This window comes from Dromiciops gliroides, chromosome 3 (assembly GCF_019393635.1).
Source record: "Dromiciops gliroides isolate mDroGli1 chromosome 3, mDroGli1.pri, whole genome shotgun sequence".
NCBI lineage: Eukaryota > Metazoa > Chordata > Mammalia > Microbiotheria > Microbiotheriidae > Dromiciops > Dromiciops gliroides.
The window spans coordinates 566720380-566864558 of record NC_057863.1 but is presented as its reverse complement, the minus strand read 5'-3'; the positions used below and the strand labels follow the sequence as shown (position 1 = coordinate 566864558).

The 144179-nt window shown below is 38.3% G+C and overlaps 1 protein-coding gene across 2 annotated transcripts; it reads left to right on the top strand.

Annotated features, from left to right (window-relative positions):
• The first annotated feature begins 77330 nt into the window (after positions 1-77330).
• Positions 77331-143147, top strand: HTR2A (5-hydroxytryptamine receptor 2A). 2 transcript variants are annotated; one of them, XM_043991150.1, is made up of 4 exons: positions 77331-77723; positions 78507-78926; positions 81122-81322; positions 138611-143147. In XM_043991150.1, exons 2-4 carry the CDS (start codon positions 78515-78517, stop codon positions 139405-139407), a joined length of 1410 nt encoding a protein of 469 aa, XP_043847085.1. In that variant the 5' UTR covers positions 77331-77723; positions 78507-78514; the 3' UTR covers positions 139408-143147. The 2 variants fall into 2 exon arrangements, with proteins under 2 accessions (XP_043847085.1, XP_043847084.1); XM_043991149.1 differs by having other exon boundaries at positions 78502-78926.
• The last annotated feature ends 1032 nt before the right edge of the window (positions 143148-144179 follow it).

Genomic DNA, 144179 nt, shown 5'->3' with positions numbered 1-144179 from the left:
AAAACATCCAATTAGTAGTACCACAAGGAAGATCACACCTTCTCTTGGTTTCTTCTTTGGTTTAGTTGAATGTAGTAAGTCTTTAAATCAATTTTAAATGTTATGAATAGTCAAATAGGAGAGGAAGAAAATCAAAAATGTTCAGTTTTAAGTTTATTCTATAAGAAAGGGAGTCACTAAGAATGAGCAAAAATTAAAACAGAAAAAATATTTTATAGAATAAATAGATCTGGGTGTGGATAACACTATACTTATATCTCTTTTTTATTGTGGGACAGATTTAAAACTGAAGGGGACCTCAGTGTTCATGTAGTCAAATGAATCCCTTCTCTCTGTCCCATTAAATTCCTGCTCACACGCATCATAGATGAGGAAACTGAGGCTCAGAGAGATTAAATGATTTACCCAAGATCACAGGTTTTATACACACACATACATATATACATATGTATTTGCATACACATAGATACATACATACTTGAGAGAAAGAGAGACAGAAAGACAGAGAGTAGTTGCAAGTGTGCCTATTTCTGACTCTGGAATCTCCAGATCCCTGAGGAGACAGGGAAAGTGCTCAAATCCAAGAGAGAAAAGCCATAAGATACCTAGAAAGTAATCTGCAATAAGTTTTCTTTCCCTAGTACAGGATGTACCCAGCTTTTATTGTCCAGTTTCTAGATGGAAGACACTAATAAATGTTTATTGAATAGAATGGAATTAATTACCACACTGGACAAGTCTGAACATTGTTAGTCATCAATATGTAAGACACTTGGCATTTATATAATCCCTTTCACTAGAGGCATTACTGATCTTCATTAATTTGATAGTGAAATTTGTTTGTCCAAAGGTATTCAAGACTTTTGCTTTCTAAGGGCCCTCGGTATAAAGTGAAATGCTTTTTATGGTAACCTTCAATTTCATAAATGTTTATAATCAGAACCAAATATTATCATGTAACTCATTTCAAATGATACACACATGTTTTAGTACACTTTTAACCAGGCAATTGGTAGCTCTTGTCCATAAGGAACTCTCATTCTCTTAGCACTTCATCTATTCTTTTGCTTCCATTAGACATCATTAGAAACAATACTGGTTCTTTGGGATATTTGCTTATACTGCAAAACATCAATTTAATTAAATGACAAAAAAAAGGGATGAATTTTCTTTACTTTCAACAAAGGAATAACTTAGATCCTCAAGTGACAAAGAAATAATCTATTATTTTAATTCTTATTTTCTGATTTAATTACTTAAGACCCCATCATCATAAACTTTAAAATAGTATACTACATAAATAAGAACCAATATTGTTATCAATTAAGCTAGATCATCTCAAGATTATTTAAGGATGAAATTTAGGAGGAAGACAATAGACAAAAATGAGAAAGATCTGTCAAAACTTTTATAAAACCTATTTTATCCATCAATGACAATAAAACCACCATAATCATAGTCATTCATTCATTAAGAAAAAAAGATAGATAAAACAAAGATAGGAAGAACTAAATCAGACCAAATATACAGAGAGAAGGTCCATGTTTAAATGAAATTCTGGGGCTAGCTAGGTGGTGCAGTGGATAAAGCACTGGCCCTGGATTCAGAAAGACTTGAGTTCAAATGTGACCTCAGACACTAGACACTTACTAGCTGTGTGACCCTGGGCAAGTCACTTAACCTTCATTGCCCCACAAAAGGGAAAAAAACATAAATGAAATTCTGAGGGTGTTGAATGATCATTTCTCAAAATGTTACTTATTCCACCCAAAACCCCCACAATCAATAGGGTATCAATAACTATCCTTGGTATACGATCCCCTTGAATACTGTGATGGCTGGTGCCTAGGAGCACAGTCTTCTGACTTGATCTTGTTACAGTTCCTCTTCCATCTACAGAAGAAAGGCATTATTGAAAAGTCACCTATAAAGCAGATTTCTGTATAGCAATCTTATTTCTCACTGACTTGGAGGTGTGATCATCTGTTTTTTTCAAACCCTCAAGGAAGCAACAAACCTGCAAAATTTAGATTTTTATAGAAAAATGGAACATTTTTAACAAGAATAATACTTATAAGAAACTCAGGGTTCTTTTTTAGTTTAGTACAATAGCTTAAATGTCAAAAAGCTCTGTGACAGCTTAGCTAAACCCAATACATTTGACTAAAAGTCTCTCAGCCTTCAGCTACCATCCTTGCTAGTATCATGTGGAAGAAATTTTTTGTTTGTTTTTAGACTTGTTTCCTAGACTTCGTAGAAACTAATAGCTTTTAGAAATGAATAGGTGAAAAAAATTAAAGAAAGAAATGAATAGATGCCTAAAAAGAGAATCAACTAATGTTTTAGTACTAGCTTCAAGACTATCTGTACAATTAGAGAAGTTAAGTGATTAGCACAAGGTCACAGACAAAACTCTTTCCACCTTAATTTGTTACAGGACTACCTACCTACTTTTCCTTTTTTTTTCGGGGGGGGGGGGCAAGGCAATGAAGGTTAAGTTACTTGCCCAGGGTCACACAACTAGTAAGTGTCAAGTGTCTAAGGTCAGATTTGAGCTCAGGTCCTCCTGAATCCAGGGTCAGTGCTTTATCCACTGTGCCACCTAGCTTCCCCTTACCTACCTACTTTTGATACTAAATGGAGTGGCCATTCAAACTCTCTGAGTCACAATTTACTGGTCTGTAAAATTGAAATTAAAATAGCCATCTTACCTACCTCACTGAGCTATAGTATGACTAAATGAGAAAATGCATGTGAGATCCCTTAGAAAAATGTGAAGTGGCATGCATGCTTCTTCGCTTTGAATAGAGAGGTTACAGAAATACAGTACAGACAATGAATGAGAACACGACACCAAGAAATAAACCAGAGCAATCACAAAAATAGTAAATAAGAGCCCATTGCCTGAAACAACCTAGAAAAATGCAATGTGAGTTTTCAGGTAATATACAATTTAATGAATGAATATAGAAAATATTCTCTGAATTATGTAATACCAAATATTGATGTATCAAGTTTTGATATAAAAAGGTAAACTTTCTCTTTTTCCTTTTTCTTTTTTTTTTGGGGGGGGGGGGCAGGACAATGAAGGTTAAGTGACTTGCCCAGGGACACACAGTAAGTGTCAAGTGTCTGAGACCAGATTTGAACTCAGATCCTCCCGAATCCAGGGCCAGTGCTTTATCCACTGTGCCACCTACCTGCCTCCACAAGGTATACTTTCTATGACAATTCCTCTTTTTAAAAAATAACTAACTAGGGATATGTGGTTGGTACACTTGAATTTTTAATAGATTACAAGGAGCTGAGTTATATTTAGAATATTAGGCAAACAGCTCTCAGATTAGAGGGACATTGGTGCTAACAGATTGTGCATGGGCTCAGAACCTTGCTTGACATGGGAATCATGGACTCACAGACAATCAAAGACCATCTACTCTGACTAGCACATGGTTAAAAATGCCTTCTGTACCATCTTGGGCAAGTAACCATTCAGCCTTTGCTTGAAGACCTCCAATGTGAGGGCATCCATTACTAATCCAGGAAGACTATTCCACTCTGGATTAGTTCTGTTGGGAAGTTTTTCCTTATATTGAATCTACATCTCCTTCTCTACAACTTCCATTCATATTCTTAGTTCTTTATTGCATAATAAGGGAGATAGCAGGACTCCAAATGCTGGAATTGGAGTTAGGAAAACCTGGATTCCAATCCTGCCTTAGACACTTACTAGCTGTGTGACCATGAACAAGTAACTTCACCTCTCACCTTGGTTACTTTCTAAATAATAAGGAAGTTGGGCTCAATTACCTTTAAAATTCCACCCAGTTTTAAATCTATTATCCTATGATAGGCTTTCAAAAACTTTAAGACAAGTAGCATGTTTCTCCTAAATCTCCTCTTCTTTAAATGTAATATTCCCAGTTCCTTCCACCAGTCCTTATGTGGCATGCTCTTGAAATCTCTCCTCTTCTGGGAGATGCCTCACTATAGCATGGAGATGAGGCTGGGTTCTTGGAGACTACACCAACAAAGCACAAGCAATGAATGGTTCCATCAAGATGGAACAATATGACTCTAATAATGCTAGCTGTGTGCCTTTGCCTAGCTATGTTCAGAGAGTCTCATCACCAATGACTGACCACAAGGTGATCACTTGTTTTGACAACAGCAAATCTTGAAACCATTTACTGAAGTATGGAAGGGAGGCAATGTGTATTAGTATATGGAGTACCCACAGAGATTAAAGTATAGCCTCTTGAAGCAAAGTAATGAAGCTTTCCCAGAGAGGTCAGCTGGCAAACATAACAAAGTCCAAGATCTTTAATGTCTCCTTTGGGGTGAAATCAAGGATGCTGCCCATACTTGTGTCATGGGACCATAATAGAAGCTCAAGGATTTGAATTGGTGTTGAAGGTGACCCGTGAATTCCTCTCATCCCTCCTTGGGGTATGAGGGCAGGATTTGTTGTTAGAATTTATCTACCTATGATAATTTTATTCATTGACTACCAATTTTTTTTCCAGAATTTTGAATAAATGGTATTACCAAATGAAAGGGCCATCATTATTTTAGGCTAATGAAAATGTCAGCAGTGGCACAGTCCATACTGCACAATTCTTACACAATCATTGCCATTCTTACTTCTCAAAGGTTGCTGTTGTGCTGCCCTAATTCCTGGATACTCACACTCACACATACACACACACACACACACACACACACACACACACACACACACACACTATGACTTGGGATTTTATCAGCATCAGGAAATTCTGATGGAAAAACTTCAACAAATCTTAGAAACTGGCATCTCATTTATCGGTTTTTTTTCTTGGTTTTTTTGGTGGGGGGGGAGGCAATTGGGGTTAAGTGACTTGACCAGGGTCACACAGCTAGTAAGTGTTAAGTGTCTGAGGCCAGATTTGAACTCAGGTCCTCCTGACTCCAGGGCTGGTGCTCTATCCACCTGCACCACCTAGCTGCCCCTTTATTTATCATTTATAATCTTAGATTGTTGCCTGAGGCAAGGAAAGTTTGTCATTTACCCATTTACAATTTGTGTTTTGAGCTAATATGTGAGCTGAGGAAAAATTTGAACTCGTATCTTCCTGACTTCAGGGCCCTCTCTCCACTAGACCAGGCTCTCTCTTGTCTCTGGGTTAATTAATTATAGCAATAACAACAAGGAAAAGATATGTAGTGCTGTAGAACTTGCAAAGCACTTTATGTCTATTATTTCATTTAAGATTAATAACTCTCTGAGGAAAGTTCTACAGACATTATTCTCATCTTTTAGGTAAGGCTGAAAAAAATTTAAGTATTAATAGGCAGTATTTGAATTCAGGTCTTCCTTTCTCCCAATCCAAGTTGTGTCCTTTATCTATAGAAATTCTTCCACTGGTATTTTTGTAAATCTCATCAGTCACAATACCACCTAACATTTGTGTATTGCAATAACAGTAATAATCATATTTAAGGTTTACAAAGCACTTTATAAATATCTCATTTAACACTCACAAAAACCCTGGGAGAAAGGTGCTGTTATTATCCCCATTTTACAGATGAGGAAACTGATATCATTTAGCCCAAGCCCTCAACAAAGCCATCAGTCCTATCTACCACATCCTTGACAAGTGGCCCTGAACATATCATTTAACTTCCCTTGGCTTCAATTTCTTCCTCAATAAAATGAGGAGGTTGCACTAGGTGGTCCTAAAGGTCCTTTCTACCTCCAAATCTATGATCCTATGTACCATGATCCAGTCCCTGCTTGAAGAGAAGTACCAGGTTTAATGCTATAGAGTTTAATAGTTCTCTAATTGTTTCCTCACTCTATCTACCAATCTACACAGTGAGCACCTGGAAGGAACCAGTCATATCTTTGACTCCTGGATTTCCTGCCCCATTCCTTAGTGCAGTGTGGAACCAAGAGAGGTATTCAATATAGACCTATAGATCAGCCTGAGTTAACAGCTTGGGCCTAAGTGGGGCCGCTTGGACAGTGGTTGTGCTTTTCAATAACTGTGAATCCCCACAGTGGTCCATATAGTAGGAATAAAGAAACACATGGAGAAGGAAAAACATCAGTGGGACCCTGCACTGGAGAAAACCCTAGGAAGTTGGAATACTACAGAGGGCTGCTGAAGTGACAGTCAAGCTAACTGCATTGTCCCTTCCACTCAGGGCTGCCTGAGTGCTTATCAGCAGAAAGCAGAACAGCCACAGCTCCTGGATCTTTGGACAGCACTAGATGGTAAATTTCTGCAACTTGCAAAGAAATTACACAAGAAGAATTTGAGGGCAAGACCCAGGGAGATGGACGGGTGGCCATGGTTGGGGTAGGTGGTGGAGGGAGTTCTGAGTCATTCCCCACTGGGCATTTGTGAATTCTTCTTATTGTCCTAGTCATGGTGGTCAATGATTATATATGATTTCCCTAGAGTACCACTTTTGTCTGTTTGTTTTTACCCTGAATTTGGTCTGTGGAGCAGAGTTCTAAGCAGGATCAATAGAAGTTGTACCCATAAGAACACTCTGTGCCATTCCCTTGCCCTAGAACATTCATGCTCCATACCATTCATTTTCCATAAGGACAATACCTCTAAAACCATAAAAATCCCAACAAACAGTGGTACTCACTGAAGATCACATAACCAGGATGCCTTTTTACAGAGTACCAAGCAACTATGGAGAGAGTTCAGGACTGTAATCAAGAAGACCTGAATTCAAATCTAGCCTCAGACACTTAGTTGTGTGACTCAGGGCAACCTCGTCTGCCCCAATTCCCTTTCTTTAAAATGGGCACAATAATAGCATCTACTTCCCGGGATGGCTATAAGGATAGAAAATATTTTTAATTCTTTGCAAAAATTAGAGATATATAAAGGCTAACTATTATTAGTGTGCAATAAGATCATAGAATCACAGGATTGCAAAGCTGAGAAAGATATTAGCAATAATCTCATCCAAACTTTCATTTTACAGATGAGAAAACTTAGGTGCAGATAAGGACCTCAGTTATGTGTGTGTGTATATATACATATATATGTATATGTATATATATATATGTATACACACACACACACACACACATATATATATATATATATATATATATATATATATATATATATATATATATATATATATATATATATATATATATATATGTTTTGGCTTTGATTCTGAGCCTCCCTAACTTTCTTGAGCTGGAAGTGCAACTACTCACAGATCTGATCCCAATACTGATCATCAAGGAAATTTTAACCTCTGTTCTTACAACCTGGGATTCACCTCCCTATATAGCTCAGGGAGTCTGATGACCCTACATTCCCACAGCCTCGTAATATTGGTGGCAGACTTAATTAAGCACCTGAATGACTTAGCTGCAGCTCAGAACTTTCCAATATAAGCCAGCTACCAGCCTTGGCATCCTTAGCAGCATGGACTACAGACTTGTACCACCAGCTAAGGGAGGCATAAATTTCAGAAAGTCACACACTAAGTGGTTAGTTGAAGCACAAGAATTCAATCTCAAATATGCTAACTCTAAATCCAGAGCTCTCAATATTATGCCATAATCCCTCTCATGTGCCATATATTTTCTTTTTGTTGGTTTGAAGGGATAGAAATTGAGGTTACCTTTTATTTCCAATGTAGTACTAGGCTACATAAGAAGATACAAAGCACATCTACACTGAATCTTTGCCAAAGAATGAAGTAGTTAACTATGGAGCATATAGTTTAGAGATGAAAATAGCTGGTGATTCTCCATTTTGTGGGTTCCCAGTGACTCAGAACTAATGGCTGGCACCTCTGGAACACATTAGGGAAAATCATTTTGCCTCTACCTAGAACTCCTAGCTAACTGCCTGAAGGGGATAAATGCTGGATGCTAATGCCATGGCCCCCTGAGGCAAACACAGCAGAACTATGGTGTCATCAATTGGAGAAATTACTTCTTCAAGCCTCACTCTCATTTCCTCCCTGTGGAAGGCCCTTTCCATCTGTGGGAGGCAACTGTGGTATTACTTAGAGACACAGTACCATATCTGACTTGAATAATGTGGTTAAAGACATGTCACTACTGTACTATCTCACCTTCCCCCTCAAATCCTAACTAGTTCAGAATGAGCAGAAGCATGGGGGAAGAGTTGTCAGAGCTGTTAGAATAATCTATTCTCAAAAATGTCACAGAAATATTGTTTTTAGGATAATAATTCAGAACTGGAAGCAGCCCTGTAGACCTCACCTAGTGCAACCCTGGGGGTAACTAGGTGGCAGAATGTATAGAGTGATGGGCCTAGAGTCAGGAAGACTCACCTTCCTGAGTTCAAATTTGGCCTCAGACATTTACTAGCTGTGTGACCCTGAGCAAGTCACTTTACCCTATTTACCTGTTTCCTCATCTATAAAGGAGCTACAGAAGGAAATGGTAAACCAATCCATTATCTTTGTCAAGAAAATCCCAAATGGGGTCACCAAGAGTCAGACACAACTGAAAAAGGCTGAACAACAGGAAATCCAAACCCCCCCCCCATTTTACAGAAGATGAAACTGATACCAGAGAAGGGAAGTATGCCCAAGGTAACAGAGATAGTAAGAGGCAGATCCAGGATTGAAACCCTTGTCCTCTGACTCTGAATCCACTATATTCCACTTCAGAGATAGAAGAGCCCTTAGAGGATCACTCAACCAATCTCATTTTACAGATGAGGAAATAAATAAGTAGAGTAACTGTGACTTTTCCAAGGTCACACATTTTACTGATGGCAGAACCAGAACTAGAAGCCAAATATCTTGAATCCCAGACCACTGGTTTTCCACTACACCACATGGTCTAGAGCTCAATAGAGGTGTCAAGGGCAGCTCACAGTTCAAGATACTGCCATTACTTGTCAAAAACTACTAGAAATTGGGGGCAGCTAGTTGGCACAGTGGATAAAGCACCAGCCCTGGATTCAGGAGGACCTACGTTCAAATCTAGCCTCAGACGTATGACTAGCTGTGTGACCCTGTGCAAGTCACTTAACCCTCATTGTCCCCCCCCCCAAAAAAAACTACTGGAAATTCTCTCCCAAGTCTCAGTGACCCCATTTCACTGCTCCATCAAAGAAATGTCAGGAATGTTTGTGTCTATTTCAGCTTCAGGTATTATTCTCTTTCCTTTCTAGTTCTCCCTTTTCTAGCCAAAACCTCCAAAGAGCCTGACATTAAACACCTGAGTGCCATAGCCCTACTCCCAAAAATGTGAAGATTACTTGGTTTAGGAACCAAACCAACAAGATCATCTATGCAGCTATGAAAAAGAATCAGTGCTGGGGGCGGCTAGGTGGCGCAGTGGATAAAGCACCGGCCCTGGATTCAGGAGTTCCTGAGTTCAAATCCGGCCTCAGACACTTGACACTTACTAGCTGTGTGACCCTGGGCAAGTCACTTAACCCCCATATCCCTGCAAAAATAAAAAATAAAAATAAAAAAACATAAAAAAGAAAGAATCAGTGCTGTTTAAGCCTAAGCCTACAAAAAAAAAAAATCAAGGCAGGTCTGATAAAAATTGTTGTTGTTGTTGTTGTTGTTGATGTTGCGATATCCACCCCTCACCCAATTCTCACCTGTAATTTCCAGAATTTATAGCATTTACAGGAGTGATGTTCTGGTAAAACTGTCTTGAAAGACAGGCTAAAGCAAGCTGAAAGGAACCAATTTTCCTCAAACCTGTCAGTAAGTTAGAGGGGGTGTCTAGCCAAAGTACATGAAGACTTCCCCCAGTGGAATGGGTGGGTGAGAACAATTTGTTCCAATGGCCATGAAGGCAGCTGAAGCAGGTGATATGGTGCACTTAGAACTTGGTCCAACACTGAAGACAATGTAATGTTTAAAATCTAAATGTGTGGGCACCTTAAATTAGAAGCTGTGTAATTTAAGATTCTAAATGTGGATTCTAATCTGTTCCCCCAGTTTTGGGGGAAACTGACTAAAATCACTGATTAAACGAGTTTAGGTTTTTAAGGGTTTATTGGAAAATAGAAAAAGATTGAGAACAGAATTCCAACAGCCTGGCATTCCTATCTTTCCTCAAATTTCCTGTGAAGTCCTCTGCCACCACCACCACCATCAAGTCAGGAACCCAAAAGAGCGAGAGCTCTCCATGCAGGCTCTCTTTCCTCCTTCCTGTCTCCTCCCAGAAAATAGGAGGCTCCTCAAGTTGATTGGCTGGTAGCCTTGATAGACAGCACCCATGAGCAAACATCATTTCCTGACGCCAAGGAAAAGCCACAATGCCTCTGAGGCATTTTTCTCATGGCGGAGCTTTCCCACAGCAAGTTTCCAGTAGGTGGCATCATTCCAATCATTACAAAGCTTTAGCACCAGTCTTTCGGCATTAAGCATTTGTTAAAGCATACCAGGTATTCACATGGAGTTCAGAAAGTTAAGAAAAGTCCTATCTAGCCTAGAGTTCCAGCCTGGTCTGGTTCTTCCTCAAGTCCTCCACCAAGAGCCTGCTTCAATCATGAACTCCCTCAAATGGAGTGTGGAAGCTTTTTATAGGTCTAGAGCAGAGGCAGTCCTTACACACTGCTTCAAGCTGATTGGTAGGCGGCATCCAAATCCATTGGTTCAGTGGACTTGAAGGTGGTCTGGAGTTGAGTTCAAAATCCTTAGCTTCTGAGAACAATACCTCCTTAAGAGCCAGCCAGGCGTGGTTACAATCTAATTAACTGGAAGTAGGTTAATCAGCAAAGTCAATCACTCTCACTTAATTCAATCAGTTTAGATTAATCTCCAGGTGAGCCTTTGAGTATCTGCCAAATCCCATTATTTTCTCACGACACCAAGGTCATCCACTGCATCCTGGGCCATCACCAGTTGTCTTGACTTTGGTCTTGACATTGAACTTCAATTACTCTGGAAGAAAAGATAAAGCTGAAGACTTTTGTGTAACTCTGCCTCACTTAAATCTAATTCATGTGCAAATCAAAACATCACCCATGATTGTCACTGGTACTCTTAGAAAATGAAGGATGAACAACAACAAAAACAAATGTCTTGGGCTGGATTTGAACTCAGGTCTCCCTAACTCTAGGCCCAACTCTCTATCCACTGTGTCACCTAGATGCCTAAATAAAGATTAGACAGCAAATCAAAAGAAAATTGATTATGCTAAGATTCTTTATATCCATTTGGTTTTTTGTCTTCACAGAAAAGGAGGGAGTAAATAGGACAATAAAATGCGATGACAGTGTCAGTCAATAGTTAATCAATAAACATTTATAAAGTACCTACTGTATGCCAGGGCAAAAAACAAACCCTGCCCTCAAGGAGCTCACAATCTAATGGGGGAGATAACACACAAACCAACTATGTACAAAAAAGCTATATACAGGCTAAGTAAGAAATAGTCATCAGAGAGAAGGCACTAGAACTGAGGATTAGGAAAGGATTCCTGAAGAAAAGTGGATTCTAGCTGGTACTTGAAGAAAAAACAGGGAAAATAGGAGGCAGAGGTGAGAGCAAATCTATGTTTAATCACTTCATTGATTAAAATTTCAAATAGTACTGGGTCAAGCACATATCCCAGGGACACTCCACAGCAATGGCAATGTCCTTCCAAGATGACAACAAACCATTAATGACTATTGTTTAGGCTGAGTCATTCATTCAAGTTCAAGTTTATCTAGTGGCGAAATGCCTAGAGTGCTAGGCATGGAGTCAGGGAGATTTGAGTTACAATCCAAAATCAGATAATTAACTAGATATGACCCTGGGCAAGTTACTTACCCTTTGTCTGCCTCAGTTTCCTAAACTGTAAAGTGAAGATAATAATAGCACTTACTCCCAGGGTTGTAGTGAGGATCAAATGAGACATATTTGAAAAGTGTTTAGCACAGTTCCTGACACTTAGTAGATGCTATACACACACACACACACACACACACACACACACACACACACATGCACAAGCTCGAGCGAGAGAGTGTGTGTGTGTGTGTGTGTGTGTGTGTGTGTGTGTGTGTGTGTGTGTGTGGTGTCAGGGATTGTGCTAAGCACTTTACAAATATGTCTCATTTGATCTTCACAACAACCCTGGGAGTAAGTGCTATTATCTATCAATCAATCATCTATATAGATTTATATAGAGATATAGATGTAGATAATAGCTATAATTATTGTTATTACTGTCATTTAGGCCATATATCTCTTTTTCACAAGAATAGCCTTAGAGACTTCTAGGTAAACTACATCTAAACTATTCTTCTGATCTAGGAGTCTAGTAACTGTGGCAAAAAAAAAAAATAAAAATAAGGTTAATCTTCAATTATCAGTTCTTTATGAAGTCATTTTTGTGATAATTCATTACTATTCTCTTTTCTAAACATTCACTAGCCATCCTTTTAATAGCATGTAAGGGTGAGGATTGATTGGACCAATCACCCCCACCTCACTTGACCCTGACATCTTTATCAAGTGAAAATACATCTTATCTGAATCAATAAATCAAAGGTATACCTAGGTCTGAATAAGGCCTGGAAACTTCTCTACATGCAAAAGAAAGTCTGCTGAGATTGACTGAGAGACATGGCCACACCCTTTGAGACCTGTATAAAATGAGAGAGCTAGTTTGGATGGAAGATGCAAGTGTCTGGCAGAGAAGAGGAGAAGAAAAGAGAAAAAATACAGTCCCTGGAAGTAATTGCTTGGCAAAGGAAGATAAAAGCCTGGCTCTAGCCCCAGCCTCAGCCTTAGTCTCAGTCTTTTCCTACCTCCCTTGGCCAGTGGAATTTTGGAGGCTCAGAAAATTTGGAATTTTTTTATTGACATCCTAGTAGTCTCCCTGTAACAACAAAAGCTGATAGCAGTACCTGTCTTGGGAGACAAGGAAAGATGCTATGAGGAGAAGACACACTCAAAGTTCTATGAGAAGCCCAGGAGAAAAGCTGCTCCATACCCAAGGGCAAAATCTTGAGGTACTCTGGCAAAAAGACCTCCAGAAACTTTGAGTTACCCTTTTGCCAGAGGTGTTCTCTAAACTTGAGCCTACTTTCACTTGGACTATGTATAAACTGGTGGGAGAGTGTGTCATGGACTTGGGGGAGAGAGGAGGGCAGGGCATGTTTTGCATCACTATCTTTACCATACCACCTTAGTAAATATTCCCTTTACTAAAATCTAATTAAGTATGGCTAATTAATTGATAAAAACTAAATCAACTCCAATGGAGGGGAGGGGCAGGGAACATGGAGAGAAAAGCAAATCAGTGGGATTCATGAATTGTAGCACTAGAAAGAGATTAATCCCTCTAGGTTACCCCTAAAGCTCTGAAGAGACAAACGGCAGCTGCATTCTGAGAACCCAGCCTGCCAGTGCTAGTGGAAGCTTGGAATGTAACACCAGAGCATGGACTACAAAGATATCAGAAAAATTTGCCAGGAATTCAAAGTCATTTGGAGATTCCCCTTTAAAAAACAAAAACAAAACTTGGACATTTGCCCTTCTACAATCTAGTAGTGCCTCATCTATAAACCACCACCCTTGAAAGATCACTGACGGGGATTGAGCAATTACATCTGTCCCTTCTTTCAATAGCCTAAGAGATAGTTCCTCTGAGCCAGGTGACTTGAACTCGTAAAGGGCGTGATCCATTCTGATGCTCAAATGCTAGTAAGTGATTTGATTTGGAGTTAAACAAGGAAGGCTTCAAAACTGAGGTGACTGAGTGTCAAGTCTCAAAAGACACAATCCTTTATCTGCCTGATTAAAAAAAAGAGGGGCGGCTAGGTGGCCCAGTGGATAGAGCACCGGCCCTGGATTCAGAAGGACCTCAGTTCAAATCCGGCCTCAGACACTTAACAATTACTAGCTGTGTGACCCCGGGCAAGTCACTTAACCCCAATTGCCTCACCAAAAATAAATTAATTAATTTTTTAAAAAATAAGAGTGTGAGAAAAGACAAAGAGATGAAATCTAAAAAAAGTCTCAGTCTCTCCTCTGGAGGTGAAGTTGCCTCTTCCTTTACTGATAACAAAAATGATCATTCATGAACACCCTCTTCTTCTCTCCTCTTCACTTCAAACTCTCTGTGTCTATGGATGGCCTTCCTTTCTGTCCCAGAAAGACTCAATAAATTTTTGCTGATTTGTTTCTATCATGAGATATGTATTTTACCACAGTATCTTAAGAGCAACAGAGCTTTGAAGGCCATAAAAAATGGTAAGCTACTTTGAACTCCATGAGCAAGTTCTTTTTCATTCTGAAATAAATATGATGCTTGAAGGAAAGTGATTTTGACAAAAGAGGAAAGATCATTTGGTAGAGCTGGTAAAAAATCTGTAAATTGCACTGACTATGCTTTTGCCCAAAATACTATCGAGTAGAAGCAATTATTCAGGCAAGGTTTACTACACAGTTTGAAACTCACTACCTGGATTAGGAATAATTATCACTAAGACACACTCCATGTACTCTCTGCTCATTCACATATGAACAATTCTAATGTACCATTGCCTTTCCTTTCAGCTTCAGAGTCACTCCTAAAGTAAGCAATGACCATGAAATAATTGAATTGTACATTATAGAAAGATCAGTTAAGCTTGATGTGAAAATTTAATCTTCTGGAAAGAATTTCTGAAGAAACTAAAATACTATAGGCAGATTACCCTGGGAGAAAGCGCTGAACTGAAATCCACTAAAGAAAGGTGTCATCAGTGTCTTAAGAGGCATTTTAATTATAGAGAGATAGAACAAACTAGATTTTTTATAGAAATTACTGTGATCAAGACATTGTCAATACCACTTTGCCACTTTTCCTAGTCTATTCAATTGTTGATTAAAGTATTTTAATTATATCTGTGATTTCAAAATATGTTCCCTTCCCCCCTTCTTATCCCATGCAACACTTCTCCATGTTTTCCCATAAGTCCTCTAAATATAATCCACTTAGGATCATGCATTTAGAATGTGAAGGGTCCTTGAGAGTTAACAAACCAGCATCCTCAAATTACAGATGAGGAATTAAGGCCCAGAGATATTAACTGACTCAAGGTCACTTGAGTAGTAAACAGAAGGTTCAGGATTTAAAGATTCTCTTACTCTGAATTCACCCCTCTTTGCTTTGCACAATGCTACCTTCTACCTGACTAATTGGGGGCTTTCCTCTTGTTCCTTCAGTAACCTGATAGTACAAATATATACTACAATAGCTAACCATTTCTTGGTTTTCATTCATACCATGCAGCATGGACTTGGGAAAGGATCATTAACTTGCAATCAGGGGAGACCTGGTTTTGAACTCTACCCTCTGGCACTGACTAGCCATGTGATCCTAGGTAAGTCATTTAATCTTATCTGCTGTACCTTATCTGAGGAATAGGTATTCCACCAATTAACCCACAGGATTGTGTTGAGGACCAAATGCAAGAATAATACAAAGCACTTTGTAAATCTGAGAGCATTTTATAAATGTCAGCACTTATTGTTTTATGCTAATGCCAACTTCTTTTCCATTATTATATGTCCTCAATAGTGGAACTGACTGCATTTTCTGGGAAGTTGGTGTAATATGCTCCAACATGTTTTTGCCCCACATTTGCTTTCCTATGGTCCTTGGAGTTATCCAGCATGTTAATTCTTGTACTATAACACCAGACTTCCATGACTCTGCAAAAGAGAGTGAAGCTGATGATTTTGTGCAATTCTGTCTCACTCAAAATCAATTCACATACGTCATCACCCTGTGATTTCATTGATCCTCTTCAAAAACAAAAACAACAAAAAAATGAATAACACTCCATGATTTGTAGCCACAAAGCCGCATTGGAAGAATATTAGTGTTAAAGAAATGGATGGGCTTTTGCAAATATGAAGAGATTGCTATCAGTAAAAGCGCTCCAGCTTCCCAAATAAAATCTATTTTTCAACTCTAGACCCATTTAATTCATTGACTAAGATACACACAATGACAAACTGATTTGATGGACTGCCCATACAGCTTCTTATCCGTCTGTGCAATATATGTTCTTGTCTTTTTTTCTTGCTAAAAGAGAAAACCACCAACCAATTACTCAGGGCACCCTGAGATACCTAAACTTGGCAGGAAAAGAAGAAAGGTATTAAAAAAAGTGTGCCAGGAACACAAATGTGTGACCTTTTCATGGAATCATCATTCCACACACTCTCAGTTGTTTTCTATGCTCAAAACTTCAGGCAGGTTACATCACAAGACTTCCTCAAATATAAAACACTTCCTCAGTGATAGTTGAGGAACATGACATATAGACATACATAGAAAGTCACCTAGAATACCAGTTTCACCAAGTTGCCATGAAGAGTATTGTCTCTGTTCTTCCTTCTGCCAACATAATCTACTCTAAAGCCTTGTTATGAAGGTATTATGAGTGTAGAAATACTATTCCAGGGACCTAAAGCTTCAGGTGACCCCATGAGTGGGAAACATGAAAATGCCCTCATTAGGGCCACAGATAGAAGCTCCTGCCCTCTTGTTCTCATTGCTCAATTGCCCTGTTTCCCTAAATGTACTGACAACATGACATTCAAAATGTGTAGAATGATGTTTCTATTGCAAGATCAAGTGACATTATGTTCCTAACACACTTTCTTCTCCCTTCACTATTTTCTTGAGCATGTTAGTGTCAAAGGATCCTCACAGAAAGTACTCAATAAATATTAATTGGCCATTTTTTCTTTCAGCAATAATAAAAGACTAGGATCTGTAGGGGATGCAAAGATGAATAAGATGTGATTGCTGTCTCAAAGGTGTTTCTAATCTAATTGAGATGAAAAATGAATATGAAAGTTCAGAAAATCATACAGATAATGGGGGAAGGGAAGGGGAATAAGCTTCATATGGCACCTACTTGGTGCCAGGCTCTATGATAAGCACTTTATAAGTATTATCTTATTTGATCATCACAAGAACCCAGAAAAGTCAATGCTGTTATTGTCCCCATTTCACAATTCAGGATCCTGAGGCAAACAGAGATTAAGTAACTTGTCCAGGGTCACACAGCTAGCAAGTGTATGAGGCTGGATTTGAATTGACAAATGCAAGGTCTTCCTGACTCCAGGCACAGCACTATATATACCTCCAGAAGGAAGCAGAAATTGCTTTGGACCAGGGTTATCAGAGAAGTCTTCCTTGAGAAAGAAAGAGGTGGAATTAGGATTAGGCAGAGAAGAGTATTTATAAATACCATTTGATAATACTGTGAAAATATTTGTTATTAGCACAATACCTGGCACATAGTAGGTTTTTCATAAATGTTTGGGAATTGGTTGATTGATATCGATTGACTTAATAGTGAGAAAGTAGATAACAAATAAGTTAAAGAACTTGATACAATTTCAAGGATCTGTGATTTCATCAATGAAGATAGTCCTTCTACTGATGTAGTTGGCAATTCTTCTGTGCCATAGTAAGCAATCTTCACAAATTCCTTCAATGTAAGAAGAGTTTGGGGTGGCCAACATTTGGATGATAAGCCCCTCTGAATTTAACTAAACCGACCTTTGACAGGCACAGATTTTATCACTAGGTAAATACTTGAAGGCCTACTAGCTTGTCAAGAACAGAGTTCTTACTCCACTAGCTTAGTCTTCAGGAACTCAAGCTTTCTTAGCAGGAAAAGCATTGGATCTTCATGAGAAGAGAGAACAGGATGGAACTAAGGAGCTCACTTCCTGCCAATATGAAAGGTAAGGTAATTTTAGAGGAGACCTGCAGACTTTGTGGCCCATTGTATTTCCACTAGTGCCAAGTAACAGCAACATATACACAAAGTTCAATTCCTTCTCCCCTCTTAGAGGAAAAGGAAAAAGGGTTGGAGGTCTGTATTTCTGCTCTCAAAGTTATCAGGGTGAGTGAATTGTTCCTGGAAAAAAATAGGAGAAATGTTTTGAGAGGAAAACAAAGAATATCAAGAAACTGCAGGAGATGTCAGTCTGTTGGAGGATGGAAGAGAAAAAATGGAAGAACTACAACTGACCCTTTGGAGCTAAACAATATAAATGAGCCTCTTCATATAGATGGTGGATTTTCATCTGCCAAGGTTAAAACAACTTCTTGGGTTCCAAGGAATGATTATATGAATCCACAAAAGTGACCAGGAGAGGGGCAGCTAGGTGGCACAGTGGATAGAGCACCGGCCCTGGATTCAGGTGGACCTGAGTTCAAATCTAGCCTCAGACACTTGACACTTACTAGCTGTGTGACCCTGGGCAAGTCACATAACCCTCATTGCCCTGCAAAAAAAAAAAAAGTGACCAGGAGAGATGTCACTCAGAAATTGTTTGAAGAAACAGAGATAGGTAATGGTGACTGGCAACTCAATACTGAAGAAAACCAAAGTGGAACCTGAATTGAATAAGAGAAAAGCATCCCCTCCCCACCCACGCACTGATCCAGGACATAACAGAGAGCCTCCTGAGATTTTGTAAAATCTGATAATCATTTATTTTTGATGTTGCACATGAGGACAAATAACACTGCCAGAAGGAACCTAGAAACCATTGCTAAGGATTATAAAGTCCTGGATAATTCCTTTCAATTCAACAAACACTTATTCAAGGTACTTGACTAAATGCTGGGGATTAAAAGGCAAAAACAAAATAAAACCCTCATGTACACCAAGGGAGTTTGAATACCTTAAAGCACGGGTAATTTTTATATCACTACTACCAATTGAAGGCAGAGGCTTCAAAATAACTGATTAAGAAAAGACAACTGAAAATGGGATTTGACTTTCTGGTTAATAAGTTAAAATATAGGAATGATAAGCTCTTGGCCAATAATGTGTAGCTATGGGAAATAATGTGTACCCACTAGGAAATGGTAAAAATATAAGTGCCTATAAGGTTGTGAATCTAATCAAAAGTCATTCAAACTGTAAAAGAAAGAAAAGGAAATATTCTTCTTACATCATCTGCCATACTACATATCAGAGAAAATAAGAGAAAATATATAAGACATACATAATAACATATATAAGAATAACACATACAAGAATCCAGTAGAAAAGACCTGTAATTTTTAGTAAAAGATAATTGATGATAGCTGGCATTCTTATAGTTCTTTAAGGTTTGCAAAGCATTTTAAATCTGTTATTTCATTTGATCCTCAAAACAACCATGTGGGGCAGGTGCTATTATCCCCATTTTATCATGAGGAAATTGAGGCACAGAGAGGCTAACAACTTGGCCAGAGTCACACAGCTAATAAGTATCTGAGGTAAAATTTGAACTCAGGTCTTTTGGATTCCAAGTCCAACACTCTGTGAGAACCAGCCATAAAATGAATGACTTAAAATATCTAAGTACACAAAGCATGAATAATAAACACAGTAAATTAGAGGTTATAATAAAGGAGGAAAATTTGTTCCTATATATAACTGAGACTGTGAAGGATTTCCAAAACAGATGATTGGACTCTAGCTATAGAAAGGAATGCTTTATTTAAGCAGAACACAATAGATGAAAATGATGGAACAATATCATTGTATGTTTTGATATGCTCATCTGAAGTAATCTAGGAACTACAAAGGGGTAGTGAGCATTGGAGTATGGGCCAGTGAAGGGAGAAATAGCAATATCGTTATAGGAATATCATAAAGAACACCCAGCCAGAAGAAAGAAATAGATTTGGATGAAGGCCTACACAGAATGCTTATCGAATTTACAGATGACAAAGCTGGAAAAGGTTTTTAAAATGTCGAATGACAGTCAGGATCCAAAAAGTTATTGACAGGCTCAAATTGTGAACAAAGTCCAATAGGAAAAAAATAAAGGAATAAATGTAAAACCTGGCCCTTGATTTAAAACAAAATTGTGCAAATATAACATGGAGAAGGAATAACTAAAACACAGTTCATTTGAAAAATATCTGGCAGTCTTAGTAAGTTACATACTCATTTTGAATCAACAGTGTGCCATGGTAGTAAAAAAAGAAAGAAAGAAAGAAAGAAAAGCTAACGATCTGTTTACATTTTAAAAAGGCATAGTGTGTAAAATTAGGGAACTGATAATTCCTATGTACCCTAGTCTGACCATATGTAAAGTATTTTGTTTGTTTATGGGCACCAAAAGTGGAGATAAACTGGCATGGTGAAGACACTGAAGATGATACCATATGATACCTAAAGAGTTGGGAAAATTGACAACTTCAAGAATAAAGAACTTGGCCAGCGGGGAGAAGAAATGAGGACAATTATAGCTATCTTCAAGTATTTGAAGAGCCATCATGAAAAAGAAGTGTTAGACTTGTTCTGCTTGACCCAAGAGGATAAAAACAGGAGCAATTGGGCAGCTAGGTGGCGCAGTGGATAGAGCACCGGCCCTGGAGTCAGGAGTACCTGAGTTCAAATCCAGCCTCAGACTTTTAACACTTACTAGCTGTGTGACCCTGGGCAAGTCACTTAACCCCAATTGCCTCACTAAAAAAAAAAGAAAGAAAGAAAGAAAGAAAGAAAGAAAGAAAGAAAGAAAGAAAGAAAGAAAGAAAGGAAGGAAGGAAGGAAGGAAGGAAGGAAGGAAGGAAGGAAGGAAGAAAGAAAGAAAGAAAGAAAGAAAGAAAGAAAGAAAGAAAGAAAGAAAGAAAGAAAGAAAGAAAGAAAGAAAGAAAGAAAGAAAGAAAGAAAGAGAAAAAAGATTAAAAAAAAACAGGAGCAATGGATAGAAATTGCAGAGACAAATTTAGGGCCAATGTAAGGGGAAAATGTAATGATTGAAGCATTCTAAAAGTAGAACTGGATATCCTAGGAAACAATGTATTCCATATGATGGGAAGTCTTCAAGCAGAAAATAGATGACCACTTTCTGGGATGTGGTAGAGGCAAGGCCTATTCAGATACAGGTTGGACAAGATGGACTCTAAGCTTTCTTACACCTCTGAAGTTCTGTGCTTCCATAAAAGGAATAGATTAGCCAAGTATGGTGGTATAAGCCTGTTATCTCTGCCTCTGAGGAGACTGGGGATTGTGTATTGCTTGAGCTCATAAATTCTGCTATTGAGCTAAGCTAAGCCAATCAGGTATCTGCACTGTCTGACACCATTATGGTGAGTCTCCAATTATTAAGGGAGGAGAGGATGAGAGGGGGAACAGGTTGCCTAAGGAAGGATGACCCTCCTGGGTTCAGAAAAAGGCCAGATCAAAACTTTTGTGCAGATCTGTAATGGGATCTGGCCTGTGAGTGGCTACCATCATGGGAGAGACCTAGTTTCCAAAAAAAAAAATAGATTATATGAGAGAAGTGAAAAGAATAAGCATTAAGTACCTACTATGTGCTAGGCACCATGCTAAGTGCTGTTAGCTATTATCTCAGTTGTTCCTCATGACAACCCTGTGAAGTAGGTGCTCCTTTTTTGCAATTAAGGAAACTGAGGCAGAAAAAGTAAGTGACTTGACCAGGGTCACACAGCTAATAAGTATCTGAGGCTATATTTTAACTCGGGTCTTCCTGACTCCAGGTCTAGTGAGTCTTTAAAATCATCACTTAGCTTAATGGCTGGTCTAAAGGGTCTAGTTTCCCTGTCATTGACTAATCTCTCTGCTCCTTTAACTGAGTTAATAGTTGGTGTGGACCGATCAACAGAATCATTATAGACTTGTGTGTCTACATCTGAGCTGGCATTCATGTCAGGGTGACTATAAGCATGTTTGAGTTCTGGGCGTTGAATCTGTACCCTAGGAGTCTTTGTAGAAGTTTGAGCAAGAAAGGAGCTACCCCCCCCCCATTCAGCTCTCTTGCCCTGTAACAATATACAGTCTCCTTCACTGGATGCATCATTTTCATTGCCCGTATTTGGGTCTATATACAATGTAGGACACTCTCTTTTCCTCAGCCTTTTCCTACATGAGTGACCATCAGTTCTCTCTACCTGCTCATTAAAAAGTCCAGCTAACTCAACTGGGCTACCTAACTGCCTAGACAGCTGAGAGCACTATAAATCAAAAAGATAGTCACTTGTACAGAAAATCACCAATGGGAGAAGAACAACCTGAAAGCAAGGATGGGTAATTAAGGATACATAGAAAGAGTAGCATGCTTCCTAAGGAATAATCACAAGAACACTAAAGTCCAGAGGGACCTGAATTTTTCAACAAATGCTAAGGTGAAGAAAAAAAATATATTTTGAAGCTACATTTGAGGGAGTGAGAGAAAAATTAAAACAGGGAAAGAGCTGATGCTCAGAATTAATAGGGGCAGCTAGATAGTACAGTGGATAGAGCACATACACACATACACATACTCACACACACACACACACACACACTCCCTGGATTCAGGAGGACCTGAGTTCAAATCTGGCCTCAGACATAACACTTACTAGCTGTGTGATCTTGGCAAGTCACTTAACCCTCATTGCCCTGCCCCCCCCCAAAAATTGATGGAATGTTGAAAAGGAAAAACAGGAGGAATCATGTGACTCATTTTGTTTGATTTTTCTCTACCTTCCTAATAGCCTAGTCTCTCAAGTTCCCACAATCTCTATCATTGCTCTACTTCAGGAACCCATTGGGATAGGATCACCTTAGACTTCATCATCACTCCAATCTAGTCATCTCCCAAAATCTGGAACCTCAAAATTCATCTCTTTGAGCTTGATTTCCTATCCCTCCTCCTCTTTCATAACTCCCCTCATAGTGAAGCTGCTCTTTTCACTCTATCCTCACAGTCCATGGCTTCTTTGCTTATGTCACTTCTCTCCCTTCAAAATCTTGAACCTTTGATTAGTCATTCCACTGATCTGTCCTCTTCCACTCTTGAATCTCTCTGTAACTATTGGAATGATGCCACCTGCTGGAGACTTACTGTAGAAAAGCTCCACCATGAGGTGAAGGCCTCTGAGGGCAAGCCATGTGGTCAAGGTACTTAGCGCCAGGAAGTGACATTTGCTCATGGGTACTGTCTATTAAGGTTACCAGTTAATCAACTTGAGGAGCCTCCCATTTCTGGGAGGGGGACATGAAGTAGGAAGCGGATGCTGGCAGAGGGGTTCGGTCTATCTTTTGGTTCCTGACCTCACCATGGTGGGTCAGATGATAGGGTCTCTTAGAAATAGTTAGATTTTTACCTTTCTCTCTGATCCTAATGCTCTTTAATAAATACTTAAACATTTAAATACTCTTGCTAAAGCTAATAATTTGTTGGCGACCACTCATTCCATATTTTAGACAGTATAGCTAGAATTTTAGCCCTTACAGATGGTGACCACGAAGAGGAAAGCTGAACCTCAGACTTCTGATCTTCCAGTTGGGTAAGAAATTTCCCCTACGCTGTCCCTTTAAACTGCTAAGTACCAAGGGGCAGCTAGGTGGCACAGTGGATAAAGTACCAGTCCTGAATTCAGGAGGACCTTTGTTCAAATCCGGCCTCAGATGCTTACTAGCTGTGTGACCCTGGGCAAGTCACTTAACCCTCATTGCCCCACAAAACAAAAACAAAAAACACACTCAAAAAAAAAACAAAACTGCTAAGTACCGGCTGTTTTTCCCTTTCAATTTTCAAATGGGTTTTTTCAACTCCCTAAATACCATCTATTTCTGATTTTACTCTGTTTAACCAGACAAATGGGGGATAAGATCATGTTAATGCTTTGTTTTTGTGGATTTTTTCTTTTAATTTTTGTTAGAAGAGCCATCAAGGTGCTCACACAAGGGAATATAACTCCCAACCATGCTTTTTCAGAGAAACCTCTGATTCCTGCAGCTTTTCCAAGTTCTAACACTAATTGTTGCTCTAATTTTGCATGCCTGGAGGCAACAAGCCAACCTCTAGAAGCCTTTAATCCCCTAGCAGTGGGGGAAGAGGAACCCAGGCCTGAGTTCAAAATCAAGTCTGATTCAAATTGCCCTGGTCCCTCCCCTCCTCTCCAGACCTCACCCCCTCCCCCTCCCTTGACCAAGCCCCTGGATTCTCCTGCCCAGGAGGTCATGAGATCTAATCCACCCTCCTCAGATTCTGATCTTGCACATGCAGCTTTCTCTATCTGCATTGCAGGCTCAGCCCTTCCCCAGCCTGGTTGTGCTTCTGACTCAACCTTAGAAAGCCTTTTTTTTTTTTTTTTTTTTAGGCAACGGGGTTAAGTGACTTGCCCACGGTCACACAGCTAGTAAATGTCAAGTGTCTGAGGCCGGATTTGAACTCAGGTACTCCTGAGTCCAGGGCCGGTGCTTTAACCACTGCGCCATCTAGCTGCCCCAGAAAGCCTTTTAAATTCCAGATATGCTCGTTTTGTTCATAATTTTGCTAATCTGCTTTTGTCTTTAATTAGTAACCTTATAAAGCATTTGTATGGTAAAAGGACTGACAGACAATATAGAGGGGTTAAAGAAGACAAACTTAAGCTGAATAAAAGTGATAATCATCATCATAGTTCAAGACTCCACTTCTTTTGGCATGGAAGGGTACATATTTTACAGAAATGTAGAAGTAAGCAGCAAGGTATTGATATGAGTATTGGGGATTTTATATATCAGAATCAAAAGTGTTCTAAATTCACTCAGAGTAATAGTATCAGTTCAGAGGTTACATAGGATTTCTATGCTATTATATCTACATTTTGAAATTAATGATATGGGTTTATTTTCATGCTTTTGAGATTGTGTTTTATACTTAGCTTTTTTAAAAAAGAGAATATTTGTAAAAGCTTTTTATAGTCATGTGGTCAAATTTATATTTTATAATACTCTTATTAATATTAAGTTCATATTCATTTAGATTTCCCTAGTTTGAATTTCATTGTCTTTTATTGTTCCATGTGTATTTTCTTCTATTCATTCATTTATCTAATTTTGAAACATTGCAAGATGGTTTTGATTTCATAATACAATGTTAATTCTAGGAGTATTGTGCTCCCATATTTTGAGTTGTTTGTTTTTGTTATTTTTTTCTCTCAACTGATTATTTGATCAAACTCTTTAAAGCATTTCCCTGGCAAATTGGCTGCCATGGCAAGTGTAAATTGATTCTAGAAGTATTATTTTTGATAAGCATATTCCAAAAAAAAAAAAAAAGAGGGGAACATTTGTAAAAGTTTTCTTTTTTTCAGAAAGAAAAGTTTTCTTTGAGATTGTGTTGTGCTTTAACTTGTATTTAAATATGTTCTGATTTTTCACAAAAGTAATTGTATACTTAGTAAAATAAAAAGGTATTATTTGAAATTGTTGCATAATTGTATATTATATTCTGGGTCAAGGTACATTCACATTTTAGGGGATCATTTATTATCCTCAATTTTTAAATACATATGAGACTTGGATTATGGGAACTTACCATTTAAGACACTAATTGCCTTCAATTTGAGTTATCAGATGCCAGCTGGCCAAGATGCCATCCAATTAAAAGAGGAATGCATGCAAGAGCAGACATTGAACTGTCACATGAGGGGAGACATGCATGAAGTCAAGGTATGGCCAAGGGAACAGCTTTTGACAAATGTTGAGGTTGGTTTCTCTTGGTTTAATTTTTTTCCCCCACAATATTGTACAGATGGCTGGAAGTTTTGATCCCACCCATCTCATTCTACACCTGGCTTCTATGCTCCCTCCTATATGCCTGATGCCATGGACATCTCAATCCCATGCATCTGATTAAGTCTGACTCAGTTTCCTCCAATATGTTTGGTGGCATGGACATATATTCCATCCACCCATTTTAAGCCTGGCATACTGCATGGGCAGTATATATTGCTCAAGTGTGGGAATGCTCATCCCATCATTTCTCTGTTCTTTTATGGTAACCCCCATAATTATCTCAGGTATCATGATAAATACAGTGTTGAATTTGGCCTTGACACCTGTTACCAATTATGTTAGATTTTTTAAATTTCTCATAATGGCATGAGGATAATTAGGCAGATGATGCAAAAAGTGATTAAACAAAAATAAAAATTATTTTTAACATTAATATCGCAGCAATTGTCTCCTCAATTTACCCTCCATAAGGGAGGACTATAGTAATATTAAGTTCTAGAGAATGTTTCAATTTTTGTTTTAATTATATTTTTCTCGTATAACAACTAAGATTCGAATTCCCTTAGACATGTTTTTGAGAACTCTGATTGTTTGATTTGATTACTGACAAAGCTATTTTAAAGTTGTGTTAAGTTCAATTTTGTAGGAAATTTTCCTGACTGATTACCAGCATCCACACATCAACCCCTGAAAAGACTTCCATTCCACGACTACACCTAGAGGACATCTGAGAAAAGACTTTCAGGGACTTTAAATGAACAGTTTTGTTTTGTTGTTGGTGTTCTTTTTTCTTTTCTCTTTCTGTTATAATATACACCATCCGTAACATGTACTCTCTGCAGAGGCCCTCCTTTTGCAAGACCAATGTCAAAGCGCCAGTTCATGAGGGACTGCCCCTCTGGTCAAAACTTTCCTCTCTCCTTTTTCGATATTGTTATTAACATATTGTTAGTTAGCATAGGCTATTATATTCTGTTATTTTTGACTGTTTCATCAAGGAAACACCCCATTTCTTGAAGAAACAAATGGGGAGACTGTAACAATTGGAATGATGCCACCTGCTGGAGACTTACTGTAGAAAAGCTCCACCATGAGGTAAAGGCCTCTGAGGGCAAGCCATGTGGTCAAGGTCCTTAGCACCAGGAAGTGACATTTGCTCATGGGTACTATCAAGGCTACCAGTCAATCACCTTGAGGAGCCTCCCATTTCTGGGAGGGTGACATGAAGTAGGAAGTGGATGCTGGCAGAGGGGTTCAGTCTCTCTTTTGGTTCCTGACTTCGCCATGGTGGGTCAGATGATAGGGTCTCTTAGAAATAGTTAGATTTTTACCTTTCTCTCTGATCCTAATGCTCTTTAATAAATATTTAAACATTTAAATACTCTTGCTAAAGCTTATAATTTGTTGGGGAACACTCATTAAATATTTTAGACAGTATAGCTAGAATTTTAGCCCTTACATCTCTTACTTTCAATTGCCTACCTTTTAGGTCCTGTGAGTCTCCAAATCTGGACATGAACCCTGACATCTGTCTCTTTCGCTCCTACTCCTAAATTATGGAGGACTTCTGACAAAAGTCATGAAACCATATTGATTATACCAACTACCAATTTAGGTTCTCCAGCTTCACCTGAGTCATCACTGCTATACACACACACACACACACACACACACACACACACACACACACACACACACACACCCCTTATATTTTATCTCTGGCTAGTTCCCTGTCATATTGCCCAGAACAGCTGCCCAAACTTTTTCCTGACTCCCCTGATTTTATTCTCACCCCTGTATCTCTTAGTAGAAATACCTCACTTCCTACTTTGCTAGAAATATTGTGACCTTCATATGTAAATTCCCTTAACTTATTTCCTACATACCACAAAACCTCTGCAAATTATCTTACCTTTTCATGTTCTAAATACTCCAGTGGGATCTGTGATCTCACTGATTCAGATGTCATCTCCAATGATACAAATCACAATACATCCCTGCCTACCCATTCCATTGGGCCATTTATTGTTCTTGCCTTCCCATAAGATCAGCACATGTGATCCATTCAGTGTGCTAAGGGACTATAAATAGGATTGGCCATTTTTCATCTAATGCCCAATGCGGGTTAAGTGACTTGCCCAGGGTCACACAGCTAGTAAGTGTCAAGTGTCTGAGGCTGCATTTGAATTCAGGTCCTCCTGAATCCAGAGCTGGTGCTTTATCCACTGGGCCACCTAGCTGCCCCCTTCTCTTCCTATCTTAAACTCTTCAAAGTGTCTCACTGATTATATATTGCAAACTGCTCATAGCCACCATGTACCTCTCCAATGAACTCATATTCAGTTCTTTAAAAGTTATTGTGCAATATATGTTGTAGTTACATAAGGCAGCTATGTGGTATAATAGAGGAAGTGCAGAACTTGAAGAAGCTAGACCTGAATTTAAATCCTGCCTTGGAAACTCTCTAGAGGTATAATCCTAGGCAAGTCACTTCCTCTCCTTCAAGCTCCTTTTCCTCCTGTGTAAAACAAAAATCATAACCTCACAGGATTGTAGTGAGAATCAAGTGAGCTCCTACATGTAAAATATTTTGTAAACCTTAAATCATTATGTAAATATTAGGTATTATTAGAATACTGACATTAAGAAGCTGAGCCTTTGACTCCGAAAAAAGCTTGTTGTCACTAAAAGAGTTACACAATTTCTTAAAGCTCAGGTTTTTGTTGTTGTTTATCCTTTGTTCTTGAAGAAGACCATGACATAGGGGTGATGTCATGACTTGCACTGAATAGGATTTAAGTAAGGGAGGGCTCCTCCAGAGTCATCTGAGTCCAGTGGCAAGATATACATCAAAATGACTGGAGATGGCCCCAGAGGTTTAAGGCAATATAAGTTAAATGACTTGCCCAGGATCACACAGCTAGTATGTGTCTGAGTTGAGATTTGAACTCATGTCTTCCTGACTCCAGGGCCAGTGCTTTTTCCATTGTGCCAGCTAGCTGCCTCTCCAGCTCAGGTAGGCATCCAGACAACAAGCATTTACAAGCATTCCAGGACCTATGCTAACATGTGGTGATACAAGCTCTTTTTGTGGTGGCAAAGAATTGGAAATTGAAGGGATGCCCATCAATTGGGGAATGGCTGAACAAGTTGTGGCATATGAATGTAATGAAATGTTTTTGTGTGGTAAGAAATGATGAGCAGGCAGATTTCAGAAAAAACTGAAAAGACTTAAGCGTACTGATGCTGAGTGACGTGAGCAGAACCAGGAGAACATTGTACACACTATCAGCAATGTCATGAAATGATCAACTGTGATAGACTTGGCTCTTCTCAGAGGTACAATGATCCAAGACAATTCCAAAGGACTCATGATGGAAATTGCCCTCCACATCCAGAAAAAAGAACTGTGGAATATTCATGCAGATTGGACCATACAATTTTCACTTTTTGGTTGTTGGGGTTTTTTTTCCTTTCTTGTGGTTTTTCCTTTTTGTTCTAATTCTTCTTTCACAACATGATTAATGTGGAAATATCTTTAACATGATTGTACATATATAACCTATTTCAGATTAGGGGGAGGGAAGGGAGAGAGGAAGAAAAATTTGGAATTCAAAATCTTATAAAAATGAATATTGAAAACTATCTTTACGTGTAATTGGAAAAAAATAAAATACTATTAAGATTGAAAAAAAGATGTGGTAATACAAGTACAAGCAAAAAGAGAGTCTCTACCCTGAAGAAGCTTTCATTTTAAAGGGAGAAGATACCACATAAAGGGGAGCTAAAAAAGTGGAAGGGAATAGAGAGAATACCACTTGGAGACATTGTGGCAGAAGTCTAGCCAGAAGGGAAAAGGATCATGGCTAGCCTGGGCCTATCCCCATTTATTGTAATTATAGAGAGCTGAAGCACATTTCCATAGGGTTGTCATCAGTCTTTTTTGTAAACTATTTGTTCACATAACTTGACCACTACCTGGGAGGGTCAGAACTTAGGCCTCCCACTTAAGCCTCCTTGGTCTCAAAGACACCATTCTAGCCTGTTTCTCCACCTAAACCTCTAACCCCTCAACCACCTTTGCTGAGTCATGTGCCTTCTTCCTGTGAAGCAAAGTGTGAGTATCCTTGAGGCCCCACCCTCAGACCTCTTCTTCTTGCTCCTTACTAGGTACTAAACAAAGAACAATAATGGGGAAATATAGAGAGTCAGGAATGTGGTGTGGTGGAATAGCAAGAATGTTGGACTCAGACTCATCAGTCTCAGTGCCAATCCAGACTGTAATTGCTGTTTGTTCTTCATTTTCAAAGAAGACCCAGGGGGCAGCTAGGTGGTGCAGTAGATAAAGCACCAGCCCTGGATTCAGGAGGACCTGAGTTCAAATCCGGCCTCAGACACTTGACACTTACTAGCTGTGTGACCCTGAGCAAGTCACTTAACCCTCATTGCCCTGCAAATACACACACACACATATATATACACACATATACATATATACTCATATATATACATACAAGACCAATGACATAACAGGTGAAATCTTAATTTGCATAAGACTTGGATTTAAGTGAGGCAGAGCTGCACAAAGGCATCATGCTCACTCTCTTCCAGAGTCATCAAAGTCCATCAGCAAGACAAAAGTCAGGAGGACTGGCAATGGCCAGAGATACAGTGGATGACCTTGGCCTTTCTAACTCAAGGTCACTTCCCAGACCTTCTCTATGCTGTCTAAATTTCTCAAATATAAATGTCAGAGTATGACTGTGCCAGTGTTAAAAGGGATGGGTCTCCTACTGTCTGTCAGTCAATATTTACTTTGGGCGTCATCTGTGAATGTGTCATTGCCTTCAATTCTTTGAAACAGAAAAGTTCTTCTAATGAAATTTGAGTTTGTAACTCAAAAAACCTGTAACTACATGGTTGGGGGGGGGGATGTTAGTATGGATAAAGAATGACACTAACAACTCACTAATGGTGGACCTTGTGCATATCACTTATTCTTTTAACCTCAGTTTCCCCATCTATGCTATCTAATTCACAGGGCTATTTTGAGGGAAAGAAATCATACACATAAAGAACTTAATAAATGAGAATCATCACTGTTATTTATTATCACATTAGGATAGGACAAAAACTGACTCAGCCCAGTTCTGCACTGTACAAAACTGTCCATTTAGAAAATACTGTTGTCTTGTTAACTAAAAGACAAATTTAAGGAAATTCACAAATTAAATGAGCACTAAATTAGATTTTCAGACTTTGATACTATTATCTCATAAAGTCTCCCTCTGCATTATTTCTTTATCTGTAAGACTCAGTGGATTCTGAGGTCCTTTTTATGTCTAACATTCTACCTCTACCCTTCTGCTTGTAAGGCTGAAGGACAGAGCAAAAACTCTTTTCAAAGATTCCATACACACACACACACACACACACACACACACACACATATATACACACACACACACACATATATATACATATACACACACATACATATACATATATATACATGCATACATATATATCACATTTATGAGTTATTTCGGTATTATTTGTATAGTAATTGTTATGGGCCTAGCACCCCAGAAGTTCTCTGGGGTAAATCAAAGAACCTTCTCCTTGAGAAACTAAACCAAAGGACAGACACACCTAAAGAGATAAGTGGCACAGGATCAGGACTGAGCTAGCTCCAGGACCACCACCCTTCATTCCATTCTCCCTCACCCCTGGGGAGATTAGATTAGGTGTGACTGCTGCCTTTGTGGCCAGAGGAGGAGAGAGATGGCTTGAGAGATCCACAGCCACCCCTCACCCAGCTCCCAGTGGGGGATGGTCTTCCCCCAATAAGGGAACTTTCCACAGTCAGATGATTACTCCTATCAGTCCTCTATAAAAGTATCTGCCTGTCTCCTGCTCGAGAAAATAGGTATCTCTGAGCCACACCACTGTGCTGTGCCTTCTCCCCATGAGAAGTCCAAGGATTTCCTCTCTTGGTTTCCTTTCCCTAAGTACCCTAAATAAACTATTATTTTATTCTAATTGGATTTGTGTACAAGAGGGTGTAATTCTTTAAAGAAGAATTCCTAAGGACCCCTACCCCTATCCCAAACCCCTACTCCAAAGCCCCACCTATTTCCCACATAATATAATTATATTTAAACAAATTTGTCATATAAATTATTTATATAAATTGATATGTATTTGTTATATATAAAATAGTTACTTGAGGAATTAAAATACTAAGTTATATGAATTAGAATATATCTAGGTATATCTAAATGTAATAAAGTAGAAAATTTATATTATATATGTCGTGTATGTATCTTTGTGTATATTATATCCATATTTGAAATATATAAAAATATGATTATATGTCACAAATAAAATTTAAAATTTTTTTTTAAAGATTCCTTATAAAGAGGGCTCAGAAGCCCAGCCAAATATTCATTTCTCAACAGCAGCACTCCCTAGATTCTGTCATGGGGTGCAGAGCACCCCAGAATTTCTCTGGGGCACACCGAGGAATCTTCTCCTTAAGAAACTAAACCAGAGGACAGGTAACACCTAGAGAGATAAGTGGAACCAAATCGGACTGAGCTAGCTTCGGATTCCCACCCTTCATTCTGGTCTCCCTTCCCCTGGGGAGATAAATTTGGGTGTGGCTGGGGCCTTTGTGTTCTGAAGAGGGATCCGTAGCCACCCCTCACCGAATTCTTCTAGTCACTACCAGTGGGGGATGGTCCTCCACTCCTCACCCAATTCCCCCAGCTACCACCAGTGGGGGATGGTCCTCCCTCACTAAAGGAACTTTTCACAGGCAGATGGTCCACCCCCATCAGTCCTCTATAAAAGTACCTTCCAGTCTCCTGTTCAAGGACATTTGGTACCTCTGAGCCATGTGTTTTGTGCCTATCTCCCCAATGAGAAGTCCAAGGATTTCTTTCATGGTTTCCCTCCCCCCACCCTTCCCTTCCCTGGCTCCTAAATAAACTACCACCTTATTCTAACTACTTTTGTGTGCAAGAAGGTGTAATTCTTTAAAGAGGAATTTCTAAGAACCCCCAACCCCTGATCCAAAACCCATACCGTATTTTCCCCCATTTCAATTCCATAATCAACATGTTGGATACCAGGTGTCCTCTCCTTCCCTCTGCCCCTACCTTTTAGCTTCCTTTGGTGCATTGCCTTCCCCTATTAGATTATAACCTCCATGAGGGAGGGAATTGTCTTTTTTTTTTCTTATTTGTATCTCCAGTGCTTACCACAATGCATGGTACATAGTAAGTACTTAGTAAATGTTTATTGTATTATACTGTATGAGCTCTTTGACAAGCTTATGTAGCTATCATGCCCAACACTTCATGACCCTATTTGGGTTTTTATTGGCAAAGATACTGGAATGGTTTTCCATTTCTTTCTGTGGCTCATTTTACAGATGAGGAAGCTGAGACAAATAGGGTTAAGTGACTTGCCCAGGGTCATACAGCTAGTAAGTGTCTGAGGCTGGATTTGAATTCATGAAGATGGGTCTTTCTGATTCCAAGACTATCCACTATCCACTGCACCATCTAGCTGTCCCAAAATACCAAATGTCAAATTAATATGTGGGCATTTATTTCAGTTTAAAATAAAACCCATGTCATGGGGGAGAGACAGTGTGCTATGGCAAACAGGTTAGCAATCACTTAGCTTTCCTGAATTTATAATCCCTGGAAACTGTGACTTAAGATATTTTTTCCATGTAAACAATAGCCTGAATGCTCATTAGATTTCATTACTGACCAAACGTTATTTTTTTCCTAGCAAAATCATTCTTTACAGCCAGACTGAATCCTGTGGGAAAAAAACACAAATCTTTCTTATCTTTACCTTTCTTCCAAACAAGCCTCTTCCTTAGTCACAAGAACTTGAAAACAAATCAAACATAAACAAGGCTCTGGGGAGGCCAATCTTCATGTTATTTTAAGCTTCAGAGTTTCATCTTTGCTTCACTACTCAATCTTCTGAGACAACAGTACACAGGTAGAAGGCGTCTTGGTACTGTTGGTAAGATAACCTTCCTGAGGAGCCCACTCTGTTCCCTTTGGACCTCTGGCAGGACACAGAAGCCTGGAGTTACACATTTCAGACCTGGAAGGTGCCTCCCTAAACGAGTTGGTTCAGACTCCACATTTTCCTGCTGAGGAAAAGGAGGCCCAGGGAGGCTGTGATTTGCCCATGGCTATACAGGAAGTGCTCCTAGAACCTAGTTCTCTGACTTTAGCTATTAGCCTGTATTCACCTTTAAATGGAACTTGTTAAAGTCACAAAATGGACCAAGAAAAGCTGTCTGGTAGAGGAGAAAGAATCCAACACCCTCTCACTTCTATCTGTGAGTGCTAGTAATAACTGATATTCATGGGCTTTAACATTTGCAAAGGCTTTATAGTCATTATCTTAACTGTTTCACCTGTGCTGTGTTGTTGTTGTTCAGTCATTTCAGTGATGTCTGATTCTTGGTGACCCCATTTGGGGTTTTCTTGGCAAAGATAGTGGAATGGTTTGCCATTTCCTTCTCCAGCTCATTTTACAGATGAGAAAACTGAGACAAACAGAGTTGTGATTTGCCCAGGGTCATGCAGTGAATAAGTGTTTGAGGCCACATTTTAAGTCAGGAAGATAAGTCTTCCTAATTTCGAGCCCAGTGCTCTATCCATTGTGCCATGTACCAGTATTTTAGCTACAAAGAAAGAAAGAAAGAGAAAGAAAAGAATGGAAGGAAGGGACAGAGAAAAGAGAAATGTTTACCTTTCTCTTCATTCTTTTTGTCTGACATTTGTTCATTCTCTCTTTTGGGGACAGCTAGGTGGCACAGTGGATAAAGCACCAGCAATGGATTCAGGAGGACCTTAGTTCAAATCCTGCCTCAGACACTTGATACTAGCTGTGTAACTCTGGACAAGTCACTTAACCCTCATTGCCCTACAAGAAAGAAAGAGAAAAAAGAAAGGAAGAGAAAGAAAGGAGGTATAAAAGAAAGATGAAATGAAAGGAAGGAGGGAAGAAAGGAAGAAACAAAAGCATTTAAGATATTCTCTTGGAAGCATTATCTTTTCTGCCCACACTAAGGGCAAAAGGGCAAATGAGCAGTTTGATTTCAAATTCAATTCGTGTGAGGCTTTTGGAAAGGATTTGCAGGATGAAAAGATTCATTAGGAACAAAATCTTGAGATTTTTTATTAAATTATTAAAATTTGGCAAAAAAAACTAGTGGAGATTTAGGAAGTAATAACAAAGACCATATATTTGAGGATACATAGGATGGACTCTTTGGAGTTCAGCCTAGGAACCTGGCCCTCTTAGGCTGAGTAGGCTCTGCATAAAGAAGGAGTAGAGAAAAAAATGACCCACCCAAAGATTATCTTCTCCCAAATTTGTCATCTTAACTGAAAATCCATCAGTCACCATTTTGGTATTATTAAAAGTCTAAATTACTTGGTAGTTATTTTGTAGATAACTTTCTCTGTATTATTGCTTCTCCCCCAATAAAATATAAGGTCCTAGAGGTCAAAGACTATTCTATGTTTTTCCCTATATGCCCCACCCCCAGCACAGTGCCTAGAAATTTGAGGGCTCTCAATAGATGCTTTTTGAATGAATGGATTCCTTTAGGTTAAAAGGTACTCTAATAAAATGCAAATGGACCCAAGAAAGGTTGTAAAATATGCTGTTATCAATCAGCAACACCTTAATGTGAATTAGTTTACACAATTTAGCTAAGCCTTAAAGGAAGAGATGCAAATGATAAGGAACCAATTATTCTGGAGTATCTAGCCTTGGAAAGGGAGGTTTAAACACCCAGAGGGGCACACAATTGAAGTAGAAGTCAGGGTAAGGATTGGGGATGCCCTGCAGAGATACCCAAGTTGCATATAGATCAGTTAATGATATCATATGCTAAGGAGCTATAAAAAACCTTAGAGTTCTTACAGTTCAGCCCCTCTCCTGTCAAAGATGCAGAAACTGAGATCCAAATATATAAAATGATTGACAAGGCCACTGAGCAAGATGGTCACAGGGCTGCAGTTAGTAAATAAACATTTATTAGGCACCTACCATGTGCCAGGAACTGAGAATATAGATAAGAAAAAAAGAAAGTTCCAGCCCTCAAGGAGATTACAATCTAATGAGAAAAGACAACACACAAATGAGAGCTGAAAGGTTAGGGTTGAGATATATAATAGAAAAGTACAGAGGAGTAGAGCCAAGTAGTAAATTAAGAAAGAATCAAAACCTGAGCCTTCTGATTTGCTGGTCATTATCCTTTCCATGCCATCATATAGCCATCCTTACCTTAATTCCATGCTAAGAACATCCTACACAGAGCTTTACAAGTAAACTCGTACCTCTTGGAATTGGCAAGAGTTGTTTCCAACTGTATGATATGATTATGGATTTGAGTCAGATTAAACTCTGAGGGTGGGGTCTGGAAGGTACCCAGCCCTGCCCCAGTATAGTTCATTTAGAAGTTTATTGCTTATCAAATTCTCACTGTCTCCTTTAAGTTTTATTGCCAATTAACAGTATTTTTACTTCTGCTCAGTCTCCCCACTTGTCAGCTACATATTAGTTTTGTCTGCAATCCATCATGTGTCAGAACCCCAGTCAGTGGGTCAGGGAGTTTGCCCACCAATTCAATACTCGGGACTCAAGAAGAAAGGACAGGGCTCGGCACAGGATGCAGCAACTAAGTTGAGACCAGATGTTAAGTGACATGTCTCTTTTTCTCAGAGCAGAATCCCCTTGGCCCTGGGGTCCCAACAATGGATTATTCTTTTCTTCCCAACATAACCGAAGATAAATTTTAACCCTGTCATCCTTCTAGAATTAACACGACTACAGAACAATGCTGAAGCACCTGAGTGACTCTTCCTGTTATTCAGGTTGAATATCTTTGGAGACAGGGGCTGGTAGAGGGGAGTCAGTGGGAACTGTGAGATCTGAAACATCTGACTGTCACTCCCCTGTTTCCTCTTCCTTTGGTTTGACCTTGTTCCCCCTCCCCTTTTCCCCCTTGTTCCTGGAACACGTATGCATGTCTCCATACATTGATCAGGAGTTGAACACGCACCCTGGGTGAGACAGGATTGGATGTTAGATTGTGAGCTCGACCTAGTGTGCGTGGGGACTTCCCCTCTGACCAACATTCCTATAAAAGGTCAAGGCATGTATTAGCTGGTGTGGCTCAGGCATTGAGCTTGCCCATTCCTATGGGAATGTAATAAATCTGTCTCTGCTTGACTTGGTGGTCTCCTCGAGTTATTTGGGTAAACTGAGGCAGTTTGCTCCATACACAACCATCTAGTCCCATTTTATCTCCCTATTCATTCCACTCATTGCTGGACCAAGATGGTCCCCTCACTATCTTCATATAACATCCATCTCTACCTTCTGTCCCGAGGTAGGCTAATGAGACCTTGATTCCCATGAAAAAAAGGAATGTCCTACAGGGATTTCCAATTTAGCAGCTATAGGGTCCTGCCCAGGTCCATCAGTGCCTCCTACTTCTCGGGAAGAGAAGTCAAGTCAAAAAGGATTTATTGAGTTCCTATTAGGTACTAAGCACTGAGCTAAGGGCTAGGGATACAAAGAAAGGCAAAAGACAATCCCTGATCTCAAGGAGGTCAAATTTAATTGGGAAGACAACATGCAAATAACTATGTACAGATGATATATGCCCAATACATTGGAAAGAATCATAGAGAAAGGCATGAGTGTTACTTTTATATAGTGTTTCATGGTCACCAAAGCTCAGAGATATAAAAAATGACTAACCTGAGGTCTCACCAGAGGATCTGGGACTTGAACTCAGAGCTTTCAAGTTCATACCTCTCACCACAATGTTTGGGCATCTCCTAAGATCAATGTCATCTGATGTAGTGGTCCAGTTTAGACAGAGACCAAGGTAGAACTGATTTGTGTTTATCTTAATTCCTACTCCCCACCCCAGGACAGGAACCATGTCTTATCAAAATTTTGATTCTTTCCCAGTGACAATCACAGACTCCTACAAATAGTAAGCATTTAATATTAATTAATTGAATAAAACTGGTGTTCACCTAATTCCCTGAGTCAATTAAGTGAAATGTTCTGTATGCAGCAAAATATCAGAAGATCTGACCAGTGGCAGAAGGGATGTTGAGGGGAAGATATTTTTCTAAAAGAAAATTAAAATAGCCTTATCACATTTGACTTGGCAAGGCACTAAGAAGAGTATGCAGAGTTTTGTTGGGTTTTTTTCAAAACAGTGTATTATTTTCAAGGCAGATGGAAACCTGAGTTAAAGTCAAAAAAGCAAATGGCATCTTCTAGGGAAACAATGAAAAATGTAGAATTTGACTTTTTTTTTTTAATACTAATGCTGTGTTAAAGTGAAAAGAGCCCTATAACTGAGGACATGAGACCCGGGTTCAAATCAACTCTACCACCATTTCCTAGATGGGTGGCTATAAGTCAATAAATCCCAATTAGTGTCAGCTTTTTTTTTTTCATCACTTGGAAAATGACTCAGGTAATTAGATGAACATCAGTATTAATTAATTCAACTCAAGTTAATAAATATTAAGTATTCACCATGATTACTACTAGGAAAGAATTAAAATCCTTAGGGGAGAGAAGAAGAAAGAACATATATATATATATATATACATACACACACACATATATATATTCACCTATGATGTTCAGAACACTAAGAATGTCACTAGGAAAGAATCATAATCCTGGGGGGGAAAGAAGAAAGAAAACAAATATATAGATAAATATTTACTATGTGCCAGGCTCTATGCTAAGTGCTTTACAGATATCTCGATTGATCCACACAACAACCCTGAGGAGAATGTTACAGTTAAGGAAAGTGAAGTAGACATGTTAAGTGACTAGGCCAGGATCACACAGCTAGTAACTGTCTGAAACCAGATTTGAACTCAGGTTTTCTTGACTACAGGCCCAGTGCTCTAGACACTTAGCCACCTAGCTGCCTCTAGGATATAATCCTATTTTGCACTACATGTCTCACAGGGTTACCATGAGGACTGTGTTTTGCAAATTTTAACATGCTATAAGTCTGAGTTATTTTTGTACTAGACCTGTGGAACAAAGAGAATAGAGCCTGTTCCAGAGTGTGTACATGGTTTAGAGGCAGAATCTACAATAATACATTTTTTCTTTTTTTTTTTTTAGTGAGGCAATTGGGGTTAAGTGACTTGCCCAGGGTCACACAGCTAGTAAGTGTTGAGTGTCTGAGGCCAGATTTGAACTCAGGTACTCCTGACTCCAGGGCCGGTGCTCTATCCACTGAGCCACCTAGCTGCCCCCATTTTTTCTAAATTACAAAGCTGACCTTCCTGACACAGAGAACCCTGAGGCTTGGATCCCCCCTATCCAAGAATTTTGGGACTGACAGTATCACTAATTAATCAGGCAGCTTCCAATACAATCCAGCTAGACCCTGGTCCTAAAGGAAAAGTGTAAATGAGATTCCAACAGCTGTGGCTGAAGGGACTTAGAAGAGAATCAACACTGTTCCTGCCCACTTCTTTGTGTATTTGACACAAAGAACTATTTGATCTCCACTGACCTTTTGGCCAAATCTACAGTGAAACACAAAATAAATGGTGTCCCCACAAAGCTATCATAACTTATTTTCTGTGGAAGTCATCCTGAAGAGCCCATGCTAATTCAGCAGAAACAAAGGTGTTTATTCAGAAAAGATGATTTCACCATTCAAGAAGGCTGGGCTCTGGTCCCTTTAAAGTTCCCTTAGGATGTCCAAGACTCATAACTCAATACTAAAAAGGATAAAGAGTCTTTTGCAAATGGCTTAATAAAGATTTTACCATTAAACTTAATGAGTGTGATTTAATTCTAAATTGTTAAATACAAAAAATAAAACTTTATTATTCCTAAGGCACTCTACTGGAATTTCAGGGGACTCTCAGAAAAGTCTGAGGATAAATTAACCAAGGTAATTGGAGAATTAACAAATGAATATACTATCCCTGTCAACATACATGCTGAGAGTAACAAAATTTTGATATTAGTTGACTCATTTATCTTCATTTTCATTTATTTCTGATGGTCTTACTGTGCCAACAACATGGGGCTATGCTATTAAACTTCTGTTCAAGGTATGTTCTTCTCTAATTTGTATTTCCTTGGGTTTCCCCTGAAAATCATCCAGATATTCTGTCAAGTGAAAAACCCTTCAACTCAATGACTGAGTTAATGAAAGAGAACAGAAGGAGACAGAATTGAGGCTTTACTTTTTGTTGTAACAAAAACCTGGAAACAAAGTAGATGCACATCAATTGGGAAATGATTAAAACAATTTTGGTCCATAAATATAAGGCATAATTACTGTGCTGAAAGAAATAACAAATATGATGGATACAGAAAAGAATGAAAACACATGAACTGATGCAAAGTGAAGTAAATAGAGCCAGGGAAAAAATATACACAATGACTACAATAATAAAAATGGAAAGAATGGCCACAAAACAATTTAAAATGAATGTGCGACATCACAGTGAATAAGTTTAGCCCCAAAGAAGAGATAAGAGAAAATATTTCCCCCTACTCCTTTTTTGATGTGGAATATTACATGTATTGTCAGGTTTTTTTTCAGTGGACAGGTTAGTTTTGCTAGGGGGCTTTTTCTCTTCCTCTTTTTTTTAAAGAAAACCTTATTAAAAGGATTGGTTCTCTGGGAGAGGGAAATGAGAGATACACAGGGAATTTAAGTGAAGTAAAAACAAAAGATACAAATAAAAATTTATTTTAATAAAATATAATGGTTTAAGTGTTAAATGCCAGACCAAGGGGCTTGCCCAAATTTTATTAGGTGACAAGCCACAAGACTCAGTTTGGTTGCTCTGGATTGATTCTACACCTCTAAATTTATCAAAAGATTTGTTCATTTGAGGTTCCCACACCTTATTAATTTTACCTAAAACAATGGTTTGAGTTCTCCACAATGGTTTAAAAGGTTCATGCTAAAAATACCTTAGTGGCACTGTAAGCAGTTAATGATTACCCAATTATGTTAACAAATATTTTTTCCTCTGTGATAACAAGTGCGTGTATGTTTGAAGCAATATGGGTTTGTTTATGCAATGATCTAAAACCACAATAATCATGCACAAAATGATTTTGGTGTTCGTGCAGTGATTATATCAAATTCTTGTCTACTCCTGACTATACTCGATATGTTCTTTTAGCCTGTCAACCTATAATTGCCACAAGAGTTGTATATTCAAGCACCAGGCAATTCCCAAATGGATGGTCAGATGCCTGTGTATACCTTTGTGTTCTGTATACCGCAACAGAATTCTGTCCTCATTTCTTTCTGTTTCCCTGTAATCATACCTAATCATACTATGTAATCGCATGATCAAGAAATTACAGATGCTTGTATTCTTTTTTTCTGATAAAAGTATTTTATTATTTTCCAGTTACATGTAGAGATAGTTTTCAACATTTGTTTATACAAGATTTCCAAATTTCAAATTTTTCTCCCTCCCCCCCTCCCCTAGACAGCAGGTAATCTGATATAGGTATGTGTGTGTGTGTGTATATATATATCATACATATGTGTGTGTATATGTGTATGTATATATATATGTATGTATGTATATAACATTTAAAATATTTCTGCATTAGTCATGTTATAAGAGAAGAATCAGAACAAAAAAGGAAAAATCTCAAAAAAGAAAAACAACAGCACCAAAAACAAAAGAAATAGTATGGTTCAATCAAGATGCTTGTATTCTTGCAGTACAAATATTGGGCTCTTTGAAAACAATGATCCCTGGTAATGAGTTATCATGAAACCATCATGAACCACCATAAACATTCTTCAGAAACAACCTTATATTTCCTCTCACAGCAGTATTAAGTCTATTTTTTAAATTTAAACTTACCTTCTGCTTATGTTGACTATTCATCTACCTGACAACTTTTCAGAAGAACTAGTTCATAACACTGTTAGTTGTTCAGGAGAGTTTCTGTTAGAATATAACTGGTGTGTCAGTGGTAAAAGAGAAGAAAGCTGCAACTGAAGAGATACTTTCCTTAAAAAACTTGGTTTTTTATATAAACTTTTATTTAAATGAAGCAACTTATGCAATTGAACTTTTAAGTACATTTATAATTTAATAGAGTGCTTATTATTAGATGGTAGAAAAATAAAGATTTTATATTATTAGTTATTTATTTTTATTGATTGGTTAAATGGCTATAAATTGGGGGGGGCATTAATTTCTATTTATCAACAAGAGAGCTTGTAAATTTCTCCTACCATTTTCCACCATATATCTTGGTTAACAAGCATTTTCACCTTATTCTTATTTTAAATTAAAATACAGGTACGAATTTGATGTAGAACCTGTTTAAACTCTGCTTGTATTAAGCCAAAGATTGCAAACATTTGTTAAAGCAAAAAAAAAAAAAGTCTAACAGAAATTAAGTTTATACATAGATGTTATTCTGTTACATAAGTATCTCCCAAGTGATAATATGTCATTTGACATGTTAATTATATTCAACAAATTGCAATATAAAAAATTTAATTAGAAGTCTTGCAGATAATAGAAAGTACATGAGGTCTTGCTGGATTACTTCTCTTAATTCTTATATAATGTCCTATTTAAATATTTGTAATTATTTTATAATTAGAGTTTTATAATTTTATATTTAGTTTTCACAATTGTAGGTAGAATAAAATTTTATATTTTAGCACTATTATTGAATAAAGTAAATTTTAATTTAGAGTTTTTGAGCAAAAGTTATCACTGTAATTATTATAAGCCCTTAATGAATAAATCTAAAAGAATATTATGAGTAGCACATTGAATTACCCTGGAGGGTCCCAAAATATGTTGTTGTTGAAAGGGGTTCACAGAACAAAAATCACTGGGAACCACTGATCTAAAAGACATATGATGGAAGTACTTTCCAAAGTTAAGACTACAAAGCTTCCTAAAAAAAAAATACACATATTAGAGAGATGGTGTGGTATACATACATGAAAGAGCATTGGTCTTGGAGTCCAAATACCTACTAGTTATGTGACCCTGGTTGTTCCTTTAATGTTCCTGAGTTTTATATTCCTTGTCTATAAGATTGAGGATAATAATATTTGTACCACTGACCTTATAAGGTAGTTGGGAATAAAACCTTTTTATAAACTGAATCATGCTATAGAATTGTAGTGATTATTGTTACCTGAGAAGAATTTCTCCATTTGGGGCTAACTCCATTCTCCGGAAGGCAGATGGTAGACAGTGAGAATTCTGCAGAAGCTACAGGTTGTTCAGGTCCATGGACTACTCTTATCTGCCCAATTTCCTATTTTATTTTGCTTTGCTTTGGGTTTTACATACAATTTGAAGAGCACTCATGGTGTATATGATCACAGAATGTTATGCCAACACTTAAATCAAGAGAAGAAATTCCCTTGCAAGAGATATGAAAAAGAAGTGTAGTATGAGCTATAATAATCAGAAGATATCCAAGGTGCCTCCTTTAGAACTAGAAAGCCCTAAAATTGACATTGTTCTATTTCTTGTTCAGAAAAGCAATTCTGGGGACCTATAGCATACCATATATACCTTAGTGCATAGGTCTGTTCAGCATATATTGAGTTGACTATTTCTATTTTTAAAATTCAGGTTTAGTTCAAATCAGTGTCCTGCTGATAGCTGGAATAGCTCTAGCCAGCCAACAGCTGAGCTGCCTTAAGTATACAGCTTGGGCAGCTGCTAATGGGCAGAAATCACCCCAGCTTACACCTGTCCCCCAGATGTTCACCATTAGCAGCTATTTAAACAAAAGTTTGGGAGAGTTCTGTTGCCTGTCAGACAAACATACTGAAAACTGGAGTTGAAGAGGCTCAGTTACTAGTGTGTAAGTTGGGGAGATGGGAGGGGAAGTAAAGAAGCTTTTTCAAGTCCATTTGTACATCAGGATATAAAGTATTTCATTAACTCTGATGGAGCATGTATGCCAATAGAGAAGGGATTCACAAAGTCAGCCAGGAACATTCATCCGGTAATAGTACAGTCAGGTTTCAGACTTAGAGGTGGTATTGAAAATTGTGCCAACTCTCCTGATGGATCTCATGGAAGCAAGACAAAGCCTCCCTGCCAATTCTCCTGCATCAAGCAGCTGCCTTTGAGACTGGGTGCTTTCTTACAAAGTGTTTCTATGGCAAAGCCAGCAGTGCTGTTCTGCTGACTCTCAGTTCCTAGAGTGGGCAACCACCCTATTCTTTTACTACTGCCTTACTCACTATCAATGGGGTCTGAGTATTTCATGCCTGAAAGCCACTGAATATAGTGCAAAGAATAGTGAGTCAGAGGGCCTAGATTTGAATGTCAACTCTGGCACTTGTGACCTGTGTGACAATGAGCAAAGCACTAAACCTTAGTTCCTCATCGTAGAGATGAGGAGGTTGGGCCAGAGGGCCTCTCAGGAGCTACCTGGCCTAAGATGGAAAGAAGAAAGAAAGGGGGATAGAGTTGCCCTTGTTTCTCCAGTAATAATTCCAGCATTTACTTCCAAAACATTTTGAATCATGTTGTCAAATACTGATGTCACTCGTCAACCCAAAGTGGTCAGAAATGTCATCCATTTCATTCTGATCACTGTTCCCACCTTGCCAAGAGTCTCTGTGGCCACTTGCAGAGATGACAGCTTGCTGTGCACTACTTTTGACTCCAATCCAGAAGTGGCAATAGCCCAAATAATTGTCCCAGGCTCTGTCTCAAGTCAATTCAGGTAAGAACCTTAGTTGACTGAATCTTAGCCAATAATGAAGTGGCATTAAATAACAAGAGAAAGGTTTCTGAGGAAACAGTTATGCTAACTTACTTAGTCTTGGAAAGAAAACATTTTGAAAATCTAAAAACTGTGCATGAATGCATAATGTGTACACACATATATATGCATATATGTTATATATATACATATATACAACATATATGCTATTATTATCCTCTCCCTATCTAGGGTGTGATTGACACCTAAGACAGAAGTGTCAAACACACAGCCAGGAAATGCATCAAAGCCTGCAACACTCCCTTAGGCATTTAATTTGGGGAACTTAAATGAGTTGGCCAAAGTCACCCTGGCAGTAAGTGACAAAGGCAGGATTTGAACCCAGGTCTTTTGACTTTAAATCTAGTGTTCTTGTTATATTCCCTCTTCATTCTTGACTCTTCCTTCTCCAAAGCTCCTGCACCCACTATGTCTCCAAATCTTGTCAATTATACTTCTACAAAATCCTTCACATCTGTCCTTTCCTCTCCACTCACAGCCTTGCTAGAATACTACCTCTTATTCACCTACAACCTAAATTTTTGCTTTAGCTTCTAAATGGCTTCCCTACATCTAGGCTCTTCCTTCTCCAATCCAACCTCCACACAGATACATGATTGATATTTCTAAAATACAGGTTTGATCAAATCATCCATCCCCCACTCAAAAAATCTCCAATGGAACCCATTAATGTAAATTGCAAAATCCTCAACCTGATATTGAAAAGCCTCCATGATCTAACTCCCACAAAAATTTCCATTCATGCCATATTCTATATTACTCCCCTTCGTACATTCTTAGTTGTAGACCAAACTACCTGCCAGCTGTTCCCCAGGAAAAGCATCCTATTTCCCACCTTTGCAAAAAGAAAAAATCCCCCATTCTGGAATGTACTGCCCCAACTCTCTACCTCTATACCACAGAATCCCTAACATCCCTCCAAACACAGATTAGGTGCCATTTTCTACATTACATCTTGCCTCATTCCCCAGTTATTAAGACTCTCTCCCTCTTGAAACTATATTGCTCTGAATATACTTTGTATTTATTTCATAAAAGCTGTGCTGATTCTTCCACCTTGTAAAATGGTTCTTGTCTTTTCATCCCAGGCTCCTAGGAAAGAGACTGTCACCAAGTAGACACCAAACAAATGCTTTGTGGATTGAATTTAAGGAAATAGGCAATCACTTTTTAACTTCCGGACTAAAGTGGCAGGAAACAAAGGTAAAAAAAATTCCCCACTAGAGTTGCTAGGGGCAGGATTTGATGACCCATATTAATCACTCATATTCATGCAGCACTTTTTGGTTACAAAATGCTGTACTGAAGCATTTCACCTATTCTGTGAACAACCCTGTAAGATAGTTCAGAAGTAAGAGGGTATCTAGTGCCCAGGATTTACAGAAGAAACTGAGTCTTAGAGACACTTGTCCAAGGTCATACAGCTAGGTAATGGTAGAGTCATTGTACTCATTTAGACTATATTTAAGCCCCAAATTAGGAAGTCAGTAGTATAATTGAAGGGTAATAAGAAGAGTTGGAACCCAAGAAAATCTTAGTTGATATCTAAAATCCCACCACTAGGGATTTATTTCTTTTCATTAAGCATTTCCCTCTCCCTATCCATCATTCATAATAAGTATTTCCAAGACTAGAATAACATATAAAGTTCCACCTTAATTTAATGCTGATCAAGAGCCATTTTAGTCCCCTGAATCTGTTGTAATCTAAATTGGATAGAATTTTATTCTGTGAACCAGGTAATTCTATAGGAACATAACAGACATTGCATGTTTCTAAGAGATTTTCCTAGTATCTTGACAACATTGCTGAAATTAGTGAGAACTAGTGAGCCCAATATGACTCTCAAAAGGATTAGTCAGCCTATAAAAGCATCATTTAAATTAAAGCAGTCATAGAAGAATTGTACTGGAAATGGATATTTTAGTTGGTCTGACTCACAATAGGATATCTTTGGACAAGTGACCAGACCTGTGTTTTGGCCATATAGGTAAGCAAAATAGACCTATGTTGGCTTTTCCAGATGATTTGAATCTGAGGCACAGGCTGCAGTGCATATGGCTTTGACATATCATATTAGTATCTTTCTATGTTTCTGTTTTGTTTCCTCTGATTTAACAATAAAAAATACCAGCTTACTGTATAAGTAAGTTATAAAGAAATATTTTTTCATAAGTTAAATATTATGGCATTATAAAGTGCTGCATGAATGCATTACAAACCACATTAATTAACAGCATTAACTATTAATTAAGTCATATTAATTACTAACATTAATCAAGTAGGGATAGTGAAAGTCATAAAATGATCTCAGCTACTATGATCATCTCAGCTACTATTTTACGTGTCTAGGGAAAGTTGTATTTAACATGCAGTTTGAACTTGAAAAATCCAGACAATGTAAACTTTAACTAATTCAAAGTTATGGGAAACAAAGCCCATCTGCCAAAACAGCAACTAAAGAAATTCCCAAATATAATCAGTCAGAACAGATACAGCAATGCACCGTGTACTGGCCTTATAGTGTGTGGAGACAAAACTACTTTTTGAGCTTTTTTTTCCAATGATGCAGGCCCTAATGTTCTTTTTTTTTCTCATGGTGTCTTCATGCTGCACCCTCAGAACATAACATACATGCTATATGAATACATATACATATAACATACATATCCCTCTGATTACCACAGCATTTCCCATTATGTAACTATATATACTGCAAGGTTCCATGGCTGATGGTGAGAGGAGGGAGAGAAATCCTCTCCACCCTACCCTGCAAGGGGCCAAGAATGGTTGTCTCCACCATGGCTGGTCCTCTGCTGCAAGATGTCATGCTCCTCAGAGCTGCCTTCCACCTCAGTTGACACCCCCACACACCCTTTGGAGAGTGTCTAGCTTTTTAAAGGTCACTAAGGGCATGATGATTCTTAAATAAGTCAATGGTTTATCACCCTACAATTCTATCAAGTTTGATTGAAGGACTTCACTCCTCTGATGCAGTAACAAAGTATAAATTTTACTTTACACTTCAAGACCTTAAAACCTGTTGTCTCTGTCACCTCCCCATTAGATTTTGTGATTTCACTGACACTTAATTGTCTCTGTTATTTGCACCATTTCATTCTGTAATTTTATCAAGTGGTCTGAGGAGACTTATGAGAACTCCCCCTAAAAAAGATACATAGTCTGTAAAGAAATGATATCCTTTCCAAATTAAACCAGATTTGCTATAACAAAGTAAGTATTTTTCCCATGAGTGTCATCACATTGAAAATCTAAAGACTTATTCCAATAATGGTGCCTTGGCTCAAAACATTTTAGGAACTCTCCTTTTGGATTGGCCTTCAAAGACATTTTACCAAGTCACACAAGCAAATCACATCTCAGGGATTTTTTTTAAAATACCAAATGATATTTCCTAACTGAATCACCCACCTGTTCCCTAGATATGCCTCCAAATTACTTTGGGACTATTTCCAAAAAATCAATTTCACCCTTAGAAGATAAATATTTGCTACCACTGAAGATTTTCAAAGCAAGGCTCTAAACTTCCAAAAAGAATAGTTCCAAGACTGTTCTAAGTAATGGCATTATGGATGGAGTTATTACTGTTTCCCATGAATGTAGCTCTGAAAGAGATAAAACTCATTTGGATGTATTCAATTCAACAAACACTTATTTAGCTCTTCCTGTATGAAAGACTCTGTAATAAGCCTTTGGGAAGACCCAAATATGAAGGAGGAAGATGGATTAGCAAAAGAATCTGAGAAGGAGCTATCAAAAAGGTAGGAGAACAAAAATAAACCAGTATTGTGGAGATCAAAGGAAAGAGATTACCCATAAAGAGAGATAGTCAATAGTGTCTGAATTTCTTAAAAGGATGGGCAGTAAGAGAAAACTTCATTGAACATGGCAATTAGCAGTTAATTGGCAGCTTTGGAAAGGAGTTCCAGTAGAGAATTAGGGATAGAATCCAGACTGCAAGGCTCTGAGGAATGAATGAGTAGTGAGGAAGAGGAAGCAACCATATGTAATGTTCTTTCTAGAAGTTTAATAGTGAGGGGGAGGAAAGAAATAGAAAAATAGTCTGAGGAAACAGCAGGGTTAAGGTTTGGGGGAATTTTGTTTTTGTGGGAATTAGGGAGTTGTTGTTATTGTTGTTTGGTAGGTTGGTTTTATTTGTTTGTTTTAGGATATGGGAGGCCAAAGCAAGTTTCTAGAAAAAGAAAACACAGAATTAATGAGATTGAATAAGAGAAATAGAGTAAGGTCCTGAAGAAGATAGAAAGAAAAAGAATCAAGGAAACAAGTAGAAAAGTTAGCCTTGCCAAGGAGTCTCATCTTCTGAAACTAGAGGGAAGGAAATAAAAGAGCAGTGAAAGGTGGCATCAGTTTCTCAGTAAAGTTGGAACCAAGGTCATTTGCTGAGGAGCAATGTGAATGGGGACATAAGAGAGATATTTGGAATGAGTGTTATGGGCAGTGTGCTGAGGTAGTGATAGGAGATGAATGATAACTACCTCCAGCAGTTTTCAGGTGAGCTCAACTCTAGGTTTTATGACTGAAAAATAGGAGATGAGGCAATTTCAGGTGTGACCATCTATTGATAGTGATGGAGTTTGTGGAAACTGAACAAGTTAAGAAACTCAGAGGCCCGAGTGATAGAATGAATATAATGTGTGAATACATATTAATGCATACTTACATATTGTGCAAATCAGATCTGCTATATTTCATCATGTACTCATTTCAGAAGTGGAGTAGCTGTTTGGTCATCAAAAGCTATTTGAAGCACTTATTAAGTACCTACTATGTGCCAGATACCATGCTAGGTGCTGATGATAAAAATACATCTAGGTTTTATGGGGGAAAAAATTGGATAGTACATTCCACACTATTGTTCAGACCTCTGACTTCATTTGGTATGGGGAAATACTGATAGGCAAATTCTATCCATGAGAGGTGGTACCTTTTCTGAAATTTATAGTTTCAAAATATAGAGGCCTAAGGGCAGCTAGGTGGTGCAGTAGGTAAAGCACAGGCCCTGGATTCAGAAGGACCTGAGTTCAAATCTGGCCTCAGACACTTGACACTTACTAGCTGTGTGACCCTGGGCAAGTCACTTAACCCTCATTGCCCCACCAAAAAAAAAAAGAGAAAGAAAGAAAGAAAGAAAGAAAGAAAGAAAGAAAGAAAGAAAGAAAGAAAGAAAGAAAGAAAGAAAGAAAGAAAGAAGTGAAAATAAATATAGAGAGGCTTGGAGAGTTGTTTGAGGCACTGCATCCAAATGACTTACCCGAGGTCACAGCCAGTGTGTGTTAGAGATGGGACTTGAACCCAGATCTTTCTGATTCTTATCCTGTCTCTTGTATAAAATTTGGTTCTGTATATTTAAAACCCAACCCAAGAGCAACAATCTAAGAAGCCCGGTTTGATGTTTTAAGGAGGCTTCCCTGCTTTTTCTCCATGTGGATTAAGAAATGTAACTCTAAATAGGGCAGTTATTCAGACACTGAGAGTGTTGTTTGAACGTGGTTCTTCAATCACTGGACAAAGAGCAACTTACCTAATAGACCTTTTAATTAGGAGGGTCCCATTGGGTTCTCATAAATGTTGTGGGGTTTTTTTTCCAGTGGTAGAACTGAGTTGCCGTGAGTTATTCTCACTCTATCCCTCAGGCACCCCTCTGCCAATGAATGCCAATACATTAGAGATGGGGATCATTCATAACAGGAACTCCCAAGTAAGAAAGTCTTTCTGACAGTGGAAGGCAGCACCCTAGAGCACTGAGAGGTTAATTGACCTCTTCATACCCACACGGTCAAAATGCATCAGACAGAGCTTGAACCCAGGTCTTCCCAGCTTCAAGAAGAGCTCTCGCTCTCTCTCTCTCTCTCTCTCTCTCTCTCTCTCTCTCTCTCTCTCTCTCTCTTTCTCGCTCTTGCTTTCTCTGCTCTGCTCTACATGCTTCTTCCCCACTTTACAATGCTAATGGTCTACTTAATAGAAATGTGAGTAACATGTCAACAAAATGACTAGAGCCAAGAAAGCTAAATCCCCTTTAAGGTATATTTAAAGAGCCATAATGTTGAGACCTGGAGGTGACAGTCCCACTGTACTCTGCCCGGGTCAGACAAATTCTGGATTGTTGTGTTCAGTTCTAAAAACCACTTTTAAGATATTGACAAACTGGAGAAGATCCAGAGAAAAGCAGCTAGCATACTGAATAGGATCAAGTTCATGCCAAATGAAAATTGGCTGAAGGAACCAAGAATATTTAGCCAGGAGAAGAGAAGACAATGAAGATATGGTAGCTGTCTTCAAAATGCAAAGGGCTATCAGATAAAAAAAGGGATTTGACCTGTTTGGTCCCAGAGACCAAAGCTGGAATCAACAGGTGAAAATTTGCAGGAATGAAAAATTTAGCTCAATATAAAGGAAACACTTCCTAACAATGAGGAATGTCCCAAACTAGAATGAATAGCCTCAGGAGGGGGTGGGTTTCTTTCATGGGATATTTCCAAGGGAAGATGGTAGGTAGCATGTCTACTTTCCAGATATGCTATAGGAAGATTTCTTATTCAAGTATTTTATTGTTTTTCCATCATGTCTAACTCCTTATGACCCCATTTGTGGTTTTCTTGGCAAAAATACTAGAGTGGTTTGTCATTTCCTTCTCTGGTTCATTTTACAGATAAAGAAACTGAGGCAAATAGTGTTAAAGAATTTGTCCAGGGTCACACAGCTAATAAGTGTCCAAGGCCAGATTTGAACTCAGCAAGATGAGTCTTCCTGACTCCAGGCCCCAGAACCTTGTGCACTGTACCACCTAGCTGCCCAGCTTGTTCAGGTATGGGCTGAACTAAATGGTCTCTGAGGGCCCTTCCCACTCAAAGACTCTGAGATTATGTAAAAAAAGGAATGTCTGGATAGACCAATGGGTTTTTTAGGTTGAGATCATGGAAAACAGTAATCCCACAATGCAATTCTTATTTCCATTCTGAAAGGGACAAGGCTGGATGGGCATCAATCTAAGTATGGCAATGCTTACATTGCTAAGGGGACCAACAGTATACAAAAGTACATTTCACTTTAACAAATCCTGACCTATGAAAATTCAAACCCCTACATATTTCACATTATGAAAATCTCTACAGAAGGGTTCACCACGGGATTCTTTGAGATAATAAATCTTTCCTCATGTTCAGAATTTTTTAATCAAAGATTTGGATGAAGACATAAATGGTATGCTTATCAAATTTGCAGATAACACAAAGCTGGAGAGATAAGTATTACACTGGACAAACAAGACAGAATTCTGATAGACTAGAACAATTGGCCAAAATGAATTTGGTAGGGCTAAATATAAAGTGCTATACAATTATAGGATGGGGGAGGCACCCCTAAATTACAATTTATGTGAAGAAGATCTACAGGTTTTGATGGATTCCACATTCAGTGAAGTGGTCAAAATTCATGTTATTATGATCTTAGACTCAGCTTCCAAAACAAGGGAGGTCATAGTCTTCCTCTACCTCTACTCTGCCCTGGTCAAACCACATGTGGAATACTGTGATCAGTTCTGTGCACCTCATTTTGAAGAGGGCACAGAAAAATTAATGAGTCAAGAAGAATACAAACAAGATGATTATAGTACCAGAGACCATGCCCTATGAGGATCCTTTCATAAAATCATATATTTGGAAGTAAAACATCCTTCACAGGTAACCTAGTCCAACCTTGTCAGTTAACTGATAAGGAATCTAAGACCCACTTGCTTGCCCGCAGGGAAAGAAGGGCATGTTTAAGCTGGAAAAGAGCAGAGTTGGGAAGAAAATGACATCTATCTTCAAATATTTGAAGGTCTGTCATTTGGAAAAGGGATTAGACTCATTCAGTTTGATCCCAGAGAGAAGAACTAGGAGCAACAGGTACAAGTTACAGGGAAAATGTTCAGCTCAATACAAGGAAGAAATAGAAAATGTCCAGAAATTTAATGGACTGGGAGGTGTTAAGTTCCCCATCATCGGAAGTCTTTTTTATTTAGTTAATTTTGTGAGGCAATGAGGGTTAAGCTAGTAAGGGTCAAGTGTCTGAGGCTGGATTTGAACTCAGGTCCTCCTGAATCCAGGACTGGTGCTTTATCCACTGCGCCACCTAGCTGCCCCATCACTAGAAGTCTTAAAGCATCTCCCATGTCCATACCTTTACACTGACTGTACCCCAACCTGGAATACACTCCATTCCCGCTTCCACTTCTTAGAATCCTTCACTATTGCACTCATACACCTTCTCAATGAAGCCTTTCCTGATTCTCTCCCCCTCAGAATTAACCTTATACTTATTTTCTATATCTTTTGCATATATGTACATATGTGTATATGTATAGAAATTATATACATACATGTGTATACATGTACACATATACACATGTGTGTATACACACATTTCCCTGTATTTATATACATACATACACATATATGTCTCCCCAATGGAACGTCAGCTACCTAAGGAATGCTGTCATTTTGGTCACCGTATCCTTAGCTCCTAGTACTGGTAGGTATTTAATAAACACTCATTGGCTGATTGATTGACTGATGGATTGAATAAAGCAGGAGCTGAATAAATATTTGCCAGAGATGCTGTAGAAGAGAATCTTTTTCAGGTATGGTTTGGAGTAGATAACCCCTCAGGTACCATTCACCTTTGAGGTTCTGTGCCCCTGGAAGTAAAATTCAGGTTTACAATAATTCAACTCACACAAACTTTTGAAGCACATAATCTTGTGTATAGCAAGGTGACTCCATGCTAGCTATAGTTCTGTAACCCATCTTTGTTACATTTCCCAATTGTAAATAAGCAAACTAAATTCTAAGGTGTGCTCAGGAAATCAGCAAAAATTAGACTTCCCAAAAATAAAGCTAGTGAGACTGTTTTTATAGTGCCATGCATAAATCTAATCACATTATTATGACAAATGAAGGAACACTGCTGAAGGAAAACAGGAGACAATGGAGGTCAAACCAAATGAATTATGGTATGAGAATAATTCAGTCTGGGACAGTTGGAAGAGTTTCCATAACTGGGTCTCCAGTTGTTGAAAAAAACGAAAAATTCAAGAGGTAGTAGGATGAATGAATGTACACAGGAAGAGTCATGGACTTAAAATCAGGCTTTAGAGCTGGTCAGGAGAACAATATAGATTAACTAGTCCAACACCATCATTTTAGAGATGAGGAACTCAAAGCCCATGGAGGTGAAGGGACTTCTTAAGGTGACACAGGAAATCAATGGAAGAACCAGAATTCAAAACCATTGTGTTATTTAAAATATTTGGAGGCTAGATTGTTTTTTAGCTAAATTATTGGGGGCCAGACTGGGCTTTTCTAAAATATTACTACTTATAAATTAATAGTATAAATTAATGGCTATTGTACCCATTTAGACAGTATTTATTATTAAAGCATATTAAATGTTAGTAAAGAATTGACCATGTGGTATTTAACACAACCAGAAAAACCTCCATTGCCATATTGCCTCTACGAGAGCACATGGCCTCAAGCCGAGTTCAGAAGCCCTACATTACCTACTGTGTCCTAAGAGGAGAGTGCCCACCAACCAACTGCGTGTACAGACCAAAAGTGATTTCCAAAATGGTGCTGGTCAGGAGCCTCCTGAGTTCCTGATTTTTATCCTCTTTTGATAGAGGTGTGTGCTACACACTGACCAAAACTAATTGGTCAGTGTCATTCAATTCCATTGATTGACATGACTTGAGGGTAGTCCATATTAAAATGAGCTCTACTGATGATATCAGGGTCTACTAAGAGAGACCCAGAGGAGCAAAGGCTTATTCAGATAAGTGTGGTTTTAATGCCCTCACTTCACTGGCCTAGACACAAAGAGTTTTATCTCCATTCCTTGACTCGCCTTGACCACCCTCTTAATATTGACCTCTGAAGTGGGGAGAGTTAGAGAAACCCATCTATAACTGGGTCCCTGGATCCCTCCAAAAAATTCATTATTAATAATTATTTTCAGGGTGCAGCTAGGTGGCACAGTGGATAAAGCACCAGCCCTGGATTCAGGAGGACCTGAGTTCAAATTTGGCCTCAGAAACTTGACACTTACTAGCTATGTGACCCTGGGCAAGTCACTTAAACCACACTGCCTTGCAAATATATACATATATACATATGTGTGTGTGTGTGTATAAAATTTTCTCACACCATGTCTTCGGATCTCAGTTCTAACACTCTTTCCACTACTACAGACTTGAGTCCTGGATCCTCCACTCACTAACCTTTTAAGCCTCAGTTTGTTCACATACAAAATGAAGATGATAAGGCTTGACTTACCTACTTCACAAGGTTTTTGTAAGGAAATCTTTGGAAATTTTGAGGCTTTGTGTAAATGGAGTCTGCAGTTACCATCATTGTTATAATGAGTCATGGCATCTTGCCATAGCAGAGAGATGGGCCTAAAGCCAAGAAGATCTGGGTTCAAGTCTCACCTCTGATGCATACTGTCCTAGGGGCTCTGGATAAGTCATTTAACCTCTTGCAATTCTCTAAGTTTCAGAGAAGGCATTTGTAGAACAGTTTTCCTTACCAGGGAGTTCCCTATACTGATGGACTCTCAAGTTTAGTCTCTGTCCCTATTGTGTCCTGTTATTAACAATTCTTTTAAAAGAGACAAGGCCCAAAGATGTACACATCCTAAAATGTGCTACCCCAGCACTCCTAGGTTGGTAAGGTGGCAGTTTGTATTATGCTCCTGATGGTGGGAAATGTCAGGACAAAATAAAACTTACCTTCAGGCGACCTAGCAGATTTGTAGCCAGCAAGTGACAGAAATGTATCACCAAGGTTTTCTCTGTGTGACCTTTACTTTGGAAGGAAAGCATCTGTTACATGTTTGAAAGGGCCACTCTTGCATCTGGCTTGTGAAAATGTGAGCAAAGCAAAATATGTGCTTTTTTATTTTCACATGTACAAAGTTACCTGATTAGAGCCTACAATTAAACGTCTTTCTTTTTTGCAGAGCAATGATGGTTAAGTGACTTGCCCAGGGTCACACATCTAGTAAGTGTCAAGTGTCTGAGGCCAAATTTGAACTCAGGTCCTCCTGAATCCAGGGCTGGTGTTTATCCACTGCACCACCTAGCAGCCCCAACATTTTTCTTTCTAAATGGCTCCCTTCCTTTGTGCTCAAGTAGAGACAATAAAGGTGTGGCATGAATGCCTAGAAACTTCCTATTGAAAATATCAAAGTCAGAATGAGGACTTTAAAATCTTTTAGACAGCTAGGTAGCACAGTGGATAAAGCACTGGACCTGCAATCAGAAAAGTCTGAATTCAAATCTGGCCTCAAACATTTACTAACTATATGAACCCTAGACAAATCATTTAACTTCAGTTTTCTTATCTGTTAAATGGGAATAATAGCAGCACCTACCTCACAGGGTTGTTGTGAGGATCAAATAAGATGATATTGGTAAAGTTCCTGGAACAAAGTAGGCACTTAATAAATGCTTTTTTCCCATCCCCTTTGGAAGCTGGCACATGGGGCAGCTAGGTGGCACAGTGGATAGAGCACTGGCCCTGGATTCAGGGGGACCTGAGTTCAAATCCGACCTCAGACGCTTAACACTTACTAGCTGGGTGACCCTGGGCAAGTCACTTAACCCCAATTGCCTCACACACACAAAAAGAAGAAGTTGGCACACAATGGGTGCTCAGAAAATTTTTGCTGAATGAATTGAACCATATTCTAATATGTATTGGTCCTTGAAGGCAGGCATGCATTCTGCACTTGTCCTAACAGTGTGGTGTTAACTAAAGACCACTGAACTTGGAGTCAGGAATTCTGGAGTCATACTCTGGTTCCCCTGCTTATTCACTAACTGTACAACCTCAGACAAGTCACTTTTCTCTGATCCCCATCTAACTCACCTATAAAATTAGCATAAGCAAGGAATGAGACATAATGGATAAAGTTGATGGACTTAGAATCTGGAAGACCTGAGTTCAAATTCTACATGTGACACTTACTAGCTAAAAGGCCTTGAGCAAGCCTCTGAGCCTTAGGAAGCTTATGAATTCTCCCCAGAGTCAGATTGTATCTATCTCCATCAAAGGAGCTCTCAAATGAAGGAAATCACAGATCCTTAATTTAGGAACTTTAAATGAGGTTAATAATACCTGCCCCAATTGTCAAATAAAATAATCTATGGGAAGCAACTTGTAAACTTCAAGGTGTAACAAATTTAAGTTATTTGGAGAGTACTTAGCATTGTAATATTGTTTGGTTATTTTAGTCATGTCCAACTCTTCACGACCCCATTTGGGGTTTTCTTGGCAAAGATACTGGAGTGGTTTGCCATTTCCTTCTCCAGCCATTTATAGATGTGGAACTGAGGCAAACAAAGTTAGGTGACTTGTCCAGGGTTCCATAGCTTGTAAGTACCTGATGCTAAATTCAAACTCAGGAAGTTGAGTTTTTCTTACTCCAGAACTAGCCTTCTATTTACTATGCCACCTAGATGCCTCAAGCACTGTAATAGCATTCAATATCTGTTAAATTGCAAAGAATGGATTCATGACAAGGTGAACAGTAGCTACTATGACCACTTTGTAAACTATAAAACTTAGTAATGAAAGGATTTCAAACTTTCCATGTTGGGTTTTCTTAAAGCAGTGTCCTTCCCTAAGATATATACAAAACAACTGCCATTTTATTTAACAACCATAGCCCAATGACCAGATGCAGCTAAGCATGATGTGACTCAATCCCTGAACAAGTTAAATTAGTTAAGTAAGTTAAAGTTAGACTTCAATTGCTCCAGGGAACCCTTATGAGGCAGCCTGCAACAGAAACAAGAGCCATTTCTCTAGTCAGAGGATCTGGATTCAATTCCTGACTCTGATGACACCTGCATGACCTTGAACAAATCATTTCACCTCCTTGGGACCAAGTTTACTAACCTGTGAAATGAGACAGTTGAACTAGATAACCTCTGGGGTCCCTTCCAGCTCCAGACCTAGAATGTTATGTGTGCCTGCCCAGCAGCACACATTTTGTTCAGGATGGACAACTCACAGCAGACGGACAGCAGCCATCTGACAGAGAGGTGGGCTGCTCCCACAGGCACCAGTGTAAGAGACATCTCTGCCTAGTGAAAGGTGTCAGAACACATCTGGTGTAATGAACTGTTTTCAAGAACAAGGGTTCATGATCTGGAATAAAGGTTACGCCAGCACATAAGCATACCAGGAAGAATGTCAACAAACAAAACGGTGTTGGTATGTTCAGGACTGAACAAAACCAGTCACTGAATCCACAAGCAATAGAAAGAATATAGGGGTCAGAGTGGATTACGGGCTGGAAAGGTACTTGCAATGAAACTTTACTGTGAGAAAGACAGAGGCAGTTGTTGATGTACGGAAGGAGAAATTGAACACACTGGTAATGTACACTTACAGAACACCAACTAGGCAATAATCCTCACTCTCACAGCTCTTTCTAGAGTTTTCTGTGTCATGTTGGAGCCCCTCATCTAAAGCTTGTAGAGAAGGTTAAATGAAAAGGCACAATGAAGAGTACAGATTAGAAAATAAGAAGTGTAAGTATAAGGGTTAGGGTCAATTAAATGGATAGATTAATCACACCATCCCAATTAAAGCAATAAAATACTCTAGCCAAGATAACATTTATCAGATGAAAACATCTCTATTGAATTAATCAAACAAACAAACTAATGTGCACCTTGTCATATTCTGTGAGTCTTTCTACAAAATTGTAAGGCAGTTTGGAAGTCAGCATTTGGGCCTTGCTCTAGCCTAAAGGAGAGAGCATCCAAGTACATGTGAAAAAATCACTGGAGCTCAGGAGGAGAGTTGGGGAAGGAGAAAAAACTGCCCCATTCCCCACAACCCCTCTCTTGACAAAAGGAGGACTTTATGAACTTCAGAGCGTCAGAGAATCTTGACTTTTTGTTAGAGTCCTAACAGGGTCTTAGACAGTATCTATAGCAGGAGGCAGAGGCAAACTAGACAAACTGAGGAAAGACAGCTTAGAATAATGCTTAGAGCCTGACAGAAAGTTACATTATTTCTAAAGGGAACTTAAATAATAAATCAGGAACCTAGTAAGAGGAGAAAAGGACTTCTGAGAAAAAGACTTCCAATAGCCTAGAACCCTGAGTGGAGAACTAGCAGTCACCCTGTAGACACACAGACTGAAAGTGTCAATGGAGATTGAGATAGTGAGGCCAAAAAGTGCACTACAAATGGGAATCTTTTCTGGGATAATTTTTTTTCTGTCTTTTCCTTTTCCCTGCTTAGGAGTTTTAAAATACTGTGCTAATTTTTGTTGCTGTTGTTTTATTTGTTTGTTTTACTTCCTCTAAAGCATTATTGTTCAATTATTATATTGTAAGCATTATTTATTTAAAGTATTTTTATTATAACCATCTTAATTCTGATCTATGACTAAAAGAACACCAACTGTTTTATCATGGCTGTAATCTGCTGATAACAGTGGTTGACACTTGTACTATGGTTATCATTTCTAATTTGCATTGTTGGAATTGATGAAATTATTTAGTCAGTCAGGGCATTGCTCTTTGGTGACTGGGTAAATATTGGGATTATGAGAAAATATTGTGAAGATGTGATTGTGGTATTTGAAAAATATTGTCAATTTATTTAGGTTATTCATAAGGAACTGCTGACATATGGAATAAACCCCATGTTTGAGAAGGGGGAGGGTGTTATTAACTTCTTGAAAACCAAAATAAGAGAAGCAAAAGAGTGTAAAAAATTATATTTGGGAGTGAAGTCAGGAGAATCCACTAATCATATGCTCTGTGAATTACCAGAATCACTCAAATATTCAAGAGTACCTGAAAAAAAAATCCAGGTAGGAAATAGTACCTAGAAACTGGTTCACAGTTCTCCATCTGAGGGGGAAGAGTTATGCAATCAACTTGCAGCATTAATGAATGGAAATGATTACTCTCCCTAGAAGTTGACATTTAGGTGTGAAAATATGCTTGAGGTTTCACCAATATAGAATCTTACAGTAAAACCTTTCCTGCTAGATTCATGCTTGAGTGATGCTGAGTCTTTACCCTATAGGTCAACGATGTTTCCTCTACTGCCACGTTGATGTCTATGGAAGGTAAGCTTTCCCAACTCAGATAATAGGGAGACTTCAGAAAGAAGGCCCAAAGATGATTCCACCATTGGACAGAACTATCTCACCATTTTTAAATGGGGTCTCCTCAAAAGCACAGAATCACCTTCTCTGATTGTTAACTGAAGATGTCATTACAAGCAGCAAAGATAAATCCAAGCTAAAAGCACTCGACCCAGATACTTATTCCCTTCCCCAATAAACATTTTTAGGGAAAACCCTTAATTCATCTCCTTCCTCATTTCCAATCCTCGCACCCAGGAAAGACTCTAAAGAGGGCTAGGCTGTATGTGTAACACAACTGTTATGTGACTGGTAGGTCTCAGGCAGTAAAAAAAAGTTCACTTTTTAATGTAAATCCTTAAGAGACCTACCTTTGAACACCAACAGTACAAAGCAAATTAAACACTGGGCTGAAATTCATAAAATACATACACAAATTCTAATTATTCTATAACCCTGATCCTGACAATGGCAGTGGAGTGAATCAAGTTTAGATAAAAATGTCCAATGAAGAAGGGAAATTCCATCTCAATTCCTATCATGGTTGAACAAGACTAGTAGCAGAAAGTGTGGCACCCCCTGAGGACCTAGACTTGGCAGCTGGATATCACATTGGATGGAGGACTAGACCTGGAGTCAGGAAGACTGAGTTCAAGTCCAGCCTCAGAGACTAGATATGTAACCCTGAGCAAGTAATTTAATCTCCATTTGCCTCAGTTTCAACTGTAAAATAGAGATTTCAGCACCTACCTTGAAGGGTTGGCGTGAGGATCAAATGTGATAATATTTGCAAAACACTTATCACAGTGCCAGGTACACAGCAATTGCTACCTAAATGCTTATTCTCTTCCCACCTAACCAGAATGACACAAGTAGTCATATGACTACAGAGCTGTCCTGAATTAGAAGAATCTAATTAAATTGTTATAGCACTGAAGTGAATATTAGCCTGTGATAAAACATTTGAGTATTTAGATGACAAGTCAGGAAATGTATCATATGACAAATATTTGACACCAAGGACATTTTTCCATTCATAGTCCAAGGAAACTAAGCAGGGGAACAATGCCACAGGTGCTCACTGAACTGAAGGAAGTCATAGAAACTATAGGGAAAGATGGAACCAATGACAAATTCAGCTCACCTGAAAAAGTAAGATAAGGAAATACTGTTTTGTATGTCTTCTATTTTTTTAAAACCATCCTGATACATGAGCATGACCACAAAAAGAAAACCAGAAATATATATATATATATATATATATATATATATATATATATATATATATATATATATATATATGCTTTCTGCTAAAATTGTGGCAAAGCTATCCATATGTAGGCTACAGAAAAGCCAGAAAAGTTATGTTAATTTGGTGGCCCAAAAGTTAAGGGCTACAGGGCCAGTTGGAGAGAAGGCGATGGGACCAGGGAAGGAGGTCTCTCCAGTCCCCGAAAACAAAAACCATGACCTTGTCAAACCATTCATATTGGATTTTCCTAACCAGGGCTCAGAGGTCCTAATATGAATTGATTAATAGTGGAGAAATGGGGGCAGCTAGGTGGCGCAGTGGATAAAGCACCGGCCCTGGATTCAGGAGGACCTGAGTTCAAATTTGGCCTCAAACACTTGACACTTACTAGCTGTGTGACCCTGGGCAAGTCACTTAACCCTCATTGCCCTGCAAAAAAAATTTTTTTAAATGGAGAAATGTTGAATACATTGCTGTCCTAGAGAGTGAAGTAAATGACCATTATATTCCAGTCATTCTATGAGAAATATTCCAAAGCTTATTTTCAAAGCATCTTGAAAATGTAGGCCTTGGAAGATGATGATAAACATCACCCCTTACCTGGGATGCATTGAAGTAACTTTGGAGTTCCCTAAAGGTATTTCTGGTGTCAACAAGGCAATGGACATTCTGACTCTGATATGCCTTTGATTGGAACCAACTTGTAGTCTATTTAGAATACAAGCAGGATTCTGGGATTGGGACTCAACACCTACATGTTTTGGCCATTCTTAAAGTTTTTACAAAAATATATAGGACAATAGAGTCAAGTTTTCACAAAAAACAACGAAAGAACCTGGGCTTTTCAGCTTATGAAAAAAAAAATCCAAGAAACTTTATTTGGCCAATTCTCTAGTACCAAGAGAGAAGAAAGAGTGGTTGAGACAGACATTTAACTAGAGGACAGGCATATTTTCAGTCCATGAGTGAGTGCAAGATGTGCCCAGGAAGCAAGTTATAAGATCCAACTCACTGATTCATAAATGGTCTGGGAAAGATCTGGGAAAAAATGCATTGTCGGTGATGAATGATTTGAAAGAACATTTCCATAATGTGATGGTGATTGGCATCATCCAAGAATTTAATAGTCAATACACTATAATAAGCTTCAAGATGCCTTGGATCAGGCAGCTAAGTGGCACAGTGGATAAAGCACCAGCTCTGGATTCAGGAGGACCTGAGTTCAAATCCAGCCTCAGAAACTCAACACTTACTAGCTATGTGACTCTGGGCAAGTCATTTAACCCTCATTGCCCCACCAAAAAAAAAAAGATGCCTTGGATTATCTCTTGGTTTTCTATATTGGACATGTGCAGTGGCTATTACCAAATCCTGATGACAGAGGTATACATAGGTAGGCAAGGAGGAGACTAATTTTATTTGTCTAACTGTCTATTCCAAGTGTGACCATACTCAGTGGTTTCTGAGATCCCTTTGTAATTGATCCCCCAGAAGCAAAGAGACACAAATAGAAGGTGTTCCAAAAAGCAGCTTTTCTTTCTCCTCATATTCATATTGAATCATTCAATTAACAAATTAACCCTGATACCTTAACCTCTATTGAAACAATCCATCAAAAGCATTGAACAACCTAGTTCAAACAACCTATTTAATCAATTTGGAAAGATTGAAGGATAAAATGAAGTGGCACTGAATAATAATTGTATAGGTATTAAGTGAGGAGACTTGGTCATAACCTGTGTCTTCTATAAAACAGCAAGCCAAATCACAACCTAAGGTTCGAGCTTTGAGCCAGGAGAGAGTAATGTCAGCCAAGCCCTTGAGAGGTTTAGAAAAAGAGGGTTTAGGTGAGGGGGCGGGGGTTGGAGGGGGGGAAGGAAGGAGAAGGGAGGGAAGGAGGGGGAGAGACAGAGACAGAGACAGAGAGGGAAAAGAAGGTGTGAACCTCAGAGCTGAACTAGAAAGAATTGATGGCACATGGGGCAACAAGGAAAAGGAAAACAAAAAGATGTTGAACTGAATTGTAGCAGGAAAGAGAAGGAGTGAGGAAGACCAGCTAGCAGATATCTTGGAGCAAAAGAAGGCTGAAGCCACCAGTGGTACCCACCTCTTTTACCAAGAAACAGGTCTGCTCTTTCCCCAATTTTCTCTCCCAGTGCCTGCTTATCTATTAACAGAGTCTGTAATGTATTCTGCTCACTTCTTCACCCAAAAGTTTCTGGTACCATGAATTTTTATCTCTAACATAAGAGACCAGGGATTAGCTATAGACAAATATAAATTTGATTCAAGGCAGAGAGCCAAACTTCTGCCTATTAGGAATTTTCCTTACCTGGTAGCTCTGAGTGATTTTGATTATACTTCTAACTTTTTATTTAATACAAACTACAAAGAGCAGTGGGAAAGGCTCCCACCAGACTAGTAGAGTCATTATATTCCCCTGGAGGTAATTAATTAATTAATTAAGTGAATGAATGAATAAACAAACAAACAAATAAAGCTTAGCAGTAGCAGGGCTTAGCTGATTAAATCTGTAGGGGCAAAGTGACAACTTCAGATCATGGAACCTCACAGTCTCAGAAAAATCAAAATTGCAAGTGACCCAGTTGAGAACAGAAAGAGATACAATGACAATTGAGGTAAGTAGGCAGCAGTATATTATCAACAGTGATTTGGACATGAGAAGGTAAATAAAAGAAATCAACGAGGGTATGAATAATCAGAAAAGGAGGTGAGCCAATCACACGGTGAACATAACAGGTGACCACTGACTGCTAGACTAGTATCCATGAAACATTAGAAGACACAGATTAAGGCATCTAGTATATCAGCAAGATCCCCTAAGGAGGGTATATCAAAGAACACGGACAAGAATTGAACATGATAAGAAGCCTTGGGTAGTGTCTAGAGCACTGGACTGGAAGTTAGGAAAAACTCAGTTCAAATCCTGTCACTTCCTAACTTTGGTCTTGGACCAGTCACTTTACCTCTCTTGGTCTTGCTTTCATCATCTCTAAGGTGGGTACAATAACAGCACCTCCCTAAAGAGGGTGTTTCAAGAAAGAAATGATATATGTAAAGCCCTTTGCAAACCTTTTAGTGGTGATCACGCCCAACACCATCATTTTACAAATAAAAATGAAACTTTCATAATTGTGGTGAGGAAAGCGCTTTATAAATCTGTAGAAACAATGCAGTACTATCATCTTCCTAGTCATGTAGTCTAAAATCTTGTAGTTCTTCAAGAGATTTTCCCCCCATATATATGCAATCAGCTGATAAGTCTGTTGCTTTGGAGTCTGCACTAATACCTGTAATGAATCACCTCCCTAATTTAGCTCTCATTGGTTCTTACTTGAACTATCCCGTTTAGTCTCCTAACTGGTCTTCCTATTCCTAAAATCTCCCCCTCTCCAATCCATCCTACACATTTCTGCTAAAGTAATCTTTTTATGTGTCCTCCTTGCATAAAAATCTTCAATAGTTCCTATTAACCTACAAAATCAAATCCAAACTATTTGCCTGGTCCTTCAGGTAGGTCCTCCATAATTTGACCTCATCCTAACTTTCTAATGTTACTGCTCTACTTCATATTATAGGTAATATTTATTTAAATTGGACTATTTGATATTCCCCAAATATGCCTCATGATCTCCTATTTCCCTGCCTTTGTTCATACTTCACTCCATGTTCCACCTAATACAATCCTGACAAGTCCTTCAAGACCCAGATTCAAATGTCATCTCTTCACTGAAGCATAAACTGCTCCCTACAGTCAAAAGTGTTCTCTCCTTCCTCTAAACTAACATAAGACTTTGTGTTTTATTTATTTATTGTACTTTCACATGGTATCATAATTCTTTTGATTCATCTCATCCCCACTTTTAGACTATAAATTCTGTGAGGGCAGAGACAATGTTTTTTGTCTCTCTACACACAGTTGATTAGCATTTATTAAGTTTCTGCTATGTGCCCAATACTATGCCAAGTGCTAGGGATATAAAAACAAGTAAATGATAGTCCCTGCCCTCACAGTCTAATAGAAAGAAATATGTACAAACATGCTAGGTACAAGATAAATGGCAGCAGCTAGGTGGCTCAGTGGATAAAGCATTGGGCCTGGAATCAGGAATACCTAAGTTCAAATCTGACCTCAGACACTTACTAGTTCTGTGACCCTTGGCCAATCGCTTAACCCTGCTTGTCTCACTTTCGTCATCCATAAAATAAGCGGGAGAAGGAAAAGACAAACCACTCCAGTATCTTTGGCACAAAAACCCCAAATAGGGTCATGAAAAGTCAGGCATGGCTGAAAATGACTAAACAACAACAAGATAAATAGGAAATAAATAGAAGAGGGAAGGCACTAAAATTAAGAGTTGGGAAAGGCTTCCTGTAAAAAGTGGGGTTTCAGTTGGGACTGAAACCAGGGAAGGCACTAGGAAGAGATGAGGAGAGAGGGCATTCCAGACATGTGGGACAGCAAGAGAAAATGCCTAGAAGTGAAAGTTGGAGTGTCTTGTTTGAAGAACATCCAGGAGACCAGTTTTACTGGCTTGAAAAATATATGCCAAAGAATAAGATTTAAGAAAACTGAAAAGGTAAGAGAGGGACTATGTTATGATGGGCTTTAAACACCAAACAGAGGATTTTATATTTGATCCTGGATGTGATAAGGAGACACTGGAGTTTATTGAGCAGGCAGTGTGACATAATCAGACTTGAGCTTTAGGAAAATCACTTTATACTCCAAAACATCTACCATGGTGTGATAGCACATAATGGTATTAAAAGTAGTAGACATTTAAGCAGAATGATTTCAGAAAAACCTGAAAGGTCTTAAGTGATCTGATACAAAGTGAATTAAGCAGAACCAGAAGAAAATTGTACACAATAAGCACAATATTGTACAATGAAGAATTGTGAATGACTTAGCTATTCTCAGCAATATAACAAGCCAAGATATCTCAAAGGACTCATTATGAAAAATACTATCTGTCTCCAGAGAAAGAACTGATGGCATCTGAATACAGACTGAAACATACTATCTTTTTTCTTTTTCTGTCTTTCTTTCCTTCTTTCTTTCTTTCTTCCTTCCTTTCTTCCTTTTTCTTCCTTTCTTTCCTTCTTTTTTGTCCTTCCTTCCTTCAGTCTTTCTTTTGTTCAAGTTTTCATCCACAAAATGAGTAATATGGAAATATATTTTACATGATTGCACATGTATAACCTATATCAGATTGCTTACTGTCTCTGGGAGAGGAGAGGGAAGGGTGGGAGGAAGGATAGAATTTGAAACTCAAAACTTTTTTTAAAAGGATGTTAAAAATGGTTTTTACATGTAATTGGGGGAAATAAAATATTATTTAAAGTAGTAGTCATTAACAATAATAAAGCACTTTATAACATGGTCTCAGTTAATCTTCCCAATTCTGTAAGTCAGGTGTTAGCTATGATTATCCCCATTTTATAGAGCTTTACAGAGATTCAGAGTCTTACCCACCATCACAGAAATGTCAGGATTTAAACCCAGGACTCTCCAGATTCCAAGCCCAGTTTATTTCCATGATTTAATTATGCAATCAATGGAAATTCAACTCAATTCAATCAATGGAAATGAGAAAGGAGAAAAGAAAGTCAAAGAAATAAAGGTGAATATGAGGGGAAAGAAAAGCTATCTCTTGGAGCCATTTGTGGCTCTGTGCACCTGGGAGTCAATAACAAAAGCCTCTCATAGCCCTTGAGAACAGTCTTTCCTGGAATAGACACTAAATTGAAAGAGGACCTACAGGCATAAGAGATCGATATACTATGACAGATATCTGAATATCAAACAAGAATGATTAAGGACAATGATAAAATATCAATGATACTTTGTTTTTTACTTGTCATCTTTGAAAATGTAATTATGTTCCTTCTCTTAAATAGTGAATACATTGTCTTTTGAAAGGGGTCCTGCAGGGAAGAAACAAATTAGCCTATGCAAATTCCTCCTAGCTTCCCAGGCATTTTTCAAGACTCATCTCAAATCCCTGCTTCTGCAAATGGCTATTCCAGGTGATGCCCCACTCCCCTGCCAACTCCACCCTCACTGTCAATGCCTTCTCTCTGAGATTCCCTCTCCTTTACACTGTATCTTATATGTATAATTATCTTCACTTTGCCTTGCCCCATTAGAATTTAAGCTCCTTGCGGACAATGCCTCTGTTTTTGCATGTCTTTGAATCACCACTGAGCAAATTACATGGGACATATTTAAGTGCTTAATTAATCCTTGTTGACTAACTGACTAAACAGGAAGAGGAGCCACATCTTTCAACATGCCATCTGGCTGAGGACTCTGGCTTATTCTCTAAGGAGCCCTGGTGTGAGAATATAATAATTCTGGAATAGTAAGGATTTTGCACTCTAAAAGTCACCAGAAACATCTTCTCATTGGGTAGAATGTGGCTATGTGTTTTCGTGGCCTAAATTTGCATCACAAGTAAATCAGAAGAGGAGAATCCTCTATTCTGGCTTTTACTATTTTGTAACCTAAAAAAATCTTATACTTATTTGATCCATATGTCAAAACCACTTGTTTCCATAGACTTTTGTTTATACAATACCAAGGTCTGAGGATGGGTGAGAGGTTAAGCTCATACAGTATGAAAGGGTTGGTGGGGGAAGGGAATCCAACCACTGCAATTGAATCAAACTTTCCTAATCATAAAACTTAAAAGACACCCAAACATAATGTACGGGTTTTTATTTTGTTGTTACCAGATTCCATCTTAAAATACCATAGTAGAAAGTGTTATGAGGGAAAATGGGGTACCAGTTTGGGTAGGGGCTTGGGGTCCTTAAGAATTCCCCTTTAAAGAATTACAGCCTCTTGCACACAAAAGCAGTTAGAATAAGATGGTAGTTTATTTAGGGGCAAGGGAAGGGAAGGGGGGGAAGGAAACCATGAAAGAAATCCTTGGATTTCTCATGGGGAGAGATGTATGGCACAAAGCACGTGGCTCTGAGGTACCAATCTCCTCAAGCAGGAGACTGGCAGGTACTTTTATAGAGGACTGATGGGGGGCGGGGTGACCATTTGACTGTGGAAAGTTCCTTTAGTGAGGCAGGACCATCCCCCACTGGTGGTGACTGGAGGGATTGGGTGAGGGGTGGAGGACCATCCCCCACTGATAGTGACTGGAGGAATTGGGTGAGGGGTGGCTACGGATCTCTCAAGCCATCTCTCTCTTCAGAACACAAAGGCAGCAGCTGCACCCAACTTATCTCCCCAGGGGTAAGGGAGATCAGAATGAAGGATGGAGGTCCCAAAGCTAGCTCTGTCCAAACTGGTTCCGCTTATCTCTCTAGGCACATCTGTCCTCTGGTTTAGTTTCTCAAGGAGAATATTCCTTGATGTGCCCCAGAGAACTTCTGGGGTCCTCTGGGCCCCATGACAAAAGGTTTTATTTGGTTCAATCAGCATTTTCCCTGTAAGAGATTTCAGTGGTTTTCCTGTAAGAAATGTTTTACTTTTAACAGGCAGTCACTTCTAGGAAGGAAAAAGGCTATCTTACCTTGCCATACAACAGAAATCTAAGGTATGATGAATTCATTTCCCTATGTCCAGGTCATGTCCTTGTAGTATATTAGACAGTTGACACCTTCTGGGTCACTGACTATATAGTACCATGTAGAACGCTAAAACATTCCTGCTTTAAATGGCCACCTTGTGACCTGAAATGCTTCTTAACACCTTAGTATGACTCAGACACTGGGAACAATCAGACTCAGTAATAATTATAATGATACCAACTGCTACTATCTTTATCTAAAGAGAACAATCTGCTTAATCTCCCTGCTGGTCCCCTCCAACTTCCTCTAGTTGTTAACTCCCCCAAACACCACCCTACCAAAATCACTGTGTATTAATTTGGATGGATACTATATTTACTCATTTGTGCATATGTTGCAGTCCACAAGTAGAACATAAGCTCTTTAAAGGCAGGAATTGTCTGGAGTTTCTGTATTTGTATCCCCAGTACCTAGCATAGGGCCAGGAATTGAACATGACTTTATTGAATGAATGAATGAATGAAGTTTATTAAGTGCTTACTATGTGCAAAGCACTATGCTAAGCACTGGCAATACAAATAGAAAAAACAGTCCTTGAATTCAAAGAGCTCACACTCTAATGGGGAAGACAACATATATGGAAGGTTTTAGCTGCAAGTTAGGTGTGAAAGTACCATGGTCCTCATAGCGCAGTAGCAAAGTAGATGGGAATGTCTCTTCTTTAATGTCATTTACACTGATAAAAATAGATCATTTCCTAATATTGAACCATTTGACAATGCCAAGGATTTTGGTGAGAAGAATCTTCTTTTCTGGATCTTCAGCAATTATGGCTGTGGCATCCAAGGGAGCAGCTGCCAGGACATATTGGTATAAGAAAATCCCAGCTAGGGAACCTATACCTACTTTCTCTGAAACTTTCAATCTCAGAAAAGTGCCTAGAGCCCTTAGAATTTAAGTGAGTTGACCAGGATCATACAGCCAGCATGTATCAGGGGCAATACTTGCAATAAGGTCTTCCTGGTTTCAAGGCTGACTGCCTCTAGACACATGGTAGACACTTTAGAAATGCTTATTTGAGTTATTGGCTGGTTGATGTGAAATCAGAGTTCCCCATTTCCTCATAATAGGGAATCATTTTCTCTAAAAGGCCACACAGATGTCTCTTGGCCTTGATTGAGCCCTCCACTCCTTGACATAGCTTCCTGGCCACCTAAGGGCACCAGAAATTTCTGAAGATCACACAAGTCCCGGGGGCAGCTAGGTGGCGCAGTGGATAGAGCACTGGCCCTGGATTCAGGAGTACCTGAGTTCAAATCCAGCTTCAGACACTTGACACTTACTAGCTGTGTGACCTTGGGCAAGTCACTTAACCCTCATTGCCCAACCAAAAACAAACAAAAAAAAGATCACACAAGTCCCTATATCTTGCCAAGCTGATCATACACATTTCCATGTGAAGATGAGAAGTGCCACCATATCCTTGTTGCATACCCTTAATATGTTAGGGCAAAGGAAACTTCCATCGCTTAACTATCCAATGACTTTTTCTAGTGTCTCATTTCATCTCAACAGCAAAGCTTAAATTAAAGAGTGCTACTGGTATTGAACCTGCCACTAGCAGTTGGTGTTTGTCCATCATAGTAAGAATCATGCAATCAATGGGCATTTGTCAAGCGGCTCCTATGTGACAGGCACTGTGGAAATCACTGGGGGTACCAAGAACCTACTGACTCCCTTTTTTCTTTTTTTTGTGGGGCAATGAGGGTTAAGTGACTTGCACAACGTCACATAGCTAGTAAGTGTCAAGTGTCTGAGGCCAGATTTGAACTCAGAACCTCTTGAATCCAGGGCCAGTGCTTTATCCACTGCACCACCTAGCTGCCCCTGACTCCCTTTTCTTTCTGTGATATCTAAATACTGTGATATCTAAATACAAAATAGTTCAATATAAGATGCAATGGGACAGAGAACACAAGTTGTTAGGGGACTCAGGAAAGGCTTCATGCAGAAGAAAAGGACTCAATGAGGGGTAAGTAAAGGGGGATTATATTCCAAGCATAGATGTATTCCAAAAATAGGTAGAGGGGTTTCACCAGTAAGGAACAAAGAGAAGATCAGCTTAACTATTTTGGAGAATGCAAGAGAAGAAAACCTTCATAACCCTCAAGGTGAAGGACCCCTTCTACTCATATTCCTCAACCTGCCTCTCATAACTTCTTTTCCCCTTCATGGATGACAACTCATTCTAACCTTACATCAACAGCTTACAAGTATTGGGGGCAAGGAGGAAGAAACAAAAGGTGTGAATTTTCTCAGTCCTACTCCACTTATGGATGACCCTGGCTGGCCCCAGGCCACAAAGCTAAACAAGACTACAGAAAAACAAAACGTGGTAACCACCCCAAGTGACATTCCATCTCTGACTCAATTGTCAACTATGTCCTGAATAAGCCTACATGTTGTACAGGAGAGTCACACAGGGTTAGCAGTTAACAAAACTTTCTTACTACACACAAGGGGAAGAGGAGAACAAATGCCAACAGGAAACAGATGTGGTGAGAGTCAGCCATTGCTCCTGGCCACTGGCAGCACACAGTGAGGGCACTTCCAGACAGGGAACTGTGCAATAACTTACTATACTCTGGTTGAAGGCCTAGAGCCTCTCGGGGCTAAAGCTTATACAGAATTTTAGACAAAAAGCCATCTGGCAAAAGTAGGAGACTGCCCTGTCCTCCATAGTGGAAGAATAGTAATATAGTCAGGAACAGTGAAATGAAAATGTTTTCTAAATTACCTAATAACGAATGAACAATAAGAGGTAAGAGGCTAGGGATGTCTCACAGTTTATTAGCCTTGGCTTACTTGCATCCTAGGGTTCTGGGACATACCAGTTTTCATAGCTTCATACTATAGAAACTAATCTGGCTTCTGGAACAGTGGTCTCCTATATTTTTTGACTGTACACCCCCATCAGTTAAAAGAAATTGAACATGCAGTCCCAAAATATGTATATTTACTTATTTGCAAATTATATACATCTATCACTCTTCTGATAATTATGTGTTTAACAATGGTTAGATGTTGGAGTTGTTTGACTTGTCCAAAAGCTAACTATTCCACTCTGATGGCCCCCACTTTAAGGTGTAGGGAGCCACTCTTCCAGTTTCTCCCTTCAGGGCTCATGGTTTTGGACCCTTTCTAGTAGTTGATATTTTCACTCCACCCCTAAGGAGGCAAATGGGGCCCCTTAAACCTCAGAGTAGGAATACAAAAGATATTTCCCTGAGGTTGCCAAGAAAGCTGCTTCTGAAGAAAGTGGCGTCAGCTTCCACCTTACCTAACTTTTGTCCCTGTAACACCAGAGCTTAGCTCATTTTGTGCTCAGGGGAAACGACGATGGTCTGGATTTACATTGCTTAGACTCTTCCTTCTCTAATAAAATGAACTGCTTCTGGCTCCAGAGGCCTGAGCAGCCATGCCTTCTCCTTTTTCACTAAGGGAAACTTCTCATCTCTGGACCCATGCATGCGATCTAGACTGGGTTCAGTCCCCAGGGAGCCTGAGTTATAATGATATATAGGTTATGTTACTTTTGTGACACTGACTCTTTATAATCCCTACTCTTAAAACTTGGGTCTGTGCTCATTTCTAGTCTCTCCCCAAAGAGGATAGTAGAGTAGCATTCCCTGTAAAATTATACAATATATAATTCATTACAATGGAATGGATAAAGGAAGGAATAAGTACCCTATTTCCTACACACAAAGGAAGTACTAAATACAAAACATTTACAAATGTGTACTAACAGAAAGACCTGAAATGATGCAGTAAGTTAACTAAAAAATATTGTTATACTCTCCTTAGAAACTGAAACTTAAACATTGTCAGACTATAAAACAGTTTTCAGGATTGATGAATAGGCATTTTTACATTTCACCTTGACTCAGCACTGTCCCCTCTAAATCCATGTGTATGGATTAGCCAGGCTAGGCCTCGGGCTCCTGTTCTTGTCAATGAATGTCTTCTTCAGGACAAAGATTTCCCCTGCTTCCAGGAAAACCCAAGACCTCCAGCCTTCTTGAACACTCAAGCCTGAGCATATCCATCTTGAGATAGATGTCCTGTCACCAGCTAGGATCAGACAAAGAAACACAAAGCAGAAGAGGCAGCCAGAGGTCTAGGCTCAAGTTCATCTATCTAAGCCCCAGCTGTAGCTGCCACATGGAAACAGTCTACTTGCTGCCAGGGTGGAAAAGGGCTGGCCCTACCCAACCAATCATAGTGTGATAGGAGCAATATTTCCTAGGACACTATCAGCTAAACTGTTTTCCCCCCTAAGGCTTTACCCCAATGAAGATCAGCGTGGGATCCTCACTAACTATCTTTGTTGAATGACCTTACCTTGCTATGGCTGAGAAGACCTACCTCTGTTAACTGATGAATGAGTTATAAATGGCTCATTTCATTCCAGTACTGGACCTACACTAACTATGGATCAGCCTGCATAATGCCCAGTCCACAACACATTGAAAGTCCCAAAGTTACATCATTCCACCTGGAGGATCAAAGGAAGAAAAAGAGAGAGACAGAGTCACTCCCTTTTTAAAGATCCACTGAGTCAATGTGCTTTTTGCTCAGTGGCCAATAAGGGGATTGATCAGTTGTTTCCAAAGTGCCCAAGAGCTTACTTGACACATAAGTTCTGCTGGAGAAAGACAGAAAAGCTACACATATATTCTTTGTGCAATCCCTAGTTACATCTGCTTTTGGAGGGTCCTAATACTATTTATCAGTAAAATCTCCTTGATTCATTTTGAGTCCATAGAAGAAGAAATACCACAGCATTTTAAAAAGAAAATTTCTATCTCTCTATGTGTAGTCAACCATAACCTCCCTCATAGTTCTCTCTGAGCAAATGAAGTACATACAGATCAATCATGCATTGAGCTAACCACAGTTTTATCTTGATACATAATTGTTGAGAGTAAGTAAACGGTAATGTAAAATATTAATTAAAAAAAAAACAAATAAGAGGAGGAAAGGGGTTATGAAGGCAAACAAAGATGGCTCCATATGACTTTTGCATGGTTCAGTCACCCCAATCCTGGCAGGAGAAGCAGTGGTAACCACAAAAGCATGCAGTGGAGTTCTCTAAATCACACTACAGAGGAACATCATTCTCTCCTAAGCATACTGCTCACTTCTTGCTTCTTATGAGAGATTTTGACTCCCTCATTCTTCTAGGATGAGGAAAAGGGAATAGCTTCCATCTTTTCAGGTGCCAATGCATTCCCATATCTCCCAACAGCTCATTGAGGCAGGTGTCAGGGGCTTGATATCCACCCACAGATACAAATCTGCAATGTCCCACTACATTATAAAACAAAAATAGAAATTTAAAAGGATAAGACAGTAATGAAATAGTAATTGATCCTAGAGTCAATAGGGAGTTTATTGAATAAGGGGGTGACATGATAAGACTTTCACTTTAGAAAAATCATTTGGCAGCTTTTGAGCATGGAGCAGAGTAGAAAGAAACTTGAGTCAGGAAGACCAATTAGGAATGGTTCCAGACAAAAGGTGATGAGAGTTTGGCTTCCCAAAGATAAGAAGACGTGTGTGAGAGATGATAAGGCAGAAATTATAAGATTTGGCAAATGATGAATAGAAGCGATGAGGAAGAGTAAGGTGATTAGAAGGATAGCCGTGCCCTCAATAGTAATATTGAAGTCATGTAAATGGATGAGTTAGAGGGAAAGGTCATGTAATGAAATGTGTGATCTGTCAAATCACATACAAACCCACTTATCTTGTCCCACTGTCCCACCAACTGAGGGGCACCTGTCAAAACTATAAGGTAAGTGATTAGGAGGGAACAGGTAATGGGGGGTTGCTGAGGAAAGGGGTGGGAATTAGAAGCTTCCTAATTCACTCTTATGAGAGCCAGGTAGTAGATAGAGTATAATCACCCTCAAGGTTTGATACCTAGATCAGTAGGAGAAAGATTAGAAACTAGCACAATTGGCAGTGAGAGAAGGTTGGGAGATAAGGGTAGCTGTGAATGGGTTAAAGGCAAGCCCCCAAATTGTCTATTTCAAGGAAGATAGTAATCCATCCATCTTCCCACCTTCCAGCTGGTTGATCACATACTGCTTGGTGTCAGGTCATAGACCCTTTATGGTCAGTCTATGCACCTCTATAATGCCCTAATGCCCACTTTGGAAATTACTTCTCTAGAGCTACACACAACCCCAGATGGAGTCAATATTCCTACAATGAACACATCAAGGACCATCATGATACCCTGCCTAGAACCTGAAAAAGACACCTAGTATATACATCTTTTTTAATGTTTTTAATAAATCCTAGATTTATTAGTTGCCTTTTTTCTCTTGCTATAGAAATAGAAAGTTAAATGTGAGAGGAAGGAAGAAATTCAGGTTTGGAAGGTTTTAGTTTTTTATTAAAAAATTACTCTTCTCTCAATAAAGTATCACTAGATACTTAAATTTTGCTTGACAGATCAGTGCTGACTTTATGTATGGTATTTTTTCTTTTGTTTTAATGATATTTATTTGGGAGCAGCTAAGTGGCACAGTGGATAAAGCACTGGCCCTGGGTTCAGGAGGACCTGAGTTCAAATCTGGCCTCAGAAACTTGGCATTTACTAGCTGTGTGACCCTGTGCAAGTCACTTAACCCTCATTGTCCCACCAAAAAAAAATTTTATTTACTTTATTCTGAACTTAAGAAATAAAACAAGCATTTCTATAACATAACAGAATAGGAAAAAAAGACTGTACAAGAAATTGCAAGTGTATTATTGTACAATTTGCTATTCTTTTAAAATATATAACAAAATTATCATGTAAATTTCTTTTTTTATTTTTTCTTCCCTCCACTCCACTTGCCTTAGACATGGCTGCCATTAGACACAAATATATGCATGTATATATACATACACATACACATATACATATATACACATGTACATGTAAAAATCATCCTATACATAATTGTATTTATTAGTTCTTTCTCTGGATGGAGATAGGATCTTCCTTCATAGGTCCTTTGTGTATTTATAATAGTCAAAATTACTTAGTCACTCAAAGTTGTTCTTAACAATGTTGCTGTTACTGTATACAATGTTCTCTTGATCATGCTCATTTCACTCTTCATTATTTCTTGCTAGTTAATCCATGTTTTTTCTAAGATTGTTGGGCTCTTCATTTCTAATAGCACAGGAGTATCCCATCACAATCATATACCACAAGTTGTTCAGCCATTCCTCAATTGATAGACAGTACTGAAATTTCCAGTTCTTTGCCACTACAAAGAGAACTGCTATAAATATTTTAGAATATATGGGTTCTTTTCCTTTTTCCTTAATCATCCTGGGAAAATCCTAGAAGTAGTATTGCTGGTTCAAAGGGTATAGGCAGTTTAATAAATCTTTGAGCATAATCCCAGATTATTCTCCAAAATGGTTGGGTCAGTTCACAGTTCCACCAACAGTAAATTAATGTCAAAATTTTTCCACATCCCTTCTGACACTAATATACATTTCTTCAGGGAATCATGGTTCTGATTCTGTGGGAGCTACTGTTCCTTATTTCATCTCCTTTCTAGGCTCACTCCAACCTGGTTGAAACATCACCTGACACAACACAACATTTGCTAAGTAGACTATATCATAGAATCATAGATACAGAGAGTCCAATCTTCTCACTTAACTTATGAGGCAAGAGAACTAAGTGACACAGACCCAGTGTACAGAGTGCTAGGTCTGGAGTCAGGAATTTGGCTGTTCAAATTCAGCTTCAGATGCTTTTTATGACAAGGCAAGTCATTTAACCTCTGCTTGCCTTAGTATCCTTATCTGTAAAATGGAGATAATAATAGCAATTACCTCCCAGGATTATTATGAAGATCAAATAAGATAATAGTTGTAAAGTGTTTAGCACAGTGCCTGGCACAAAATAATTATGACACAAATGTTAGCTACTTAGTATTTTTTGAAAAATAATAATATTCTGGGAAAAAGCTTAAAATCACCAAGTCTGAGTTTGTCTTGTACAAGATCACACGATACTTTGGTCACCCTTCATAGCCAAAATACATGTTTTCATTGTCACCAGGAAGCTTTGGATTAGCTAATTTTTCAACCTCAGGGTTCTCTCAGCATCTTTCTTCTTGTCATGTGTGATGGAATTCACTGGCAATGTGGTTTGGTCTGTAAAGCAATAGATAGGAGTTCTGGGTTCTGCTCCCAGCTCTGTTTCTGATTCAATCTGACTTTTTAGGAAAGTGTCCATTTCCCCATCTGTAAAATTGAGATTAGGAAAAAAAAAATGACTTCCTTCTCTAGAGATCAAGGTCTAAAGAGGCTCTGTTCTTGGACAAAACGGGTCCTTTCTCAGCAAAAATACTATACTCCTAGGGCTAATGATCAGGAGGTCATTTTGTGTTTGTTTTGTTTTTCCAAATAAGGTAGATCTCTATGGAAGAAAGATAGCTGAATTTGATAGAAATGTATTCTTCACAACAAATGAAAATCACACTAATAGTTTAGCTGGGTTAAATATCAGCTTGGTTGCCCTGAGCTAATTTATTCATTCTACATAGGGTTAGCATAAAAGCTGCAGCCTTTTGGTTTATGTCGTTTTCTGAGTACAAGTCATTTTCTTAGTTTTATTTGCCCTCTCTCATCAACCTTCACCCTGCAAGATATTATAGTCCATACCTGCAAGGAAGGGCATCTTTACAAATGGCAATCTTTGGAGCTTATCTAAAAAAATAAAAAATAAAAAACTAGCACTCTTCAAATGATAACATGTAGTAAAACACACACGAACACACATACACACACACTCCTATTTGGTCTGCCCTCCTTTTCTGTTGCTACCTTGCAGTTTGTGACATCTAGATAGTGGGAGGTCTGATGAACTGAACAAGACAGGCTGCAAGGAATTCCATTCCTGTTGAAATCCGTGATCCCTTGGTGGAGACAGCTCCTTCCACTTGGTGTGATTTCTTCTGTGTGACTTTGCGAGGGGCTCTGGTATTACTGCTAAATGTATGGCTCACAGAGGGAACAGCACAAGGCAGAAGGAAGCAAGCTGACTGGCTCACAGACGGGAAAGAGAGAGGAGCCCACAGCACAGCAACTGGCTTCCCTCTAGAGCGTGCAGTTTTGAAGTCAGCAAAACTGAAATCAAATTACCATCATATTGTGTGGGTGAAGGATTAAAGAGACGGGACTACCGACTGGCTTAATGAGGATGAAGGATCCAGTAAGTCAAAGAACAACCAAGTCCATCTAATGTCTGGATTCTGAAGCCTCGTGTAAGTTTTCATTATGCTCTGTATTGCTGAAAACTATTTTTAGTGCTATGTTATTTGCCTTCCAGTGTGAAGCTGTGCTTGGCTAAAAGGCAGTCATTACAATTAGTATTTCTAGTGTAGCCAACTGCCTTACAATCGGTGCTGTAGACTTTTTTTTTCTTTTGTATTTGGAGAGGCATAGTCCATGCTAAAATTGCCGACAGAAGTCTGTGATAATCCAGTTTAATATGGCATGTGAACTATAACCAAAAGCATATCCAATTACAATGAGGGTGACACTGGATGTATTTTTCATCAACAGGCTTAAGGTACAAAATACAGAGCCTTGCTCTGGGGGACTGCAAGCTATGTTAATACGGCTGTGTTTAATATAGTGCACTCATCAGTATAAACAGAATGAGATGCAGCTAATGAGGGAGCCTGGGTAGTTAGAAAACTTTTGCTCAAAGCATATTTTTTCTCCCTGAATTCTCACTTTCCCTTTTAAAAACTCATTCTGCTTTATAACCTTGTTAAAGGGGAAAACACACACACACCCCCCAAAATAGATCTATTAGTGGATTTTACATGGGACTCTAGAGGAAAGAATAACAACCACATACTTGCCATCCCTATCAATTCTTTAAATATTTCTTTAATGATGAAGGGGGTGGGGAGAAACAACCCACTGTCAAAGCCCATCAGTTTCACCAGCTTCAGATTTACACAGTGTGGGGATTAAAAATATGGATGAATGGTGACTTGTTCTTTTTTTTTTTCACATTTCATCTTTGCAAAGTTCAGGTTGAGAAATGGATATTCTTGCAGAAGAGGATAGCTCTGTGACCCCAACTACAAACTCTTTAATACAATTAAACCATGACGGAAGACTTTACAAACCTGATTTCCTCTCTGGAGAGAATAATACTTCTGATGCCCTTAACTGGACGGTGGATGCTGAAAATGGCACAAACTTCTCCTGTGAAGGTGGCCTGGCGCCCCCATGTTACTCCTTACTTCATTTCCCGGAGAAAAACTGGCCCGCATTGCTGACAGCTATAGTAATTGTTCTCACCATTGCTGGAAACATACTTGTCATCATGGCAGTCACGCTGGAGAAGAAACTGCAGAATGCCACCAATTACTTTCTGATGTCACTTGCCATTGCTGATATGCTGCTGGGTTTCCTGGTGATGCCAGTGTCAACATTAACCATCTTGTATGGTAAGTGTCACTTGTGTTCCCTGATGCACACTCACTCACTCACTCATCACAAAGTGTGTTTGTGTGTGTGTGTGTGTGTGTGTGTGTGTGTGTGTGTGTGTGTGTGTGTGTGTGTGCATTGGGCTCAGTAGATCAGTACTATTTGCCAGGAAAAAATAGAGAGAGAAATAATAGCCATTTTTTCAGACCCAAATCTCTCATGTTCTGGTAACGAATGAAACATTACTCTAATTAATATGAGTGTTAAGTCATATGAGAAAGGGAAGACAGTCACCATGGAAGAAGTCCAAACATCAGTGTTTGGGGGCTAGCACATAGAATGTCTTCCTAACTCTTCTAAGTTCTAATGCTTCCATACAGGTATTTATCATGTATTGGTCCCCATGCTATCAAAAAGCAAATGACTTATGATTTACCTGTCACTAGGAATCTGCTTGATTTTAGGTCCTTCATATTCTTCCCCAGCAAATATTCCAGCCTTCCTGATAGAACAGCTTTATCTTTGTCACCCAGTTTTCTGAGCTTCTAATGTAGCAAAGCCTTCCCATTTACTCTGGAACATTTGCAGAGCAAACGTTAATGGTGTAGCGAGCTCCACGTTAAAATATGCAAGCCTCTATTAGAATAAAATTAATTACTCCCGTTTTTAATCATTCTCTCCCCGGAGGTTCTTTGGCTGTGCACTTTGAAATGACATCATCAGCCATTCGAATATGCGTGCACATACCATTGCAACATAAAATATGCAGTGGGTAATTTTAATGAAAGTAGATAAAGGGGAGGGGGTATTCACAGCATTTGAAACAGTCAAATAAACCCATCGGTGAAGTCTGCGAACGTTTGGACTGTTTCAACTGGGAAACAAAGTGTATAACCCTTTCCAGAAACTGAGTAATACAACTAGGTATAAATAAATAAAAACCCTTCAGGCAGCTGACAGACACAAACTGACAGCCAAATAAAGGTTAAATAGATGAGTTACAAAGGAGTTCCCATTTAGAGATGTTTTTCTGGACAATTTTTAGGACACGACTGGGATAAAAATCAGCACAGAGCATGAGAAATGGGGAGTGGAGGAAGTGAGGAAGCCACGTTACACAGAATGGGGATGGCTCCCTCACTGAAAGTCTTAAAGCTCACTTTGCAGCCGTGCTGACACCCCAGGGACAATTCCATGTAATTAATACTGTCTTGCTACTGCACCCCGGCTACTGTCCTCCAAGGTGAACACCAGCCTGGGTGTTCTCCTAGAAAGTTCAGAGGGAGAGGAGAAAAGGAAAAAGGGGACCGGTCCTGGTTTAGTGAAGAGCAGGCTGTGAGCAGGGGTGCCGAGAAACCAAGGAATGCGCCCCGAGAAAGCAACGTGGTTTGTAAGACTTAGCGGTTAGCTATACTCTCTAAGCAAAAGTGGAAAAGCCCGAAACCTGCCTTCACTTGAGAGGACCGCAGCGCCCCCTGACGGCCTATGCTGACATCCCTCCTTTCCCCGACCTTCTCCGACTCGGGGCGACTGCGGTGAATGCACTGCTGGATACTTTTCACCCGGTTATGCTCGGCCTTCTTTTGGGGTGTCACTTACTAGACTGAAAGACCCTTTTTTTAAAAGTTCCACTGCAACGACCTAAACTCGGCTGCTTAGGAAACCTTGCAAAGGTGAGCGAATCGGCCTGGTGCGACTTTCCTGACCGACACCAGCAAGACTCCAGGCTTGGCTTTAGGCAGTTTGCCAAAAAAACCTCAGCAAAAGTCCTCTAGTTAGGCTGGCAGCCTACATACACCCTCTAGGTTTCTGAGCATTCACGCAAGCATTTTTATGAGAGTATTTTTACACTAGGGAGAGTTTCTGAATATATTTCTGGCCTATCATGAGGTATGTAATCTCATGATAGGTTATAAAAAGTCATTACAACTTTGCACTTCAGCCGCAGAGAAACTTAACACCTTCTCCAAGCCTCAACATGACTCCGAGAGCTGTTAATATGAATGAAACCATTAATGATTGGGGGAAATCACCAGATAAAGTTGATTTGGGCAATTTAGTTTAAAAAAAAAAACCAACAACCTCTCATTCCCGTATGCTTGTATAACAACAAATAAAGCAAGTTTTAGCGTATACAAGAAGCATATAGTAAGCATTTGTTACAGGCTACAGAAAGCCATTACCCCACTGATGCTAACCCTCTTTGTTGTTGTAGGGTATAAATGGCCTTTGCCCACAAAACTCTGTGCAGTCTGGATTTATCTGGATGTGCTTTTCTCCACTGCTTCCATCATGCATCTCTGTGCAATCTCCTTGGACCGCTATATTGCTATTCGGAACCCCATTCATCACAGTCGCTTTAACTCAAGAGCTAAGGCATTTTTGAAAATAATTGCTGTTTGGACCATATCAGTAGGTAAGTGAGAACATTCAGTATGTCTCCAAGCTGCAGCTCTCTGCTTTGCCAGAAGTCTTGATGGATTGGTTGCCCTTTCTAAAAATGACATGCAAAAATGCATAGTTTTGTTTACCCCGTAGTGTAATAATAATCTGATTTCCAAGTTATTGGGGGTTTTGTTCATCTGTAGCAGAATAAACAACACAATTCAATTCAGCAAGCATTTATTAAGTGCTACTATGCATCAGGTGGGCACCGAGAATGCAGACAACAAAACAATTCCTGTCATTAAGGAGCTTAGAGTCTACTGGTGGACTCAAGCTATACTACATAAGTCAGAATAGGTTTATGAGAAGCAGCATAGAGTAGTGAATAGATAATGGCCTAGGAAGCAGGAAGACAAATTCAAGTCTAACCTCTGACTGACTGCATGATCCTAGACACATTATTTAATCTCATAATGCTTGTGGACAATTCTCTTCAATGATCAATTTCAAAAGAGTTACTGATTTATATGAAAGAAGGAATTTCCTCCCAGGAAGTTAGTTCCCTGCCTAGACTGAAGAAATCACAGGTCTGGAGATCAGATGGTTAGATGCATAAATTTAGATTTATATTCTACATGTCTACATATAGATAGATCTGTATAAATGTACATATTATACATATATGTGTTCATACATACACATCTAGTCAGCTCCACAAACTCTTCATTAGATTCCTCCAATTTACAACTGCAAACGATGGGTACTCACAGGATCCCTAATCAAAAAGAGACTCAACATCTGTTGAATAGCCATGACATTGAAAGTGCTGTTAAGAGAAGATATGGTTCTAGCCACAGAGTAGCCTGGGGATGTACTGTTAGACAACTATACACTGACTGGAAGGAGTGGAATTTGAGTGAGGTGTTGGAGTTGAGTCAAAGACCCCCTCCAGCTACTTCCTCAGCATAGCTGAGTGCACCCACCCTTGCACCTTGTGACTACATTCTACACATCAGAGCACCACATCTGCCAGGATGTTTACAGGGGCCCAGTCTTGATCATCCATCATAACTGGATATCCAGAAAGGGGAAAAGCTCTCAGTTATCAAAGTCATTTATTGCACTGACAGATACCTCCTCAGCATGTTTAGCTTTTAGCTAAGGATTCCTTGAGATTAATTTGTTTTAGAACCACAAAATGTGTCACTGGGTGACACTGCATCCTTCTTGGAGTGAATGTGTGTATGGAATAAAGAAATAGGCAATTTAAGTCTAAGCAGAGGAATAGGCTCTAGCTCACATTGATGTAACCTAAAGTAAGTTAAACCAAGGACCTAATGAAAATCAGACAATGAATTGAAATAAATCGAATGCAATCAACCTCTTTTCTTCTTCATTTGTTTGGTTTTCATGGGTATAGATAAAACTTACATTCCCATAGCCCATTTTAATTTTTGCAAAGCTTTTTTTCTATTTTTATATCTACTCTGAGAATTAGATGTAGTTATATATGATCACCATTTGACAGAACTGAAAAGTGAAGCATGGAGAAAGATTATATGATGAATTGGGATAAACCGGAGATTCATAGTCAGAGGCCATAGGTTCAAATCTTGGCTCTCACAACATACTACCTGCATTTCCTTGGGCCCTAGTCAGAGGTTTTGGTCTTGGACTTAAGGTCATTTAACTTCTCTGTGTCTCATTTTCCTCATCTGAAGGGTGCTGAATTTGATGATCTATAAGGCCCTGACTTTATTACCCCATGAGATTAAAGGATTTGCCTAAAATTTAGCAATTACCTAATGGCAGATCTAGGATTAGGACCCAAATTTCCTCATTCTTAGTCACAGGCCTACTCTTCCTCCCCACCCTTGTTAGTAAATGCCATGTTTGCTTTCAGGAAATGCATAAGCATTCTTGTCATCAGGCTATGAGCAGCTGTTGCAACATGGAGATGTGTGTAGGAGCAATGAGGATTTTGCAGGATGAGTAGTGTTTACTTGGACTAGTGTTTGTCAAATTATTCAACAATTTCTTTTAAGGGCCAACCATGAGCAAAGTACCATGATTGGATATTTACTGACAGTTCAAGGGCTGTAGTCAGCCATCCTCAAATTTCAGACTTAGAGAAATCCTCAGGCTGTGAATGAGTTTCTTCCACTACAATCCTGACATGTGGTTATCCAGCCTATAATTAAACATGTTCTGTGACAGGAACTCACTACCTACTAAATCAACCCATTTTATTTGAGGACAGTTCTAATTATATGGAGGTTCTTTATCTTAAATTGAAATTTGCCTCCTTGTATTTCAATTCCTTGATCCTACTTCTCCTCACTGGAACCAAGAAAAATAAATCTAATCCCTCTTCCATAAAAAAATCTTCAAATATTTGAGCAGAGCAACTATATCACCACCAAGTCTCCTATACATGAAACATCCCAGTTCCTTAAACTGAGTCTCATATTACTCATGATTTTTAGTACCCTCACTATCCCAATAATCCTCTGTATATTCATCAACATCTCTTCTAAAATATGATACCCAGAGCTGAGCATAATACACCAATTGTGACCTGACCAGGGCAGAGTAGAGTGAGAGGACTACCTCAGTCATTCAGTAGACTATGTTTCAAATCAAATAGCTGTAGAAACTTAGCTTTGGAACAGACAACAGAGGTCATGAAGTTCAATCCAGATCTGAGCAGGAATCCTTCCACAAGTTGTCAGTCAGCCTCAGCTTGAAGACCTCTGGCAATGAAGCACTGGCTGCTTTCCAGGACGATGATACAACCCTAGTAGAGCTCTACTAGTAGGCTAGGAAGCTTTTCCATATATTGAGACAAAATTAGCTTCTCCACAATGTCCACACATTGCTCCTCATTCTGTCATCTGGGACAAACCAAACAAGTCACTTCACTTCACTGAGACAGCCCTTCAGATACTAGAGGGCGGCTCTTCTGTTGTCCCTAAGTCTTTTCTTCTCCATGTTAAATGTCCTCAGTTACATCAAGTGAAGATGGAATGTTCCATGGCAATCAATGTGTTCAGTCTTTCATCATCATAATCCCCTTCTCTGGGCACAGTCCAGCCGGCCAATATCCTTCCAAACTAAAAGCTAACCAGGATAGAGTATAAAATGACTATTATTAGTTCCTTCTTTCTAGAGACTATGTTTCTGTAACTGAAGCCTAAGATCACATTAGATCTGGTTTGTCAGCTCTTATCACATTGTTGATTCATATTAAAATGACAACACACTCAAACCCCAAGGCCTTTAAAAAAAAAAAAACAGGGGGCAGCTAGGTGGCACAGTGGATAGAGCACCGGCCCTGGAGTCAGGAATACCTGAGTTCAAATCCAGCCTCAGACACTTAACACTTACTAGCTGTGTGACCCTGGGCAAGTCACTTAACCCCAATTGCCTCACTAAAAAAAAAAAAAAATTTAAAAAAAAAAAAACGGAAAAGGTTGTCTAGTCATAACTACCTCATCCTAAGGGCAGTTAGGTAGTGCAGTGGATAAAGTATCTGGCCTGGAGTCAGGAAGACTTCCTGAGTTCAAATCTGTCCTCAGACACCCACTAGCTGTGTGACCCTGGGCAGGTCACTTACCCCTGTTTGCCTCAGTTTCTCATCTGTAAACTGAGTTGCAGAAGGAAATGGCAAATTATTCTAGTATCTTTGCCAAGGAAACCCCAAATGGGGTAGAGAAGAGTCTATTCCTGCATGATAGCTATTTCTCCTAGCCCTGTGTCATTTGCAAATTTGATGAGCTTACCAACTAAACAATCCAATCCAATCAACATTTATTAAGTACATACAATGTGCTAAGCACTGGGGTTATAATTAATTTTTTTAAAAGACAGTCCTTGCCCCCAACAAGCTGACATTCTAAAGGGAGAGACGATACACAAAAAGAATCAAGAAAGTCTGTGGGGTTGAGGAAGGGGGTGAAGGAAAGAGGACCAGTGGATATCTTGTTCCATGTAATTGAAACCAGACATGCAAAGTGGAGTATCCTGGGAGTCCAGTTTCTGCCCTTTGTAAAGGAGGGGACTAGGAGGAATTTTTCTACCCTCCAAACAGAAGGAAGAGGAAGCTAAGGGGAACGGTGGTGGAGTCAATTATGGCTTGAGCTAGCAGCACAGTAGTAAGTTTGGGCAACTAGGTGATGCAGTGGATAGAGCACTAGCCCTGGAGTCAGGAGGACTTGAGTTCAAATCTGGCCTTATACTCTTGACACTTACTAGCTGTGTGACCCTGGCCAAATCACTTAACCCTGATTGCCCACAGCATCTAGGGCCATCTCCAGTCATCCTGATGTATATCTTGCCACTGGAACCAGATAACACTAGAGAAGAGAATGAGGCTGGTGACTTTGCACAGTCCTCCCTCACTTAAATCCAATCCACCACAGGTCATGATATAACCCCCTGATGTTATGTTCCTCAAGAAGGAAAAACAACAATGGTGGCAAGTTTAGCAGGGTGATGAGCTTATCCTGGGAGGGGCATCTTGTTCACGTTTGCAAATGTATTGAGGGTAGATTGGAATGAAGAAACAAGTCAGAGAGAGGAATTAGGAAACTATTGAAATAATCCAAGTAAAATGAAATGAAGGCCCAATCTAGGGTAATGGCTATGGGAAAAGAGAGAAGGGTATGAATGTGAGGTGTTGTGAAGGTAGAAATGAAAAGATTTGGCAGGATATGTAAGTGAGCAAAAACTGAGGAGTTGAGAATGACACCAAGATTGTGAGCCTGTGTGGCTAGAAAGATGGTGATGTTCTCCAAAGAAATAGAGGAATTTGGAAGAAGGGTGGGTTTGGAGGCAAGGATGATTTAATGGAATCTGTGAACCAGTTTGAAATCCATCCATGAACAGGCTGTTCATCTTGTACAATTCACACAGTCCCACTGAAAATGAAAAGAGAGGGGGAGGTCCATTTCCCCAAGATGCAGAGCTTGCTCTCCCCTCAGAGCACCTGCCAGAGCCATGAAGCAATCCAGGGATAGGGGGATGGAGGAATTTTACCTTGGCAGCTGTTAGTATGGGTGTCTGGGTCCTGATAAAGGGTCCACACCCAGTGAGGAAGGGAAAAGATCAGGAGTTTATAGTCACAAGAGGTCTTTGGCAATGTACAGAGCTGACCAGGTAGAGTGGGAAGAGTTAGTGATCATGGGTGAAAAGGTGGTCTTCTTGGAAACAAGAACAGGGATTGGATATTATGGAGGAGGGTCATATATGACTCACGTACCCACACTCTACCCCTGTGGATCATGCCAAAGCCCCACTCCTCTAATCTAGCAGTCCTGTCTAAAAAAAAAAAATGGTATGAGTTACAGTACATAACATGAATAACCCTATGCTGACTCTAACCCATCACCAGTTCCCCTTCTTAGTACTCACAAAGCATCTCATTAATAATACAGTACATTCCAGAATTTTGCCAGGGATCAAAGCCAAACACAGTAGTTTATGGTTTAGGTAATCTATTCTCTTTCCTTTTTGATAAATCAGGATGATGTTTGCTCTAACTCCATGACACTTCTCTCTTTCTCAAGGATTTTTTCAAAGATCACAAATAGGTCCTCAGTATTACCATCCACCACTTTTTCCATACCATGGAACAATAAGCATTTATTAAGTGCCAACTACATACCAGGCACTGTACTAAGTGATAGGGTTACCAAAAAAGAGGCTAAAGATAGTGTCTGTCCTCAAGGAACTTGCAATCTAATGGGGGAAATGATGAGCAAATGAATATGCACAAACAAGCTCTATACATGATAAATAGGAAATAATTAACAGAGGGAAGGCACTAGAATTAAGAGAGATTGGGAAAGGTTTCCTGTAGAAGATGGGATTTTAGTTGGAACTTGAAGGAAGCGAGGGATAACAAAGAAAAATATGAGAAGGGAAAGAGCTTACAATCATAAGTTGTTGGATTATTTGTTTTTAAATTCAGGTCTTCTCCATAGCCATGATAACATTCATTAAAACCTAATGGGGGTGTGGATAGAGCACCGGCCCTGGAGTCAGGAGTACCTGAGTTCAAATCCGGCCTCAGACACTTAACACTTACTAGCTGTGTGACCCTGGGCAAGTCACTTAACCCCAATTGCCTCACTAAAAAAAAAAAAAAAAAAACCTAATGGGGGGAGCAGCTAGGTGGCGAAGTGGATAGAGCACTGGACCTGGAGTCAGGAGGACCTGAGTTCAAATCTGGCCTCAGACACTTGATACTTACTAGTTGTGTGACCCTGGGCAAGTCACTTAACCCTCGTTGCCTCACCAAAAAAAAAAAAAAAACCCTAATGGGGAACTCTATCTGCAAGGAAAATTAATTCAACCTATTGCCATCACCCAGTTGGTGAAAATAATTGAGGATAATTAGCACAATAATGATGGTTTTAGAGAGAGAATGTCACATTTTAGGAACAACAAGAAGGCCAGTTCAGGCTGACCAAAGAGTATATGAAAGGGAGTGTTGTATAAGGCTGGACATGTAGAATGAGGTTAGATTGTGATGAATTTATATGCCAAACGGAGGAGAATATGTTTGATTATAGAGGTAAGGGGGAGGCACTGGAGCTTATTGATTAGGGAAGCTGATATGCTCAGCCTTACACTTTAAAGAAATTCACCTTGGCAGCTCTGTGGTTGATGGATTGAAGAGGGAAGAAATATGAGTTAGGGAGATTGATTAGGAGGCCATTACAATAGTCCAAGTGCAGGATAATGAGCACCTCAACCATAGTGGTGGCTATATTAGTAAAGAAAAGGGAAGAGATGCAACAATTAATGGAGAAATAGAAGTGATAAGAGTTGGCAATGGAAGTTGATATTCAGAGTGAATGAGAGTGAAAAGTCAAAAGTGAAATCAATGTTAAAAACCAAATGACTCGGGGCAGCTAGGTGGTGCAGTGGATAGAGCACTGACCCTGGAGTCAGGAGTACCTGAGTTCAAATCCAGTCTCAGACACTTAATACTTAACTAGCTGTGTGACCCTGGGCAAGTCATTTAACCCCAATTGCCTCACTAAAAAAAAAAAAAAAAAAAAAAAAACAAGTGACTAAAAGATGGTGGCACCCCTGACAGAAACAGAAAAGTGTAGTAGAGTAATGGATTTGAGATACTGAGTTTTGTTTTGGATACGTTGACTTTGAGATGCCTCTGTGACATCAAGTTTAAAATGACCAAGAGGATGTTAGTGATATGAAACTGGAGCTCAAGAGAAAGATTAGAGCTAGATATATAGATCTGGGAGTCATCTGCACAGAGATGATCATTAAACCCATGTGACCTGATAAGATCACTAAGTGGTAGAGTGTAAACAGAGAAGAAAAGGACGGAGCCTTGTAAGATAACCATAGTTAGGGAGGATGACAGTTCAGCTTGTTTTTATGTCTTGTTTTCCCCCTTAGATCGTAAGATCCTAAATCATGAAGGATATAAAACTATGAGGGATTATACAATGATGGGGGATCATCTTATGGAAAAGAAGGGAGGTGATGGGATCAAGGGTCCATATAGAGGGCCTGACCTTCATCTCTTCATCAGAGACTAGAGGAGGAAAGAATGAAGGATATAAAAATGGGGAAAGAGTATGTGGCAAATGCCTTCTATTTTCTCATTAAATATGAGGCAAGTAACATGTAAGCCCAAAGATCGAGAGATCATCCGAGCATAATTGTTTTTCTTCTTTTCTCATTATTTGGATAGTGGTTCATAGGTTATTAAAACCAGCAGGAACCTTAGAGATCATTTATTCCAACTTCCTCATTATGCTAAAGAGAAACCCAAGATGCAGAGTAGCCAAGTGATTTATCCAAGGTCTACTTATTTGCAATGTTGAGACTCTACTCAAGGTCATCTCACTCTTACCCTAGTGTTCTTTCCACAACCTGCTATTCCACCATTTCCCTGCTCCAATCTAAGAGGAAAAGGCATCAATGTTTATCAGTCAGATTATTTCTTAGTTTCTCTGGTTAAAGGCCTGTTGAGGGAAAATACTGAAACTATTAAATTAAGTGAGATTAGTTGATTTTTTTATGGATTCCACTTTCCCTTGTTAGATCAGATCCTTATTAACCATGGGCAATCAAGCATTCACAACATTAAAGAGTAATTCTTTCCCCTGTCAAAATCAACAGCATCTTAAATTAAGCTTATGACAGTAAATATTTAAGAAGGGAGGGGGAGAAGTCTAAGACAGACAAATAGGAATGGAATTTCAGTTATTAGAGACTTATTAACTAGTAAGAGTTTATTAACTAAAATATTTCATCAACTTAGTATATACATGTAAAAACTGGTGCATGTAGACATACATGGATGTTTTCTCAACTGCACAACAAAGAAGGAAGTGAAATAGATGGTCTGTAAGTTCTCTTCTGGCTCTAAACCTTATGAACTTAAGATCTAAATTCATTCATGCATGCAATTACATATTTTTACACACACAATCTATAACTACCAATAACAAACTGGTGCAGGGGGAGAGAACAGGCCTTGGTGACATCACTAAGAAGCAAAAGGTTTATGGAAAGCTTATCAGATCACTCAGAAGTTTCTGTGTGTTTGTGTAATGGAATCTGCCAACCCTTTCCTCCCCTACCAAAGAAAAACCATTGCACCAGATTATTTTATGCAAAAAGAACCCAGTAGTCATTTATTAAATCTCTTTCTGTTTTTCTTTTATTTGCATTTCATTAAACCCAGTGAAATGAACACTACCATCTCGTTTGAAGTTTCCATCTCCTTCCCTGGAGTGTTTGAAAATGTATGGAGCTGGGTGATGATTTTATCCCAAATCTTCCAGTAAGATACATTGTTATACAGCTGAATGCATTTTCAAGCCCTGGTCTTGGATAAACACAATCTTCAGCCCCTTTTTCCTGGAATTCAATGACTAAGTAAAAGGTGATGTTCATAGACAAATTTTATAAAAGCTAACATCTTCAGATAGTTCTTTCTTAAAGCAGAAGTAATTTGTTTCTTATGGTTGCATTTCACTCAGCTAATCTGTCTATCAATATTTATTAAGAACCTACTCCGTACCATACACTGTACTTAGCATTGGGGATACAAAGAAGGGCAAAAGACAGTCTCTTCCCTCAAGGAGCTCAAAATCTAATGGGAGAGACAACATGCAAACAAATATGTATAAGTAAGCTATCTACAGGATAAGTAGGAAATAATTAACAGAGAGAAGACACTGGAATTAAGATGGACTGGGAAAAGGGAAGTCAGGAGGCAGAAATGAGGAGGGAGAGAATTCGAAGCATGGGGGACAGTTAGAAGATACCCCAGAGCCAAGAGAAAGAGTATCTTGTTCATGAAAGAACAAGGATGCCAGTGTTACTACATCAAAGAGAATTGGGAAAGGAGGTCTGTAAAGTGTAAAACTACTGGAAATGTAAGGGGGTAAGTTACAAAAGGCTTTGGATGACAAATGATTTTATAAACATGCATATGCATATATATTGAAATTGAACAACTCAAATTGCAATATCTTGTAATAAGTGATAAGCTTACTACATAGTTCAGTAAGATGGTTACATCATATTTGGTTCACTAACATTTTAGTTGGCTACTAAAATTATTAATGACAGTCTTACAAAGTGCTTCACAGAAATTCTCTGATGTGAACCACACACAGGTAAGGAGAGTTCTAAAAGTAATATTACCACTATTTTACAAATGAAAAAAATGAGGGGCAGCTAGGTGGCACAGTGGATAAAGCACTGGCCCTGGAGTCAGGAGGACCTGAGTTCAAATCTGGCCTCAGACACTTGATACTTACTAGCTGTGTGACCTTGGGCAAGTCACTTAACCCCAATTTCCTCACCAAAAAAATTGAAATACAGGGAGGTAGTATCTTTCTTGAGGTTACACAGCTAGTATGTGGTATCAAATACTCTAAGTTTTTCTGACTTCATCTTCTTAGATGAGCCCCACTTCCATTTCATATATCAAATACTGAGATTCTGTTGTTAGAGCTGATATGAATAAGTTGCTATTGTTAATTGGCAGATCTATTCTGTTTTGCATGTATTTGTTGTCATTATTTTAGTTTAATCTACAAATATCCTTGGAATGATCTAGCTCAGTTCACTCTTATGCCACACTTTCAACAGGTTTGTCTCCACTTCCACTGCTTTTCACTGTTTTGTAAGATAATACTATCAGTAACTATTTGTAAGATAATACTATTTGTATTTCTGTCATCATCCTCCATCATGTTTTGCTGATGAGCTTGCACTCTAGACTGCCACTGGCCTTGTACAATTTGTCTATTTGCTTGGCAAGAAGACTAAATATTTCCTGGTCTTTAAGCCTTTTTAGCCTCCTTGATGAGGCAATTATTTCACATTTGTGATGTATGTAAAGTACTTTGCAAACTATTATCAATAATAATTATCATAATAGTCAAATAAAATGTATTAGTGAACCAAGTGTGTTGTGTCATCTTACTGAAATATTTAATAATATTACTTAATAATAAATAATAACTCTAAGAAATGGTGACAACCAAAGTCGATGTCTTTACTGTTATCCATTTCCCATTTTAAAGAGTCAATAGATTAGTTGAATAAATCAGGCTAGTGTTGTCTATGTCCAACTTTCCAGTCAGCTCCAATTCTTCATATTTTGTGACACTATTTATTGTAAGAGTAGTACCTTCAATCAGTTTATTAATAATTGGACTAGGATCTCATATTTACAGTACCAACAGCTAATCTAATGTTTTAGATTTGGTCTAAAAACTGCTATTCTTAGCATCTTCTGCTCTGCTCCCTTAACCCTGAATTTAGGATAAGGATAGGACAATTGATAAAAAATACTGGCTATGGAAAAACTTGGATTCAATTGCTACCTCAGATGTTTGTTAACAATATGATCCTGGGAATGTTATTTAATTTTCTAAGTGTCTTTTTCCTTAACTTTGAAATGAATATAATAATAGCACTTACCTCATCAGCTTGTTGAAAGGACCAAAAGAGGAAGCATGTAAAGTGCTTTGCAAAGTTTTAAAGACCATATAAATATAAATTATGATTGTTTTATTATCATCATCTCATTCTCATGTTTTTCAATGCAGTTCAAGTAGAAATGGTCTTGGGATAAGTTGCTAGTCTTCTATCATTAATTTGTATTTAAATTTAATGTTCTATGAATTATTGTAAAAGTCAACTAGATAACTACATTTTTCTATTGAATAGCAGTGTTTGTGATATTATTTTATTGTTATTATTCTGACAATGATGATGATGATTATAAGCAGTAGTAGCAGAAGCAACAACATAAGCTTAATGGGCAGTCATTATTTTAAAATCTTTCACCTAAGTGTAAGAAGGTTAGTATGGTATGAAAGTGAAATGTTATGAAGGGCTTTAAAAGTCAAACTGAAAATTTTATATTTGAACCTGGAGGTTGTATGAAGCTGGAGTTTATTGAATAGTAGAATAAAATGGAATTTATTGAATAGGAGAATGATATGATAAGACCTGTGTTTTAGGAAGATCATTTTGATAGTTGAGTGAAAGATGAACTAGAGAATGACAAGAGTCTTGAGGGCCAACCAGCAAGTTACTGTACTAGTCCAGGTGTCAGGTGATAAGGGTGTGAATCAGGATGGTTGCAGTTTCAGAGGAGAGGAGGGAGTACCTAGGAGATATGCTACAAAGGTAGAAATGGTAGGCTGTGACTACTGAATAAATATGGGAGGTGAGAATGAGAAGTTGAGGATGACACTAAGGTTGCAAGCCTGGGTGACTGAGAGGATAGTGGTACCCTCAAAATTAATGAGAATTAGGAAGAGGGACAGTTTTGGGGGGAAATATAATGATTTCAGTTTTGGATATGATGAGTTTAAGGTTTACACAGCAGATCTAATTCAAGATTTCTAACAGGCAATTGAAGATGTAAGACTGGAGTTTAGGAGAGAGGTTAGGGCTTGACAAATCTATCAAAGAATCATCTGCATAGAGATGGTCATTGAAACCATGGGAGCTGATGAGACCACCAAGTGAAATAGTATAAAGGGAGGAAATAAGATGGTCCAGGACAGAGCTATCAGGGCCCCCCATGGTTAATGGTCCTTATGTGAATGAAGATCCAGTAAAGGAAGATGAGAAGGAACACAGGTTGAGAGGAGAACCAGAAGAAAACACCATCACAAAAACATAGAGAGAAGAAAGTATGGAAAAGAGGATGACTGATGATGTCAAAAGCTGAAAAGAGATCAAGAAGGATAAGAATTGAGAAAAGGTCATGAGATTTTACAAATAAGCAATCATTAGTTACTTTGGAAAGTATAGTTTCAATAGAAACTATAGAAGTTTGAAACCAGACTACAAAGAGTTAAGAAGAAAGTAGACAAAAATAAAAGGGAGGCACCTATTGTAGATAGCCTTTTCAGGGAGTATAGCCACAAAAGAGAGGAGAGATTTAAATATATCAATCCTTTGGTAGTTTGATTGGTATGATACGAAATAAAAAGTATATTTGAGTAGTATTGTCATTTTTATTATATTGGTTTAACCTATCCATGAGCATGTGTCCTATTTTTAAGTCTGTCATTATTTCTTTAAAGTGTTTCATAGTTGTATTCATATGGTTGCTGAGGGGGTGACTTGGCAGGTAGAATCCAATTAGTTTTACATATTCTGTATTTTTTAAATGGGATTTCTCCTTCTATTTCTTCTCACTGGATTTTATTGTTAATATATAGAAATGCCCGTGATTTGTGTGGATCTATCTCAAATCCTAAAACTTTGCTGAATTTATTGTTTTAATTAATTTTGGCTGACTAGAATTTTCTTAGTAAATCACCATGTCATCTGTAAAAAGCAATGATTTTGTTTTCTCTTTGCCTATACTTATTCTTTCTATTTGTCTTGACATTTTGCTATTGCTAACATTTCTAGGACTGAATTAAATAGGAGTGGTGATAATGAATATCTTTGGCTTTCCCTTGATTTTACCAGAAAGCCCTTAAATTTTCTCCTTTGTATATAATGTTTGCCCTTGGTTTCAGAAAGATGTTGTTTACCTTATTAATGAAAGAGCAATTTCTTAGCATTTTTTAATAGAAATGTGTGGGATTTTGTCAACAGTATTTTGAAAATTTAATGATATAATCATATAACTTTTGTTAGTATTAATATTAACATGCTTTTTTCTATTTATAATCTTCCTTATGTTGAATTAATCCCAAATTCTTCTTTTGGGGGGAAGTCCATTTATGTTTTGTTCAGTTTTTTTTTCTGATATTAGGTTATTTAATTTCCTTTGTTCTTTTCTTTCCTCTTCAATTGTTGTGAATTCTTTTCATATTCGATAATTTGGTTTTTCCTTTCTTTTTAAAAATCAGCTTTTATCTATTTTCTTGGTTTTTCCTTTAAAAGCCTACTTTAATTATTAATTTAATATTTTTCTTTCAATTTTACTCATCTCCTTATTTTTCAGAATTTATACTTTGTTGCTTAGTTGGGGATAGAGGAACACTCAGATAGATAGGAGGAGAACCAGGAAAACCAGTGTCACAAAAAGAGAAGAGAGTCACCAAAGAGAAGAGAATGACCAAAATATCAAAAGTGCTGAGAAATAGAGAGGGACTTGGATTGAGAAAAGACCATTAAATTTAGCAACTAAAAAATTACTAGTGAGAGCATTTTCAATTTTCAAATAATGAGAGCATTTTCAATTAAATGATAAGGTTGGAAGCCAGACTGCCAAGACTTAGGAAGAGAGTGAAAATATATTTCTTTTTTTTTTTTAGTGAGGCACTTGGGGTTAAGTGACTTGCCCAGGGTCACACAGCTAGAAGAGAGTGAAAGGAAAGAAAGTAGAGGCACCTTTTATAGATGGATTTCTCAAAGAGTCTAGCCATAAAAACAACTCGCAAGGATGAATGACTCAGGTAAGGGTTTTTTGTAGATGGCAAAGATATGAAAATATTTGTAGGTAGTAGGGAAGTGGCCAGTAGACAGGAAGCCAATGAAAATAAATACAAAGTCCATTGGTTTTACCTTCACAACAACTCTTGAGTATGCCACCTTCTGTCCTATGACACTGCCACCACTTTATTGCAGGTCCTCATTGCCTTGTGCCTGGACTATTGTCGTAGCCACCTTGTTGGTCTCTCTGCCTAAAGTCTCACCTCCACTCTAGAACATACTCCAATCAAACATCAAAATTATTTTCCTAAAGAAAGAGTAGAAATGATAGGACAAGCTGCTGAAGAAGACAAGATGGAATTGGATCATTTGTGGATATAGAAGAGTTTGCCTTGACAAGGAGAAGGGCTTCATTATGTGAGATAAGGGTGAAGGAGAAAATAGTAATGGAAGGCATCTCTAAGTGATGTGAGATGAGGATCAAGAGTTTTCTATTGCTCTATGAGAGGGCCAGTGAGAGGGAGAGAAATAAATTCCAGTAAAAATAGATAATTTTAAAGAATGTTATTCTGAGGAGTCAATAGGCTTCATTAGACTTCCATAGGGTCAATGACACAAAAAAGTTAAGAAAACCTTCTTAGAAGACTGTGTCTAACTTCATAGGAGTACTACTATGGAGAATTGATGCATTAACCTGAAAAAGAATCACACAGGAAGAAAAAAGTCATATGGGATTAAATTTGCAATACTGAAAGGTGCAATTATACCATTTATATCATAGATCCATCAAATTATTGAAGTATCAAGTCAATCAACAAACATTTAATAAGTTTTCATTATACCAGGCAGCACAATACACTAGGTGGCACAGCAGCTAGAGCCTCAGATCTGGAAGCAGGAAGACCTAAGTTCAAATCCTACACCAGATACTTACTAGATGTGTGGCCCTAGGCAAGTCACTTAACCTGTTTGCCTCAGTTTCCTCATCTATAAAATGAGCCAGAGAAAGATATGGCAAAGCACTCTATTATCTTTGCCAAGAAAATCCCAAATGGGGTCGGAAAGAGTTGGATACAACTAATCAACAACAATGTACCAGGCACTGTGTTAGGCGCTGACATTCATTTCCCTTAAAGATCTTGCATGTTCTTAGCCATTGCACTCATATGAGTTGGGTTTTGCACCTATATGCAAGTCATATAACCTCTCAACCTCAGTTTCTCTTATCTATAAAATATAAATAACATACTTGAACTACCTACCATACTGAATTATTAGAAAGAAAACATTGTGTAAAGAAGGAAGTATATGTTTTATTTGGGGACTTTTGCCTTCACAAAGCAGAAGTTACAATGCATAGAATTCTAGAGCTATTGAAGCAACTGGATCCAACTCCTTGTCTTACAGAAGGTTAACATCTTAATTATTTAAGAAGGAATAGGGGGGGCAGCTAGATGGCGCAGTGGTTAAAGCACCGGCCCTGGATTCAGGAGTACCTGAGTTCAAATCCGGCCTCAGACACTTGACACTTACTAGCTGTGTGACTCTGGGCAAGTCACTTAACCCCCATTGCCTAAAAAAAAAAAAAAAAAGAAGGAATAGGTAGATAAGAATAGGAAATAGTATAATGACAGATTAGTGACACTGACATTAATCCCTGGCAAAATTCTAAATCAGATGATTAGATGCAATTATTAGGAGCTATCATGGGTTCACTAAAAACAAGTCAAATAAGAATAATCTCATTTCTTAACAAGTACATAGTGTATCTTGAATTCAGAATGCTAATAAACAAATTCATTATTTCCATGTTTAAGGTGAGGTAATATAAAGTGAGTAAAAACAAAACTTTAGAGAATTGAAAACTTTTTCCAAAAAAGCATTATTTAATGGATTCATGTCCATATGAGTCTCAGTCCTGTTCTGTTTAGCATTTGTATAAATGACTTGGAAAAAGACAAAGAAAGAATTCCAATCAACTCTAGATGGTCAAAACTGAGAGGGATGTCTCATATGTTTGGATAACAGAATCAAGACTGAGGAAGAATCCAATACATTGGAACTATGGAATTTCAGCTAACAAGATGATATTTTTAAGATGGATAAATAAAGTCTTGTACTTCAGTTTAAAATTTCAATAAGATATGGGATACCTGGCTTAATAGCAGCTCATATGAAAAAGTCCCAGATATTTTGTTCAATTGCAACATCTATGTGAGTCAAAAGTTAGATATGGCTGCCAAAAAGGTATTTCACTGTTATGTTACATTAATAGTAGTGTTAGGGGCAAAGGTGGTAATTGTTACACCAACCTAACCATATCTACTGAATTGTGTCCATTCAGGGTACCATGATTTAAAATTGACAAATTGGAATATGTCCAGAGAGGAAGCCAATCAGGGTAGAAACCATGTGACCTAAGAAAATGTTGAAAGGGTTAAAGATATTTTATTGAGAGAAGGAAACTATAAGGACAATAAGCAAATAAAAAGTGGGAAATTTGTATCAAGATTTCTAATGCAAACTATTGTCTCAATTAATGATGATGTTGGAGCCAATATATTTGAGCACTAACATCACCATTACCAATATGCTACATGAAGAAGCAGAAAAATAAAGCAAGGGTTTTAAATACCATTGGACCAGACCAATTATACATATACAAAGGCAAATGTTTGAGACAACACAATTTTGAAGGTGAATTAAATCTCAAACCCTCAGAAGGATAAAAGGAAACCAAATTTGGAAGTAGGGTGGGAGGTAGAAATCACAAACACGGTATGTTGGATTTTATCAAAGAAACTTACTACAGAGATTTTTTTCATAGCTACCTGCTTACCTTATAATTTTTCCTACATTTATTTTGTTTATACAAAATATTTAAAATTTTCTACAATCAAGATCATCCATTTTATCTTCTGTAGTCTTATTTATTCCTTTTTAATCATAAATTCCATATCCACAGATCTAAAACGTTATTCCTTATTCTTCTAATTTGTTTATGGTGTCCCCTTTTATCTATCTGGAGCTTATCTTGGTATATAAGGTGATATGTTGATCCATACCTAATCCTTGTCAAACCGATTTCCAGTTTTCCTAGCAATTTTTGTTTACTATTGAGTCAACCAAGTAGCTGGGGCCTATCAAACACTAGGCCACTATATTCTTTTTTCTCTACATTGTGAACCTAATCTGTTCCACTGATCTACTTTATTTCTTAATCAGTACCAGTTTTGATTATAGCTTCTTTGTAGTATGCTTTGAGATTTAGTATCTTTGGGCCCCCATTCTTCCCACTTTTTTCATCATTACCCTCGAGATACTTAACTTTTTATTCCACCAGATTAATTTTATTACTATTTTTTCTAGGCTTATAAAGTAATATTTTGGTAACTTGATTGGGATGACATTGAATGAGTAAATTAATTTGAGTAGTATTGTCATTTTTGTTACATTGACTCAACCTACCCATGAACAGTTAATATTCTTCCTATTATTATCTATCTCCAATTCATTAAAGAGTATTTTTAGCTGTATGTATATGTATGTGGATAGTTCCTGTGTGTGTCTTTATTGGTAGACTTCCCACGTTTCACATTCTTTATTTTCCATGGGATTTCCCTATCTCTTTTCTTCTTGCTGTATCTTGTTGCTAATACATAGAAATGCTATTGAATTGTTTAGATTTATTTTACATCCTACTACTTTGTTATTATTTCAATTAATTTCAGTTGAATTTCTAGAGGTCTCTGTTGAAACCATTCACATCATCTGCCAAAAGTGATGGTTTTGTTTCTTATTTTCCTAAGCCTATTCCCTTCATTTTTTTTTCTTGTCTTACTGTTAGGACTAGCATTTCTATACTATATCAAATAGTAATGTTGATCACGGACCTCCTTTATCCCTGATCTTATGTCACTGGAAATGTTTGAAAAAGCATAGATAATCATCTCTCAGGGACATCACAGAGAAGTTCCTACATTAATTGTCAAGTTCTACTGAACCAAGGGTTCTTTCTTTACCTTTTGTGTGATGTGGACCACTTTTATAGTCTAGTAAATCCTATGGACACTCTAGAATAATTTTAATACATAAAATACATTGCATGGGATTATAAACAAAATCAATTATATTTAAATAAAATTTTCTATATATATATACAAAAATATACATATATACATATGTATGTAAATAGACATACATATGTATGTATTAATAGACATACATATATTATATACACATATATGCCAGTAAACATGATAGAGAGAACAAATATACATACCTGAGGTTAAGAATCTCATACATTAAATGATCTTTAAGTTCCTTCAAATTCTACGAAGACTGAGTTGATGACAAAAACTGTTTGTTTCTTTACCTCATTGTATGACTTCCTCTTAACAATGATTAGCAGAAAGAAAAATCAACCTAACCCTAGAACAGACTCTGCATACAATCAAATTATGCTATTGCTCTGATGTATCTCATGTGTCAAGACATTGTCCCTTAAAGGGATAAAAGAATGAGGACTTTTGTGTACTTGCTGATGATTAAGTACAAATAAATTATCTGAGAGAGGGAAAAGAGTGTTCAAACTGTGCTCCTAAAGGATAAAAAGAATGCACTACTGATATCAAAATGCAAAGAATTCACAGTCAACCAGTTGAGATGGCTGGGTATCCAAGTATGAAACAATGCCAGGAAAAGCAAACCTGGAGGAAAATCAATGGAATTAGAACTGGGAAGCATCACCGAGAGAAAAAACAAAGTGTTGATGAATGGCAGTTTGACTCATCCTAGGGTAAAGTACTTTTTTGGGGGGGTGGGGGGGCATGAAGGTTAAGTGATTTGCCCAGGGTCACACAGCTAGTGTCAAGTGTCTGAGGTCGGATTTGAACTCAGATCCTCCTGAATCCAGGACTGGCGCTTTATCCACTGCACCACCTAGCTGCCCTCAAGGGTGATGTACTTTTATAGTGCTGGTGTGTCAGCCTCTCCTTCTTCACTCATCTGCCCATGCTGCTGCAAACTCAGACATCATACGATGAAGACTGATACTGAAAGCCCAGTCAAGGATTTAGGCACCTTAAGCAAGATTTTAAAATTAATCTCCCACTTGCCATAAAAAATTTTACCCCCTGCCAAATATGCTTCCCTATACTATTATCTATTGAAGGATTTGAACTTTCATTTTAACATATGTGATTTAGTGACTAAATTAAATTCAGCATACATTTATTAAGCATCTACTAGGTAGAAGGCATTGTGCTAAATAATAAGAATGAAAACACAAAAAAAATTCAGTCCCTGCCCTCCAGAAACTTACATTCTACTTGGGGGTAAGAGAATCCAGCATTTACACAGAGGCAGCTATATGGCACACTGAAGAGACTTGGAATCAGGAAGACCTGAGTTCAAATATAGCTTCAGAAACTTACTAGCTGTGTGACCCTGGGCAGATCATTTAACCTCTTTTTGCCTCAGTTTCCTCAACTGAAAAGTGCTGATAATAATAGTACCTACCTCATAAGGTTATTGTGAAGATAAAATGATATCATGTTTGTAAAGCACTTTGCAAATCTTAAAGCACAATACAAATGCTGGCAATTATTAGATAAGCACATATAAAATAATTTAAGAAGGGAGTACTAAGAACTAAGAGAATCAAGCAAGGCTTTGCCTTGGGTTGAGCCTTAAAGGAAGCTAAGGATTCGGGGAAATAGGTGAAGGGAGGGAGAATTCTGAACATGAGGGTAGAGCCTGTACAAAGACATGGATTCAAAATATGGAATGTAGATGGAATGAAAGAGAACAAAGTACAATGGAAAGAGTAGCTAGAGATCAATGGTGAAGGACTTTAAATGCCACTGTGTAGTTTATATTATATTCTAAAGGCAATAGGGAATCATTGGAGATTCTTAATCAGGGAAGTACCATAGTCACATTTATCTTTTAGAAATATTATTTTGGTGGTTATATTAACCCCTCTTTGGTTCTCTCTATTTTTTTATTATCATACCTAAATGGAGAGACAATTATAACTACTCTGGCTATCTCTGGCAGACTAGCACCAAGGACATTGAAATACTTAGCTTCTAAAACAATAGAAATGAAAAGAGGAGCATGATGGGTTAGGGTTGCATGTAGAGAATGACAGTGTCTTTCTTTCCTTATTATAATATGCATCCTTGGAGCCCTGGAACACTCCAAAGTTGGATAGCACTGATATTTATAGTAACTTCTCTAATCATGAAAGTATCTTGGGCATGAAAATATAGTAGGCTGTGCTTGTTGACTGATCGCCTACTGAAAACTATAGCTCCCAAGACTCCACCCCCTGCCTTTCCATTTAAACAAATTAGCCAAGATTATACCATTAACTCTTTTTTTGTGAGGCAATTGGAGTTAAGTGACTTGCCTAGGGTCACACAGCTAGTAAGTGTTAAGTATCTGAGGCTGGATTTGAACTCAGGTCCTCCTAAATCCAGGGCCAGTGCTCTATCCACTGTGCCACCCAGCTGCCCCCATTAACTCTTTTTTTTGGGGGGGGGCAATGGGGGTTAAGTGACTTGCCCAGGGTCACACAGCTAGTAAGTGTCAAGTGTCTGAGGCCGGATTTGAACTCAGGTACTCCTGAATCCAGAGCGGGTGCTTTATCCACTGCGCCACCTAGCCGCCTCCCCCCCATTAACTCTTAATCGTGAGATATTTACTTACACAAGGTCAAGAGATAGTAATCATAATATGACACTAAAAACATAACATTACATTACATAACAGTTATGGTTTTTAATGTCATAATAATCTGGATTGCTCTCTTCTTTCAATATATACAGTGTTCATGAAGGAGAATGAGCCTAAACTAACTGAAACCCAACAGTGAGGCATAGGAATAGGAAAATCTATGTTTTTAGGGCAGATCTGAGGAGGGGGAGGAAGAAGAAGAGGAACCATTCCTCAACTGGATCTCCCTATTCTCCTGCTGAATGAAGCCTTTTCTCTGCTCCTCTCTGGCCAGGGAAGCAATATTAAAAGTTCTTTCAGCTAAAAGTAGCCTTAAGCCTGGGATTATCAGAACTTCCCAAGTCTTCTTCTTTAATCCTGGCATCTATCTACAAAGGTATTCAAGTCAGCTCACTTGGGTTTGAGGGTTTTCTCCTATAGAGCCATAGAGGGCACTAAAATGTAATGTAGACAAGTCTGGGTAGTGTGATGTTTAAAATCTAAATGTGATGTCTAAAAAAATCTAATGTATAGTAACCTTAAATTAGAAGCTTTAGCACCAGTCTTTGGGCATAAAGCATTTATTAAAGCATACCAGGTATTCACATAGAGTTCAGAAAGTTAAGAAAAGGCCTATCTAGCCCAGAGTTCCAGTCTGGTCCGGTTCTTCCTCAAGTCCTCCACCACAATCATCACCAACTGCCCCTCAAACTGAGTGTGGAAGCATTTTATAGGTCCGGAGCAGAGGCGGTCCTTATACACTGCTTCAAGTTGATTGGTTGAGAGTGGTCTCCTGTTGATGCCACAGTCCACAGCCTCTGAGAATACACTCTACTCAAGGTTGGCCACATGTGGTCTCAATTTAATCAACTTAACCAGGTTCAACTTCTGAGAACAATACCCAACTCAGGGCAGGCCAGGTGTGGTCCCAATTTAATCATCCTTAACTAGGTTCTCAGTCTCTCAATCTCACCCAATTCAATCAATTCCAAATCAATCTTCAGGTGGGGCTCCTGGGCGTCTGCCAAATCCCATTATTTTCTCACAGTGGAAAAAAGGTTCCTCTCTCTATAAGCTATATTTGGCACTATTTGGCAAGGCAATCTTGCTCTAATCACTTCTTCAAACCCCAGATGATTCTGCATTCTCCAGTTAGCTCTCAATATCACTTTTCTTCATCTGGTTTCTCCTTCCTCTCATCAGGGCTTACTCATGTGTGATGACCCACCTTCCCAACTACAAACTTCAACATCTTAATTCACATGCAAATTAGCTGCTGGGAAACAATGCCCCGTAGTCATCTTTACTATCTGTACATAAGTTCTTTGGCCTCTTATAGCTGTTTTCTCTCAGGTCCTCTCAGATCTATATTTCTACTCCAGCTGCTTTTCACTGTTTCTCAAACAAATACCCTTTTCCCTGTCCCTTTCAATAAATAAAAAGTTCACATAAGAAAAGCATTGTATCTTATGTAAAGATGAGGAAACTGGGGTTCGTTGAGACTGGTCAAGATGAAATACAACCACAGAAAGTTCAGGAATTGGTAACCAAAATGACAGTTGCTATTATATTATTTCATGTGAAAAGATCTGAAGTCTTGAGCAGATTTCAAGCTCAGTAGGAATTTGACATGGCAGCCATAAAAGCTAACTCAATTTTATGCTCCTTTGAGAAAGGGATTCTCTTCAGAATAAGGGAAGCATTGGTCTTAACTATACTCTAACCTTGTCACACACACATTACATTAGCAGTACTGTGTTCACTTCTAGATATCACAAATTTGGAAGGATATTGACAACTTTGACCATATCTTGAGGATGGTAACCAAGAGGACTGTAGAGAGGACTGGAAACCATGCCATATAAAGATCAGGTGAAGGAACTGGTAGCATTGTCCAAATTGGAGACTAGAAGGCTTCTGGGGGCTTGATGGCTATCTTCAAATAGTTGAAGGCTGTCATGTGGAAGAAGTACCTATCCCATCCTCTCTTATGCTCATATGATAGGAAGACTGGCAAAAGTGAAAGGAAAGTTTTGAGGAATTACAACTTTTGAATATCTTTTCCCTTGTTTTTATGTACTCGATATGTGTTTCTATAGAATCAGATATAGTAAGACCCCTGGGAGTCATCACCAAAGAATGAAAGAAGCCTATGATGAGGGTTTGGTTTTAGCTATTGGCAGAAAACTAAAAGTCACACTTTGTCTTTTCAAGAACATAATATGTTCTTTGAGAAGAAGCCTAATTAATTCTGAAAAAACCTTTTAGAGCATCTTTTCATTAAGGAAATGGAATTAGTATGGCTTTCATTAAGATACATTTACATTTCTTGTAGAAGCAAAATCAGTTCAATGAGAGAGATTGCTGCTGGTAGGTAATAACATTACTCAGGGAAAGAGACCCTTAGCTCCTTGCCATGTGTTCACAACACATCTGAGCACTAGCACTGGGGCTCTGACCTAACTGTATTTCTTGGGAAGATTTTTTAGCTGGTCCTGAAGGCCAACCTACCTAACCTAGCCATTCTTTTCTCTGGTGTTTGTAATCATTATTAGTTGGAGCTCAGAGGCAAATTTGATTAACAAAAAACTTACCACAAGAGTTTAATATTAGACCATGTAGAGGATTTTCTTTGTGCTTCCACACAAACTCCCCTTAAACAAAAAATAAAGCCTCCTTTGCCAATTGCAACATTTTCTAAATCATGTTTGTCAATCCCTAGTATTCCACACAATGTGACCAGGATTTCTATGGGAAAGTCAATACTAGAAATGTTTTTGTCCCTAAAATATCAAACATGAAATTATATGTGCTTTACAATTTCTTATTTATTACTTTGATCCTCTAGTGAATCTGTACTGTCAGCAGTGAAGGTACTCCCTTCAATGACACAGATTGTAGCATATCTATTTGCCCTCTCATACTGTATGACTCTTGTCCCTGGTCTCCTAAATCCTAAACATATAGAGAGAAGCTGTCCAACATTCTAGGACCATCCTCTAATCCTCTTAACATGGTATGGATATCATTGTGGTACACAAGCTGTCTGTCCAGTGACTATACCTAGCTCCCATTACATGACTAGCCCAACTCCTGTTCATACATCTCTCTAATGACAGCCTTCATTCATCTTCTACTCCACAAGTCTTAGTGATTAATGGCAAGCTGTGAAACAAAACGATTTCACATGGGCAGAGTTCTCAATATAGACTTTATTTTACTCCAAAATCTCACCTATATTTCTCTGCCTAGAATACTCCCCTCCTATTCTTCCTCCTCACCATCACCTTTTAGAATCCCTAGTTTCCTTCAGGTCTCTCTGCTCAAGCATCACTTTCTGGAGGAAGTCTTTCCTGAAGTTCCCATGCCCAACTATTAGTGCCCTCTCTCACAAAGCTAACTTGTATTTGTTTTCTGTGTGCATGTGTGTACATATACATAAGTAATTATGTATGTACATATGGCTTTCCACAACAGAATGTAAATTGCTTTGAGACAGAGGATATTTTGTTTTTGTCTTTCCAAACAGTGCCTGATGCCAAGTAGGTGCTTAGTCAATGCTCAGTGATTGATTATCTCAGAGGTATTCTGTATACCCAGGATCCCTAGAGCAGCATTTGTGGGTTTCCTTAGCTTACTTCAAATCCAAAAAGTGTTCTATAGACAAATATGATTGGCAAATGCAGATGAGTAAAAAGGATTTCTTGAGTTGTCAGTTTTGGTGTTTCTGCTATTGTTTTAAAATGCCCTTTTTCATGGTTTATAAATGCAAAATGTCATTTTGCTTGGGTAATTTAGAGAGAATTGTGTGTATTTATAAAGTGTTATGCAAACATTTTCTAGCTGCTATTGCCTTCAAACCAGCTAAAGGAGTTGATTGTCACTGTTATTCTTATTCAATAGAAAATATATATTAAAAATGAGAAATACTATAAAGAACAGAAATTGCATGCTATTCTGATGAAGTCAAAGAGTCTATCAAACTGATGACATAGTGATGTAGTGAATTTCTAGAGTACTACTGAGTCAGCCCATATTCTAACTGATTTGTGTATCTTCAAGGTTTCACCTCTACCTTCCTTTCTAACCTCCTTTATCACTAAAAAACATTTAAATTTCATGTATTTCCAGATTTTAACAGGGCACATGTTAATATCTATCAAAGCATCACCTTTCAAAGATGTTTGCATCACTTTTATAGGATATCATTATATCTCCATTTTTTAAAGAAAAAAAACACAGTGAGTATAATAGAGCTGGTTTCTGTGGATACCTTTTTTAAAATAGCATATATAACCAACTATCTGACTTAGATTGGTGAGACAATCGCACAATGATAAAGCTGGAAAGAATCTTAGAGGTCATCTGGCCCAACTCCCTTGTTTTATGAATAAGAAAACTGAGGCCCAAAGAGAGCAACTGAATTGACCAAAATCACACAGCCCAAGATCACAAGTAGCAGAGCTAAGATTCAAACTCATGGGACCCCAAGTCTAGTATTCTTACCACTATATGGCACTTAATTTACCCAGAAGTAAGGAGATGAACCAGATCAATCAATCAATTCACAAGCATTCATTAAATACAAATTATATACCAGGTACTGTGCTGAGTGCTGGGCATAAAAATATGAGTGAGACAGCCATTACCCTCAAGTAACTTGGTGGGGAGGGGTACAGAGAATACAACATGTCCACACGTAAGTGTATATAGTATATTTACAAAATAAATTCACATTGATGATATCTAGAGACCCCTTTCTAGTTGTGATTTTTTTTACTTCTTCATATGACTAGTGAGTTCTCATCCTAAGTACAAATCATGAGCTTTCCTAATTATGTATACAGCAAGTCATATGTCAAACTAGAGAACAACCTTCACACCACTTAAGTGGGCCGACCAAAGCATTTGATGCAAATACTAGCTTTTGTCTAGGTAGCTCAATATTATAATGCATAGAATGCTAGATTTGGAGTTAGAAAGACCTGAGTTCAAATCTTGTGTCAGACACTGTGTGAATTTTAGTTAGCCTCAGTTTTCTCACCTGTAAAATGGAAAGAGACATTTATTAAGTTTCTACTCTGTGCCATGCACTGTGCTAAGCCCTTTTTTATTTTTATTTATATTTTCAGTTCCACATGCTTTCCCTTTGTCCATCCCTCCCCCACCCATTGAGAAGCTAAAAAGGAATAGCCATTATACATATACAGTCATGCAAAACTGATTTCTGTGGTAGCCATGTTCCAGAATAGGGAGGAAGCAAGAAAAATAAATGGAAAAAATATATGCTCCAATCTATACTCTGAGTCCATCAGTTCTCTATCTGAAGGTAGATATGATCAGTCCTTTGGAGTTGTAGTAGCTCATTGTATTGATCAGTTACTTCTTGTTGTTTTTTGTCCTTCATTTTCAAAGAGGACCATGATATTGGGAGATGATGTCATGACTTGCATGAATTGGATCTAAGTGAGGGAGGGCTGTGCAAAGTCAACAACCTCACTCTCTCCTCCAGAGCCATCTGGATCCAGTGGCAAGATATACATCAGGACAACTAGAGATGGCCCCAGATGTTTTGAGGCAATTGGGGTTAAGTGACTTGCCCAAAGTCACACAGCTAGTAAGTGTTAAGTGTCTAAGGCCAGATTTGAACGCAAGTCCTCCTGACTCCAGGGCCAGTGCTCTATCCAGTATGCCACCTAGCTGCCCCCTGATCAATTACTAGGTCTTTTACAGCTGACCATCTTTACATATTGTTGTTACTATGTTGTTCTCCTAGATCTGCTAACTTCACTTTGTAGCAGTTCATATACGTCTTCCCAAGATTTTCTGAAATCATCCCTTTCACCATTTCTTACAGCAAAATAGTATTCCATCACATTCATATACCATAACTTGTTCAACCATTCCCCAATTGATGGTCATCCCATCAGTTTCTAATTCTTTGCCACCACAAAAAAGAGCTGCCAAGCACCTTACAGATATTATCTCATTTGTCCCTCATAACAACCCAGTAATGTAAGTGCTATTATTTTCCCCACAATAGGCATAAGCAACATAAATCACTTTGGAAACCTTAAAGCACTCTATAAGCACTACCTATTATTATTGTTATTATTTATCATTTTCATCATCATCTCCATTGGCTAGTTCTGGCCATCTTACTAACACTATATAAATTTTTATCAAATGACCATAGAAGCAAGGACCCAATTCTTACAACAATACTGAAGAGAACATTTTCAAGATGATCTTTTTCTGTGCTATTGTACTGTCCGAATGCTAAGCAACCTATTTATCAATAGCCATTTGATGGATTGCTCAGCAAGAAATCTGAAAATGATATATTGGATGCAATACTGGCAATACTAGCACCATAGTGGTAAGATATACCACAAGGAGTTATTTGGTCCATTTTCTTACATTCAATTTTGATTGTACATAAAGCAAGTGTCTCTCTTTCTGATTTATTATCTTTTGTTTTTAAGCTAATAACAACTCATATTTGCATAACACTTTATAGTTTACAAGGGACTTTCCTCACAACACTGAAAGGTAGGTATTGTCTTCATGACATCTTGGCACCTTGGCATCTACTCTACTCTGCCACACAACCCTCTATCACACTCCCAAGCCCAACTTTCCACTTCTTATTCTATGAACCATAACCAAATCAGTGTTACCATTGCTTCTAGAAAGGGCATGACAATCTGCTGCCTAATGGCTCAGCCTTACTATCCTCATGAATTACCAAGCCAAAACTCATTTTCCTGGCCATCACTCTCCTATATATGTTGTCTTCCCCTGTTAGAATGTAAGCTACTTGAGAGCATGAACATTTACATTTGTATCCCCAAAATCCAGCACAGTGCCTGGCACACAGTAACTTTTTTTTCAGAGCAATGAGGGTTAAGTGACTTGCTCAGAGTCACACAGCTACTAAGTGTCAAGTGTCTGAGGACCAATTTTACAGTAACTCCTAATAAATGCCTATTTTTTGTTCATTTATCTCTATTTTACAGGTTCAGTGAGGGTAAGAGACTTGCCTGTGGTCACACAATTAGTACACATCTGAGTTAGTATTCAAACCCAGGTCTCTCCTGATTCTAGGGCCAATGCTTTCTCCATTACACCACACTTCTGATGATGCTGTGTGACAGTCCTATTTGTTTCAGTGATATTGAACATAACTTTTACAATCTAACAAGAAATCCAACTGAGGTGACATTTACAATCCTCCAGGAAGCTCTACCACATATTTAGATGGCTAATGAGCTCAAGTCCTAAAAGAATCAATGAGAAATGGTACTAAGCTAGTCCTTGTAGTTTGGAAGCACATCCATGAACAATGTGCTATAAGTGGTTTCTTTTTTTTAAATTAAATTCTTTCTGAATTCAAAGCATTTGTTTTCTCTCCTTCCCTTCTCCCCCTACCATTGGAAAAAGAAAAAACAAAAATCAAAACTCATATAACAAATATGCAGTCAAGCAAAAACAAATACCCACATTGGCCAGAAATGTGTCTTATCCTCCATATTTAATCCCTCACCTCTCAAAAGTACAGTAGCAATAATTACCAATAGGCTAGGAGATCAAAGATAGACATTAGCTAGTACAAGGGTCATCTGTTTTGCTTTGTTTTGTTCCTGTTAAAGAAAGTTTCATTTCTTAGTACTTCATAAGCCTAGACAGATTAACTGGACAGGAAGCATGATTGTCATAGGAGAAAAAACACTGGACTCCTAGACAGGAAACTCAGGTTCTAGGCTGGCTCCATCATTACTTAGTTGGGTGGTCACTTTCTTATTAGCTCTTGTTGTGCTTTATGAGGAGGATTTGCAATGTGGCCCTGGATTTACTATTCCATGAAAGAGTCAGGGGGCCTAGGTACAAAACTCAACTATTTATTCAAGTGACTTTTGAGCAAGTCATTTTACCTCTGGCCTTTGTTTCCTCACCTATAAAATGAGGAGGTAGGAATTAATGAGGATCTAGCTAGGTGACTTCTAATAATTCTTCTAGCCCTAGTTGCTATGATCCCACATCTCTAGGTTGCTTCATGCTCTTCCAGTACACCATATAGGCTGATGTTCCATGTGTGTTATTTAATGGTTATATGTGAGGGCCAAAAAAGACAAACATTAGCAGGTAGAGAGAATCATCTTTCTATAATTTCTTTGGCCTTGATCATCCACAGTTCCATTTTATTATAAATTCCTTGGAAAGTAGATTGGAAATTCTTTTTCTTTCATCTGTTTAAATTCCTTATCTTTAGGAATTTCTCCAGGACACCACACAGCAGTAATCCCTTAGATTTATCTGGCATTGATTCATCCTTAAAGCATCCCAAAGGGCTTTATATACTTCACAGAGAGAAGTTATTCACCTCTTCTTGAAATACTCTTACCTTCCCAAAATGGAACAGAACAGGAGTAGTGTTTCTTCTTAAACAAAGGGAAATATTTTTAAAAGTATGTGACTATATACATGTGCAGTGGATTTTCTTTTCCTTGCCTTCTCAATGAGTAGGGGACAGGGAAAGGGAGAGAATTCACAACTGAAAATAAATAAAATTGAAATTTAAAATGAGGAGAAAAAAAATGTGGAAAAACAGCAATCTCCATGAATTACATTTGGAGAAAATGTAAGATAAGTTGAATATAATTTTCCAAGTTGCTACTTGCCAAGGACCCTTAAAATGACATTTCCAACCTAGCAAGCTCCCAGAAAGATTCCATATAGATCCTTAACCCACAAAAATAATAAATAAATGTTAAATCTTAATAACAAACAAAGTTTCTGTGTATACTTCATCTTCAGCCCATATTTCCAGGCACACAGCTTCCCTTCATAAAAATTTTTGGCTTGACCTTCTGCCCCAGCTCCATAATGTTCCTAACCCAATCTAGACCTACAAAGGTGTTACACACTCCATGAGCACTGCCAAGTTTTCAGATCATTCAATTTAGAATATATTGAGATTCTGACTTTCCCAGGGGAAAGAGACTTAGGATGCCTCTCTTCATTGCCTTGAAGAGATGGGGAAAGTATGTATCTAAAAATAGAAGTATACCTTACTTTTCCCAACATGAATACCCTGTCAAATTCACTTAATAGTTTGTGTTATCTGGTTTTCCACAGGAACTGGTTACTTAAAAGAGAATTAGTTCTCTCTTTGCAGATCCATAAGCTCTCTCCAGCTGGGGCAACTGATGAATCAGTTTTCGTCATCCTATTTTATGCTCCCAAAATTTTGTACTTTATAAGGGAAGGATGGACAAAAGAAATGAAATTCTAGAACATCTCTTAATAGCTTCTTACTTATGTCTTTAATTTCTTTCCTTAAGTTTGTTTTTTAATGCTTTCATGTTTTAAAGAAAGACTATCAAATAGTTCATACCATTAGACCCAATTCTATTTGCTTAACCGTCAGACTGCCACACACTAATATAAACTGACAATGAGGGAGTGAGAATGAGACAGTGAGAAAAGTCCTATGACAGGTTGAAAACTCAACTGTACCAAGTACGTGTTGAGAAAAAGATGTCTAGATAGCAGCTTGTGCGAAAAGAATTTAAAACTGGATGAATAAGTCCAAAGTATGATTGTATGTCAACTGGGAAGAAGGACTCTAGTGGAATCCCCTAAGTATCTGTGCTTGAACTTGTGCTCTTGACTATGTTTGACAACAAGTATAAGTGGCAGCCTCAAAAAACAGTCTAATGACATATAGCTGGGAAAAATAGTTGGACCACAGAGTCAAGATACAAAAATAGATCCATAGACTAAAACATTGGGACAAATATTATGGCATCCATTAAGAGCAGTTTGTCATCCACTGAGGTGAGAGACGGTACCATCGTAACCTCTTCTGGCTAGCCCACATCTGAATTACTGTGGTCAGTTCTGAACATCATAATTTAGAAAGTGGGAAGGAAGGAAGGAAGGAAGGAAGGAAGGAAGGAAGGAAGGAAGGAAGGAAGGAAGGAAGGAAGGAAGGAAGGAAGGAAGGAAGGAAGGAAGGAAAACTAAAAATGAAAATTAAAAAGGAGTTTAACAGAAGACAAGATATTAATGATGGTTTCTTTAAAAGAAGATCAGAAGATCTAATGAATGAATAAGAATATCTTTTACAGTCCATTCCTATATCCTTTCATGCCCAATAATGCTTAATGGTGAGCAACAGAAAATATGGCTTAGTTAACCTGTGGATATTGTGGCATGGAGTTTGTCTTGTCTGTAACCCCAAAATGGAAAATAAGGTGTGCCATTGCTTTCAACAAAAGATGTTCCCTGTTCTTGGCAAGTTGACCTGACTTAGCCCATACTAACCACAAAAAAATATAAAGCACAGCCAAGAACAACAAGAGGTAATATCCAAAATGATTTGTGAATACATCACCCAATAGCCCAAGTGAGAATGCCCAGAAAGTGTATTAAATGCACAACAGAAATAGATGTGAGCATAATGCTCTGCTCTTCTAAAGGGAGCCAATTAGAAAGTGACATCACAATTATATACACTAAAAATGTGCTTGTGTTTTATAACCAAATTGTACCCTCAGTTGACAACCACATTAACTGAGCAAAATATTATAAATCAGAGCTTAAATTGTCATGAAAAGAGCTCTGCCAATTTAACCAAAATTGATGCTATCCAATACAAGATTGGTGAAGAAATGAGTACTAATAATAGTGAAAAGGAAGAAAGCCTCTGCTAATAACTGGAAAAGAGCTATTTCTTCCAGATCAAAAAAGCAGAAATTGACAAAAGATTCCCAAATGTTAGAAACAGAAGATACCTTAATAATTATCTAATCCGATAGTCTCATTTTACATATGTAGAAACTAAAGCCCCCAGAATTTCTTGTCCAACATCACATAACTATTTTGTAAAAGGAGGAGAATCTATATCAATTGATTCATAATTCTTACTATTCCATGAAAGAATCAACAGTAATTACAAAAAAAGGCAGAAGGTGGGTTCTAAGTCTTTGTCTCCCCATCATCCAGCATAGTGTCTTGTATGTAGTACTTTCACAGTAATGGAGGAGTGAGTATGTCTTCCAATAATGTAGTTCTTCCCATGACCATAAGTCCTCTAGAAAGGGTACATCCCGGAAGCCTGGGGCCCTCATCAAATACTCTTGACATTGTGTAAATTGCCGTGGAGTATATAGGATTTCCATCAGTTATCTTTTGCTCTTGCCAATTGATTAGCCCACCTTCTTTTTGCAGCCATAGTACTCTCTAATGACATCCTTTTAAGGTACTTCTTTTTTTTCAGTCCTTGTTTGGCAAAATATGGTAACCTACCTATTCCTCCCATATACTTCACTGTTGCCCTTTGAGTGTTTCTTGACTTTAATTTGTTGGAATTTAGTATTTAATAACTCATGTTCATACAGCATCACTTAAAGAATATTGTTATTAAAAATATGGGCTTTCCTTTCAAAGAGAAGTTTGAAATCATAAGGACATTGCAAAATTTAACAAAAACAATCCAGCCCACTTTCTCCTCAGATTCAGTTCTAGGTTTGGTACATTGTCCATGCACAGTGTCTATCCAAGATATGTGTACTAATCAACCAGCTCTGTGATTTGTCAATATAACTAAATATGTTAGTCCATACAGTGGACATGGTTAAAAATCTACTTATACATAGTAGGGGCAGAATACATGCTTATTGAAGTGAATGCAAATATTTCAAATGGAAGAAAACATGTTAGTGCCTCCAAAACTATATAAAGGTATATTAAAACTATTATGCCCAGTAACAGAGAATCATGAAGACACTAGTCTCAAAAGACACTATTTATATTGAAATATATTTATATAAATCTTGTATTAGAAGAAACATAAGACTTGAAGCACATTCAGTAAATATATGTCAAGGTCTGATTACCTACAAACTTTCCTCCTCTCTAGACATGTCCTCCTGTTTATTTGTGTTCTCTTAGAAGTCCAAGGCTAGTCATATTTAAAAATTGGTTTCTATCCTAATTTTTGTTGCTCAGTGGAGTAGTTTGCGATTTCCTTCTCCAGCTCATTTTACAGATGAGGAAACTGAGGCAAACAGAGCTAAGTGACTTGCCCAGGGTTACATATCTAATATCTGAGGCAGTGTTTGGACTCAAGATGAGTCTTCCGGACTCCAAAACTTGTATGTAGTACAAGGCCAGAAATCTAGCCACTGACTCACATAGCTGGAGCCATGACTTAGCAGGATATTGTCAGCAGGTCTTGATCATTTTGGGGTCACATAGGTTATGTGCCAGTTTTCAAATTCTTTCCTCTAACATATATCCTTCCTTCTCACCCTACTCAGAATTGGAGGCAGCTTCAATGGCATGTTTTAGGCAAGGCCTTCTAACTTTTCCTGCATGAGCTTCATCTAGGCTGCCCCCTGTTGCCACCGGCTCATTAAGCTCTAGAGAAATGGCTGCCTCTAAGCAACAGTAGACCAATGAAAGAAAGGATTTCAAAAATTATCACAAGACCAAGAGGGTCAGAGACACTGTGTCCTATAAGCAAGTGAACCAATTCATCCATTGGCTATGCCTCATTTGGAAGTGGACTTGGTTGGGGAGGAAAGGAAGAATGTTTATAGCTACCACTTTAAGTTTGAACTCACTTTCCCCAGAAATTGAGAGGTAGAAGGGAGAGAGTGTTCCATGTGTTCAAGTTTTGAAGGGTGGGGTAGACAGTTTTGTACTTTGGATCTTAATGTATCATCCCTTTGTAAAAGCTGAAAAAATTATCACAAGTTTACAAAGTTGTTACAGATTGAATGATTGAAAAACAAAGAAATTTGAGAGTGAGCTGGATAGATTTTTAAATCTTACATCACCAGTGTCTCACTCCTGCTTTGTAGAGATTGTAAAGGTTAATAGGATTGACTCTTCAATTGTAGATTTCTTGAGGCATATAGAATGTCATCTTGCATCTTTCAATGGAGAAAGGGACTATCAAAACAAGAGAATAATGGGAGACTTTTTTGTTTCCTCTTCAAGCTGAATCCATTTGGCAGAAAAATAAATAATAATGATAAAGTGAAAGTATGAAGAAAAACATTACATCATAAATCACTTGCTCACCCAGAAAACTTGACTCTGTATTTACTCTAAAACACAGTTTCAGAAATTATTTGAAAACTATCAAGAACATTAGTGATCATTTGTAAATAGAACTTGAAAAGGATATTGATACTTATTTAAGTCAATATAAATGGTGAAGACAATTTACTGTGTTCTCTTGTCAACAAAAGTCATATTATTGAAAATATAAGTGCAAAGAGAAGCCTATAAATATCTAGATAAAACAGAGAATCCAAGAATCTCAGAGTTAGAAGCTTAAATGGCAACCTATACTCAAATCATTAATACTATCTACAGCATTTTCAACAAGTGGTCATTCATGCCCTTGACCTGGAGATCTCAAGTGTCAGAGAATTCCCTATCCCTTTCAGGCAACCCAATTCATTTTTGAGAAGTTCTAATTTTTAAAAAGTTTTCCCTCATTTTGAGCCCAAATCTACATCCTTTTAATTTTTGTATATTGGTCCAAAAGGTTTATAGTATAAGGAGCTCAACGTAGCATGTATGAAATGTTTTTCAAAAACATTTTGGAAACAAACATGGATACCTAGTTTCATGATATCTGAAGGTAGCTTCTTTTTTGCCAAAAGATTGAAAGACTTCATATTCTGCTAATTATAGAACAGTGATAGGTCACCAGGAGTAGTGCTCTATGACCTTGGGCAAGTCACTTAATTTTTATTCGCCTCAGTTTCCTCAACTGTAAAGTAGTAGATAATAATAGCACTTCCTAGGATTTGTTTAAGGATTAAGTGATAACAATAATAATAAAAACTAGCCTTTAGATAACACTTTGAGGGTTGCAAAACACTTTACATGAATGACATGCAAAGTGTTTTGCAAGCCTTAAATCACATTGTTGTTGTTGTTGTTTGCCATTGACAAAACAATGGCATCCATTTTGGTGAGAAAATGCTACATTTATTAGAAGAAAAATATCATGCCAAATGATGTACTGCTCTTCCTGACACTAGGAGGGCAGGGGGTGACTCTTCCCACAACTCAGAACAAGCCTAATCTTGTTTCCCCATTCTCTTTCTGCAGCTGAGAGATTAGGGACAGAGCAATTAAATAAATGCCACTAAAAACATTAATTTAATGTGCAAAGAAAAGATTAAACACATCACACTTCAGGGAACAAAACTAAGACAGAGGAAATGGTACATTAGAATAAATGTTGGATCTGTAATCACAGAATCTGGGTTCAGATTCCATTTCTATCACTTACTTACCTGTTGTAACCCAGGGTAAATAATTTCTCCTTTCCTCTCTAGGTTTCAGTTCCTCATTGGCAAAATTAGGAGTTTGGCTAGATCAGCTCTAAGGTCCACTGCAGTTCTAAATATTTTAATCTTATAACAATAAATTTGTTCACAGTATTATTTTTAAATACAAAAATAATCATTTGACATTATAAAATCATCTATGTTATACCTAGTTATCACTAGACATACCATCAGAGTATGAATAGTAAACGACTGAATTTATAGGAGGAAGATAGGTGGTTCAGTGGATAAAGCACCAGGCCTGGGGTCAGAAAGAACTGAGTTCAAATTTGGCCTCAGACACTTACTAGATGGATGACCCTGAGCAAATCACTTAACTATTCCTGTCTCAGTTTCCTTATCAGTGAAAGGAGCTGGAGAAGGAAATGGCAAACCATTCCATTATCTTTGCCAAGAAAACTCCAGATAGGGTTACAAAAAGTCAGACACAATGATAATGACTGAACGACTACATTGTTGACTGTATTAACTAAAATATACAATTATTAAGGTTATTCTATCTCTTGGAGATAATGGAAAAGGAGAATTAATATCAATAGTTTATGATGTTTCCAAGTTATAAAATAGAGAAATAATAATAGCTACCATTTACATATCTCTTCATGGTTTGCAAAGCGCTTTCCATATGTTATCCCATTTGGTTTCCACAACATCCCTTGGATGTAAGTAATAGCATTACGTCCATTTTCCAGATGGGGAAATTGAAAGTTCAAGAGGTTAAGTGATTTTTCCAGGGTCATATAGCTAGGAAGCATGTGAAGTCGAATTTTAACTCAGGTTTTCTAAATTCTAGGTTCGCCACTCTATCCATAACACTACCTTCATACTTAGTTTCTTCCATGAAAAGCCTGATCAAAAATAGAAACAGATCCATTTTATAGCACTGAAACTTAGGAAGATAAGCATAACCCAACTGAAACTAAAAAATAACTGTGGCATCAATCTCTATGGATTTATTCAAGTTAATATAGCCAAGGCTACATTTGATTTATGACTGAAGTAAAGAAGTTGTGGGTGAGATTTCAGACTCTCAATTAGATTCAAAATGTAGTTATCTCCATTTAAAACTGCCACAATTATATGATAAAACAATATTTGGTTGATGAGAGAATACATAATCTTTGATGCCTACATATGTATGTAATATATACATATGTATATATATATATTCATATATGTGTGTATCTGGCGCTTATATACTACTTTCAGGCTTATGAAGTGCTTTATAAATGTGATCTCATTTGATCCTCACAATAATCCTGTACATAGGGGCTATTATTAACTTTATTTTATAGATCAGATAACTGAGGCTCAGACAGTGAGTAAATGACTTGCCCAAGGTAACACAGCTTATGAGTGTCCATGATGAGGATTTTAATCCAGATCTTCTTCACTCCAATTTTAGCACTATCTCCCCTTATCCTGAACTATCTCTAGGTAAGGCATTACTTTGATTTCTACAGATTACATTAATATGCATAATTGTGTTTCAGTAAAAAAAAAAAAAACAGGGACAATTTGAGAAAGTAATTATTCTAAGATATACTAAAATACAGACATAACAAGCCAACAATCCTTGATCAACAAGCTGGACATCTTATTATTTGAAAAGCTAATAAATCATAGGGACTTGTCTCTTTGAGTAAAAATATCATGAAATCCTAGGCATAAGAAAATAAATATCTCACTGATTGAGTCATACCTCCCATATGCTTAACCATCCAGAACACAGCCCAGAACAAAAATGAAGTGAAAATGCCACAGTACAGTCAAGACAATATTCACCAAGTTCATGAACTTGTATCTCATGCACTTTAGTCACAGGAAGTCTCTCAAACCCTCATTGAGAACCAATAGACTTTGATTTGGGAGATGAAATAAGTTTAATCAGATGTATCATAGATTAGTTGAAAAAGCTTTAGATTTGGATGTAGAAAGACCTGTGTTTAAATCCTGACTTTACCACTAACTAGCTGTGTGATTTGGGGCAAGTTAATTAGCCTCAGTGTCCTCACCTGTAAAATGGAGACAAAAATACTTGTACTATCTACTTTATAGGCTGGTTTAAAGAAAGTGCTTTTTAAGAGGTGAGATGGTATACAGTTGTGATCTGTTATTATTTCTTGGTTTCCCAGCTCACAGAACAGGAGAAAATATTAAAAATGTGCTAGGGCTGTCATATGCAATAAGAAGTAATGGGGGGGGGGACAGCTAGGTGGTGCAGTGGATAAAGCACTGGCCCTGGATTCAGGAGGACCTGAGTTCAAATTCGGCCTCAGACACTTTACACTTACTAGCTGTGTGACCTTGAGCAAGTCACTTAACCCTCATTGTCCCACCCCACCTCCCCCAAAAAACAGCTGGAAGCTAAGAAGTAATGGGGAGGAAAGAAAGAAAAAAGTTTTAACTCAAAAGACATAAAAGACTACAATCATTAAGTTAAGGAACAAAGCTTTAAACATAGGCCCTAAGAGCAGCAGCAGCACAGAGCAGAAATTACTATTCATAATGATTCCAAGAAGGGATCTGAGGACCCAGTAGACTCCCCTTACTGGTCAACAACTATTGGGATTTCTTAAGCAAGGTATAGCTTTCATGCTGTGTTAGGCTGAGCCTCCTCCAGACAGCTGTGCTCAACAAAAAGAGAAAGAGTTATTTAATATGGATATGTAAACTCACATTCTAGCTCAATAAAACATGCAAAAAATTAACCAAAAGTGATTTCTAGAAATTTAGGATATCATTCTTAACAATAATCCTAAAGAAGCACACTAGCATTCCTACAAATTACATTGGAATTACAATTAAACATATCTCTAAGATAGTACTCCTTGGGTGCATTTTGCCAGTGACCATGAGGTCTCTTGGTTCCAAACCAAATAGAAAAAAGAGATGGAAGAAAATGATGAAAAGTAGGATGGGAAGAAAAGGAAAGGCAGGGGGACAGTGAGGAAAAAAGGAAGCAAAAGGCAATCTGCCTGTCTGCATGCTGGAGAAGAGCCAAAGACAAGAGGGAAAGTCTTTTGTGCATTTTCCATGTGTCCTCACTACTTCACAGTCTAGCCAAGTGACTCCCCAATGCCCCCCTGAGGCACAGAGATTAATTGTCCTGATCATAGATTAGGAGGAAAGAATTAGAAGGTGTTACAGGCAATAAGAAGTGACAGGGAGGGAGGAAAGAGAAAATTCTTTAAAATAAAAATTTTTTTAAACTGAAAAGGCACAAAACGCCATAGTCATTAGGTTAAGGAACAAAGAGTCTTAAACAGAGCAGCCTGCCAAACTCAATGCCAGGTTTGAAAATCATTTTGGCGATGCTGTCCTGTTCTAAAATACAAATTAGTGTTGAATTAAGGAGTTCCTAGGCTATAAGCAGCAGAAAGATGTCACCTCATTTAAGTCACATGACCCAGTGTTTCTTCACATCCACCCCCTTTCCAGGACTTGTTATTCTGGTGGGAGTTCAGTATTCATAATACTTCCCCCAATCTAAATGTCTAGAATATAACATGGTGTCCCTAGATAAATAGTACTGTCAAAAATTGCTAAGCAGACTGACCCTTAACAAGTAAATTATGTTCTACTTACTTTGTTTAAGAGAGCAAGGAAGCAAGGAAGCATGAAATAAAGTTTTTAAAGAACTTCTTTTGTTTTTAATGGCTAGAAGAAAAGAAGCCTTGAAGAATAAAGGGATAGGTTTAGTTACCTGAAAAAAAAATCACTTGCGTGGAACAACTCATTCCCTGATAATATGAGATAAATGAAGAATTACTAGGTGTACCTTTTGCACAGTACCTACATTAACTGTGGGAAATGAAAAACATTCAATTAAAATCAATTATGTCAGCAACCAGTTTGGTCCAAGTTACAGGCCTGGCAGTGCAAAAGAGTTATTTCCAAGAACTTATCACTTCCCCAGGAGATTTCAATGATCTTGTACTAGGTACTACCTCCAATCACGCAGTTCACAAACTATGCATGCCTGGTCATGCTATGGGCCTTTTGTCCACATCTTACATTAATCTGCCAAAGGGGGTCCACCCAAGAAACTATAGACTTTCCTCAAGACTTTTTGATATCACAGTTACCAGTCAACAATTATCTATTAATTAATAAATTAGTTAATTAAGCACTTAATATATGGCAGTGGAACGTGTGTACTATCTCTCAATTATCCCTTAGAAAACTGAGAAATGAAAATAGAAATTTAAACTAACATTATATTTGACAAAGAGAAAGAAAAAATCCCCATGATATAGTATAGAGGAAAGATCCAGAAGAGACTTACTTGCATTCAGAGTCTACCACTGCTACCTAATAATGTTTTGGAGATCAGAGAATCATAGATTTCAAGCTTTAAGAGACCTTAGGTTCCTAACTCTGCTCTCTATGCCCTGATAATAATATTTCTTTTAAAATGTGTTTTGCAAAAAAAAAAAAAAAAAGAAAGAAAGAAACACTTGGCTGTTCTATAAACCAAATAACATTGTCTAATGCTCCCAGTAGTTCAATTCTTACAAAGTAAAAAAAAAAAAAAAGAGCATGGAGGTAACTAATTTAGGTTATTCATTGACAGGGACAGCTAGGTGGCATAGTGGATAGAGCACTGGCCCTGGAGTCAGGAGGACCTGAGTTCAAATCCAACCTCAGACACTTAACACTTATTAGCTGTGTGACCCTGGGTAAGTCACTTAACCCCAATTGCCTCACCAAAAAAAAAAAAATTGACAAATTTTTCCAACTAATTGATACAAAGGGACTCTGCCTTTTAATTATCTGGATGACTACCATGGGGTTCCATTTCACTTGTCTGGTATAACACTGGGCCCATCTCAGTATGGCGAAGTCTGAGTTTTCATTACCATCTTTGACAGCCTGATCATTTTAACTTAATGAAGCTCATTTCCCTAGTATCTCTATTCATTTTTTCTTTATGAACTTTGAACTATTGTATTTGTTGATGATCTTTCTCCTGCTTTGACTGAAAAATATCATTTTGTTAATCATTCAGTGACCTATGAGTGTTGGCATTTTTTCCATTATCAAACATAAACCAGGGGTCTGATCTGAGTTAATTTCATACCAAACATTACACCATAGGTGTTCATGAAAGAAACAGCCTGGATTAATTTTAAGGGCTTGATCTAAAAAGGCAAAACAAAACCAAACCTTGGGGAGAGCTCTAAACAGGGCAGTCCTACAGCCTGGGACCAATTCAACACTTGCAAGGACTCTGACCATAGCACATGCCAAAGAACTTTGTTTCTCAGCAAAGAGGAACCAAAGGACAAAGTGCACTCTCCAAATGAATTATAAGTCTCCTCATTCCCACAAGGACCCAACCTACTTCTTTGGGTTTTTTTTCCTTTTTTCCTTCTTTCCTTCCTCTCTGTACCTGGTTGTTTTCTCCCCCTTGTTTTTTGCCCATGTTCCCTCAGGCCTACTATTATGGAATAGCAAGTACTTATTAAAATTCGAAATCTATATTTTCCTCTCCACTTGGTCTTCTATTTCTGCTTGAAACAACACCAACAAAAAATCAAATCTAGTGAGACTTTCTTTTAAGGAATCAATCTTTCCCACTGTGATGATAAAAAGATATCTCTGCTAACATTTTATTTGTGAAAATCTTGCCCGTGTACTGGTTATTCTTCATCTTACCAAAGCTTTTCATGACATTCTCCCAGTCATGAAGCCTGTAAGTAGAAGCAACTCTATTCTACTCTGGCCTCATGCTCTAGAAGTGTTAACGCCATTAGTAAATGATAATAATAGTAACACATCAGACTCACATTATCTCAGTAATGGAATCTGTCAAGGTCAGCCACAGATGGCCATTAATGACCACTTTGTTGATAAATAGGCTTCAGATTAGGTGGTAGCAATGTTCCTGCTTTAACAAATAAAATCTATTCTGATTAAGAAGCTATTCTGCTCAGTTGGAGAGCAATTAACTAGCTTCTGGTGGAAAGATCATTCAGGATCTCTTCACTTAAGGAAATATCTAAACATTAACATAGATCACTTTTGACTTTTTCCAACAAATAAAATGACTTTTCTACCTCTAAATAACCAATCTGAAGCCAGATTTCATTACCTAAAATAATAACAATAAAAACACATGCACACAGTACTTTGAAGTTTGCAAGACACATTCCTCACAACACCACCATCTGGGGGGTAATTCAATGATTATTATTCCCATCATTCCCATTCCCAGGGAACAGAGACTCAAAGAGTCCAATGACTTATCCAGGATCATACAGTTTCTAAGTGATTGAGCCAAGAAAACTGAGGGCTTCTAACTTCAAGACTTCTTTCAGCTACCCTAGTTTCTGAGAACTTGTTTGTCTTCAGTCCCCTCTTTTCTTCCCTACCCCCTTGCTTAGGTCAAGTCAAATGCTACCTCCTACAGGCAGCCTTCCCAAAGCCTCTTATATGTCTTCCCACATACACAGGCATATGTTGTTTGCACATTTCTTGTGAATTTATGCATTTTTATTGTTTCATAGTTATTTGTATATGGTCAGAAAGTAAAAACAGAATTGCAGAGTGTTGTTTTCAACTGAATCAAAAGACCATGATCCTATATTCATTTTCTTTAGGATACATGTGGTGAAGAGGAAGCAGCTAGGGGAAGTGGTGGATAAAATGCTAGACCTAGAGTGAGGAAGACTTTAGTGCAAATCCTGCTTCAAACACTTACTAGCTGGGTGACCCTGGGCTAGTTACTTAATCTAGCTTCTCACAAATATTATCTCACTGATCCTCAAAACATTCCTAGGAGCTAGTTACTATTATTATCCCCATTTTGCAAATAAGGAAACTGAGGCAAACAAGTTTGGTGACTTGTCAAGAATCTGGTAGCTAGAAAAAGTCTGCAACTGCATTCAAATCCAAATCTTACTGACTCCAAGTCCAGCATTCTAACAAATGCACCACCTAGTGATTTATCTGAGAAGGTTACAAAGGAAAGTGCTGTATAAATTCAAAGACCTTAAAGTGGGATTTGATACTTTGTTTTTGTTGGTTGACTGGTCCAACCCACCCAGTATTCTATTACCACCAGAGAAAGGCTTCTAAGGTAAATGCTGAAGGTTCATAAAATTATGTGTTCATAAACTTAGAGCTAGTAAAGACCTGAGAAGTCATCTAGTCCAGCCTCTTCATCATAATTTTCCCAGTCCTACAATTAGTAAATAGCAGAGACTGAAGTTCTCTGATTCAGTTCAATTCAATTAACATTTATTAAGTGCTATGTGGCAGGCACTGTGCTAAGCAATGGGAGTACAAAATTAGAAAAAGAAAGACAGTACCTACCTTCAAGAGTCTTATAATCTAATGAGGGAAAGATAACACGTAAAAACAAGCTGAAATATTATACTCCCTAACTTTGGGTATAGTCCAAGACTGGATTTTATCTGATCTTTGTATCATCACAATCACTTTGTAGCTCTGAGCCTCAGTTTCCTGATCTGTAAAATGTGGGAAATGGAACTAAAGTTGAAGGATTCAAATTCCAGAGTTCTGCAACTTTTATGAGTATACAACAACTATCAAATCTATTTGCTTCCTGGCCCTAGTACTGTTTATTTCTTTTGTTTTCTTTTGGTGTTTTTTTCTGAAATTCAATTGTAATAACTACATGCTGACTTAAATTACCTACAGAATAAATGTATCCAGTTTCTGCCAAGGCCATACAGCAGTACCTGACATTTTCATGGCTTCACTTGCACTGCAGGAAGCAAGTTTTCTCCTTTGAGGATTTTCTTTAGTTAATCTTGACTTAGGGTAATTGAGGTGAAAACTGTGAAAAATGGATATTTTATCTTACTTAGCTTAGATTCCTTCTCATATTAGAAGTTAAATAGCATACTAGAATTCCTTAGATAGCAAAATGTGTTCATTAATGAACCAACTATAACAAGAGAAAATATGGATTGTGTGCATCAGAGATTCTGAAAATGGTGCAAATAAAGAGATGCACAAATGGGAACACTCAATGATGTGTATATCAACAATGAGCTATCATTACAATTTATTACTGACCACATAGAAACTGTAAGCTTCTTGAGGGCAGGAAATGCATCTTATACAGCTTTGAATGCCTCATAGTCATAGCATAATGCCTTGAAACCAGAGAATGCTCAAATAAATGTTTGCTAAAGTAAATAATTGAATAGAATGAATGAAAAAAATTATAGTTAAGCTGTTTCACAATATAAAGCAATTCCATTGCTCACATAAATGTTTAAAAGTGACTATATTAGAAAATAACAATTTCTCATATCATGCAATTTTAATAATAGCATTTGTGATTCAATTCTATTCCATTTGCACAGGGAATGAAAATAGAAGCCCCCTGTCTCACCCTACCTCCCTGCCCCTTCAAAAAAAGCCTGATATTAAAATGCTGGAAAAAATGCAATTTTGCTATGATTAACCATCTGAGATTATCACAAATGGGAGAGACCCATTCACACTTAACATTTCCATTAGCATGCACTTCTTCCTTGGGGGCACTCTAACAAAGAAGAAAAAAGCCCAGCTAATGCATCAAGCATTGATTTGTTGAGTTGATTAAATATCTTCTTCACCGATGTCAACAAATTTTTTTAAGTGAGTGAATAGTACATTGGAAAATTCATTTACTTATTTATTTATTTAACAGAGAACATAAAACATTCAAACCTCCTACAACCCCTGAAATCCTGTTCTATTGAAAGGAAGATCTTCATGGGAAAGAGATCTTACATGAAGTCTCCAGCTTTAGTGAATTGGCACACAGGAGGTCATGATTTCTATCTAGAAGTGTTTTCCCATTTAATTCCTCTAGGATCTATTTAGAAGATAGTCACTATTCTCAGATGCTGCACAAAAGAAATGTGACTTCCAGAGAATGAAGATGAGCAGAGATTTAAATGAAGGGTCCCCTATCCCCTTCACATCCAGTATGGCCCTAGCAATCTATTACTGCTAGCTCTAATCTACCTTTCTCCATCAGAGTATATATGATAGCAATAAGGAGGATGTGGGAACAACTACCTAGAAGAGGAAATCCAGAGAAGTCCTATGTGAAGGACAGGGACAGAAATTTCTATAGTAATTATTGTAAGCAACAAGGCCAACATAGGTAGGCTGAAGTATTCATCACCCTCCGAGCCCATAGACTACTGAGCACACTCTTACAATTTAGTCCCCTTCCTTTCATGTGGGCAGAGCTTCCCTAGAAATTCATTTCCCTTCAAAATCATGGCTTTCCCTTTCCAAACAACTCATTCTCACTCCTTTTAAAGGGTGAGGTTTGCTTTGCAAAGCCCAGAAAACCTAGCAAATGGCCTCTACCAACTAAAAGGAAAATGAAAAATTCTCCCACTTTGCTTCCTTCATAGGCTGCTGGGGTGTGTGTGTGTGTGTGTGTGTGTGTGTGTGTGTGTGTGTGTGTGTGTGTGTTTTAACCAGTTCATGATTTTATTTCTAAATTTCAAATTCATTACCAGGTTCACAACAATTCAATATTATTCTTCCATTTTGTTCAACTGTTCTAAATTAACTCCAAATCCCCAGATCAGTGTCTATTGATCAGAGAGTCTACTATTTTTGAAAAGGGAATGCTTTTTTCCTCTCCCCTTCTTCTGTACTAGGGGTCCTTAACCAGGGATCCATCAACTGCATCAGGCGGCCTGTAAACTTGGAAGGGAAAACAATTGTTTTCACTAACCTCTAACTGAAATTTAGCATTTCCTTCAATTACGTCAAAACATTATTTTGAGAAGGGGTCCATAGGCTTCTCCAAACTGCCAAAGAAGTCTGTGGCATAAAAAAGGGGATGGGGGAGGGAGGGAAGTTTAAGAACCTCTGCTCTATGCATGACAAAGAACATTAATAACATTTTTATCATAATTAAAAGCCTAAAAAATCAAAGGGTGCATTTAAAAACAAAGACTTCTTCTTCTTCTGCCCTGAAGAAAGCCAAGTTAAAGTGAGCAAACAGCTCACAAGGATAGTCAACTTCCTATCTGAAGAATGAGGGAAGAAGTGAAGAAAGAATGGGTCAATGTTATCCTCCTCTCTGTCTGGGCAGCCAGACCTGCTACATTTGGTAGCCTTGGCATTATCTTGATTTCAGCATATGCTCATTATGCACTGCATCTCTCACTTGTGTCTGTATCTGCTTCTCCTTCCTGTTTACACAGCTTCTCTTGTTTCCATGTCTTCTACCCAAGAATCCCTTTTCCAAAAGTGGGAATGGTAATCTTGGGAAGCAAGGTGAGCCTATTCTGCCAACATCAGTGTGTGCCTCTTATCAAGTCTTTCTGGTTCCCTTGTAAGCATGGCTACTAAGCTAGAGCTATATCACAATAGAAAAAGAGGGTCTTGAGGGCAGCCAGGTGGCACAGTGGATAAAGCATCAGCCCTGCCTTCAAGAGGACCTGAGTTCAAATCCGACCTCAGACACTGGACACTTGCTAGCTGTGTGACTCTGGGTAAATTACTTAACCCTCATTGCCTTGCCAAAAAAAGGAGGGTCTAATAAATGCATGTAAGCACTCATTCATTTATTTTAAGGCCCCTTCCTGCTCTGAGATCTCTTTAAAATTAGGGACACATTTTCTAAAATGGGATTTCCTTTCTCAACCTCTATCATACTCCACACTGTTAGATTTCCTAGTGTCAGAAAATGACTCTCTGCCTTGCCTAATGAGTTATTTATTCATAATAAATGTTCCTCTTTTGTTGTCTTGCATGTCCCCAAAGGCCATTCTTCTTGTCTGCTCTTTAATAAACTGTAACTATTGTTTCTTGAATAGATTGTACTGGGGACGGAGCCCCTTAAGAAGCCAAGGTTTTAAGTCTACAGGTTACAGAATAGAGCTTTTTCTACAGGTGAACAGATTGGATTGGTTGTTCTCCTATTCCCATTTCTATCTGCTGTCCTCACTGGGGTATTGTCAGAATCCAGTTATCTTTCATACAATGCTCAGTTCCTCAGGAGCAAACACTATATAAACTGAATGAATAAATGAATAAATTTTAAAATATTAAGTAGAAAAAGAGGGGAAACAAATGCAAAGTATTCTAACGAAACAGCAGGGGTAGAGTACAGGAAAAAAATAGACCAGGAGTAAGAGGAGGGGGTTGAACTAAATGATCTTAAAAAGTCATTTTCAAATCCAATTCTTTAATGCTCTGAAAAGATCTGGACTCTACAGCTGGCTCTGCTACTAATTCCTGGTCCTTAGCCAAGGCAGTTTTCCTCTATGGACCTCACTTTTCCTATCTGTAACACTAGAAGTTTCAACCAGATGGCCTCTGATTTCCTTTTCAAATTCTGAGAGAGAGAGACAGAGACAGAGACAGAGACAGAGAAAGAGAGAGAGAAGACACAGAGAGACAGAGACAGAGAGATCTGTAAAGGATCTTTTTGGCAAATTCAGATTACCCTTCCAAGGTTGGAGCTACTTCTTATCTTATAAAAGATGTGAGGGGCAGCTAGGTGGCACAGTGGATAGAGCACCAGCCGTGGATTCAGGAGGACCTGAGTTCAAATCCAGCCTCAGATACTCGATACTTACTAGCTGTGTGACCCTGGGCAAGTCACTTAACCCTGATTGCCTCAAACATCCAGGGTCATCTCCAGTCCTCCTAATATATATCTTGCCACTGGACCCAGATGGTTCTGTAGAAGAGAGTGAGGCTGACACTTTGCATAGCCCTCCTTCATTTAAATCCAATTCAGTGCAAGTCATGACATCACCTCCCAATGTCATGGTCCTCTTGGAGAATAAAGGACAAAAAAACAACAAAAAGTGTGATGAAAAGAGCACTAGATTTGGCATGAGAGGACTTGGTTTGGAATCTCTGACTCTGATGCTAATTGTATGGCTTTCAGCAACCCACTTCCTAATCCAATCCAATTTTTAAAAGCATTTATCAAACTCTTAATTTGTACAAAGCACATTGCTAGGCCCTGGGAATACAAAGAAAAATAAAAAAGGAAAGTCCCTTCCCTCAAGGAGGTTACATTCTACTGGGTCTTGGTTTCTTCATCTGTAAAATGAGGAGCTTGGCCCAGGTGATCTCTAAGAATGTTTTTTAGCTCAATCTTTCCTGGATTCTGTGTTATTACCTGACTGGGTAGATGGAACAGTGAATAAAGTACCAGGCCTGGAGTCAGGAAGACTCATCTTCCTGGGTTCAAATCTGGCCTCAAGCACTTAGCTGCAGGCAGCTAGGTGGCGCAGTGGATAGAGCACCGGCCCTGGATTCAGGAGGACCTGAGTTCAAATCCAGCCTCAGACACTTGATACTTACTAGCTGTGTGACCCTTGGCAAGTCACTTAACCCCAATTGCCTCACCAAAAAAAAAAAAACACTTAGCTGTATGGTGATCCTGAGTAAGTCACTTCACCCTGCTTGCCTCAATTTCCTCAGCTAAAAAATGAGCTGGAGAAGGAAATGGCGAACTACTCCAGTAGCTTTGCCAAGAAAACCCCAAATGGAGTCATAGAGTCAGGCACTAGTGAAATGACTCAACAATAGGGCATATTTCAAAAGCATTAAAGCCTCCCACTCAGATAAGGTTAGTTAGGGAAAATATCGGACTTTCCTCTTCTCACTCCCCACTGAAACAAAAGTCTCTTCATTAAAAACTCTTATGTTTTGGAAGTATGTCTGGTTTAGCATGAAATGGACAACTGAGTTAAATTGAACTATAGTTGTACCACTGTTCTCTTTGCAAATATTCTAAGGTCTTCCTCTCTAAGCCATTTTTCCTTTTCAAAAAGAAAAGGGTGGGGGGCAGCTAGATGGCACAGGCCCTGGATTCAGGAGATCCTGAGTTCAAATCCAGCCTCAGACACTTGACACTTACTAGCTGTGTGACCCTGGGCAAGTCACTTAACCCCAATTACCTCACTTTAAAAAAAAAAAAGAAGAAGTAGGTGGGACAACTAGGTGGCGCAGTGGATAAAGGACTGACCCTGGATTCAGGAGGACCTGAGTTCAAATTTGGCCTCAGACACTTGACACTTACTAGCTGTGTGACCCTGGGCAAGTCACTTAACCCTCATTGCCCTGCAAGAAGAAGAAGAAGAAGAAGAAGAAGAAGAAGAAGAAGAAGAAGAAGAAGAAGAAGAAGAAGAAGAAGAAGAAGAAGAAGAAGAAGAAGAAGAAGAAGAAGAAGAAGAAGAAGAAGAAGAAGAAGAAGAAGAAGAAGAAGGTGGGAATCTAGGACAAAGCCTCTTAACTGTGGGTTGCAACCCCATATGGGGTCATGTAACTGAATGTAGAATATCATGAAAAATTTGGCAACAGTAAAAGGTTATGTATACCTATTTTATAAACCTACATACCTGGGGTTGCATAACAATTTCTTGGGTGAAAATGTGTCGCGAGTGGAAAAAGTTTAAGAAGCCCTTATCTAGAGGCAACTAGGGGGCGCAGTGGATAGAGTACCAGCCCTGGAGTCAAGAGGAGCTGAGTTCAAATCTGGCCTCAGACACTTGATACTAGCTGTGTGACCCTGGGCAAGACATTAACCCCAAATGCCTCACCCCCACCCCCAAAAAAGCAGCCCTGATCTAGGATAGGCCAATTAAGAGGAGAGTTCCTCTTCGTTAATCCTATTTAACTAGAATTTTAAGATATTTAAAAACATTTGCCCCACAGCACTTCTGTGAGAGAGGTAGGATAAATATTATTATCCCCATTTTACAAATGAGGAAACTGAGGCAAAAAGAAGTTATATAACATTGTCCAAGATCATATAGCCAGTCATTAGCAAAGCCAGGATTGTGATCTGGGACTGCTGCCTTGAATGCAGCATTCCTTTTCCTCTAACACATTGCCTTGCACTGGGAATTGAATAAAATGATCAGTGCTCAGAACCAAAGGGAAATGCTGGCCAGGGGATGTGTGGGCCAGGAAACAATTTGACACTAACCAATTTAATAGAATGAGGCTGAGTCAGGAATTTAAATGGACAGGAGGAGTGGAACACTGACCTGAGATCCAGGACAATGGGCCTGGTGCTCAGACAGAAAAGGGCCTTGTTTCTCCAAAGGTCTAGATGAAAGGTTCAGCTTAAACCTGAAGGTGGAAATAGGGATTGGGGAACTAGTATGAAAAGTTTCTTTCCTCTTTCCCCATCCTTGGAAAGAAGAATAAGGATGTTACCTATTCAATGAGGATAGTATAATACAGTAGAGATATTAGCTCTACAAGGCAGCATAAATGCTTGACAATGAGATGGGTAGTCACTTTCTGTAAGGGGAGAATCAGTGTAGTTGATCTCAATCTCCTTCAAAACCTCAAAACTTTTATGTGTTCTAGTCTCTGAAGGAGACACCCATCTCTGCCAAGAGTAAGTCAAAGACTCATAACCCCTATCCCATGCCCTCCAGGACCTGATCTCTTTGACCAATCCTTTCCTTCTTCTTACCTTTATCTATTTTTGTTCTCCTGGCTCCTACCACACTACTGACGAATATTCACAGGGATTTTTTTTATCCTTTAAAAAACCCTCACTTGGCATTGCCTAACCTTTCAAACTCTGTCTTCTTTTCGATGACTCCTAGAAAGTCACCTATACTCACTGTCTCCATGTCCTCACCTTACAATGACCTTTCAGCCTCTTGTGATCAGATTCCCTATCCCACCACTCTACTAAAATCACTTTTTCTTAAACTATATTGACCATTGAATCCAATGACATTTCCTCAATACTCTTATTCCTTATCATATTTGAAAGTTTTTACAATATTGAATCTTCTTCTCTGGGATACTCTCTCTTTCTTTGGCTCCAGTAACAATTCTTTCTTAATCTGACTGCACCAACCAGGGACTGCTCTAGAGCAATGGGGTTAAAGTCAAACAGAAACAGATCCCTGCAAGCAACATATTGACTTAGAAAGCCACAAATTAACAATAGCTATGTCATATTGTATTTTTATTTTTAAAACATTTGCCAATTCTATTTTAATCTGCTTCTACACACTCAGGAGTTTTGCAGCCACTTAGGGACCATGTTGGATGCCTCTGTTCTAGGAGATCAGTCAGAGGTCCTGGTGCCTCTCTTGGACTCTGTGGTGGTTTTTCCCCATCACTCCACCCTGAAGGGAGAGGCGGATGGTGCCCAAGGTTCTTGCTTCTTTGTCAAGAGTTTTGGTGTATGGATTACCCAGTCATATGTCATGATAGTCCCTGATCCTGCTAACTCCTTCCATTCAATTCAGTATGTGCTTCCCTGATTCGCTTTCAGAACTCATTATATAAAACTTTAATCAGAATAATAAAATTAATAAAGTAAATAATATCAATATACCCAGCACAGGCATTTCTTGCCCCAGACATTGTCCTCCGACCAGGCAGCAATTCTCACTCTGACAGCCAGGCCCAAAACCCAGAGGTTTTCAGTTTGCCAAAAGGGCTCCCACAAGAAGCTGGGGAGGCATCCCCTCACTATTTTTTATGTTCATAGCAAAACCTCCCAACAGATCCATGTTCAGTCCTTGCCTGTGATACACAAAGTTGGGCCTCTAGATGGCTTTTTCTGAGAGAGAGGCAGCCTTGTGCTAGTAGGGCTTCATTTTCAAGCTTTGAGATCCCTGCTTGGCTTACTCAGAGGCTCAAAGCTAAAACTAAAACCATGTACTAGCTGCATCCTCCTAAGAATGCCAAGTCCTCAAAAGCAGGGCATGTTTCATTTTTGTCTTCAATTTCTCATCCTAGCATGATGCCTCCCACATAGCAGGTGAATGGTTAATGTTTGTTGAATTGAATAAAATTGAATCCCATTGAGTGTTGCACTGACAACTAGGAATTCAGTATCTCAAGTTTTGAGTTCACGTGAGAAGCACAACCTGTGAAAAAGAGAGGAAAGGAATAAAAAAAGCAAAAGCCAGACCAGCAGGAGACAATCTTTCCAAGAAACAAATGACGAAGGTTGTCAGGTTTTTGTGGCTCAAATATCAAAAAGGTCACCAGCTAAGGTTAGGGAGGAACAGCCTCTATCTGACAGGAATGCTCAACTATGAACTTCTCAGGAAAGTTTGGAACATTTTGTCTGAAATATCTAGCTCTGACAAAACAAGATATAAATCATGGCTGATTGTTACCCTTCCTTGTTGTTATCGTTGTTGTTTCAGTTGTGTCTGACCCTTCAGGATCCCATCTGGGGTTTTCTTGGCAAAGATACTGGAGTGTTTCACCATTTCCTTCTCTAACTCATTTTTTAAAGATTAGGAAACTGAGGCAAACAGGGTTAAGTGTCTTACCCAGGATCACACACCTAGTAAGTGTCTAAGGCTAGATTTTAACTTAGGAAGATGAGCACCAGGCCTGGTGCTCTACCCACTGTGCAACTTGGCTACCCTATCACCTTTCCATACCTTAGCAAATGACCTTTCACAGGTTGCTAAATTTCATTACTTGGTGGAAAGCCTGCATGAATTTACCTAGGCTGGTCCTCTGCCAACAGACACACAGTCCATCTCTGGGTCCATACTATTCCAAGCTTTTCCAGCTTGATAGAACTGGTCAGATCCTTCAATCTATGGGCATCACATTTAAGGATATGTCAGGATTTGAACTCATGTCTTCTTGACTTCAAATCCAATACTGTCTATCCACTGCACTGCCCAGTAGTCTAATACTTACTGCCTACTACTAAGTAATCTATTCTTTCTATGGTTGGGGGTGGATAGGGAAAGGAAAGGGAGGCTGAAGATTCATCCAAAAAAAATCTAAGGGTGGGAACCACATTAGGCCTTCACACCCAGTAATTCAAAATAAAGGCACCATCCAGGGAATATAATTTTGCCCCATGTGAAACTAAAATGACAAATGTGTGTAATATTTTCACATCTATAAGGGAAGCAGATCTGTGCTAAAGGATAGACACCAACCAATATTCTTCTGACCCCAGATGTCAGCATTTCAACTGCATCTCATCTATTTAGAAGGGAAAAGAACACAAATATGCATACTTTTGTTCCACTCTGGCCCTCCTTTGATGTCTATCATGATGTGGCAGTGACCCTGAATTCTTTTTTTTTTTTTTTTGCAGGGCAGTGGGGGTTAAGTGACTTGCCCAGAGTCACACAGCTAGTAAGTGTCAAGAGTCTGAGGCCAGATTTGAACTCAGGTACTCCTGAATCCAGGGCTGGTGCTTTATCCACTGCCCCACCTAGCTGCCCCCTGACCCTGAATTCTTAAAGGCTCTGCCAATGGAGTTCAGTCTCTGAAGGATCCACACTAGACCCCACTGGGTACTAGCCAAGCTAAACTTGTCAAGGTTCATTACCAAAGCTTGTCTACCAGGAAATGAAAATTTCTGGCCATGGCAGCTCATAAAGTCATCTCTTAAAGGACAGATGAATTCCAAACTGTTCCAATGAAAAGGTTTTTTTGCAACATTTAAGTACAATACACATGCAACAAGTGGCCATGGCTGATAAGCCTGCACCCTGAAAAATGTTTTTCACTGTTGTTGTTCAGTTGTTTTGACTCTTTGTGACACATTTAGGGTTTTCTTGGCAAAGATACTGGAGTGGTTTTCAATTTCCTTCTCCAGCTCATTTTACAGATGTAGAAAGTGAGGCAAACAAGGGTTGTACTCTCCTGTGTAGATGAGTTGGGGACTGGGCATAGGGAGTGGGAAGAAAAGGTACAGGGCCAAAGGTAAACCGAGGGGACAGGGTTTATTATTATTATTATTTGACATCCCTCTCTGCCCAGGTATATTTCTGCCTTTTATATGTGCATATACATATGTGTGTATGGATATGTGTTTGGATATATACACATGTGTGTAGGTATGTGTGCACATAAATATATCTGGCTATACGTGTGTTCCTGCTTGCACGTACATGTATATGCGTGTGTTTAGAAACATAACTAGAAGTGGGAACTGAGGTCTAGAGTATTATCTGGTTCATCAGGTTCCCAGTTCCAGAATCACAGAATATGAATTAGAAAGCACCTTAGGAGCCACCTAGCCCAACCCATTCTGTGCCTGAATAAGAATTTCTCTTCAGCATATGTCACATGTATGTCTGGCCTCTGCCTGAAGGCCTCAAGAGAGGGAAAACCACTAACACTCTCAGATACCTCTAAGTGTTAGGAAGTTTTTCCCTATATCAAACCCAAATCTGTCTCTCTACAGTTTTAATACCTTGCTCTTAGGTCTGTGTTGTTGGGCCAAAGAGAACAAGTCAAATCCCCCTTATATATGACAAGCCTTCAAGTACTTGAAGAGAGCTATCATGCCCCCACCCACACACCCACTCAAGTCTTCTCCTCTTCAAGCTGAACATCCCTAGTTCCTTCAACCAACTCTTATATGACTCTCTCCCCAGGCTAATCACTATTCTCTGTATGTGCTTCCTAAAATGTAGTACCCTCATTTGCTATACTTAAGAATAGTGGGGGCCACTAGGTGGTGCAGTGGATAAAGCACCGGCCCTGGAGTCAGGAGTACCTGAGTTCAAATACGGCTTCAGACACTTGACACTTACTAGCTGTGTGACCCTGGGCAAGTCACTTAACCCCCATTGTCCCACAAAAAAAAAAAAAAGAATAGTGGTTATAATTGAGGCCAAATTTGAAAGAAAAAAAAAGACTGAAAGATACTTACTGAATTGAATAGACAAATCTATAGCTGTCAGGAAAGAAGCTAATTGTTCTACCATTTTTAAGCTAAAAGATAGTTTTAATCATTTAACTTTTTTAGTTTAAGAAGCTCTACTTCTAAACCAAAGAGGCATTGCCACTGATATTGATAAACATGCAATTTCTCTCTTTGGCCTTGCCAGCTGGTACACAGCCAAAGCAAGCTAAAGCAAGGGAAAGTGAATCAAGAACTCCAAGCTGAATAATTCTGAGGGACTGGAGTGTGAAATCCACTCATTACATTACCAAAGACTGTACTATAGATAAATACATTGTATATTTCCCCTTTACTATAAGACTATGTTCTAATTATGGAAGAAGGAAGCACTGCATTCTTGGTGATCTTATCCTAATTCTTCATTACAAAGAGGACTCTGTAGAGTAGGAAAAAGCAAGAGTTGTCCAGAAGACCAAGATTTGCTATAGGGCCCCTGCTCTTTGTTCTGGTCATCTTACTAGATTGCACATAGGTAGTAGGTAGACTTACTAGACCACAATAAATACACCAGGTATATTAGGATGGGTTGAAATAGTCTGTTATCATGCTGAATTGTCCTTTGGCATAGTTCTAGTTCTAAATGTCAAAATTCTTCTTGACATCCCAACAACATTTGAAGAATCTTTTACCAAAAGAAAAAATGTTAAGTCTTGCCAACTAAGGCTGAGAAACTGATAGCAAACATCAATAAGAGATATCAATTAATCATTTCATTGAGTCAGGCATTGTAATAGATGCCTATAATCCTAGCTACTGGGAAGGATAAAATTAGTGGAACTCTTAAGTTTAGGAATTCTAAGTTGCAGTGAGCTATGTCTTTTGAAAATGTATATTGGGGTGCGTGTCTCTGTTCTAGGTTTTAGGGAACTTATCTTGAGTTTCTAATATATTGCTACTTATAAATTAGAGGCTATAGCACCAGTCTTTGGCATTAAACATTTATTAAAGCATATTAAATGTTAGTAAAGAGAAAACACATTGCTCAGAATTAGAATCCCTACATACCTAGATAGAAAAGATAGAGAGAGAGTGGGGGCGGTGTCTGCCTCCTCCAGCATCCCAAGCCAAGAGAAAGCATGAGTTCCCTGCGGTTGGGAGGAGAGGTGTCCCCTACACACTGCTCAAGGCTAATTGGCTAGCATCATTCAAATATATACTGGGCTTGAGGATGGTCCATATTAAAATGAGCAATATGTGCTGAGGTCAGAGTCCAGAGGACAGACCCTCTGAGGGGAAAGACTTTCGAGTAGGTGTGGTTTTAATCTCTATTGTCTCTACTCAGAGTCCAAGCTCCAACTCTACTGACTCTGGGATGACCTTAAAAGAGGTCAGGCAAGGCTCCCTCAAGTTGGAGGGGGGGGTCCTCTGGGTCCCCCAAGATCCCATTATTTTCTCACAGAGCTAAGCTAATTGAGTGTACTCACTAAGTTCAATATCAGTATCATGATGCCAGAGAAGGTGGTACACCAGGTTGCCTAAGGAGGAAAGAATCAACCCAAATTAAATTTCCTGTGCCAGTGAGAGGGAGGACAGGCCTGTGAGTAGCCTGGGCTCTTCCATACTGCACTATTAAGTCCAGATAGGAAGACCAAATCATTAAAATAATAATAATAACTTAATCAAAGTCATATCTCCCTACTTGTTAAGTTGTCCAAAAAGGGGGGTTTTGTTTGTTTTTGGAAGGGAAGTCTTGTATCTGCTGTGTATATATTTCGCTTTTATTCTCTTTGTATGGGCTTTCCCTCCCTATCTCCCCTCCCCCCCAAAAAAAGGTCAGCTAATTCAGAGAAGAAACTGTTTTCTTTTGTCTTTGCATCGCCAAAACCTAGGACAGCTCCTGGCACCAAGTAGGCATTTAAATGATTGTTGATTGATTGATTGATCACTCCTCCCCATGAAAGCACAGACTTAAATCCATGGAACATTTATATCATGCAGTTTCTAAAGAGAATTGGACAGAGAGAAAGGCAAATCCAGAGAGCATGATGGCACAGTAATTCTCATATGATTTTCTCCAACTCTGTCACATTACTCTGATTAGTTTTGATTTAAGTAACATAGCTAACAGATGTTTCCTTGAAGTGAGGCTGCAAGGAATGTGCTTGTCACTCTCTAATACAGTGGAAGAGATGCAAAAAGGGAAAGGAGGGAAATTACTTCCATTCTCTCTCAGAAGGGAGCATAAGTAATGTCCCAGTCACACAAGAATCAAGCTCGATAGAGCAGAAAAAGTAGGTGTAATGTTTTATTCACTTTTCCTTTTCTTCAATAACCTCAATTCTTCCATCAATCAAAAAAGGAGCAAGCTGTCATCAGCTTGCATTGGCCTGGCCAATCTGCACATGCCCAGGTAAGGCACATGGAACACTTGCCCACTGGTACCACAAGAATGATGCTGTACTACAGGGATCATCACCCAGCCAACAAATCAAATGGCACCTAAATCTGCCCCTTAGACATTACCCAGTGAATCACCCAAGACTTAGACAGACAATACTGACCTCCCATGTGTGTCTGGTTGATAATCTGGTATAACCTTGACATAGCAGAGGGTATCAGTTAGGAAACTGACAGTTAGGAAATGATTTTTACTTTTCCTCTGTTGTCAGCATAGTAGTTTTCTATTTGGTAGCCCTTTTGAGTGACTTTAATTTGAAGTCCATTTTAATTACATAAGATGAATTAATAATAGCTAGCATTTATGGATAGATTGATAGATATCACTTTATATAAAGATATAACTAGGGGGCAGCTAGGTGGCACAGTGGATAGAGCACTGGCCCTGGATTCAGGAGGACCTGAGTTCAAAACCAGCCTCAGACACTTAACACTTACTAGCTGTGTGACCCTGGGCAAGTCACTTAACCCTGTTTGCCTCAGTTTCTTCATCTGTAAAATTATCTGGAGAAGGAAATGGAAAACTACTCCAGTATCTTTGCCAAGAAATAAACCACAAATGGGGTTACAAGGAGTCAGCCAGACTGAACAACGTAACTTAAAGGTTTACAAAGCACTTTATACACATTATCTCTTTTGAGCCTCACAACAACCCTGTGAAATAGATGCTATCATTCTCACCATTTTACAAATAAGATAACTGAGGCTGTGAGAGGTTGTTACTTATAGAAGATCACACAACCAATAAACGTCTGAAGCAAGGTGTAAACTCAGGGCTTTCTGACTTCAAGTTCAATTATCTCTCTCCCATGCCAAATAGTTACCTCATTAAAGCTATATTAGGGGACAGCTAGGTGGCACAGTGGATAAAGCACCAGCCCTGGATTCAGGAGTACCTGAGTTCAAATCCGGCCTCAGATACTTGACACGTACTAGCTGTGTGACCCTGGGCAAGTCACTTAACCCCCATTGCCCAGCCAAAAAAAAAAAGCTGTATTAAATTAAACTTATTATCTACCGTATTTCCTTAACATTATTACTGTATAGATAAATGTAAATAAATATTTCTTCCCAAAAGAGTTCTCTGAACTGAAAGTCTTAACAAAATGATTACTTTTAAAATATTATTATGGTATAGTTCTTCTTTCAATGATGAATATTAAATATAATTGCTACAATCTTTTCACAATTTTACCTGAGATCATCCTAAATAACCTTCTTTCTTCTGATCACTTTCAAGGTATATCAATGCCAGTTCCAGTCATTGGCCTACAAGATGACTCCAAAGTCTTTAAAGAAGAGAGCTGCTTATTGGCTGATGAGAACTTTGTCCTGATTGGCTCTTTTGTGTCCTTTTTCATCCCCTTAGCCATTATGGTGATCACTTACTTTTTAACAATAAGGACACTTCAGAAAGAAGCTACTTTATGTGTGAATGATGTTGGCACAAAGAACAAATTGTCATCTTTCAGCTTCCTCCCTCAAAGCTCCCTGTCTTCAGAAAAGCTCTTCCAGCGCTCCTTGCACAAGGAACCTGTGTCTTATGGAAGAAGGACTATGCAGTCTATCAGCAACGAACAAAAGGCTTCCAAAGTCCTTGGTATTGTTTTCTTCCTGTTTGTTGTAATGTGGTGCCCCTTCTTCATCACCAATGTGATGGCAGTCATCTGCAAGAAGTCATGCAATGAAAATATCATTGGAATTCTGCTGAATGTATTTGTTTGGATTGGTTACCTCTCTTCTGCTGTCAATCCATTAGTGTATACACTATTCAATAAAACTTATCGGTCTGCTTTTTCTCGTTATATCCAGTGTCAGTACAAGGAGGACAAGAAACCTCTTCAGTTGATTTTAGTGAACACCATACCTGCATTAGCTTACAATTCTAGGCAAGTCCAAGTGACACAAAAGGATGAACAGAAAGACTCTGAGGTGACAGATAAAGACTACACTGGGATTGATATCGGAATACACAATTTAGATAATTCACCCAAGGACAGTGTCATCCCAGTGAATGAAAAGGTTAGTTCTGTGTGATCATGCTAGACAGTGAGCTGCTACTATAGCAACCATGGAGTACAGACTGAGAACGTGTTCACCTAACTGAAAATAGAAAGACACTTGGAAAAATTAGTCCAGTCTAATAGACCCATCAATAGCATCAACATACTCCTAATGTTATTCTGTCAATGGAAAGCAGAGTTAAATACCACAAGAATTGCATCTTTTTAAAAAAATAAAAGAAATTCATAAAGAATTTCAGCTATTTTAAACATAGCCTTTACTAAACTTATTTTTTAATATCTTAAAAAATATATTTCTTAAAGGCAAATACCATTTATGGTATAATTTTAATGATGGCCACAAATAAATCAATTTTGATATTTTTATTTTGAAAATGAAAACTGTGCTGCTGTGTCATTTATTGACAGCATAGAATTGAATTAGTTACTTTCTAGTATAATTATTAATAAAAAGAAATTTGAAGATAATGAATATTTTTAGAACCTTTGGAATAAAGGATAATGTTAATTAATCTGTTGACATATATACTTTGAAAAAACCACCCAGGGTACTTCTCTTATAATAACAATAATAATAATAACTATACTGATGAAATAATTATATAGAAAATTTGGTAATATTTTATTAATATTATTTATTCAGATGTCATTCTAAAATATAAGTGAGCTCTCTGCTATTTACCATATGCTGCATTTCAAGTTAATTTTCCTCAAAAGTTGTAAAATGTTATTTAGTTAATATTATTTCCAGTTCCTTTAAAATATATATATGCTTCATTCTGAATGTCTCCTGTGTCCTCATGCTGGATTTTGGATATATCATTGAAGGTACTTGTTCATATTACCAAATAGATTTATAGAAAATGTTTTTAGAAAAGATTATTCTTAATATATCCTTTGATTTTTCTGTGATGCCATGTCTTTATGACAACAACAACAAAAATGTTTTGGAAGTGAATCAAAGCAGATGATGCTTGATAACAACATCTGAGGCCAAGTCTAAGATCATGCCACATTGGATGTGTTCAGTCAGTACAGCTGTCTTTACAATCGATACTAATCAGCAGAAATGAGCCTATTCACATTAGTCATTAAAACAGCAGAAATTAAAGAGAACTGATGTCACCTTTAGTTCATTTCACGTACATTAACAAAAAGGTAACTTATGAAACAGTTTCACCTCCTTTCAGTTTTCCTTCCCCATTCCTACCTCTACCCTAACCCCAAAATATTTGTTATTGATACCTTGAGGGGAATCCTATAAACTAAAACCTACTGATTAGTCATTAAGGCATTAGTTCACACTCTGTCTTTTTTTTAACACCTTGGCTATTAGCTCCAGGCAGAAAACCAAAGCAACAAACAAAAGAGTAACAGAAAACAGTGGTCTTATGCAGGAAGCATCATGATGTAGGTGAAAGAGTTCTGGATGTGGAGGTAGGGGACCCAGGTTCAATCCTGACTATTAGACTTACAAATTCACAACTTTAGGTAGGTCACCTAACCTCCTTAGGCCTCAGCTTTCCCATTTGCAAAATGGGAATTCAACAAGCATTTATTAAGTATCTGGGGTTACAACAATATAAAACATTACTTGCCTCAAAGAAATGACATTATGCTGAAGAGGTGGCAACTAAGATCCTTTCCAATTCCAAGTCTGCAATAGACCCAATCTATGTTGCTAAAAAATGTATTGTTTTACCTAAAGTTTTATTCCTTCTTTCTAAGAGAAAAAAAGGCCTATTTTTACATTATTAAGTAATGCTAGACTATGTATAACAGCAGAGGATCTGTTACTTCCTTAAAGGCTTTTCTGGTTTAGTGTTTTTTTTCCCCAAGGATATTTAAACATAGGATATTCACACCTTGATCGTGAATCTTTCAACTATTATACTTGGTCAAATAGTACTGTAGTTGCTGTTGAAATAAATAGGATGATATGTGGTTACCAACAAGAAAGTCCCATATTGCCAATTCTGTTAAGATATAAAGAATTACTCACCCTCCCCACCCCAACCCCAGGTCTTCAGAACATATTCAAATGAATTATGGGGAAGGAAGAAGTTGGAATTCCTGGGGGGGGGGGGCGGGTTGCCATTTCTGTCATTTACAGCTGCTTTAAGGATAAATTCAGTAGTTATGATCTACCAGATATATTGCTGACTGAAGTAATGGTAAGGTAATTCAAAAGCTAGAATATATAGTATACAGCTGGTACCAAGCCTGTATTTGAACTGAATTATTCTTTAATGGTTATGTAGATGTATTGGATAAAGTTCAAATGCTACCAAATTTCTTGTTTAATGTATTTTGCCTTAGTTTGTGATGTTGCACATCTTTCTATGTATATTAGAGAAAAGTTGGAATTCCTACCCTCGTATAGCCTATCTTGAATTGAATGTACATAATTATTGCCTGACAGCTACCTGATAACTATATAGGTATTATCAATGTTCATCAGTGTGTTTCTCACTCTCCATGAAGTATACATCTTTTATTATGTATATATAAAGATGGTTATGTATATATGTATATATACAGATATGTTCAGTTGATCTAATATTTATATATTTATATGGAGAGAGAGAAACTAATGAAAATACATTGTATTTATATAAATATATATACATATATGGGCATGTTTGTATTTTGTATATTTCAATGTGAAACTGTGTTCTAAGATTTTGTAATATACCCCTTGACTGTCACAGCAGATTAAAGTGATATAGTGTCAGCAGCTTTTTTATAAACTGGAAGTTTGTCTTAAATAATTTGGAAACACAATGTTAACATAATTGTGATGGAAATGAAAGAATATAGTTGCATATGGATGTATATGTATATGTGTCTGAACACATACATATATATGTACAAATATATATGTATATGTCAATTCTTTAAGCATCTGTGATTCCATGGCTCTGGGTGCTTCCTCCACCAACACAGATGGACAGCATACTCTTCATACCGTGATAAATAGGTCTTTGTCAGTTGCTGTGACATTCATCACCCAGTGGCCAGTCTTCTAGAGTGGACCTTGGAGGAGAGACATATGGTCCTTTGCTGATCCCGAACTCAATGCTTTTTCATCTTACAAGAATCTACCAGATAGCACCCTCCCCTGGAGTAGCCACTGAAACCACGGTTTCATTCTACATTATAATAAGGCATTGAAGAAGAACTACTGTGGAGGCAGTTACATATAAACACAGGTATTTGGTTTATTGGTCTCAGATAAACCAAAACCTTAGGGCACTTTATAATCTCAGTCTGGGGGTTTTCTGACTACTTTATCTTTTCCAGTGAATTCTTTATTTTCCATAAAGATACGGACTCTTTGAGAAACTGATAGATCTTGAAAGACTGACTTTAAAGGATTCACTCAACCAATAGTATTATTCATATTATTGTTTTATTTTTTTTTCCTTTAGTAAAACTCATATGGTAAATCCTTCTAACATGATGTAAAAGGATAAATGCCATCACCATCTCAAAGAAAAGTTCTCAGGAGCAGAATGCATATATTTAATCTGCTTGACCACAGTGCCATCTCATGGTCATTTTTAAAAGTGCTATTCTAGCCAACCAAGTTACTGTGCTGCTTTTTAGCAAATGGTGCTGTTGCCGTTTTGTGCGTCACTGGAAAGTATTCATAAAGCATTGAATTATTCTGTATGATATGATATGCAACAAGTACAGTACAAATTATTTTGTGTATGGAGTTTGATTAAAGCAAATTTAGGACTTCAAAGAATGACTATAAATAAAACATACTTGAAAGTGAATGAATGGCAGTGCTGTGTGTATCTATAGAAGTACTAGGGGAGCCTGCAAATAGGACATAAGATTATGAAGATTCCACCTTCCTTGTTTGCCCTGTGTCATTCTGAGGCACCAGGGTACAGCAGAATGAGTCCCAGATTTGGAGTCAGAAGACGTTGGTTCAAATTCTGCTTCAGCCATTGTGAAACCTTGGTCAGTATACCTCATATTTTTGGACCTCACTTCCCTTATTCATCATATAAGAGGGAGTTCTACTCAATTTCCCCTAAGTTCTCTCCTAATCCTAAACCTATGATTCTATGATATTAATTTTCATTTTTTTTAAATTGCACTAACATTTATTAAGCTCCCCATGCCATGTGTAAGAGATATACAAATGGACCTTAAAAACCCACATTATGATTGGTACTATTACTCCTGTCTGACAAAAATACTTGGCGGTTCCAATATGAAATTAAGTGATTATTAATCATCTACTGTGTACCACCAATGTACTTTACTTGATAAGAACTTGTAACAGTGTACAACTCATTATACTTGGAAACAACTATAATGTATCAAGTATAATGGAATCAAGGGTCCTCTTTAACTTTAACTTTATCCCTTTAACTTAGTTGTTACCTTGGGCAAGTCATCCATCCTCTCTTATCTTCATCTTTCTCATCTTAAAAAATAGTCACAATATTTGCTCCAACCACCTCATAGGATTGGCTTGAGGATCAAATAATATAGCACTTTAAGGTTCATAAAGGATCGTAATATTTGGAGAGCCATGAAACCCTGTTCCTATTATCCTACTGGAGACAGGAATAGAAGCTCCACACCTGTTTATCTAATTTATTGCTATATCCACCTCACTACCTCTTAGAAAATGCAGTTAGTCAGAGCTGGCAATAGAGAGGTAAGTAAGACAGCCTTTATAATGTAGCATGAGGGATGCTTTTCAATGTTAATTTTAATAAATGGATATATTTTAAAGCCAGAAAATTCCCCAAACCATGA

What these genes read in the sequence shown, in the direction of transcription:
- HTR2A (XM_043991150.1), top strand. Translation starts at nt 78,515, where the DNA reads ATGGATATTCTTGCAGAAGAGGATAGCTCTGTGACCCCAACTACAAAC. An exon ending in AACATTAACCATCTTGTATG is followed by an intron (nt 78,927 to 81,121) that starts GTAAGTGTCACT and finishes TTGTTGTTGTAG; the next exon opens with GGTATAAATGGCCTTTGCCC. An exon ending in TGTTTGGACCATATCAGTAG is followed by an intron (nt 81,323 to 138,610) that starts GTAAGTGAGAAC and finishes ATCACTTTCAAG; the next exon opens with GTATATCAATGCCAGTTCCA.